The sequence below is a fragment of the Ananas comosus genome, linkage group 19 (assembly GCF_001540865.1).
Source record: "Ananas comosus cultivar F153 linkage group 19, ASM154086v1, whole genome shotgun sequence".
NCBI lineage: Eukaryota > Viridiplantae > Streptophyta > Magnoliopsida > Poales > Bromeliaceae > Ananas > Ananas comosus.
In genome coordinates this window covers 7,815,152-7,958,349 of record NC_033639.1, presented here as the reverse complement: position 1 = coordinate 7,958,349, position 143,198 = coordinate 7,815,152, and the positions used below count along the sequence as shown (strand labels likewise).

General features: G+C 35.1%; 12 protein-coding genes across 27 annotated transcripts in view; 5 read left to right on the top strand and 7 right to left on the bottom strand.

Annotated features, from left to right (window-relative positions):
- LOC109724848 (U3 small nucleolar RNA-associated protein 21 homolog) overlaps nt 1-3,222 on the bottom strand; it is a 13,555-nt gene extending 10,333 nt beyond the window's left edge. For both annotated transcript variants that reach the window (XR_002220095.1, XM_020253790.1), the window contains exons 1-3: nt 3,024-3,222; nt 1,283-1,310; nt 1-3 (exon numbers count right to left, since the gene is read on the bottom strand). The exon at nt 1-3 is cut by the window's left edge and continues 98 nt beyond it. Coding sequence is in view for 1 of the 2 variants with exons in the window: in XM_020253790.1 (XP_020109379.1) it covers nt 1-3; nt 1,283-1,310; nt 3,024-3,149 (157 nt within the window). In the remaining variant the exon portion in view is untranslated. The remainder of the gene's footprint in view (nt 4-1,282; nt 1,311-3,023) is intronic.
- On the bottom strand, nt 9,046-17,401 carry LOC109724958 (protein S-acyltransferase 24). 2 transcript variants are annotated; one of them, XM_020253962.1, is made up of 14 exons: nt 16,980-17,400; nt 16,656-16,796; nt 15,522-15,634; nt 15,091-15,170; nt 14,746-14,909; nt 13,424-13,562; nt 13,236-13,335; nt 12,330-12,387; nt 11,522-11,599; nt 11,323-11,421; nt 10,775-10,853; nt 10,530-10,678; nt 9,670-9,922; nt 9,046-9,586 (listed from the first exon to the last, which is right to left on the bottom strand). In XM_020253962.1, exons 1-14 carry the CDS (start codon nt 17,241-17,243, stop codon nt 9,576-9,578), a joined length of 1,728 nt encoding a protein of 575 aa, XP_020109551.1. In that variant the 5' UTR covers nt 17,244-17,400; the 3' UTR covers nt 9,046-9,575. The 2 variants fall into 2 exon arrangements, with proteins under 2 accessions (XP_020109551.1, XP_020109550.1); XM_020253961.1 differs by having other exon boundaries at nt 9,046-9,922; nt 16,980-17,401.
- On the top strand, nt 39,671-40,594 carry LOC109724544 (phosphopantothenoylcysteine decarboxylase subunit VHS3-like). Of its 2 annotated transcripts, none has more exons than XM_020253392.1 (2): nt 39,671-39,826; nt 39,949-40,594. In XM_020253392.1, exons 1-2 carry the CDS (start codon nt 39,768-39,770, stop codon nt 40,298-40,300), a joined length of 411 nt encoding a protein of 136 aa, XP_020108981.1. In that variant the 5' UTR covers nt 39,671-39,767; the 3' UTR covers nt 40,301-40,594. The 2 variants fall into 2 exon arrangements, with proteins under 2 accessions (XP_020108981.1, XP_020108982.1); XM_020253393.1 differs by having other exon boundaries at nt 39,679-39,826; nt 39,952-40,594.
- On the bottom strand, nt 44,761-48,128 carry LOC109725287 (DNA-directed RNA polymerases II, IV and V subunit 12). Its single transcript, XM_020254428.1, has 4 exons — nt 48,052-48,128; nt 47,886-47,946; nt 47,359-47,451; nt 44,761-45,043 (listed from the first exon to the last, which is right to left on the bottom strand). Exons 2-4 carry the CDS (start codon nt 47,926-47,928, stop codon nt 45,021-45,023), a joined length of 159 nt encoding a protein of 52 aa, XP_020110017.1. The 5' UTR covers nt 47,929-47,946; nt 48,052-48,128; the 3' UTR covers nt 44,761-45,020.
- Nucleotides 49,413-53,245, top strand: LOC109725270 (DNA-directed RNA polymerase II subunit RPB7). 2 transcript variants are annotated; one of them, XM_020254388.1, is made up of 6 exons: nt 49,413-49,574; nt 49,682-49,847; nt 49,986-50,036; nt 50,752-50,817; nt 51,955-52,023; nt 52,637-53,245. In XM_020254388.1, exons 1-6 carry the CDS (start codon nt 49,459-49,461, stop codon nt 52,700-52,702), a joined length of 534 nt encoding a protein of 177 aa, XP_020109977.1. In that variant the 5' UTR covers nt 49,413-49,458; the 3' UTR covers nt 52,703-53,245. The 2 variants fall into 2 exon arrangements, with proteins under 2 accessions (XP_020109977.1, XP_020109979.1); XM_020254390.1 differs by having other exon boundaries at nt 51,955-52,101.
- On the bottom strand, nt 54,172-57,216 carry LOC109725063. 4 transcript variants are annotated; one of them, XM_020254120.1, is made up of 2 exons: nt 55,172-57,216; nt 54,172-54,412 (listed from the first exon to the last, which is right to left on the bottom strand). In XM_020254120.1, exons 1-2 carry the CDS (start codon nt 55,580-55,582, stop codon nt 54,398-54,400), a joined length of 426 nt encoding a protein of 141 aa, XP_020109709.1. In that variant the 5' UTR covers nt 55,583-57,216; the 3' UTR covers nt 54,172-54,397. The 4 variants fall into 4 exon arrangements, with proteins under 4 accessions (XP_020109709.1, XP_020109708.1, XP_020109711.1 ...); XM_020254119.1 differs by having other exon boundaries at nt 54,172-54,402; XM_020254122.1 differs by having other exon boundaries at nt 55,274-57,216.
- Nucleotides 57,433-63,908, bottom strand: LOC109725061 (pyrophosphate-energized vacuolar membrane proton pump). The gene is made up of 8 exons (XM_020254118.1): nt 63,501-63,908; nt 60,597-61,171; nt 59,996-60,375; nt 59,630-59,716; nt 59,217-59,547; nt 58,455-58,865; nt 58,030-58,089; nt 57,433-57,929 (listed from the first exon to the last, which is right to left on the bottom strand). The coding sequence occupies exons 1-8, from the start codon at nt 63,748-63,750 to the stop codon at nt 57,723-57,725; spliced, it is 2,301 nt and encodes a 766-aa protein (XP_020109707.1). The 5' UTR covers nt 63,751-63,908; the 3' UTR covers nt 57,433-57,722.
- Nucleotides 91,702-97,143, bottom strand: LOC109724941 (ER membrane protein complex subunit 7 homolog). Its single transcript, XM_020253934.1, has 7 exons — nt 96,942-97,143; nt 96,765-96,808; nt 95,957-96,065; nt 93,577-93,640; nt 93,376-93,492; nt 93,181-93,289; nt 91,702-92,186 (listed from the first exon to the last, which is right to left on the bottom strand). The coding sequence occupies exons 1-7, from the start codon at nt 97,088-97,090 to the stop codon at nt 92,101-92,103; spliced, it is 678 nt and encodes a 225-aa protein (XP_020109523.1). The 5' UTR covers nt 97,091-97,143; the 3' UTR covers nt 91,702-92,100.
- On the top strand, nt 98,152-103,243 carry LOC109724897 (translocase of chloroplast 90, chloroplastic). Of its 4 annotated transcripts, XR_002220105.1 has the most exons (5): nt 98,152-98,342; nt 99,126-99,241; nt 100,419-102,656; nt 102,734-102,808; nt 103,012-103,243. XR_002220105.1 is itself a non-coding variant. In XM_020253877.1 (4 exons), exons 2-3 carry the CDS (start codon nt 99,130-99,132, stop codon nt 102,641-102,643), a joined length of 2,337 nt encoding a protein of 778 aa, XP_020109466.1. In that variant the 5' UTR covers nt 98,152-98,342; nt 99,126-99,129; the 3' UTR covers nt 102,644-102,656; nt 102,734-102,969. The 4 variants fall into 4 exon arrangements, 2 of the variants coding, with proteins under 2 accessions (XP_020109466.1, XP_020109465.1); XR_002220104.1 differs by having other exon boundaries at nt 100,419-102,808; XM_020253877.1 differs by lacking the exon at nt 103,012-103,243 and having other exon boundaries at nt 102,734-102,969.
- Nucleotides 110,095-121,367, top strand: LOC109724889 (phosphoenolpyruvate phosphatase). 5 transcript variants are annotated; one of them, XM_020253854.1, is made up of 11 exons: nt 110,097-110,248; nt 112,227-112,426; nt 112,830-113,030; nt 113,120-113,231; nt 114,274-114,497; nt 114,798-114,936; nt 115,767-115,987; nt 116,242-116,363; nt 116,482-116,643; nt 117,052-117,173; nt 121,070-121,367. In XM_020253854.1, exons 2-10 carry the CDS (start codon nt 112,256-112,258, stop codon nt 117,128-117,130), a joined length of 1,431 nt encoding a protein of 476 aa, XP_020109443.1. In that variant the 5' UTR covers nt 110,097-110,248; nt 112,227-112,255; the 3' UTR covers nt 117,131-117,173; nt 121,070-121,367. The 5 variants fall into 5 exon arrangements, with proteins under 5 accessions (XP_020109446.1, XP_020109443.1, XP_020109444.1 ...); XM_020253855.1 differs by lacking the exon at nt 121,070-121,367 and adding an exon at nt 120,631-120,986; XM_020253857.1 differs by lacking the exons at nt 117,052-117,173; nt 121,070-121,367 and adding an exon at nt 116,778-116,988 and having other exon boundaries at nt 110,095-110,248.
- Nucleotides 126,490-135,063, top strand: LOC109724677 (probable sucrose-phosphate synthase 4). Its single transcript, XM_020253580.1, has 14 exons — nt 126,490-126,868; nt 126,971-127,060; nt 127,888-128,129; nt 128,986-129,049; nt 129,271-129,972; nt 130,471-130,584; nt 130,857-130,988; nt 131,133-131,309; nt 132,027-132,080; nt 132,163-132,225; nt 132,332-133,276; nt 133,423-133,550; nt 133,858-134,179; nt 134,581-135,063. Exons 1-13 carry the CDS (start codon nt 126,686-126,688, stop codon nt 134,132-134,134), a joined length of 3,171 nt encoding a protein of 1,056 aa, XP_020109169.1. The 5' UTR covers nt 126,490-126,685; the 3' UTR covers nt 134,135-134,179; nt 134,581-135,063.
- Nucleotides 136,810-140,768, bottom strand: LOC109725290 (transcription initiation factor IIA subunit 2). Of its 2 annotated transcripts, none has more exons than XM_020254431.1 (4): nt 140,528-140,768; nt 139,218-139,349; nt 139,069-139,119; nt 136,810-137,226 (listed from the first exon to the last, which is right to left on the bottom strand). In XM_020254431.1, exons 2-4 carry the CDS (start codon nt 139,344-139,346, stop codon nt 137,086-137,088), a joined length of 321 nt encoding a protein of 106 aa, XP_020110020.1. In that variant the 5' UTR covers nt 139,347-139,349; nt 140,528-140,768; the 3' UTR covers nt 136,810-137,085. The 2 variants fall into 2 exon arrangements, with proteins under 2 accessions (XP_020110020.1, XP_020110021.1); XM_020254432.1 differs by having other exon boundaries at nt 139,218-139,351; nt 140,533-140,762.

Here is a 143,198-nt window from a genome sequence, read left to right as displayed (position 1 = left end):
GTCCTTTTGAAATATTTCACACACATTATAAGTAGAATAAAAGAGAACTGAGAAACAGCAAGGAAGCACTAATAGCATGCAACCATGGTTAGTTTGATAAATCAATTTATAGCTACGCAATGTCCAGAGATGCTTGTCATAAGTGAAAAGGCCTAAGGAAAAAGTAAAATCTTTGTTATCAAAGTAGAACTTATTTAGTTCTGCTTATCAAACTTCAATACTAACTTCCCTTTTATAAAAAAGGATGGCATAACCATACAGAACTCACTATTTTTCATTGATTATTTGGGCTGTATCTTAGAATTAAGCTAATAAACAATTTGAGTTATTTGTTTCATAAAGGATGAATTCCTCCATTAAATGGAAGCATGGCAAGCTCGCTCAACATTAAATTAAAAAGAAAAAAGAAAAAAAGAACTTGACTTCTGCTAAGCGGCATGGATGTACCTAATATACACACACATCAACGAATAGCCAATAAACACTATAGCTAGCACAAGTGCGGCACAGTCCATCCATGTCTCAAACTAATTAGTCTAGATACTCATGAAGTTGATATTAGTTTAAAACCATGTGTAATATCATTATTTAATCATTTAAACTCACATGGAAATTTCTTTTCACCTTTCCTCCTAGTTCACTATAATAATCTGTCCTACGTAAGAAGGGGAACACGAAGGCCTTTACTAAAAAGCTGAAATCTTATATCGTTCTGAATAATTTAGCTGAAATTAATGGGCTACTATTGAATCAAATGCTTGCACATGATTACCCAGAAGAAAATTTAAGAGCCTTTTGACGGAGGTTGCATTACCCAAAAAGAAAAAAAAAAATAAAAACCTACACCAAATTGTTGTAGCAATCCGAAGAGAGAAAGTGCTAATAACAATTATAAGTCCAGCCCTTAGAAGATGTTAGTACATCTAAAGAAACTGAAATGGAGAGAGGATTTTCATGTGTTAACGAGATAGACTTTGTTTAGAACTAAGATAAATTATAATATGGCAAATGAACTCTCTCATTCCCTGGATTCTTGTTGTTATCTTATTTCTTCATCAGGTTAATTTGATGTACATTTGATTTATTCTCCAAAGAGAAAATAGAAAGAAATACATTACAGATTTTGACATACAAAAAGAATTAACAAGGTTGCCAGTCAAAAAACTGAAAGAATAAACAACAAGTCTACTTGAACAGAGATTTTCAAATAAATAAAAAACAAGGTTTCAAGCATGACCAAGCAATCGATGAAAATAAATACTAACAAGATATTAAACCTTACCGGAAAGAACCAAAGTCAGCTTAGCACACTGCAAGAAAAATAAAGCTAATGAGTCCCAAATTACTGAAAGCAAGAGTGAATATGCATTAATATTCTTAAAAAAAGGCAGCGTTTGGTTAGGGGATAGGGATAGGAATAGGCCCTTATCCCCCCTTTATACCTAAACACTAATTTTTTACCCGAGAATAGTAGTTCTCGGTTATCCCCACCAACACCTCCATTTTCTATATAAAACTACCTAAAATTGTTCCTATCCTCGGGAACAACCCAATTTTCATCCAAACACTATTTTTCTTATCCCCATACTTGTACCTATCCCTGTAATAGCTAGTTCTTGCTTATACCCGAACCAAACGGTACCTTAAGGTTATAGCATGAGCATAGAGACAAAAAGATAACGACAATTTATCTATGCAAGCCACATACATAAAAGGACGACATAGAAAAACATGTTTGGAATCTCCTATGATACATTGACTTGAAAGCCCCTGACATATCCACAGTCTATTACAATATTTTGTAATGATGCTGATTGCTGAAGCATCCAATTTGGGGCTGAATTTTTGAATTGAGACACTTGTTGGCACACCATTCTATAATTTCTATTAAGATCACAATATTATTTCTTTCCATTGATTTGATAGCAACAATTGTGTGCCCCCTTGGGCAACAAATCCTACAGCGAAATCAAACAGGAAGCAAATTTCACCCTGACAAATGCCAATTTCAACGTGTTCAGATCTGAACTAAATGGCAGATGAATCTTCCACACAAGAATTTCGTTTGACAGGATCTCATGGATAGCTTTCTTCTTGAATCAACTATAGATTTGGACTGGTATCTAGCAATTGGTCACTTTGCAACCTTCAGAGAAGCAAGAAGTGCAACAAACAAATACCATTAATAATGTCGCACTGGTTTTTCGTGCTAATACTGTAATTATATTCAAAATGTACCATCTCTACTTTATGTAGTAAGGTTGCTACTATGGGAGAAGTCATACCCATCTCTTCCATCCCCCCAACCATTCCCCCAATTCCTTTAAAAACTAAGACCTCAAAATTTTAGGTGTCACCATGAATTACAAAGATACCAGTAAAACCAGGCTGAGGCTCTTGTTGAAATTTCCATCAAATTTCTTGTCCAAAGCATACAATATATTCACAACAATGAAATTGCTCTAAACAGAACATAGCTACCTAGTAGCTTTAGTGTCTGTTTGGGTCTGCTTCTACTTTCAGCAGCAGACACCTATAGCAAAGCATTTCGCAAACAGAAAAGTCCAGCACTTCTGTTGTAGTGGGAATCAAAAATGAGATTTTGAGGCCCAAAACCAAAAGCTCCCATTTGGCACTTCTACCTTTACTTTATAGAGAATCTGTTACCAGGATTTTAACATAATACATACTTCTAAAACATCTGAAACGAAAAACTCCGAACAACATGTAATCTATAAGTTGTTCAAAAGTCTAAAAATCCCATCTTTCTCAGATACTCAACCACAATTAACATCACACACCTCACAGACGACTAGAAACATGAAAAATAACAACATAACTACACACAAAACATCCAAATTCTATAAATAGACCCTGCAATCAACTCCTCTCTACTTTCCACAAAAAGAAACCTAGGGTTTACGCTTGTCACACTATCCCCAGCCCAAAAATAAGCATTATTTACCACAAAACTCATAGAAAAACGCCCAAAGAGAATCAAAAGAAGGGGAAAGAGGGCTCACGTCGTAGATCTGAAAAGCTTTTCCGACGCTGACGGTGACGAAGGTCTCGGTGCCGAGCCTCTGCACGGAGAAGGGCACGGGGCCGGTGATGTAGCCGAGGGCCCTATACGGCTCGAAGATCCCCATGTAAAGGGTTTCGGGGCTCCTTCCGATCTGGATTATTAGGGTTTCGGAGGAGACGGGCGAGGGTTTGTAGGGTTTAAGAAAAAAACAGGGCTTCTGTTTTCTACTAAAAGGGCAAAAAAAAAAAAAAAAAAAATGCAAACAACCCCCTAAACTTTGAAGATTTGACAAAATACTACTAATTAATTTTAACAATTAGATCCCAAAACTTGTTAATTAAGCACACATTCTGGAAAATGTTTTGCGTGTGATCTTATCAAGCTTCAAAACACTTAGAAAGTAATAAAAAATAAAGATGGATTTAGCATATACTTCACTTCTTGTGCTTTACTTTTTTTTTTTCGTGAAAACAAAAAAAAAATGTATTTTGAAGCTTTACAAACTTTTTTTTGTGTTTAGTTAGTAAGTTTTTTTCAATTAAATATTAATGAAATAAAATTTTCAGTTAAGTATTCAAAACTTTCTCTTATATTTGATTAAACTTTTTTTTTTTTTTCTGTTTCAACCACTTTCACGCTTCTACATTAAAATAACTTCTTTAAAACTCGTGCTAAGTAGTAAATTTTTTTTCACTCCAAATTACGAAAGTAGAAAGGGTTGAAGTATATGGGTTGGGGGTCTAGTTACCAAAATTAAAACTTTAAAAGTGTATTTGACAAAGTCTAAAAGTTTAGGGGGTGATTATACTAACACAATACCCTTACTTATATATAGTTTATTTGAAGCCAAAGATATTGTTGTAAATTTAAGCTCATGCGGGGCTCGAACCACGGACTTTATAGTTAGTATTTGAAAAACTAACTACAAAACCCTAATCCTCCAACTCTATAGATATGTTAGGCTTTATTTAGAACTGCAGAGAGATAGAATTGCCATAGTGGTTACCATATATAATATCGTGTTCTGTATATCGTAATAAATCAGATATGATAAATTTCTGTGGTCCCATTAGAAAATATAGAAGTGTATTCTTTTTTTTTTTTCTAACTCTATTTTATATATTAGCATTAGATGGATTTCAATACCAAACGAGCCCTTCTTCTATTAAACAATTTTAAAACTAGATGGAATTGGATCAAACTCATAATTAAAATTTTTTGTTCTATCCTAAACTTAAACCCGAGCTTCCAAATATGTATATAAAGAAACACAAAGTTTGAGACATGAACCTCAAATTTAAACCAGATCGATAATTGAGAACCCTAGTACTAGTCCCAAACCCCCCAAGTACCTACTTTGGACTTACCTTTATCTGTGTATAAAGCAACAAAGACCATGACATAATATTAAACAGACAGGCTATGAGACTTCGAAGATTATCAGTAATCTTAAACACGCGAGCTCCCATCGTCTGGCATATTGCCATGATGATGATTGTTAATTGTAGTGGGGCACAGCAACTCTGCAACGTGGTCGACTTGTTGCCTCATCCACGTATTCTCATTTTGAAGGCGTCCAACCTCGTTGAGAGCATAATTGTAACATTCTTTAGGAAATAGTAGTCACACTGGAGCTGGTTGTTGTTGGCATATAACTGTTCGTATAAAGCTTTATAAACCATTAAGTCATCATAGTTGATATCAGCAACATCAAAATTAAGAGCTTTCTTCAAGCATATAATTGCTTGATGAGCGGCCTTTTACTCTGTTAACTCAGCATTAATATATTTCTGACCAAACCACTTAAAAACCTCTTCAGTTCTATCAAGATTTTCAACTTTTATTTCAACACATCCCACATACAATCCGTCAGAACCGAACATTGCGCCGTAATTACGAAGAGGAAGGCCAAGGACCTCAAGTATCTTGATAAACAATTGCTTATATGATACTGGTAGGGCCGCCATTGTCCTTTAAACTTTAAAGAATGAAATGAAGAAGACGAGAAAGCCACTGTTAAGTTAAGGCATAGAATGACCAAATGCAAAATAATTAATATTTCTCTCTTTCTCTCTCTTTCTCTCTCGCGCGCGCGAGGCCCCCGCAAAACCCGGAGAGCTCGCCGTACAAACACAGTAGAACTCAGGATTATATATATCTATAGATATGACAAAAATTAAGACATGTGTTTTGAACCTAGAATATTTAATGCATTAAATTTTTAATTCTGACCCTCCAATGTTATTCCCTAGAGAAGCTTCCTAACATCTTTGCATGCATTTCTCAATCTTCTTCGATCAAAAAGTAAAGAATTGAGACAAATCTATCTATATGTACACCGTTAATAAAAACATAAGGAACCCAAAAGTACCAACATATCCTTCAAACAAATAAACCATTTATTTACTTTCTTACAAATTCTGTTATCATTCCATAGGGAATTGGCGAAATATAAAAAGCACAGAAAGTTAAAGAAACTTAGTATGAAATTGTTATAATTGATCTTTAATTTAGTTCATTAAAATGAAGAAGCTCAAAGAATGTAATTAATTAGCTAGTTAAGAACCTATTTGTATACACCCTCCAAAAAAGTTAGAGATCGGAAAGAAAGGAAAAGAGTCATGAAAATCCTAATTCCAAATACATTAAAGTGTTGGACTTTTTTTTTCCACGTTAAATATATCTTGATAAAAATAGTAAGACATTTTCTTATCGTTTTAGACCAAGCCATCGAAATAGAAACATAAAGCAAAAACAAAAAACTTTAGAGGAAACGTAATTTTCGTAAACAATTACTAATTTATTTTAATTAAGGGAGTAAAGAAAAATAGAATGCATCTAACATACAGAGACGAAAAGGCTGTAATTAATTAGTTATATTATTACATTGTTTTAAAAATTCACCTATGAAGCCAGTAAAATTGAAAGGAAGATTAAATTCAGAAAATGCAACAAAAAAATTTGTTAACTGCTAATTAATTAATTTTAGTTAAGCGAGTCAAGCAAGAAGAGAAAAAAAAAATAATTATTTAGTTACACATTTATTTTTTGATTTATGTAAGTTTATTGTTCTAGCATACAAAAAAACATATTTGTTTAGTTTGAAATATTCTTTTTTTTTATATTTTTATACTATCAAGAAGTACACTCTATAAGAGTATACATCAATATAGTTTTACCTTACCTTACGAAAGTAGAAGATATGTATCCCAAATTATTCTAGAACAAACACATGGATATATATAACTGGCTGGATCTATAGATAGAGCCAAAGGAAATTACCCCTCCTTCGTAAAGTAAATGAGCCCTAATAATTCTAGTAGAAGTTGTAAGTTTCTATATATAGCAAGTTGGAGAATATTCTATATAATCGTTGATGTTGAAAGACAAATAAGTAGAGACAAACCTAAACATTCATGCACATGTTTGATGGTAAACAGCAATACTATATATAGAAAAAGTTGGGGGGAGGATGCATGCATTCTAATGATAAGAAAGAAAGCAAAAGGACAGGGAAATATTCTATGTACTATGGAATATTTTGTTTCATGCGCCCTGTGTTTGATGTTAAACAATATTGGTATATATAAAAAAAAATTGGGTAGGATGCATGCATCGGAATTATAAGAAAGAAAGCAAAAGGACAAGGAATATTTTATGTAGTATGAAAAATTTTGTAAGAAAAAAGTTTATCTTGTGCGTGAGATACTATTTTTATTGGACTTAGAAAAGTAAAAGACAATTTACAAATAATTCATGGTGAAATTGGATTGAAAACAGGAGATTTAGAATTTTCTGTAAAGAATATAGATTTTTTTTAGAAGAAAATACAGAGTGTTAAAAAAATATTAAACTTTGAATACATGTCTGAATTATTTTTCTTAGACTAGATTTAAAATTTCGTGTTATTCTAACACTCGAAAAGTGAGGGCGGAATATAACAGCAATCTGATAAAGATTTTACTTGGTAGACCTTTCGGCAACAAAAAAAGGTTCAAAACTGAAAAATTAAGATGACGTTCTTCTGGTTGATTTTAACTGAGCTTGCCTTTCAAATCAATATTGTTTAACATGATACACAGGGTGCATGAAGCAAAATTTTTCATAGTACATAGAATATTCCTTATCCTTTTGCTTTCTTTCTTATCATTAGAATGCATGTATCCTCCCCAACTTTATATATATATATATATAGCACATGGATGTTACAGTAACTAAAAACTCCAGTTTTTTAAATAATTTGTTTTAAAAAAATGAAATAATTCGCAAACTACTGTAGATGAAATTAAATAAGTGAGAAAGTATTTTTGTGTGTGTGTGTTCGGTTAGGAAAAACAATAGAGAGAGAATAAAAGACAATTTGCAAATAATTCATAGTGGAATTGGAATGAAAACAGGAGATTTAGAATTTTCTATAAGGAATATAGTTTTTTTTAGAAGAAAATAGAAAGTGTAAAAAAAGTTTTAAACTTTGAATATATGTTGGAATTATTTTTTCTTAGGCTAGATTTAAAATTTCTTGTCATCCTGACACTCGAAAAGTGAGGACGGAACATAACAGCAATTTGATAAAAATTTTAGTTTGTAGACCTTTCGGCGACAAAAAAAGGTTAGAAACTGAAAAAGCCAGATGACGTTCTTCTGGTTGATTTTAATTGAGCTTGACTTTCAAATCAATATTGTTTAACATGATACACAGGGTGCATGAAACAAAATTTTTCATAGTACATAGAATATTCCTTCTCCTTTTGTTTTCTTTCTTATCATTAGAATACATGCATCCTCCCCAAACACAGGGTACATGGAGGTTACAGTAACTAAAAACTCCAGATTTAATGAAACATGCGACGTGACTTAATGACGGAACGATGTTTTTTTATGATTTGTCAAAAAAAAGAAGAAGAAATAATTAGCAAACCACTCTAGGTGCAATTAAATAAGTGAAAAAGTATTTTTGTGTGTGTGTGTTCGGTTAGGAAAAACAATAGAGAGAGAGTTGTAGAGAGAAGGTGCAAAAGAAGCACATGCATGCCCCTTGAACATAGCCCATGTGAGTCCGTGTGAGGGAGAGAGAACATGTGAGGGAGAGAGAGGAAACCCATATAAAAGAAAGGCCACGTGCTCGACGAAGGAATGGCATTTGTTATAAAAGAAAGGCCACGTGGCTCAACGGAGGAACGGCATTTGATTTCAACTTCAGTATAGAGTTTAATTATCCATGGTGTTAAGATTTTGTGATTTTATTGTAATTCTTGTTGATTTTGTGATTTTATTGTAATTCTTGTTTTTAGTAAAGGCCAAATCATAAGCGCAACTTTGTCAAGGAGTTCCTTTACGAGAGCTGGTTGATACTATCTGATAATTGTTGATACTATATGATAAGCTGTGTGATTCATCTTGCGTTCGGATCTTAAAAACTGGTTTCAATCTAAAAATTCTGTCCAAATCTCAACACGGCTTTGAATGATGGATTTAAGAAAAGGCCCCGATAAAGGAGAACGAGGTCCTCCTCATTTAATCTTTTTTTCCGCATAAAAAACCAAACATAAAATCTAAACAATCCTACTCAATTGAGAAATAAATAGGAGCTTTTGTGATGCAACCCTGTAATTCCTCATTCCACTACTAGTAGAACATTGCATCACTTCTCAAATATACTGTGTAATCATGTAACAGCAAAAAATAGGACATGACCATTAAATTTCAATTTGTTAATTTTACAGCACCTTTTCATAAATAACACTTTCACTTGCATATAGATTCACCAAAAGAGGACTTCTACCACTTGCATCACAAAGAATCAGATAGACTAAGAATTCACCAGCAAATTTTATATCTCAGTTCAGCACTCCTACGACCGACGAAAATGTTCGAGAGTTGATCTCTTCATCATTTACGAGCACATCGAAAAATCGCATACTCATAAACGGAAGAGAAACCGCAGTTTGCCTCACAACTGACGGACCTGACGGACCGTTATGTGTTCACCTAATGCAAAAGATCCCACACACACTTTCGACTTGAACAAAAGAAAAACATAAATTGAGGGAATAAGAAAGTATAAATGCTACCAACTTTACAGTATAGCAATTATAGTAAACCATATTCAGATTTTACGCGTACGATACGTTTCAGATAAACTTGATGGAATACACTCATGTACACAGCAATCAGATCGAGTTCACAAGCTGAGCATATGTCTCCTACGATTTCCCCCCCTTTCGTGCCACAAAAATACTCAAATTTCCTCGCGACATTGTCTCAATAGGAGCCCTTTGATATTGGAACCAACTTCAACTAATAAATACATATAAGAATCTCCCAAAACCCTAAAGAATTTCCATCTTTTTTTGACTTTTATCGAGTCAAAAGATTGGCGTTCAACTAGCATGCTGCACAAAACTAAATAGACAGACTGTCCAATGCATTCCACAATGATCGCCAAAGGGCAAAATTGAATCACAAGTAAAGAACCGACTGTGTATGCTGAGCATTGTTTCGTCCAAGCCCTAAACCCAAGCCGAGAGGGGTACCTTCGGTCTTGCTCTTGTTATGATTGCACTGTGAAGAATTCACATGACAACAGTGAGATTTTGAATCTTTATGGTGTGAATCGACGGCATGATAAGAGCCATCGCCATTACCATAATTAGAATGGCTCTCCCCGTTGTGCTGGACTGCACTTCTCGTCATCATCTGGATCATTCCCATTTCCTCATCGGATGGCAAAGGTTGGTCCGGACGCTCCACGTCCTCATTGTAGCCATTTATCAAGAAGTCGGAACAATTCCTTCGGACACCATGATCGTACGGATTTCTAAACCGGCCTCCTGGCCCTCTGAGATAGTTGTATCTCATCGCATTCGCCATTTCATTCGTCGTTATATTCTTCGAGATCTAAGGAATGAAAATAGCTTTAGAAAAATGATTGAGATTAGAATAGCAATTATTCAAAGACAACAATATCATGCAGGCAGAAGCAGAGTCGATAAGAAGCAAAGAAGAGAATAGTGGTGAATAATATATGAGCAACTTCCATTCTTCAATCATAATACTCAGGCTTGGAGGTGAATGTTTGCCGAGGCTCAAACATCCTATGATGTAGAATCAATCAAATACTGGGGTCAAATCAATCCTGTGGTAACATTAGAACCTCTAAATTAACTTCAATAAATTTCTGTACCTTGAAATTTATTACTTTTCACTCATCTACGTACGTTGAAAGCATTCATAAACTTTGTTGATCAGTCTTAGCACAACCTTGGACTTAATCAGGGGCACAGAAGTAATGAATCAACAATCAACAGACTGCAGTTCTTAACAGGAAAGGTGTTTGCAGTCATAAATAGGATCACAGTTCAAACTGAGAAGTGAGGTCAGAGAATACCAGGTAATATATCAATTACGTACTTAAAAGAAGAGAAAGAGATAGAGCAAACAATTGACACGTTAATATTATTAAACTGAGGTGAAAGAATTCCATTTTTATAACTTCCTTCTTTACCTGTGATGCTTGCACAACAGTTAGAACTGCAACACCAAAGAAAAGGAAAAAGTCCATTATCAAGAATGATACGGCCCCAGGATAATGAGTAGCAGAATAGTTGAGCCATGCACCGAAAGACGATGGCGCAGATGGGTCTTTCACAATTCCTACAAAACAGAGCAGTAATCATGAGTTCAAATATAAATGTTGATAACCAACTCGCAAAGGAAAAGATTCATGAGAATAGGCTTCAGGAAACGTACTTATAATGGTTATTGCACCAGTAACAATCATTGCCGAAACTTCTAGAACAAGAAACATAAAGAACTCCCACTTGTTTTTCTGCAGATGCAAGCCATCATCTATGGTCAGAAAGAAAAAAAAATGATAGAAGACCAGAATACATGAAAAAATATTGGCCATGCCGGTAGAAAACGATAGTTACATGGAAAGAAACAGGGTTACTTGTAACAACTTATATACCCTCTCAAAATCTGAATTTCCATTTATACTTGTTGAAGAATCGATTTCTTTTTCGCAAAAATACCATTATTTAAAGGAGGGAAGTCATCCAAATCATGGAGGAAGTGGAATTTGTTTTCAAAAAGTTGTCTACAGGGAGAATTTTTTATTTTATTATTATTATTATTATTATTTAAGTGCAAGGATGTATAGGTAAGAAATTGAGTTATTCAAGGATGTTAATACATAGATAGATTGATACATATACAGATAGACAGATAGATAAATTTGCAGGGTTAGATACATAAATACTTCAGAAATAAGATTACAGGCCTCCAGAATAAAGTACCTTGCCAATGCAATTAGAGACCCAGGGACAGTGATGGTCAAACTGCTCAACACAGCGATCACATGTGGAACAATGCTTTGAGCGCAGAGGCCTCACTATCTAAGAATTTTATAAATGGTAACCAAATAAGATTTTCAAGACCATGGAAGATGAATCTTAATAATGGAAAGAAAATAAAAATATAAAGAGCAAAACACACCTTGCACGTAGCACATAGCTGGGACCAATTTCCAGCCAGCAGAGCTGGATCGTCCAGTTCAATCTTTAGCAAAGGTTCCTACAAATTTCCACATGTAACAAATTGGCTATTAGTCTAGAATGAAATATTTACCAAACAACCCTTAAACGCTGGAGACATAATGCCGAAAGGTTATATGCTAAGAAATAGCCAATAATGGAAAAGGAGTATGCAAATAGAATTCCTGTTTGATAATGGATGGTGCGAAATGAGACACAACTTTAAGTAAATTCAATTGCCAAGAAATGGCATTAATAAATCAACTACCAAATAGTAAATTGAACCAATAGGTCCTTCAATAAGGTTAAATGAAGAACCTAATAGATCAATAACAATGCTAAATTCATCTGTTCCTATAAATCTAGACTATGTTTGTAGTATTTGCCTCTTGAAGAGGCAACACATCCCGCTCCTATAGTTTGCCGCATCCAATCAATAAGTTGGTACATATGTAAGTTCGAAAGTGGTCCAACAAGGAGATATCTATGCTATAAGAAACAAGAAGCAAGATTTGTCTGTAAAAAAAAGGCAGCATGAAAATAGACCTTAGTGCAACTATGTAAATGTAATAGAACCAAAATATTATCACCGTGTACATGAAAAAGAAGCGACAGAATTCTAATACAGAAGTTTGCACTTTGTACTGACATTTTCAGGAAACAGGACAAACAAATAAACTAATCACTGAAATGTCATCAAAGTTTATTGACAAAAGAGAAGAAGATCTAAAAACTAGAAAAAACAAAATCAACATTTTTTTGCAACTCACGTCGTCTCTAAGATTTTGTGAATCCCGTATGTTCATTTTGATATAACCAGGATCTTTCCTGCACCAAAATACAAAAATATGGCAATCAGATAAAGCAGAAAGTATGAAAATATGCACATGTGAAATATGGCATATTGGCATATGAATATACTGCAAGGAGATAAGTAAGAAATGGACTGATTGCTCCTAATAAAATGTTTTTCAAGACACTGGCAATTTCAAGATCCAACCTTAAAGCAGTAGTACAACTACAAAATGGGAGTATGAAATATTAATTCTCCAAACATAGCAAGGCTTGTGGAATGTGTATAATCCTCCAAACTAAGAGGCAATGGAAATTTCGAAAGCAAGACCCTTCTCAATAAAAAGATTAATATGGACATGTTTGAAAGCAATTACTAGCAAGAATGTATATATACCAGTTTTTTATGCCATTTCACGATAGACAGGACATAGCAGTGGTACAGATACATGCCATGATCTAGAAAAATTAATTGTGAACTTCTTATTTACACTGCTCAACAACATCTTTTCTTGGTGTTAATTATAACTCTGTTGTGTTAGTTTCCTAAATTACATTCTTGTTGTGTTAGTTTCCTAAATTAACTAATTCGGTTTCCAAAAAATCGGAAATTTTTTTTATATATATAAGGGTACACAATACAAAAAAGTACATATGTATGTTGATACGTAGATACATAATACACATACATAACACCTCAAAAATATTGCAAGTAACTATAAAATCATTGAAAATTCTAGAAGAAGATAAACAGTCAAAGCACTCACAAATCACAATGAGCAACAACAATTTATGAATGCATAAAATCACATTAACTTGTATACCTTAGGCTAATTACTTATACATGAAAGTCACACTGATGAATGATATTGAGAAAACCACACCTGCTACATTTATAAAACATGACCAGTCCGGCGGATGCAAGGAAAACCCCTAACCACGCAAACAGCCCAAATACAGCTGTCAGGTTCAAAAGATACAAGTCTGCATAGAAGGAAAAGAAAGTTGAATAAGTTATCAAAACAATTTACGTCATATAGTGAACAAACTTTGAATTGGAAGTACAGTGTACCTGAGATGACTGAATGAATATATATTACAAGCAAGGTTATTATAATACACCAGAGAAAAGGTGCAAGTCCTAATTTTGACAACTTCCCAAGCCTACTGGTCCCATCGCAGCGCCTGTCAAATACGCTTCTAGCATTCCCCTGCCAAATAAGTCTAATTTAGGGCCTGATAGCTTGTAATAACACTTATATAGGATTAATACGGCAGGAAAAAGGGTTTGATTTTTCAAAACTACCAATAGGAAGGAACAAATAAAACGCACTTTTGTAACGGTTTAGAAGCTGCTTTAACCAAAAGAATTATTCTTTGTTGCAAATTTGATCGGATATTCACACTACAACTCTGTAGCATACAATTAAAAATTTTCTTGTTCCCTTGGATTTCTTTCAGAGAAGTCAAAGCAGAAAAACTGCTATTTATAGGGTTCTGATGCAAAACTGGGAAACAACTAAAATAGAAATACCAAAAAATAAAAGATAAAATTTTTCAATTAACAAGCCACTCCAATCATCTGCCTTTAAATGTCTCACGCTTCTTTAACTCTTGAACTTAAAGTTGACAATCATGTGAAGTATATCTGTAGAAATATGCTTTATGAAATCATCACAATCACAAATCGGAGTGTGTCATTTCCAAAGGTGAACAATAGCTGCAATTGACTCATTTTCAATATTTACAGTAAAAATTGCCTTAATTGGACATCAAGAAATGCATGATGCAACAGTAAGTTGGAAGTCAAATCTTTTAAGCTAATATACTCAATTCAGAGATACCTTAGTATCGTAAAAATCACTAGATGAGATGGAACAGTAACAGCTAGAAAACAGCAAATATACATACATTTATCTGAGTTTAACATACATGGATATAATGTTTCACGAAATATTTAATAATCTTCATATTTATTCCAGCACTGATCACCAAATAAAAGAGTGTGCCAGGTAAAACTTGGTGCTAGAGAACTATTAAGACAATGTGTATCTCATACTTCCATAGGTTGTAGAAGTCAAAAGCTTCTATTCATCTAAACCTAATTTATAATAATCTCTGAACGAAATTCAGGGTCAACAGTAAATATGTATGAACTGTGAAGTATAGACAATGTGTAGCAACTCAAGTAGACGGAAAGAAAAAGACGCCAAAAGAGGCTTGAAAAGAAAACAACAATCCTTTATAACAATAAGACCTAAAAAGAAACAGAAGATGCGGTTATATAATATCAGAACTTTATCTTATTACTTTAAGTATAGAAAGGTAATACAGGAGCTCTACATATGCTAGATATGAAACAAATAATAACTATCCCAGATTCAGAGTACATACAAGAAAAAGAGCAACTTGCCGATGATTCTTTTCAGAAGCAAGCTGTGCAGGAGTTAAACCAGTATTATCTTGCACCATCAAGTCCTCCTTTTTCCCAGCTTGAACTAGCACAGTACATGCCTCCAAATTCCCCCTTATAGCAGCCCAATGAAGAGGAGTGCATCCTGATGACAACAAGTTTTAGTCCAAAATATAATTGGAAGTATAAAAACAAGAGCACTAAGAAGCAAGAACAGTTAAAAAACATATGCCTGCAATGGCTAAGATGATTTAGTAACATACAATAACAACAACAACCACAACAACCAAAAAAAAAAAAAATCGAGGAAATAATCTAGTACATACCCTCTTTATCTTGTCGTCCTCTATAAGCATCCAAAAATAAAAGAAGACGTATGCAATCAGCGAAGCCCTTATAAGCCGCCCTACAAGCTCCAATATGTTATAAAGAAGAGAAATTACAAAGGAGAAAGAACAAGCTAGTATCTTGGAGGAGAGTACGTACCCCGACTAAAGAAAAAGTTTCAATTCTATTTTTGTTAAGGGAGGAAAAAAATGAATGAGATAAAGGATATATCTTGGATGGCAGTGCATAAAATTTCTGGATACTAACCAATTTGAATTCATTTCATATGACATTATTAAAAAAAGGCATGTCTAATGTGATGTAAAAGATTTGTTGTTCAGCACTTTGAACACCTCAAATATACAGCCAACTTCAAATATACCATCAAACAGACTAATTTAAGGGGGAAAAAAATGAAAAGGACTTGTACCAGTGCAGAGGGCTTCTTCCATCATTATCAGGGACGTCAGGATCAGCATTCCATTTGGCCACAATATGGTAAAGAAATGCTGTCTGGCCATATTGGGCTGCAACATGGGTGGTCTGCAATCAAAGTGAGAGGGAAAATACATTGTCTAAGAATAACGAAAACACAATAATCTTCTTGATCTTATGTAAAAGGTGAGCACTGAACAAGAGGGAAAAAAATGACCAAAACATAGCTCAAGCTACAATTTACACTTTTCCACGAATAATTATGGTAGATGAAAAAAAATTGATCAAGAAAATTGGCATAAACAGAATGAGAGATGACATGTAAACTTTACTAAAAACTAGAGAACTTCAGTTTCTAGCATATTTGGCGTATATGATGATGCTCAATTAGCAAATTCCGAATCCGCGTTTTGGTGATTTTTTAGTGGAACAGTCTCTTTTTCGGTCTTCCCATTTACTCTTCTTAGTAAGGTTAGTTAACAAGCAGATTTATTTCACCAACCATAGTCAAATGTAACCTTACGGTCCCTGATTAGTCTCTAGTGAGTAAAGCTTAGCTTTTCTCCTACACATAAGCATGCACACCATTAAGTGGGTAATTGAACCTTCCCAAATTGACATAACACATAGACGAAGTTCGAACCTATACTAAATGGAAGCCGTGGAAAATGATTCAGCAAAACTTGCAATGACATAGTACTGAATAGACATGTTTTGCTGGTAAAACAAGACAAAGCTGAATTATTAATATAGACACAACCAGGAGTACAGCATTCCCGTTATCATCATCATCCAAGTGTTTTTTTTTTCTTTTTTCTCCAACTATATAGGGTAGGGTACATCACAAATGCTTAAAGGACAAAAACGAACGAACTTCTAGATGTCCCACAACAAGGAACCTTCTAAGAAGACGGTGGTTAGTTACTTCCCGACGTGAATCAGGCACAATAATGGTAGAAAAGTGCAGCAAATTTGAAGGAACAGCCAATTTCACCAATTAACTAGTAAGTCTCGAGCATCACAAACAGCCTAATTATCTCAGAACCAGCTACCAGAAAACGGAAGGAACAGAGCAAAGTATCAGCTAATATGGCAGATTATTAAAAATTGGATTTTTGAACTCTGAAACCTGATATCCATAAAAATCCGCCGCATCGACACGGGCGCCTTCTTTCAGCAGGAGCTCGGCGACCTGGATGTGCCCGCGCACGGCGCTCCAGTGGAGCGCCGTCTGCCCCGTGTGATCGGCCGCATTGACGTCTCCGCCGTGCTGCGCAAACAACACAAACAAACGAGCACACACAAGCACACAATGATCACCCCCAATGCACCAAAAAATCCATTATAGCACACGCTAAACCCCAATTTCTCCTCCCCAGTCGCACAAATCCTCTTAAAATCCACCGAAAATGAAGGGAAATTGCTAGGAGAAGGGAGAGAGAGAGATAGAGACCTCGATGATGTATTGTGCGGCGGCGGTGCGGTTGTTGAGGGCGGCCCACTGGAGGGCGTAGTAGCCGAGGCCGTCGGGCTCGGCGACGGAGCATCCCTCGGCCTCCACGAGGCGCTGCAGCTTCTCGAGATCGCCGTACGCCGCCGCCGTGTACACGTCGTTCTTCAGCGCCTCCTCCTCCACCTCTGCCGCCGCCGTCGCCGCCCCCGCCGCCGCCTCCGAGGCCTCCTCCGCCTCCTCCACCACCTCGATCTCCGACGCCATATGGGGTTGCGGAAGCGGAGAAGGGTCGGAGGCGAGGAGAGGAGTGGAAGGGGGGGGGGCAAGGGATCGATCGGGGAATGGGTTGGGCGAAGAAGAGGAAGAGGGGCTCGAGACGTGGAAGAAGGGAAAAGAACACGACGAAGAAGAAGAGGAAGAAGAAGAAGAACAAGAACAAGAAGACGACCTGCGGGTTTGGTTTGAGTTGACTGAGTTGAGCCCGAGTTGAGGCGAGCCGAACCGGTCAGGGTTGGAGGGTTTTTTTTTTTTTTTTTTTTTTATTGCATTTAGACCCCCATTGCAAGATCTATTTACACAACAGTCCACAAAAATTTTAATGGATATTTGATACTATATAATCTATAATATATATATTATTCCTCAATAACTACACACGTGTCACGAGGAGGCCGACGCGTGGGAGCGGGCGCTGGCGCTAGGCGCGAGGTGCGAGGGCGGCGCGGGGCGCGGTGCGGGGGCGGCGTGGTGTCACGGGTCGATCGTTGGGTCTCGACCGTGACACCTTTGAGGGCCATACTTGGTAGGCATTTGGGTTGACGAAGTTATGGAGTTGCGGAGTTGAGGTGTTCCGTCAGGTAGGAGTCGCTGTCAAGTCAACGGAGGCAATTCCCTAGCAATGGCCCATGCCATGACTTGGAAATAGGTGCCGCATGCGGGGCTTGAAAACGTACCCCTCGGTGAGCACCTTTGTACCCCCGGGGTGCCAAAGGAGTGGATGCCTCGTAAGGGTATTAGAGGAGGGGTGGACACTTCGTAAGTGGCCCCGACTCCCCCGTCGACCCATAGGACATGGGTCGTCCCTTGGCTAGCGGAGTAGCCAAGCCTAGCGTTCCGTGTAGCCGGTTAATGGACGGTTGAAGGGACACGGGCCTAGGGTAATGTCGGAGAGAGGTCGACGACATTACGGAGCGGGAATACCGGGAGCTTCCTCCCTAGGTTCGCTCGCTACCTTCTGCCCGGCTTGGATCTTGCTAGTTAGAGCGACGAGGCGGCATGAGGAATGTCCTATGCGACGCGACGTCTCCGTAAAGGACAAGACTTCGCGAAGGCAAGTGGTGCCTGAGCGGGGATTCGTGGGCGCGGCGCCCACGAACGCCAAGAAAGCAAACTCAGATAGGGAACGCTAAGGGAGGCACCCGAGGAGAATCGTAAGGTGTGGTACGCCCTCACGCGAGACTCAGACGGCGGCGGAACCAAGGATGCAAGCGGTATTCGGTATCCGTATAGGAACCTGAGAGACTCGGACCAGTAGTGTAGCGGCCAGGCGTGGTGAGCAAGAAGGGGGGCCAGTGGCTAGCGATGCGGAGTGAGGCCGGTTCTTTGTAGGGGCTTATGAGACGAACCTATGGGATCGAGGGCAGGCGGAGCGCGCGTGGGCAAAAGGAGTGGTCGTAAGCACGGTCGAGAAGACGGTGTGGACTTGTGTTGTTCCGTATTCAGGAAGCCGATGGGACACGAGGGCCGCACGGTCGAAGCGCGAAGCATGGAGGTGCGAAGCATGGACGGCCGGGGTGTTTAATGCTGAGGTGCTGATGTTTGGGGGCAAGCGAGCTGTGGCGCACACTTGGGTGCTTTTCGGAGGTCCAAGCAGTTTGGATGCCGAGCGACCGCCGCGGGTGCGGTATGGCCACTGGCGTTGTCAGGCGCATGAGACATGAGTGGTGAGGAATTATGGTTATGAGTGCCATTCGTGGGCATGTGATGTCGCGAAGCCCGGACCTCGACGCTAGAGGCGGCGGATTGGAGTCGCGGGGGGCGGAACGCGTGGGAAAAGCGAGACGCTTGGTATACTCATTGTACAAGTTGGGAGAACTTGTAATACCCTTGGGCCTGGCGACGAAGGCAGCAAGGCATGTCGGTTAAGAGGCACCTCTGAGAGAGATCGTTGGCAAGCGGGAGACCTAGCCTTGGTGGCCACTCGTAATTGGGATTTCTCGTCTGGGTAACGTCGACTACCACAAGAGTAAGCCAGTAGGAAATCGGGCAGGGTTCGATTACAGGCGAAGGGTCGGGCTGTAAGTCCGTGGGAGGAGCGAAAGCTTGGCAAGAAATGCTGGATTGGTTATTCCGCTGTTAATTCTGGAGACTTGATCCGCGTAAAGGGACTCGAGAAGGCTGCTCGGGTGTGCACACTTGAGCGGGCGCGCGGGGATTTTTGAGGCGAAAAAAGCTAACCCGTGACAGTGGGCGCGGCGCCGAGGGCACGGGCGTTGGCGCGGCGCGGCGCGGGCCGAGCAGCGAGGGCGGAGGCGGGAGCGCGCGGGCACGTGCCCATGATCGCTGGCTGAACCAGGTACAAGCCGAGGGCCGGAGCAGCCGTGCCCGCTGGCGCGGGCGGCTCCGGTGCCTGGCTTGGACGAAGCCCGAGGGCCCAGCTGGCGCTAGGCCGGTGGGCGCGGCGGCGTGGGGTGGGGCCCAGCGCGGCGCTGGGCTGGCTCCGCGCGGCGTGGGGTGGGTCCTATCATGGGTCCACGAGGCCGAAGTGACTCGTGGACCACATGAGAGGAGGTCCACGGGGACCCGCCTCTCATTCTTTATATATAATATATATAATACTACATATATATATATATATATATAATTTTATAAATATATATTTATTTATTATATATAGTATTTTATTTTTATATGGATATATTATTATATAATAATTTATTATATAATTTAATATTTATTTTTGTAAAATATAAAATATATAAAAATAAATGTTAAATAATGAATTGAGCTCTTATGCTTTTAAAAGTACTAAGTTATTGGTGCTTGTAGATTTTTAGCCATTGGATTAAGAAATATGCGGTTAGGATGATGTGGGCCCCCTAGGGTTGAGTGGGTGGTTGGTTGAATAGTATAATCTAATAGTTGACAATAATCCGAAGAGTAGATCTAACGGTAAAAAACTTACAAACACCAAGTGCTTGGTGCTTTTACAAGCACCATAGCTGGACTCGTTAAATAATTTAGACTATCTCTTCTCATTCACTAATTACTGGAGGACTACGATACCTATTAAAATTATTTCATTAACTAATGGGGGACTACTATGCCTACTAAAATTTTTTGATATACTTATTGTACCATTTAAATTCTGAAATTAATTTTATAACCAATTTTTAAAATTAAATTTTAAAATAACTACCGGCAGCATCGCGCGGGTCCCTTAACTAGTATCATTTAATTTGCCCTTCGCTCCAAAATATCTTACGATGCTATTCATACAAGCCATTTAAAAATAAATTACTTACACTATTCTATTTAATGGATGGGATTTTTTTTGCTTATCACATTATATGGCAAGTAAAAGAATCTCGCCCATTAGATGAATGGGTGTAAAATGTTTACCTGTATATTGGATGTACAAATTTCTTTTTTTTCTTTTCGAGCAATGCTACAGGCACATGAAAATAAAGTGTATATTTTATACCTACTTTATTTCGAAGTCATTAATAAGGTTTAAAGTGCCGTGACATGGGGGCGTACCATTATGTCCCTGGCACAGTACTGCACAAACACGCCTGCGTGCCGACACGTGGCACGCTTGTGTACCGATAGATACGCATAACCTTCTGTTAACACGCTTTGGCACGAACTTATTTCAGTTGTTTTGATTTAAATAAAATCCTATAATGTTATTTTAAAATATTTAAATAAATAATTTATATACTCATCAATTAATATACATTTAAGTTTTTGTAAATAAAAATATAACTATACCTAATGTAGAATAGAAATCAAAATACAATAACAAAATTCACAAATACAATAATTATTTATATTTACATCTTTATATAAAGATGACTGCTTAATTCGACATAAATCGTCGCGCTTGATCATATGGCATATTGTCATATGTAGATACAAGATTTATTTGACAATATTGATATAAATATTGCTGATATTGTGAGAAGGTCATATATTCCCGATATTACATTTATATTTTTTGTTCTTTTATTTTTTTTTAAAAATATATGATCAAAATTTATTTAGGAGATTGATTTTTGTTCCCTTGATTCACCGAAAACTTCGCGATGTGACAAATTTTGACAAAATATTTTGTAAAGAAAAAATGAATGTCTGTGGTGGAATATGAGGGCTTGGACCGAAAATAAGAAGTTAAAAAAAAGGGATCCGTCAAAAAATGAAAAAAAGTTGAAAAAAAAATAACAAAGTGAAAAAAAAAGAAGAAGATAATATAAGTGGCCCGGGAGGGACTCAATACCCTGGAGAACAAAAGAAAAAAGAAAAAGCAAAAAAATAAAGCCAAAAAAAAAAAAAAAGGGCGACCCGCACCTGCATGCTGCTTTGTCTCGAGCGGCACATATTTGCGTGCCGCGAGACAGAGGGGGGTCCGAAACCCCTCCGGTACCGTTGCCGCTTTCTCGGGGGCACGGTACGGCACGCCCTCGTATCATACGGCACGGACGGCACTTAAAACCTTGGTCATTAATACTTTACTTATCACATCAAATTTTTTTTTTTTTATTAAAATTACTTAAAATTTTGTCAATTCTAGGATGGAGGATGTAAGATCTATATGCTTTTTGGGATATACAATATATATTTTTAAAAAAATATTATGTATGTCCCTGTAATTATTATAGTAAATTATTATAAATGCCTCTACTGTTAGTTGATGTTATCTTTACTCTAGTTATTAAATAGTTAGACAGGGACTAATATTTAGAAAACAAATTGTGTGGACACCTCTCAGCCATATGCTAATTTCAGATGGCCCCTCAACTTTTATTTTTTTAATTGACATCCCTTAACTTTCTCAATTTTTGTTTTTTCATTGGCATCCCTCAACTTTTAACGTTTTAAAAATTACATATTTTAGTGAATAAAACTTAAAATAAATATAAAAGTTATTAATGATTTAGTCAAATTTAATAACTTTATTTATTTTTTAGCAAATAAGTAAACTATATACAAAACCTTAATTGCAACTTCGTAGATGGACGTCGCATCACTGCAGTGCCATGTGGTGCCTATTGAGGAGGCAACTCCAAATTAGGGATGCAAATGGGGCGGATCCGAGGGCTGGAGTGTTCTCCATCTTCCGCTCCATTTCTTGTCAGAATAGGACGGATTTGGGGCGGGTTATTTTTTATTTTATTTTTGGCTCCCACTTATCGCCCTATTTAAGATGAATCGGGGTAGGAGCGAATTTTTAGTAGATTTTTGACGGATCGGGACAGATTGAAGGAAGAAAAGGACCTCCCACCTCCCGCTCCATTTACTTGGCAGATCGGGGCAGTTTCGGAATGGGTTATATTTTTTTTATATTTTTTGTTCCCACTTACCGCTCCATTCAGTAGGATTAAGGCGAGAGCTCCACCAACCCGGATCCATTTGTATCCCTAACCCAAATGGACATCTTGAAGTTGCCTCCCAAAGAAATATTTTTTTCCTTATAATTGAAAAAAACACTGGAAATTATCACGATGCACTTGCCTAAGGGTGCACTGTGTACTCATAAATTTTTATTTTAACTTTTCAGGGTTTTGGCATTTAAAGTTTTAAAGATTTCAGGGCTTAGGATTTGGACTTGTAGTTTCTAGGGTTTAGGATTTAGGATTTAAAATTTTAAAATTTATTTTAATTTTTTACAGCATAATTCTAAAACCCTAAATTCTTAATCTAAACTCTACAAAATTAAATAAAATTTTTTTTATTATATGATGCACGCATTTGATTCACCTAATAGTACCCACTGCTTTCTTAATAATGAGAAATAGTGGGTGCATGTATGGATAAGCGCCACGTGGCTGCGGTGCCTATCGGGAGGCAATCCTAAATGACCACCTTGGGATTGGGATAAAAATTTGCTGGGACTCCAAAATGTTGATTAAGGATTGTCTGGCACTTGACACTATAACCACATAACGTATTTGTTGATGGGCACCCCTTTTGACGAAATAAGACATTGTACATAGTTACTTATTTGCTAAAACAATAATATAGTTATTAAATTTGATGAAATTATCAATAAATTTGGTGTTTGCAATTTTATTTATTAAAACTACTTAATTTTTAAAATATTATAAGTTAAGGGATGTCAATGAAAAAATAAAAGTTGAGAGACAATTTCAAATTTGCATGAGGTTGAAGGGTCTCCACACAATTTTACTTTTGAGGATGGTTCAAGATAATCATATCATTTTCAAAAAATTAAGCCACGTCAAGGATGGGAAGGAAAGTACATAATTTTTTTGGACTATAATGCCCCTCATATTATAGGATTTTGTGAATAAAATAAGTACATTCCCATATCAAGAAAAAAAGAAAAATATGTAAAAATTCTCAAAATTAAAGAAAAGGCAAATATAAAAATAACAGAGGAAAAAGAAAAATATGTGAATCGGTCCCTAACTCAATCATCGACTTAGAAATTAATTAAGCTCATAATATAGAAAAAAGAGTCAATTGCATACAAATTTTTGCAAAAAAATATAATAAATTACAGTTATATTCATGTAAAGTTCAATTTTCATAACTTATTTCTATAAAAGTTTTAATATTTTCAGATATGTTCCTACTGTTAGAATCCGTTAGAAAAGTTTAGTTAACCATAGGTTAAATACTAATTTTTGACAGTTTTACCCCTCTTATAATATACTGTTATAATTTTTGGAGGGATATGTTTGTAATGACAAAATTAAAAATATAAACAGTTTTCTAATGGTTATCTAATGGTAACAAACCAGAGGAACATATCTGAAAACATTAGGATTTTTATAGGAATAACTTATAAAAGTTGAACTTTACAGAAATATATATGCAATTCACTATGTTTGCGGGGATCTATATACAATTAACCCTATAGTAAAATATAGGGAATAATATAGATGAAAGCAATCTCTGCATATCTAATCTAACTTTCGTCCTTCAACTCACAGCAAAACATTTCTCTCTTCGAGTCCACCAAGCTACAGCACGAAAGATATAGCGAAAGATCGGAGCAAGTGAGAGACAAAAATCTAGATGATTGTGGAGTAGAACGTATTAAAAAATTATATATAGAAGATAGTATCGTAGAACATGATCAGTAAAATTAAACAAAACTCTAAATTTATTAATCGATTTTTGGTCAGATGCTGAGCCAAAATGTAGTCAAAAGATAAGAGCAAAGAAAAACACTGAAGAGCAAAAGGTTGGTGGAAATGTGGAATGGGCTAGAAAGAGAAAAAGAAGAGCTGAACCTTCACATTGTACATTACTTTATTTTTATGAAAAATAAGAAAATATTATCTCTCTTATTGAAAAATATAAAAATCTCATAAGCCTATGTTTTTTGAAAAATATGAATTTTTTTCCATATATTCTCCATATTCCATAACCTCCCATTTTTTCTTATGCATCTTTTGTTTTTTCTTTTTTCAATTATAATTCCCAACCCAAAAGAAAAAATGGCATGGTCCACAATAACAAATTTTGGATTTTTAAATTTGGATTTTTAAATTAAAGAAAGTGTGAGAAATTACCCATGGGTGCACTGGGTTCATGTATACTAGTAAAATACCCGCGCGATGCTGCGGATATAAAAATATTTTTATCATAAATTTTAGTTTTTTTAATATTTTTATATAGTTTTATAAATCTAATTATTAATTAAATAAAAGTTATATAAAAATAATTTAATAGTTAAATCTATTTAAATAAAAGTCATTAAAATTGGTATATGCGCAAAGTAAATTTTTACAATAGTTTATTTTATAAAAAATTATATGAAAAGGATTTGAGATAAATCTACCAAAATAATTTTAAAAAAACCAATAAATAGAAGGAAAATAAAATTGTAAAAGATTTTGTTTAATAAAATTAATTATATATACACACATACACTATATTTTTAAAATTTTACTCCTGAAACTTAAATTCCGTATTTTTTTTATACAATGAAATTTTATGTGATTTAAATTTCATCTATCAAATTAGATTTTATTATGCGATTTATTATGTGTATTTTTAATAAAATTAATTAATTATATTGTATAAAACTAATTATTAATAAATTTAATTAATTAATTAATTTCATAGAGTTTAGAGATTTAAAATTTTAAACTTTGAAGCTTAAAATTTAGAAATAAATAATATAAGTAAAAAATAAAATTTAAAATTTAAATATAAAATATAAAATTAGAAAATTAAAACTTTAAAATTTTGAAGTTTAAAAAGCTTAAAATTTAGAAATAAATATTATAAGTAAAAATTGAAATTTAAAATTTAAATAAAAAATATAAAATTAGAAATTTAAACTGTAAAGATTTGGAAGTATCAAAATTTTATATTTGATATAAAAATTTAAAACTTAATATATATATATATATATATATATATATATATATATATATATATATATATATATATATATATAGCGGGGAGAGAGAAGGGGGTTTGGGGGACACGTGTCACCGTGGTCCCCAAACCCTCCTTTAATGTAGTTAGAGATAGATAGATAGATGTATTCATGGTATAGTCTTTTAAGGCAAACTTGTAATAACTGAGATTTTCATTTATTGATTGAACCCTTTTGTTTGACGATGTTCTTGTGTGTAAATAATTATAAGTGTACTCGTCAAATTTCAGGAGAAAACGAGTTAAAACGGAGAGTGTTACGGCGACCCGGAAGTTCACTTAAGTGATGATAGACTCCGATTTTCCGGAGAGGCCGCGGAGTAGAGTGGACTTTCGACGCGTATCGACCTGATATAGCTTCCAATACTTGTTTCGAACTCTCGACTATACTGCGAACCATTGGCGCTGACGGAATTGGGTTCTGATGCATGGTGTGTCGAGAAAAGGGGTTTAATGGTTTTTACATATGATTATACCTATATGTGGTTTGATGAACCAGTGAGGGTGGGTTTGTCGCAAATCGGAGCCTTTTCAGACGAAACAGAATGCTAGATTCGATGCCCAGTCGTGCTGATCGCCTGGCGCAATCCGTTCGAAATCCGACGGACGGATCTTCGGGAATCCGTGAAAAGTCCGCTAAGAGGTCAAGTGCAAACGATTAATCTCGCGAAAAGTCCAATATTTTATGCGCGATCTTGCGCCGAATTCGAATGTCGAGGGACTATGCGGATTTTCCACATGTTGCCAGGGGCTTGGTAAAAAGGGTATTGGACTAGGAGGGGTTTCGACAATTAGTCATGTTGATATAAATGAGTTTTAGGTTCGGCTAAGGAACCCTAACCCTAATTTTTCCCAGCCTGCCCTAACCACCCTACCTTCTCCTTGCCCAGCTCCGTGGCTCGGCCCTGGCCGGCCGGCAGGTGCTCCGGCCGCCGGAGAAGTCACCCGGCCACCTCTTAGCTCTCCCCTAGCCCCTGACTGCCACATTTCGTGTATTGTGCTCGGAGGGCATCTAAGCCGGCTTCCCCTCCCTGCGAGCCCTCCTCCGGCGTCCTCGCCCGCCGGCCCCGGCACCGCTCGACGCCGCCGGAGCCACACCCGCTCCCTGCAGCAGCTCGGGTCAGCCCAGACGAGCGGCTCCCCCGGGAAGCAGCGCCCTCGCTCGTTTCGGCCGCGGCCCCCAGTCGGCCCCGGCGACCTTCGGCAACCCGGCGCGCGCGTCCCCGCCGTCCCGGCAGCCGCCGGCCGCCGCTGGAGCTTTCTGTGGCCGCCAGTCACGTGCGGCCGAGGTCGGGCCCGCTCTGGTTTCAGGCGCTGCGCAGCCCACTTAGGTGCTGCACGTCCTCCCCTCGTGCTCCGGCGCCGCACAGAGTCGCCGCGACTCCTCAGGCCCCGCCACGCCGCCGGGAAGCCCAACGCGAGAGGAGGTGTGCAGGGTGGATCTCGGCCGCCGCCGCCACGGTTGCTTCCCGCCGCCGGCCAAGCACCCTCCCGACCTCCTGGACGAGTGCTCCTCCTCGGCCGGACGCCCGCCTCCCGGCGGCCTGCGACCAACCCTAGCTCTCTCGGGTCTGGGTAAGGACATTTTATGTTCCAGCACTGTTTTTCCGAGGCTTCGCGTCTTTTCGGTGAATCGAGAAGCCTTCTAAGTCTCGGAAGTGGCATGATGATCTTACAACTCGTGCTGAACATCTGCTCACCTCCAACAACGGCGAAGATGCCCTGGTTGTAGTTAGTCGCCGATCTTGCGCGCTGTTGCGTGCAGTTTTTCAGTACTTCGCGTCGCTCGTGCGCGCACCGCAGTGGCGGCAGTGCTCCAAAGTGAGCACGGCTCCGACATGCTGAAACCTGTCAGCAGTAGACGGTCGGATAATCGACTTCGGTTTGCGTGCACGGTCCAGAAAGCTAGATCACAGTGAAATGATCATTTCATGTATCGGTATCGGCTTTTAGCTTTTGCTTCGTTGTAGATGCGTGACAGCCGTGTAATGCTGAGGCGGTAACCTCTGGACTGAATCGGTCCAAGGCCCCAAGCCTTTGCGGAAATCGGAAGTGATTTCCGAGGCGTTTTCGGCGAAATCTGCCGATAGAACGCGTTTCGGTTCGGATTTCATCCGACGGTGCCTCCTGTGAGATGATTATGGCGTCGCTGAGCCTGGTTGGGCTGGTCACCCGCCGTCGTTTTGAGGGTTCGAAACGACGGGTAGGAGCGACGAGAAAGTTCCGGTGCAGTTTTCGTGACTCGGCTTATTTGGTATCGTTTGGAAACCGGTCGTGGTTTTGTTAGCAGGGGTTGTGAGTTAGCTTTTCATGTCAGTGCGGTTAGACCTTAACCCGTAGCCTTTCGTTAGGTTCGGTTTGCACCGTCTTCACAGTCGAAGACCTTCGTCAGATACATACAGTGGGTACTTCGACCCGTAGTCGGTTACGTGGTGCACGCTCGGGTGACGTTTCTTCCCCCTACTGTTTACTCATATCTTATAGTATATTGAGCCTTGCATCTGTATTTATATCTACATCTCTACTCAGTTATTTTCATGTTGACTACATGCTTAGAGCTAGAGTTGATTTTTTCTATCTATTCACTATCAGTGATTTGGTTGGGGCGTTCCCCCTATTGTGATACCTCATGACCTGTTCGGTCGAGTTGCTACAGTTCCATCTTGGCTTACTAGCCGATTAGTTGCTGATGGCCTATACGGCCGGTGTGCCTGGAGGGCCTGGATTGTCGGCTAGTTGCCGACGGATGATCTTTGAGCACTACATGATCGCCACTACAGGTACGCATTTCACGAACACCAGCGGTCTGAACTCCACCGCAAGAGGGTGTTTCTTTTCCGGGAAAAGTGGTTGGATTGCAACCGTGAGCCAAGGGCTTCATTGCGAGGGGTATATGCTTCTGACCCAGGGCTTCATTGCGAGGGTCAGATACAGTTGCAGTGTGGCATGAGCCTGAGGTCATACGACCAATAGGGCAGCGAGATTGGGGACTTTGAGCTTTTCGTCATGACGCATGCATACAGTAGCTGTAGTGTTTATTTCCAGCAATCCTTATCTGTTTATTGTAGCTACTGTTTTACTTACCTGCATCTATACTTGTCAGTCCTTACTTTCAGCATTAAATTTACTTTATCAACATTTATATCTATCTAGTTTCCCGTGACTAGTGAGTACCCCTCGCCCTCTACGACTTGGCGTACCCACTTGGAGGGGAGACATTGTTTACATGTTCTCTCACCCGCCCCCATTACAGGTGACGTAGCAGGTCCGAGTGGACAGCTGGTGACGGAGCTGTCTAGCCGTGCGATAGAGCTCCTTCCCGAGCGGTTATTCCTTTTACCCTTCATGCTTGAATAATACTTAGACAATATTATGGTTCAGTTTTCTATTTTATTATGACTATCTGGGTTTCAATTTCGGTTTCTGAAAAGGTACGTAAGGATTGGAGTTTTCTGGAATATAAAACAGTTTTCTACCCCTCGTGGTAGCTGGTCTTGAAAAAGAATGGTTCCCGTGTAGGGATCAGTTTTCAAGTTGATTTCTCTGTGGATTTATGGATTTAGTATTTCAAAATCAGTTTCCAGGTAGGAAACATTTTTAACTGATAGATGTGGAATGTTATTCATATTCAAGTCTCATATCTGTGTGTGTGAATGGAATGGATGAATGTTATCTATCTTGTTGTTCATCTGGTTGTGGTTGTGTGTGTACTTATACTCTGTTGTACTTGTGCGACGCCGTGCAAATACAGGGGAGACTCTGTCCGTGTGAACAGTGGAGCTCCTGTATTTGTGGCGGATCTGGCACACTCTGGGGTCAGATTTTCAAAAAAAAAAAATTTTCAGACGCTTTTCCGCTACCTTTTAAACTAAAAGGGACCCCGGGGCGTGACAAAACTTCAAATATCAGCTCTGTAATTTCGCACTTTTTCACTTTAGTATTCTGTTATTTAAAGTGTATCAATTTAGTACCATGTGGTTTCGCACTTTCTCATTTTAGTACCATGTGGTTTAAAGTGCATCAATTTAGTATCAAGTGGTTTCATTTTATTCTTTTCGTCGGCTTCTCTGTTAATATTTCGTTAAATTATATACAAAAAACTTCAGATACCCTACCTAAGTTTATCGAATATTTACTTTGGTACCCTTTAGTTTTAACTTTATCGCTAATTTTTTTTCTTTCGTTAATATTTCGTTAAATTATATACAAAAAACTTTAGATACCCTACCTAAGCTTATCGAATATTTACTTTAGTACCCTTTAGTTTTAACTTTATCGCTGATTTTTTTTTTCTTTCGTTAATATTTCGTTAAATTATATACAAAAAAACTTCAGATACCCTACCTAGGTTTATCGAATATTCACTTTAGTACCCTTTAATTTTAACTTTATCACTGATTTAACGAAAAAATTAGTGAAATGGATAATAAAAAAAAAAAAAATGAAACCACAAGGTAGTAACTTGAAACACTTTAAATCACGGTGTACTAAAGTGAGAAAGTGCGAAACTATAGGGGCTAACATGATACACTTTAAACCACAGGGTACTAAAATAAGAAAGTGTGAAACCAGAGGGTAGGTATTTGAAGTTTACCCTAGTTTTTAATATACATAATATTCATTAGGCTAAATTACAGAAAACCCCCCTATAATAATCCGCTTTTTCACTTTTCCCCCCTGACATTTAAAAACCTACACTTTACCTCCCTGTAAAATGAAAAATGTTCACAGGGGGGTTACGGTGTGTAAAATGACCATTTTGTCCCTCGCCATTGTCGTCTTCTTCCCTATCTTCCTCAGCCGCCCCTTCGTTCGGCCGCGATTCCTACCTCAATCGGCTGTGATTTCTCTCCATTTCCTTCTCCACCTGCTCCCCTTCTCCTCCTGCACCCTTGCCGCCCTCGATTTCGGCGACAGTAGGAGAAAACCGCTCTCGATTTCGGCGACAGTAGGAGAAAACCGAGGTGGGCGACAGTAGGAGAAGGGCAAAGAAGGCGAAGGCGAGGCGGCGGAGGACGGCGAAGGGGATGTAGGTGAGGGCGCGGTAGTGGAGGACGGCGAGGCGGCTAGGCGGCGAGGCGGCAGCGAGGTGCGAGCCGGAGGGAGGCGAAGCAACAGGGAGATGGCGGAGGGGTATTTTCGGCATAAAAATATATTTTTTAACGGAACCCTAACGGTAGGGGGTGAAGTGCACATTTTTTATTTTACAGAGGGGCAAAGTGTAGGTTTTTAAATGTCAGGAAAGGAAAGTGAAAAAGCGGGTTATTACAAGGGGGTTTTCTGTAATTTAGCCTATTCATTATGTATAAGATAATATAATATTACAATACTATAGAACTAGCCTAAAATATTATTAATAGTACCAAGTCATTAGTGCTATTAAGTTTTCGGCCTTTGGATGAAGCGATGTATGGTTAGAATGATAGTAGTCCACCATGATTACGTGGATGGTTAGTTGAATAGTATGATCTAACGGATAAAAATGATCAAAGGGGTTGATCTAACGGCATAAAATTTGATAGCACCAAGTGATTGGCGCTATTGATAACATTGTAGCCGGACTCCAGTACCATATATGATAATATAAATTATCTATAACAATATATATTATATTATAATTTTATTTATAACATATATACTATTGTATATTATAGATAACTTAACTACACCCTACTACACTGTATTTTTGTGCAATTTTTATTTATTATATTACACTATGTTCTTTCAAAAACACTATTATATAATTATATTGACAGTGTATTTTAGATTTATTTATATTTTTATCTTGCTCTACTTTTTCTCATAAATATCATTGAATTATTTTTTTCCTTACTAATTTCTATATTAGTGTTAATAAATCTATTATTTTATGCAAAATATATCATTTTTATTAAAAGACACACGTTAAATAGTAGAAAAAATACCAAATAAATTTTCATGATAAACTCATTAAAAATTTCTTTCAAATTATTTTTAATAATTTTTTGTTATTTTTATATATTTTATTATTTTTGTGTCAAATTGAGCCAAATATATGCTCTACTACTACCCGAGGGACCAATAAAAAGGGATGGTTGCGCTATGACTTTTTTTAAAAAAAGATATAGTGTAGCGAGTGAGAAAACATGTATGTATAATGTATAATATAGTAGCGTATAATTAAGCCTTTATGGATTAATAAGAATGATATATATTATATTATAAAAATGTAATTAAAGGAAAACAAAAATTAGCAACCAATAATTCCCACCAACATTTTTTTGCCACCCAAACAAAAGCTTATTTTCATCTGAAAATTTTTTTCGTCAGAAAACTATTTTTTGTAGTTCTACATGAATCTATACATACCCTAAACAATATAGAAAATTAACTAAGTAATCATTTCGCGCGCCATTTTGCACCATTTAAGCAAACACAATTGCCCATAATTTTTTTTTTTTTGCCTATTGAAAACTTGATATTCTTTTCCGCGAATTATTCTTCAAAAATTTTTATGAGAGCGTAAACATTCATTAATTCCTTTGTATAGTTATTAAATATAGAAAGTTCTTTATGCCTGCTTTATAATAATCTTGTACACATATAAAATTTAGAGGATTAGATGGATAACCATACTTCAATTTGAATGATCTTGCACATTATATTTTATTTGTCGACACGAACAACATAGATGGTACGGATTTATCAACATGAGCTACATAATTGACACATAATAACCATCTCATATTGTACCGATGAGCATGATTATTTTTGCATTAAAAATAAAAAAGAATGTATAATAGTTATAGATAATAACCAAAATAAATATTTTATCTATTTTTTTTAAAAAATAATTTTCTAGGAGAAAGCCCTAGGTTCTTCTCATTTTATGTGTTATAATAATAATAATAATAAAATAATACTGACCGTCTCTAGCACAAGTGGCAAAGAACTTGGTAGTTGATACCCGAGATCCCAAGTTTGAATCCTAATTGACTCACATTTCCAGCTAAGTTTATTTCTAAATGAAATAAATGAAGCGGGTAGCATGCTATCTATCTCTCAAAAATAATAATAATAATAGTAATAAATCACATCTCTCCATATCAAATCCCCAAATCAAACAAACCCACTTGTCTTGCACATACACACACGTAGGGGTGGCGATCCAGCTCGTTGTTCGCGAGCCAGCTTATGTTCAGCTCGAAATGAATTCGAGATCGAATCGCTCGTTTAGTAAACGAGTCGAACACGAGCTAGGGTTAACTCGCTCGTGTTCTGCTCGATAACAGCTTGAATATATATATTTTATATTTATATATATAAATAAATAATTATATATACATAATATAGATTTTTGTTATTTGATTTTTAGTCCAACCTAAATATTAAGCCCAACTCAATTCTAAAAAAGTTTATTTACATATAAAATTTCAACCATTAAATCAAAATTTAATAGGTAAGATCTCGAAAATCTATATCATATATATATAGGCTAGGGTTACTATACTCTTATGAGTATAGACCCTTTCGTACTTATAAATTTTCAGCCGATGGATGAAGAAATGTGTGGTTAGGATGATAGCGATCTTCGATTAGGATGATAGTGGTCCCCTAGGATTGAGTAGGTGGTTGGTTGAATAGTATGATTTAACAGAAGAAAATGATCAAAGGATTAGATCTAACGGCCGAAAATTTATAAGTATAAAGGGGTTTATACTCATAAGAGTATAGTAGCCGCACATATATATATATATATATATATATATATATATATATATATATATAGAGAGAGAGAGAGAGAGAGAGAGAGAGAGAGAGAGAGAGAGTTGGACTGGGCTACCATTAGTAGCAAAATCCCATTGTTGCTACCAGTTTTTTAGCCTTTGGATCAACTCTTTTCATTATTTCTAACCATTGAGTTAAATACTATAACCCAGTAGGGAACACTCAACCCTAGAGGGACCACTCAACTCTAACCGACTAATATCATCAACTTGATAGCAAAAAGAGCGTTTTACTATTAATAGTATTCCAGCCTAATTCTATATATATATATATATATAGAGTCCGACTATGGTGCTTGTAAAAGTACCAAATATTTAGTACTTGTAAATTTTTTACCGTTAGATCTACGCCTTTGATTATTTTCACCCATTAGATTATACTATTCAACCAACTACCCACTTAACCCTAGGGGACCCACATCATCTTAACCACACATCCCTTAATCCAAGGGCTAAAAACTTACAAGCACCAATGACTTGGTACTTTTAAAAGTATAGGAGCTCAATTATATATATATATATATATAGAATTATGCTACTATACTATCAATAGTACCAAGCCCTTAGTACTATTGAGTTTTCGACCGTTGGATGAAAGGATGTGCGGTTAGGATGATAGTGGTCCCCGGTTAAATTGATAGTGGTCCCCTAGGGTTGAGAGGGTGGTTGGTTTAATCATATAATCTAACGGGTGGAAATGATTAAAAGGTAGATCTAACGGTAGAAAACTCAATAGTACCAAGGGCTTGGTACTATCGATAGTATAGTAGCCAGACTCATATATATATATATATATATATATATGGTTCGGCTACTATACTATTATGAGTACGATCGCCCTGGTACTCATAAGTTGTTTTCGATGATAGAGCTTCCGAATCGACGAACCACACCGTTAAACATTATTTACAGCATTTAAAACTTCTAGAAATCAAATTTTATAATTTTTCGACATCATTTACCTTACGATCAAGAGGTCACAAATTTGACAATTTTTAACGGCCGGTATGGGATACTTGCTAGTTTAACGGTGTAAAAGAATCGGAATTTGTTGAATTTTTGATAGAAAATTATATTCACTATATAGATAAAGATCAATAACTCTGATCTTGAATTGAAGGATCCGATCATCCTTTTTAAGGACGTCGTTCGATTTTGACTGTTCATTTTATGCCCACTTGATGGACTTTATTATGATTTCGAAAATTTACGAAATTTATTTTCTAAAATTTTCAAATACTCTAGATCATATTCAACGGCGTGGATCGTCGATTCGGAAGCTTCATCATTGAAAACAACTTATGAGTACGATGACTCCAATACTCATAATAGTATAGTAGCCACGGCCTATATATATATATATAGAACTAGACTGGAATACTATCAATAGCACCAAGTTATTAGTGCTATTAATTTTTTAGCCATTGGATTAAGAAATATGCGGTTATGATGATGTGGGTCCCCAAGGGTTGAGTGGGTAGTTGGTTGAATAGTATAATTTAACGGGTAAAAATAATTAAAGAGGTTAATCTAACGGCAGAAAACTTGATAGCACCAAATGTTTGGTACTATTAATAACATAGCAGCCGGACTATATATATATATAGAGAGAGAGAGAGAGAGAGTAGGTCTTGTGTGCTATTAGGAGCACGGACCCCTCCGTGCTCCTATGATGATGGAGTTTTCGAATTGACGATCGGCTTCGTTAGACTTAATCTAGCGTATTTGAAATATCTAGAAAATAAATTTTGCGATTTTTCGATATCATCTACCTAGCGATCAAAAGGGTTCAAAATCAATACTTTTTTACGGTTGATATATACCATTTGCAAGTTTAACGATGTAGAAGTATTCAAATCAGATAAAATTTTGATAGAAAATTCTTTGTACTATTTACTGCAAGATCAATATCTCTGATCGAAAATTTAGCGCTATATCACCATTTTTTTTGAGATTTTTATTTTCAGCCTTTGATTTTGAATCCTTTCGATCGCTAGGTAAATAATATTGAAAAATCAAACAATTTATTTTCTAGATACTTCAAATACACTAGATTAAATGTAACGGAGCCGATCGTCGATTTGGAAGCTCCATAATCGAAAACGGCTTAGGAGCACGGAGGCCTCCGTGCTCCTAATAGCACACAAGACCTACTATATATATATATGTATATATATATATATTAATATTATCTATTATATATTATTATATCTATATATATATAGTACGAGCTCTGGTACTATAGTGTTGGTTTTCGATCTTAGGGCGTTCAAATCAACGATCACACCATTAAAACTGATCTAGGGTATTTAAAGTTTTTAGAAATAAAATTTTATATTTTTTCGATATAGTTTACTTTATGATCAAACTATTTCAAAATTGATCAATTTTCAATGGCTTTATGACGAGTTTAGAGTTAACGGTGTAGAAGAATCTAAATTTCTTTAAATTTTGATAGAAAATACTTTAAACTATATAGATTAAAGGTTAACATTCTTGATCTTGAATTTAAAAGGTCCTATGCTCAAATTTTTAAAGATTATTCATTTCCACGTCTATTTTGATATAATTTATTTTCTAAGTAAACGATATCGAAAAAACTAAAATTTTATTCTCACAATAATTCACCCTAGATCATATTTAACGGTGTGGTCGTATATTGAACACCCGTAAGATCGAAAACAAACACTATAGTACCGGCTCGGTACTATAGATATATATATAGCCTAATTATATATATATATTATATATATATATATAGTTTTGGCTAGAATACTATCGGTAGTAAATGGCTCGGTTTACTACCGATTTGTTTTCGATGATAGAGCTTCCAATTGATGATCGCACGTTAAACATGATTTAAACTATTTAAACTATCTGGAAATGAAATTTCACACATTTTCGATATTGTTCTCTTGTCCATCAAGTGAACAAAAAAATGAATGGCCTGAAAATAAATATCTTCAAAAAGTGAGGATTCACAATTTTTATATTTGAGAGTCTAGATACCTAGATCTTAATTTGAAATAGTTTAAAGAATTTTTTAACAAAAATTTAGTTGATTTGAATTCTTCTATACCGTTAAACGAGCACAACGCACCATATCGGCCCTTAAAATTATATATTTTTGTGACCCTTTGATCGTTCAGTTAGTGATGCCGAAAAATCATGAAATTTTGATTTCTTGATAATTTAAATGGGTCTAGATCAGTTCAACGGTGCCGATCGTCGATTTGGAAGCTCTATCATCAAAAAATCAAATCGGTAAGTAAACCGAACAGTTTACTACCGATAGTAGCCGCAGTCAAGATCTATATATATATATATATATATATATATATATATATATATATATATATATATATATATATATATATGAGTTCGGCTACTATATACTCTATGAGTAGTAGGCTCTTGTACTCTATAATTTTGGCCGTTTGATCCACCCTTTAATCATTTTTACCCGTTAAAATTATACTATTCAACCAACCACCCACTAACCCTAGGGGGCCCACTATCAATCTAACTGTAATCACTCCATCCTGGCCGCACATTCTTTATCTGAACGGGCAAAAAGTTATGAGTACAAAGAGCCTCTATACTCATATGAGTATAGTAGCCCAGCATATATATATATATATATATATATATATATATTATATATATATATATATATAGTGAGACTACTCATTCTATCGGAAGCACGGAACCTTCCGTGCTTCCAGCTCGTTTTGATGTTTGCGATTTCGAATCGTCGATCGGTCTCTAAACTTGATCTAGAGTATTTGAAGTATCTAGAAAATGAATTTATGATTTTACGATATCATTTGCCTAAGTGAACGAAGTGCTCAAATCAACGGCTGAAAATAAAAATCTTACAAAATGTAATAATATGACATTGAAATTTTAAATCAAAGATTTGATTTTGTTTTATATAGTATAAAAGATTTTCTATCAAAATTTCACATGATTTGGATATTTCTACACGTTAAACTTGCAAACGGCTCACTATGGCCATTTGAAATTTGTTGATTCTTGAGTGCCTTCGATCACTAGGCAAATGATATCGAAAAATAATAAAATTTATTTTCTAGGTACTCCAAATACTCTAGATCAAGTTTAACGGAGCCGATCGACGATTCGAAAGTCGCAACATCGAAAACGAGCTGGAAGCACGGAAGGCTCCGTGTTTCCGATAGCATAGTAGCCTCACTCTATATATATATATATATATATAAATAAAATTTATTATTTGTGAGCTAGCTCGGCTCGTTAATAAATGAGTTGAATATGAGCTGAAGTTTTTGGTTCAGTATTTTAATGAGCCAGTTTAAGATCGACGTGTTTATGAAACAAGTCGGCCTCAGCTCACTTGCGTTCTGCGCGTTGACAACCCTACAAACGCGCACGCACAAAATTTAAACCACACACACACGCACGCCGCACCCGACCCCTCCTCACCCAAACCCTAAACCCTAACACCACCCAAAAACCCTAATTCAACCCTAACCCCGACCCTCTCAACGCCCCCCTCTTTATAGCCCGAGCTTCGCAAACCCTACCGCTCTCCCACTCACTGTAGAGATCGCGACACCGCTCCTTCGCCCCCCCCACTCCTCTCTCTCTCTCTCTACCCTTCCGATCGATTCCTGGTGCGTTTCCCTCTCCTTTTTCGTCCCCCGCTAGGGTTTTCCCTGTTTCTCGCCCTGAAAAGCTCGATTTTTTGGGTTTTTTTTGCGTTTTTTTGCTGTGAATTTGGGTAACAATTAGGTTTTTTTTTTTTTTTTTTTGGTGCTTAAGAGTTCTGATTTTGTGATCTGGGTGAGGTAATTTTGGGTCTAATAAGGTGCTCAGTGCATGGGATTTGAGATCCTTGTTGCTTATGTATGAGAAAATAGTTGGATTTTAGTTTAGGGTTTGAGGTTATTTTAATTTTTTTTTTTCGAAATTATGATGCATTTGAACTTCCATACTTTGGGGCACGAGGGTTTGGGACTTGGTATAGTTTAGTCTGTTTGTTGTCTTTAATAAATCAACAAATTATATGACATTTGTTGAAGTTTTAGATCTGTGATGTTTCTTAATTATTTTGAATGGTAGTAAATTTTTCTCCATTATTGTTCTTTGTTGCCTTCAATGTTTGGCTTGAATTTTTTTTTTTTTTTGTGTTTTTATTTCCTCTCTTCAGTAGAGATTAAAATTTATGGAAGTGTTTTTACAATCTATTTTAGCATGCCTTATATTTGAAATTGATATTTTGTCCTCAGATCCAGTTTGGATCTTATAGGAATTGGTTGTGAAATTAGTGGGAAAAGAAACATATTTTTTATTAAAAGGCTAAAATGTAGCAATTTACACTTTGCCCACTGAAGTATAAAAATCTTATAGTGTTTATAAAAATATTACAAGATTTGCACTTGCAATCCTTCAAGGATTCTTTGCAAATTTGTTGTCTATTTTCATTTTTAGATAATAAGTTGGGGTGGAAAATTAAGTGCCCGTGAAAAGACGTCGTTTTTATGATTTCCCTGCTGTTGTTATCGATTATTCTTACAGGTTTTTTTCGCATCTGGACATGCATTGCCTTTCCTCCCTCTGAAAAACCGTTGTTGGTTTGATACTGTGATTCGTTGTCGTTAACCAGTCCAAGTCAGCATTCAACATGATGGTCGACGTAAACATCAAGGGCCAAAAAGCGTTAAAGCGTAAAGGTAGCACGCGAAGGAGGTTTCTTCCATCCTCACGTGCGTTTGTATGCATGTGCATATGCAGATAAACATGCGCCCGCCCGCACCCGCACGTGTTTTGTGTGTTAATTTTTGAAAAGCCTTCTTGCCAAGCTACCTTTATGGCTTGTAGTTTTATGCGTATCCAATATCTAAACCCTTAACATTCTTGCGACCTTTATTCTAGATGCTTAGCGTGCATGGTATACATATTGTAGCTGCATTATTGAACTTACCATTGGCGTCATATTTCTGTATTTGTTTTGTTTCCTTTTCTTACCCTGCTTTTCGTTTCCACCTTTCTTTCTTTCTTTCATGCATTATGAATTTATAAGATCTTGTTTTTTTAAAAAATTTTAATAAAATTCTATGTTTCAGCTTCAGATTATTGTTTCTTTTAAGCGTATTATCCCACATTTTAATAACATTGTTTGTTGCTCTTATAGATTTTTCTTTTTACATGCTCCTTTAAACTAGCTGTACTGCTATCAACTTTTATCATAGTATTTGCATAATGTTGTCTTTCTTTGTTGTTCCTCTTCTCTGTTAGTATACTGTGATCTTTTAGAGTTCTTGCATTATAGTCATCAATAGTTTGCTAATTTTTCCTCCGGTTTATTTTACTGTTTAGTTGCTCACGACTATGCAACTTCTTTCAGATGGGATCGTTGCCGAGTGAGGTCGTTCCTTGTCCGGAAGAGCCACAAGTAATTTACAGGTAAATTCCTTTTCTCTCTCGCTCTTTTCTTTTGCCATATCTCTCATCTGTCTCACAACCAAACGCTGTATGTTAGTTTTTATATTTGTTCAATTCTCACAATCAAACCATGATTGTTCTAGAAGGATACTAGGCAAAAGCAAAAGCGAAACCGTTCCCGAGAACAAGGACGACGGCGAGTCGGACGACGACGACGACGAGGATGAAGAGGAAGACGATGATGGGGAGGATCAGGACGATGATGGGGGCGAGGATGAGCAATCGGGTGACGAGGGGAACGAGAATGAAGGAGGTGAAGACGACGATGACCCTGAGGCCAACGGCGAAGGGGGGAGCGACGACGACGACGACGAAGAAGACGACGATGACGACGACGATGACGATGATGAGGAGGGTGAGGACGAGGACGAGGAGGATGAGGACGACGAAGAAGATGAGGAGCTGCCCCAGCCACCCTCTAAGAAGAGGAAATGACCTGAAAAAAGGGGGGGGGGGAAAGAATGTTGGTTGCTTAAATTTTAGGGTTCCTTACAGCTTTGTGTTTTAGTATGGGGGGAGTTTGTTGGTTGGAGGAATAGTCTTTAGGGGGGGGGGTTGGGGTTGTAGTGTGTGGTTAGGGGTTACAGTAGGGGAAATAGGAAAATGACTTATTGTGAATGCACCTCTTAAGATTTCCCTTATTTTGTGTTCTTTTAACTCTTGGAATATCATATTGCTGTGGACATTTTGTTGTGTTGTGTAATTCAAGTGGCTTTTTAGTTTCCAGTCTCTCTACCATGTCTTACATTATCAGCAAGCATAAATCTGCTACCTGTTTCAGTGCTGACACTTGACTGTTGATACTTTATTGGCACCAAATTCTCCATTACACAGATTTTTCAAGTTTGAGCTTTGAGGATGAAAAAGTACTTGGTACTCTCCTGTTCTGACAAATGTATTAAGAAACTGATTTATGTGATTGTTAGGACTCTATTTATTGACTTTAAGACTTCACGAGAACTCAAACAATTTTGATAAGATTATTTTGAAGGCTTAAATTATGCTTTTGGTTCTCAAACAATGAGGCACGGAGTATTTTGGTTCTCAAATTTTTATTTATTGTAATTTTAAGTTCAAACTTTCTAAATTGTTACAATAAAGCCTTACGGTACAATTAAGTTGTGTATTGGTTCTCGAACTTTTATTTATTGTAATTTTAAGCTCAAACTTTTTAAATTATTGCAATAAAATCTTAAATTATTGCAATAAAATCTTGCGGTACAATTAAGTTGGGTGAATGGTGACGCATGGCAAATAGGATAGAAATATGGCAGTTTTTTGTTGATGACGTGGCAGCCACACATCAATGGTACATTATCATTCACTCAATTAAATTAAGACAGAGGACTTGTTTGCAACAATTTTAAAAATTTGAGTCAGTAATTACAAATAAGTTTAAGGACAAATATGACGCACTCGATAGTTTGCTGACCAAAAATGTAATTTTACCTTATTCGGAAAGATGGCCAAAAGTGCGATTTTATTCTCCTCGGAATCATCAACTTTGATAAGGAGTAGGGATTCTTCCTACAGATATTGTTATTAGGAGAAGGATTACTTCTTGGTCTACATTTCTCCTCCTCTCTCTCTCTCTCTCTCTCTCTCTCTCTCTCTCTCTCTCTCTCTCGTAGTGTGACCACTATATCCTGATTCAATTAGGTCCCAACTATTCAATTTTTATTGATGTTGGCAGAGGGCCTGTTTTTGAGAAAGTGAGCTCTTTGTCACCGACTTAGCATTTTTATTTGCAAAACCCGTGCGATGCCTATCTTTCTGTTCGAAGAAGGACAAGCATAACTCCTTATTGCTAGCCTGAATCTCCGCGTTCTATGACTGAGTACGCAAAAAAAAAAAAAAGAGAACGAGGCTGAGGTCCAGGCTAACAACAAAGAGTTAGGCTTGTCCATCTTCGAGCAGGAATGCGGGCACCGTACGGACTTTGTGAACAAAAACGCTGAAGTCGTGATAGCGTGGAGATCACGGTTATCATCGGTAGCTTTTCGGTTGATTTTGGCGCCGACTTTTTCGAAGTTTTCGAAAGAGCTCGGTGGCACGTCTAATTTGATGTTGCGAATGAGGCAGTAGGCATCATGTGCAAGATCGAGGTGGTTGTAGCTGCGCTCAAGGTGGTTGCAGTCGCGGAGAATGTTACATTGGGCTTTTGGTGAGATTAGGGTTGATGCAATGAGCATGCTTATAGGTGAATGGTTTAGTGACCAAAGTGAAAAAAATAGGTCAAGGTTAGGGACCATTGTGAAATTAATACTAGAGGTTATGAATCTGATTGCAAAAAAAAGGGAGGGTGGTGGTTTCTTCTGTCTCTCATTCCATTTACTTGACGGATCAGAACGAATCTGGACGGCTTACATTTTTTAATATTTTTTATTCCCACTTACTGCCCCATTCGGTGCGGATCGAAATGGGAGCTCCACTAACCGGGATCCATTTGCATCCCTACTTCTAACAAGAAAGCCCCCTTTGAGGTGCCGTGGTTAGATATAATCGTAACATGGTGTAACTGGATACGCATATAGTTAAAAGGTAAACAAGTACAGAACTTATCTAAACTATGAACCAGTTTTAGTTCACTATCTAAGCTTTCAAAATTTTGATTTTACTAACCTTTCAGTCGGTTTGATTTGAGTCAGTCGATGACACTTTGAGTTTCAAATTTGAATTGCATTATTTATTTTGACAGATTTAGTTAGCATATTTTATGTAATTGTCGCAATTACAAATTCATTAAAATAATCAAGTATCTTAAATTTTAAAGTCAAATGTCGTCGACTAACTCAAATCAAACAAATTAAAAGCTTGAATAATAAAATCAAAAGTTTGAAAAGATTAGATAGTCAAATCAAAATGATTCATAATTCAAGTAAGTTTTGTACATTTTTACCAAGTAAAAAAAAAAAAAAAAATACAGCAACAACATTTAACTATATGCATTTTGTTTGATTAAATGTAGCAGAAAGTGCTGCATTCATAAATAATTTATTTGGCTGCATGCATTTGAAAATTTTGCATTTATAAGTTTCATCACTCTGAGGTTACCTCTCATGCAGAAAAAGTATTATTTTCTATGTAAAATGTGATTAGAAAGATAGAATTATTTTTCGTTTAACTACAGTTAGAATTGCGGTCAATTTAAACATAATGCAGTTAAACCTTCCCGTGCAGCTCTAACAATAGTTAGATTCAAATATATCAAACCAAATACCGTATTTAAATTTATAAATAATTATAACTATAGTAAAGTTGTGGATATATATAACCAAACAGCCTCTAAAAAATGTATCAACTACACAAAAAGTAACCCAATCTGATCATCATGGGACGCTGGAATTGGAATCTGATCTGAAGACTGAAGGTAAAGATTTGAACCTCCATAATGCTATGGATTAAAAGATTAGATACCCTAGAGAAGGCAACTATGCTACTCAATTTTACAATTGCGATATTCAGTGGGTAAAAATGTACAGAACTTATCTAAACTATAGATCATTTTGCTTCGACTATTTGAACTAGGCTAAAATATTATTAAAAGAACTAAGTCAGTGGTGCTATTAGATTTTCGGCCCTTGAATGAAGGGATGTGCGGTTAGAATGATAGTGATTCCTTAGGGCTGAGTGAGTAGTTGATTGATAGTATGATCTAACGGACATAATTTGTTTAAAAGGGTAGATCTAACCGCAGAACTTGGTAGTGCCAAATGCTTGATGTTATAGATAGTATTATAACCGGACTCCGACTATCCAATCTTTTAAAATGTTTGATTTTAATATCCAAAGTTTCTACTTAATTGATTTAATTTATTTGACGATTCTTCTATTTATTTGATTTAATTTATTTGATAACTCTTCTAACATAAATATAAGCTAACTAATTATTTCAATAAATTTATAATTACATAAATCATATATAATATATATCAATTAAAGCCATAAAAAATCATTAACAGGCTCACATTTTTTTAAAAAAATTAAAAGATTAGATAGTAAAATTAAAACTTTTAAAGATTAAAGAATGAGGTCAAAATAGATGATGGTTGATGCCAATTTCATACACTTTTACCAATTTAATGATACTCAAGCTTCTCCCTCTTTTTTTTTTTTTTTCTTTTTTCTTTTGATACTAGGGAAAGTCAATTTTGTTGCAAGAGGATGCTCCAGTAATTGTAAAGAACTTTGGTGGTGTCACTCTAACATAGCACTTACATATTTATTCATGCATTAATCTCACAGGTTCTCTGTTTTGAATCTAAAGATACTTAGTTTGAAGTGGTCTGTAACTTTGCACTCTCTCTTCAATGGTTCAGCACACAGCTATTTGAGTTTTGGAGACAGTGTTAACTCTACACACTGGCATTGCCTACATCCTTGTACAACTAAACCTCTCTAGTTTAATAAAATTTGCCTGCGAGCTTTCACTCGAAAAGCGAAAAATGAGAGAGGAAGCAAAAGTTGGGTAGAACAAACATACAAATTTCAAGTGTAGTTTTGGTGTATGCCGACGCCGTCATACCTGCAACTCATATCACAATCGCATCAAACAATAGAGGTTAAGATTTTTTCAAGTACACTACCGAGAAAGAGTGACGATAATTTTGCAAAGTGACTGCCCATATCAACACTCCCATCTAATGAAACCACATAAATGTGGAAAAGAATTTGGTTAGGACAACAGGAGTACGACTCTATGATTCATTGAATAGCATCCATGCGAATCTCAGCACAACATTCAGTACTATTCAACAGCTCATACCTCAACTGTCCTGCATGCTCTATTAATTACCACCCCCCTAAATGCCAAGGGCCTTGCAGTAAATTACGATCTAGACCTCAAAGACTACACTATTTGAGGTAAAGCTCGATCATCCTCAGATATATGCTACAGCATGAAATAATTCTAGATTTATATTAGTGCGATGCCATGTTTATATCTAGATTCAGCAACAGATAGCAAACCGAACTCCCTCGGAGTGTAAGTCGCAAACACATCACAGAACAATCATGCAACCACGGCTACACCATGTAAACAATGCAAGAAAAGAATTTGATCTGACTGATAAACGTCCAATATTACGTTATAGATCACAAGTTCGACAAAACATACATAGCGTTTCTCACCGGCGAAATTAATCTGCATTCATCCTCAGCGTGCTTCGTATTGAACAACTGGAACAAAGATGACAGAAGTTAGTAGGAGACCAAGGGAGTGTTAACGGATTAAAACAGGCGAGGCAGATGAATATAAAGAAATAAAATCTAAAATAGATGAAAATCAGCACGGGCTCACGGCATGTATTACTTTGTGATAACGAAGCAATTTCAAAACAAAGTATTAAGACATTATGATATCACAGTATCAGTAGTTTGCATTAATACCCCTTTGGATGGGCTCAAAATACTGGTCTGGACTACAGTCCATTTTGAAATGATTAAAGCATATCCTGTTGCCCTAACAGAATATATTGTGGCTCAATCAAATATCCATTTTGCTCCTATATCAAAGAAGACTGAATTGCCCAAACAGGCCACCATTCAACTCAAAAGTATCAGAACCTAATACTAAACAGCGTCACAATATGTTGTACACAGAGTCGTGATTCTATGATAAGAATGAAGAACTTAAACATCCGGCGTCCAAACATTCACTTCCGACCAAACACTCATTAAATGGGGACGGCTACCATAGAAGGACAAAAATGAAAACAACGTGATTTCAGTGTTTATGTCTTTCTACATCTAGGCCCAAGAAAAACAATTGCATCAGTCCAAACTTCAAAGGAATAGGAAAAAAAAAGGGGACAAAAACACACCTCTAAAGACTCGACAAGAATAAAAGATGAGCTGTCAAGAGTATGGTGCGGAATAGAATGAGCAGTTGGATAAATCTAACATGTATAGTATGCAATCACTAGTTTGAGGCCGCAACTCTTCTAGGATTCAACTCACCTAGGATTCTTGGGGAGAGGACCAAGTTCGCCCTCGCTAATTCCTTGATATTATAAGTACCGTAATACATGAAATAAACATATAGGAAAATACATAGCAAAACATAATGCTTGATCATCGGACTGGTCATCAAAGATTGATGCAGCATAAATCTCGTTTTATTTTCGAATGCAATTTTCTTTTATTTTGTAGGTTTGTGTTTGATTCGGACTTAAATCATTTAGTTTTAGTTGATTTGGCTAACCCAAACCCTTTTCTCCCATAAACAAAAAAACAATACCAAAAAGACCTTTGGGATTCCCCAAAAAATAAAAAAAAGACCTTTGAAATTTTCAAAATTGCTTCGTTTTCTATGCATCATGACTCTTGGGTGACCGTGTTATGTTGAAAACGAAAAGACAATAATTTATTATCAGAAGGCTCTCAACACTATAAATATATGGTTCTTGAAGCCTTGAGAGATATATTTGGATGAATAGAAAATTCTACTCTTACTCTTTATCCTTGGTGTTCTACTTCCCGGTGAGATCATCGATGCTTCTTCCTCGCGCCGAGATCGTCTTCTTCCTCAACTTGATCGTTGTCACTTCTTCCTCATGACAAGATCGGCTTCTACTTCTACCTCTCCTCTTCTTCCAAGTCACTACCTCATCTTCTTCTTCCCCGTTGCCGAAGTTCTACCCGTGGTGTACCGCCCTCCTCGTCGATCGTGGATCCCCCGCAATCGTGTGAACGGTGCACTTTTTGTATCTCTCATCTCATGACATCCTATTATCCCCTTTTAATCTAGCCTTTCACCATTATCAACCATATTTGCCAAACAACCAAACCTAAAGCTTTAAGTCCGATAAAGCCGAATTTACCTTTTGAAACTATTATATATATTTTCAGTTGGTTGTTATTATCTCATATATCGAAGGTTTATCATTATCTTAGTTTTGCTTCAATTCGATTTTAATTTTTCATCTTGCTGAAATTTTTGCTTCCTTGCTTTAATTATAGTAAAGTTCGCCGGAATCGATAAATTGAAGCTAGTTTATTTCAAGAAATACCTTTAAACAAAAGCAAACTTGAAAATTCAATTTTGGCAACCTCTCGGTTTGCATCAAAGATTGAACCTATGAGTAATTTCCTTGAAATAATAGTACTTACATATGCACTGTGATGTAGACAAATTTCTTTTATGCTTCTTCGTAAAAAAAAAAAGGAAAAAAAAAATTGCCCCATGAACACAGCTCGTCCAATTAGGTGACGTCTTATGCTTTTCACACAATATTTCCTTTTAATGGAATGATAGTCTAAGCCAGAAACTCGAAGCAAGATGAGCCAATCCTCGAGGACTTGTGCAATTATGCATGAGGCTCGAAACTTTCCTAGATGTTTAATAGAGAGCAAGAAGCATGCTTGAAATTGAGACATGTCACATCATCAGCAGCAACATCCAACCAAAGAACTGAATCAAAATAACAGGAACAAACAAAATACCACCATACTTCAACAAGCAAAAAAAAAAAAGAAATTCAATGTACGCATACTTCTGCGGGTGCGTTTCTTGTAAAGGATGCGGTATCCACACTCTCTGCACTGAATCACATCGCCGGGCTTCAGCGTGTTCTCCGCCCCACAATCTAGTCATCAATCCAGTTCAATCATTTTATCATAGAAATTGGGCACTAATATAAACTTATTTGGTGAAAATGTATTTAGACCCCATCAACTACTAGCCATTTTGTCTCCGTCAATCTTTTTTTTTTATCAACACCCCCTCTAACTTCCAATTTTATTTTATTTGTGTGCTTTTAGCCAAATGCTTTGAGAATTTCACTAAATCAAACAGCGATTCCGTAAAATTTGATGGCACTGATCGGTTTTTAGCAAACAAAACTGTATCAGTCAACAACTACTATTAAATTCACAAAATCCCCAATTTAACCAAGTAGAATAACTCAAATAAAAAAAAAAAAAGCAAGGAGGTATCAATCAAAAGAAAATAAAGTTAAGGGGGCGTCTCAATACATTATGATCAGTACAAAAGATAAATCACAAGGAAAGAGACATATACCTCCGCAAATATAGCTCACAGGTTCGGGTTGCTGCGGATCCATGAATCAAGGGCTCGAAATCTAGGGTTTATGCAACAACCACAACGATCCAACCGATTAGGGTTTAATAAGGATAATAACTGAGAAGGGATTAGAGGAGAAATCGCAGGGATTCGCGTCCCCTACCTCGATTAGGGTTTCGTTTTCGGGGCCGAGCGAGAGAGAGAGAGAGAACGACGAGGTCGCGAGGGTTTATATTATATATATATAGAGAACAAGAACAGAAGAAATAAGGTAAAATGTATTTATGGTCCCTATACTATACGTTTCGTGCAGTTTAGTTCCTGTGCTAACTTTTTCGTTTTCATCCCCAACTCTTTACTTTTTTGCAATCAGATCCTTAGCGTTGAGAATTAATTGCACCGTTAGTCCCTAATCTTTATCCTTTCGTTACTTTAGTGCCTAACCTCCTCTCCTATATGCCCACGTATGGTATTAAGTCCATTTCCACCACACTCACTACCGTTCTCCATGGCTGCGGCTATTTCGATCCTATACGCAATGCCTACTTTCTCTTTCAGAGGATTTGACATTTTCGGCATCGATTCAATTAGTCAAGTACTGTATCGTCAAGGTTTTCTAAAAAATTTTAAAACGCTGATATCGAGCATGACTGGAATCTACTGGATCAAACAAGCTGAACATGAGAGAAATTTTTTTTATTAATAGACTAAGAAAATACTATAATTATAAAAATAGTAATCTGAAAATTTATTTACAAAATTAGATTTATACGGTGAATCATTTACTACTTTCGAAATGCGGTAAATCATTCACCGCTTTTTTCAAAAAATTGAAACTATTTTTAATATTTAATACTATACATCTTTTAAAGTTTGGAGGTAGAAAATATACAAATTAGAGTAAAAGCGGTGAATCATTTACCATTTTTAAAGTTATCAAACTATTTTTATAAATATAAATTTTAAATACTTATTTTTATATTTAAAAATTTTGTAGGTTTAGTAGCTCAAAACTCCTACAAGTGAGCCCACGTTTGCTTGTTTATTACACGAGCCTAGCGCAAGCAGAGTAGTTAAAATATCGAGGTGAAAAATTCAGCTCTTTGATAGCAAGTTAAAATAATAGCCCTACTACTAGATGAAAAGCTGCAAGTAAATTTAAAAATTAGAATTTTACTCTATAAAAAATTGCACAAAATATAATTCTTTTCACATATGAATTGGTTTAAAATCTAAATAGAAAAAATTTATAATATATATATACTCGAAACTATATCAAACCGATCATCAGCGATCTTATCTCATCTCGTGTTTTGCTCATTAAAATTTCGAGGTGAAATATTAAACGAATCGAACGATCTCGAATTTATTTCGAATCGAACATGAGCAGACTCGCGAACATCGAGTTGAATTGCCCGCCACGCCACGTAAAGTATTGCTCTAATTAAAATTTTGCAAGGATAAATCAGCAATTTTAAAACTCCGTAGGGATGCATATGAAATTATTCCTACCTATATAAATAGTAATAAGAGAGAGAGGAGAGAGAAAGTAGAGAGAGAGAGAGAGGAGATGTTCTTCCACATCGTGTTGGAGCGGAACATGCAGCTGCACCCGCGGCACTTCGGGCCCCACCTCCGCGACAAGCTCGTCTCCAAGCTCATGAAGGACGTCGAGGGCACCTGCAGGTAAAACCCTAACCCTAACCCTAACCCTAACCCTAACCCTAACTCTTACAGAGGATGCCCTAAACCCTAAACCCCCTTCGGCGATCTCTTCTTTGCTTCGGTTTTAGTGGGAGGCATGGGTTCGTGGTGGCGATCACCGGGGTGGAGGAGATCGGGAAGGGGCTCATCAGGGAGGGCACCGGCTTCGTCACCTTCCCCGTCAAGTACCAGTGCGTCGTGTTCCGCCCCTTCAAGGGCGAGATCCTCGAGGCCGTGGTCACCATGGTCAACAAGGTCTCTCGATCTCGATCTCGATCTCGATCTCGATATCTCCATTTAGGGTTTCTTTCGGGATTTTAAGGCGTGGTGGATGGATGGATTGATGAATTTATTTATTTATTTATTCGTTTTTTTGTTTTAATGTTTCCGCAGATGGGTTTCTTCGCAGAGGCAGGGCCGGTGCAGATTTTCGTTTCGAATCATGTAAGAATTTTTGTTTCTGTTGTTTTCTTGTAATTGGTAATTTGTTTGAGTGGTTTAGGTATGTGCATGGTAGAATACACACACACAAAGGAAAAAAAAAAGTGAAAATGTGATGAAACACCTAAAACTATAGGCTGGTTTGAAATTGACGACTTTATTTTCTGGATTCAAGTTGCCCTAGTTTGTTAAAGTGGGAATTTTTAAAATTTAGCGTCAGCTGTAGCTATTAGCCGTTAATTGTTAGTGAAATCTGCAGTTTCATTTACTAAACAGTGGTTAAAGTCATTTAGTTTAGCAGAATCATTGTTAGATAACTTTAGATTATCAAAATGTCCCAATTTGATTGACTAAAGTTATATAAATCAAAAGATCATGATGGGGCTTCAACCACTGAAATTAAACATATCAAAAGGTGGTGCTCAATCAGAAAAAAAGTGAATGTAAGGGTCTCTTTCAGAATAGCATATATATATACAATTTTTCTGTACAAAATAGTTGAGAAAACACATAAATTTAGTTTGTAGCCTCATGGGTTTTAACTTGAAAGGTATGGAATTAAGATTGGCATGGTACAAGTCGAGAAACCCCTGTAGATCAAGTTGTAGTAGGCTCTTGTCTGATATGATGGAATTTAATGTCTCTTTTTCCCTCTTTGTTGCTGATACCTTCTTTGTTGCTGTCTGTTTTTTGTTTCTTTGTTTTTCTTTTTTTTCAGTTGATCCCTGATGACATGGAGTTCCAGTCTGGAGATATGCCAAACTATACAACATCTGATGGATCGGTATGCTTTGTTCCTTTTCCTACATTTCTTATATGTTCACAGTTACAAGTGAAACACTAAAAACAGGAATCAGACTGAAATATGAGTTCTAGCATGTTGGCTGAATTATGGCTTTCAATCTTTTTAACTGAGTGAGAAGGCATGGATTATAGTTCACTCTGTTCATTATTTCTTAATGAGTTCTACTGGTGGCTGTGACTATTTTGAGACGAATCGAAAGTATACTTTCAGTGGTATATGGTAATAGACTAATTGTTCACTGAATGATTAGAAGAAGAAACAAGACAATTTGTATTTGACCTTGCTATGCATATTTTGATGATTGTTGATGCCCTATTGCTTACAATCTAACCCAACAGAGGTTTTTATTGTAATATGTAGATATGATTGTTGAGTACTTTATTGTTCAGAACGTGTAGATTGTGGCAGGATTGGCTGTCACAAAACTGAATGAAGGATGACAATACTCATGCTACAGAATCGGCCTGGTTTGGAGTGATTTGAGAGGCATAATACTGGGTCAGGGTAGAGAACTTCATGCCACTGCGAGTTTTGGAATAAATGGGCCTAAGTTCTGCCGCTCACTAAATCTACCCAAGGCCACCACTACCTGGATAGAGAACTTTTTTCCTTTTGGGTATGGGTGTGTTGATTGGGTGCATGCCTGAGAGTCACCATGTCCAACATGAAAGGGAGGATCTTAGTTGGAAAAAATTAGATACCTCTTTTCATTTGCTTAGAATTGGTTGAGTGATCAAGAAAAGAAAATACGGGAGAAAGGTAGGTTAAAGAAGAGGGCTTTACACTTATTTCTTGATAATTATCTGTAAGTAAACGCAAGCAATATTTTACAATTTTGAAGAGCATATTTAACATTTGCAACATTCTGTAACATTAATGATACATTGGGTAGTTGAAGTTCTGACATAATGTGGATTTAGAAGTTTAAGATGCATGTATGCAGATGTATGAATTGATAATGCATGCATTAATTTAGTCAAGATTCAATAATAACAAATTTCTTTACCTTAACTACTTTTCTTTTAGAATGGATCTTTGCTCTTTTTTCAGGCTGCGAATAAAATGTGCCAGCATGCTTTTCTTTTTTGCTAACCTCTTTGTATTGATGGTTTGTAGGTGAAAATACAAAAGGATAGTGAGGTCCGGCTAAAGATTATTGGGACTCGTGTTGATGCCACAGAGATTGTACGTCTCCTGTTCCTTTTAGTCAAGTTTCATGGCTAATGTTCATGCCGGAAGAACTCTATTTACGAGTTTATGCAAGTTTGTAACCTCAAAGCACGTTCAATATTTTTATATCTATTGCTTGGTCTCGGAGATCTCCATTAAAATGCTACTTCTGTACATAAAACGATGCTGACAATTTCATAATTTTCAAGTAATCTTAATGGAAGTTCCATGTTGATGCTAAAGCACCTGTGCGGAGTCGGCTTAATTAGATTCATTTGAAAGAAAGATTTATGGCCGAGTTATTAGAATAATGTGCAATTCCATAGCGAGTTTTTCTTGATTATTTTGAAACTATGGTCTGTAGTGTTTTGCTCTTTATATTTTGATATTTGATTATCGGATAGACAGATTTGCTTCCAAGATTCTGATAGTTCATTTTTCTGCTTCCTATGACTTGGCGAAGTACTTATGAGCTACTTGATGTTTGGTGCATAATGTTACCTTCATTAAGACTGGCATACTATGAAAATAAAGATAATTAATGGTGTGATTATTAATGTATTTCTAGATTATGCATACATAATTGTATCTTCTTTTTTTTTTGTTTTTTCTTTTTCTATATGTGCAGTTCTGCATTGGGACGATAAAGGATGACTTCTTGGGTGTTATCAACGACCCAGGTGCAGCTTCTTAGCGGGCAGATAGGAATTTTGATATGACAAAATTATAGGTGGCGTTGTTCATGTTGCGCACCACCGTGTGTAGGATTTCAGTGTAACTTGAACTTCGGAAAGCGCCCTTGGAATCTGCGTTGTAAAATATTTCACACATCGTCAAGCATGCATAAAGACATAATTTAAATCAGCAGTCCTAATTGTTTTCTTGTTGGTACATCAGATTTTGCCTTTGTGACTAAAGTTGCTTCTCAAATGCTCAATGCAATCTCCGCGAACCAGATTAGGGTTCCTTTTGTTGTACCTTAAATTAAGCCCTCGAAGAGGCTAAATTGTCTTTTTTTTTTTCCTATAAGCATTTCACAAGGCAGGGACTCTGTTTCGAGAGGTCTTTCTACGAGTTTGATATTTCACATTCATTTGTCGCCGCATTGGATACCAAAACTGCCAAGTTGATCTATTTATGGTTTGTTTGTTAAGAATTATGGGATATTACCAATATCTTGTGGTAAGCAGAATGGTGAAACAAGATCCTGAGTGAATCATAGTTGCACTTTTCCGTATCTTTTGATTGAGAGTTAGCCATTTTGAGGACTCAAAAAGTGTTTTTAATTTTCTTGGAACTTTGTTTGTAATTTGCTGATTTTTCGGATCCACTGGATATGCATCTGCCTCGCCCGAGGAAAGTTTACTGTTTGAGTTTTATTGTTCCAGAGCTTGTCTTAGCATATGATGCGACAGTAAAACAAAAAAATTATTATATTTTTGAGTGTGGATGGGCTTCTTATTTACTTACTGTGACTTTTTTGTGAGGAGCAAAAAAAAAAAGAAAAAGGAGAAAATATTGGTACAAAAAGTTTGGTTTTTTGCTTGGTTGGGGGGTTTCAGGTGAAGCATTTGGTTGAATGTAGAAGTTAACAAACTGTGATAATGTAGAATCAGTTTGTGGTGCAGACAGAGTGCAGAGCATGTTGCAGTAAAAACTTTAAATTAGAGCTTTTTTGCAGTAGTGAATGTGGTGCAGCACTAGCGCGCTTCACCAAACAGGTCTCATACGTTAAAAAATATGTAAGTTGCAACGATAAAATCATTAGAAAAATAGTGGTCTCAGCGTATCTCATAAGGATTATTTGTCAATTCAGTACATTTTGCGTGTTTGATTATAGGATGATATCTTTTTAAAGGCCATTATTTTTTTAATTTATAATCTTTCTGAGAGTGCTTTACTTTTCTTATTGAAATTGGCGAAATTGGCACAATACAACTGGGGTTCCCACATATTTTATTATGAGAACTCTAATATATTTGTCAAAATCGTATATCCGTTGTAGGGTGCGGAATAATCAAATTCCTTTTACTATTTTGTGCTATGTAAGGCTACAAAACAAAATATGAATTCCAAAGTTATTCAAAAATCAATTTTACAAATACAATGTCAATTTTTATACAGAATAATAGCATTAAAAAAAAAATGCTGTAAACTATCTGATAAGTTTGGAATACTAAATACCAATCCATTGAATTGTATGCTAGCTTTACAAATGAAGTTCCATGTTCTGATCAGAGTCCCCTATTTTTCAGTGAACTAACTTACATGTTTAAACAGCTCAGGCTAGTTGTCGAAAGCGTCGACGTTGATTTTCTTCGCTCGTCGCGCGACGAGTGTTGGAGTTAGATCTTGGTGTAGCACTCCCAGTAATCCAATATCTTTTCTATCATCCTGCATGGTACTAATATCAAAACAGTTAATGAAGCAACTGCAAAGATGATAAGTATATATATAGCATGTGGAAGGGAACTTGTGTTAAGTGCACACAACAAAAAAATTGTGCATAAGATTCAGTATAGGGTGCTTCAAATAGTGGTGAATATTTTGAAATAGGAAAATGTATGGATGGATTTATGCTTGAATTAGAAAAAAGAAAAAACAAAATTTGAAAACTTTCAAAGAGAGAGGAAGGAGATAGAAACAAAAAAAAAAAAAAAAAAAAAAATCCAGATGCTGTTATGTGAATGATCTTAATTGTGACAGGTAAAAACTGATAGAAGAATCAAAAGACTCTTCTAAATAAGCTCAATATATAGGGAAAAAAAAAAGAGAAAAGTGGTAGTTAATGGAAAATATAACACTTTAGCTTAGATTTTTTTTTTTTTTTTAAGGGTTCACATCCTCTGCAGATCTAATGTGCAAGAAATTCCTACGCATCGCTTGATTTAACCATACATATTAAGGCAGAAGTCATTTTAAAACTATTTTGTCGGTTGTTTATTAGATCATCATCAATAGCGGAGATGACTCTCATATTTTAGATAGACGGTCAGATCAGCCGTATGCACAAATTTTCTGCACACTGAGTCTGCAAAAAATATGCATATGCTGTCATAACAAACTAACATTACTTGAAATGCATATAATTAAGCAAATTTATCTAGAATAAAATGACAAAATATATATAAATAGGAAACTTCCTTAAAAGATCAGGTACTACCTTGAGTGGATCAAATGAGCAAACCCTAGGAGGACAATCAAGCCTACACTCTGAGCTTATTATACTTAGATGCTCTCTTATCATGTGAAGCTTGTGAGATACCTCACTCATGAGGATGTCCCTATCCTTCACACAATCCAAAATAGCCTCCTTCATGAGCCTTGTGTCCTCTTCAAGAAACTGCATCTTGGCATGGATCTTTTCACACAACTCGCGCCGGACATCGATCGCGGAGTTCCTCTTCATCTTACGGGGATCGAAAGCCATAGGATTCGCCGCCGCAGCGCTCGAAACTCCTTGATCATTGATTGTTTCCTTTGAACCGCGGCGATCAAGATCAAATTCACTCCCTGGAGCTTCTCTTCCTGTTTTGCGGATTGACGGTTTCTCATGTCTCAAACTACTTTTCATTTTGCTGGATTGTGATATTCCTCAGAAACTATGTTAAGTTCGCCAAACTCTGGAGGGTACAATAATTGAAGGGTTGATCAAACATGGGAAAGGAAAAGGCGCACCTTGTGACATGCATGCATACCTCCATGTTCCTGTTTGGCCCTACTTGTGGTTTTGTTTTCAGCTGTCTGGTTTCTATACTAAAGCATCCGGCAATCTAAGAAAATCTAGAGTTTTGCTGAAGCATAAATCAAATCTCAAATTTTACGGACGAAAGGCAGAAACTCTGATAAGAATAGCTTCTCATATACAATATTATACCTTAATAGAAGGATCATATAAAATATAAAACTAGAGAGTAACAATAGGAGTATATATATATATATATATATGGAGATTCAATGTATCCATCAGTAGTACACTCACAAACACAAATCATAAGAGCAAAAGACCCAGAGCTTGAAAAGAGAGAGAGAGAGAGAGAGAGAGAGAGAGAGAGTTGTGTTGGTTGTTTGTAAAGCTTTTTATTTTGCTTCTTCTGCAAGTAAAGGAGAGAGAGAGAGAGAGAGTGGAGTTTGGTGTTATAGCAGGAGGTTTGAGAGTTAGCAGTTGTTGTTTTGCCTGCAGCCTGAGAACATTATTAGTTCCTATGATGTGTGCAGTCTGTCCGTTTAGCAGGTACAGGACAAGGAATTCTATGCAACAGTGAGGGGAAAATATACAAACATCCCCCTAACGTTTAAACTTTAGTAAATACGTCTCTAAACTTTTTCAGGTTTCAGTATTTGGATATCAGAATAGATTACGTCAAATGTCTAAAACAAAATAGCATATTCAGTTTTATCATTTTTTTTTTCGAAATAAGTTAAATCACTTTACTAAGAAATATATTATTGTACCAAATCATGGGTGATAATATTATACTGAATAAGTTATCACCGAATATACACAGATGCATTGAATATATAGATGCACCGAGAGTAATAAATTAGTTTATTCTAAATAGTAATAAGTGTAGGAACTAAAATAAAACTCTTTAAAGAGTTTAGGGATATTCTAATATGGAAAACAAAAGTTTGAGGTCCAAAATGAAATGTAGCTAAAAGTTTGAGGACTAATAGTGCAATTTATGCAATTTTATCAGATAAATTACACTTTTGATCCTCAAACTATGAGGCTTGCAACACTTTAGTCCTCAAAACTTTAATTCATTGTAATTTCTTTTTGAATTATTACAATCAAATCACACAATTTAAATTTTTTGACTAAATATTGATGAATTATTAATATAGAAGTGATATAACATCTTAATTATCGTCGTATCATCAATTACGACATTGCTATATTACTTCTACATTAATAATTTATAAACTTTTAGTCCAAAAAATTAGGTTGTGAAACTTAATTGCAACAATTCAGAAAATACGAACCAAAAGTTGCACCGAATTAAAGTTTTGAAGACTAAAGTGTTACCCACACATAGTTTGAGTACCAAAAGTGTAATTTACCCCTATTTTATCTACTAACTATAATAAAAAACTAAAACATATACAATTCTCTTTCAATTTGATTTTGACCAAGTTCAAAACCACAAAATAAACCCCAAGCTTCAAATTTTTTCGATCCCCACTCATCAAAAGATTTTTATTATTTTTTTTTGAATTTAGTAGCAATTATGTTTCACAATTCTAGTCACAAAGAGTTGAAAAAAAATTTAAACAATCAAACAACAAAAATAAACAAAGTTGGAGGATCTAATTAAAAAATTGCTACAGTTGAGGGGGTTGCAATGCATTTTAACCTTCCAATTATCATGAAATATACATAAAAGCAACTTAATGAATGCAAAAACATTGAGAGCACAGAGATAAAATAGCCAAATAAACATTTCTGACGAAAACTGATTATAACTGATTCTGAAATTTGATCATTGTCGTCGTCGTCATCATCATCATCATCATAATTTACCTACCAAAGGAAAAATTCAACAACTATTTGTCCAAATTGATCCGGCAACTCATCATTATACTGCTACAGTTTCGAAATCGGCGATAAAAATGAGAGAATATAAGTTCAGGATTTAAGGACCAGAGAGAGATACTATAGAGAGAGCAAATTGGCCCGACTCGTCTTCTTCGCTTTCTTTTTCTTCCTCTGTTTAGAAGATCTTGAAGAGGAGGCCGCCGTGTGTGGCGAAGAAGGGAGCGAACACGAGCGATTCGACGGCCATGAGCTTGATCAGGATGTTGAGCGACGGCCCGGATGTGTCCTTGAGCGGGTCTCCGATGGTGTCGCCGATCACAGCAGCTTTGTGGGGATCCGAACCTTTCGGGCCGAGCATCCTCGCGTGCTCCGAAGCTCCAGCCTGAAGCAAATCACAGCAAGTGAAAAATGTTTATTGATGCACCGAGAATTCTTTTATTTCTCCTCAGATTGAATTATTTGGTGTACAATAATAACATTACCTCAATGTATTTCTTCGCATTATCCCATGCACCACCAGTATTGGATGCAGAGATAGCAATCTGCAAAATATACAAAAAGAATAAAAAAAAATCAGAAATGAAGTAAAATTGCGGGTTCCTGATCTTCGAACTCAAATTTTGGTTGCATGGCTAAGAGTTTCAGTTTCAATAATATGTTCTTTGAAGCTCGTTTCATGTAACAACTCTCCCCGTTCTAAAAAGAAAAATATGATACATCATTGCTCGCATCCAGAGCAATGGTGGAAGGATTTAATTGCTGCAAGAAACAAACTTTAGAATCTAATTTATTTCAATTTGGAGTTCTCAAACTGGAGCATAACTTGGAAATGAGAATTACAATTAACCTAAATATAGTGATAAACTAACTCTTCAAAGAAAAATGGATCCAAGGAAATGTTACTAACCTGAACACCAGAAACAAGAGCGCCCGCAAGAACTCCCGAGAGGGTTTCGACGCCGAAGAAGATCCCGACGACGAGTGGGGTGAGCATGACAAGGGCGCCGGGAGGGATCATCTCCTTAATGGAGGCATCAGTGGAGATCTTGACGCAATTGGCATAATCGGGCTTAGTAGTTCCCTCCATGAGGCCGGGAATGGTGTTGAATTGCCGTCGGACTTCCTCGACCATTTTCAGGGCTGCGCTGCCGACACTCTTCATGGTCATGGCTGAGAACCAGTAGGGAAGCATGGCACCGACGATCAACCCGATGAACACTTTGGGGGTCAAAACATCGACGGTGGAGATAGCAGCTCGGCTTACAAATGCACCAAAGAGTGCGAGGGATACCAAGGCCGCAGAACCAATGGCAAAACCCTAGAGAGGAAAAATAGTAAGTTGATTGCATTTTCTTTTGATGTGAGAATTTGGTTAAATTAGCAATACTGATGGTGAATCAATTTGATATCTCAGAAGATGTCTAAATGGTTTAATGAGGGCACTAAAATATCATGCTAACCCACCGTATGAACTAAAGAATATAAATGCTAATGAGGTGCAGGAAAAACAACATCTAGGAAAAATTCTCTTGAGCAGATTTCAAATTTGAGCATCGCATTTATAGAATCTGGGATCGAGATTGAGAACAAAGGAGCAGGCGCTAATTTCAAAACACAAGACCGCCGATGTAAAAGAGCAGCAGGAAAATAATAAAGCAGCTCAACATACCTTTCCGATGGCTGCTGTGGTGTTTCCTGCAGCATCAAGAGCATCAGTTCGCTCACGGATCCTGTGGCTCATCCCCGCCATCTCAGCAATGCCTCCGGCGTTGTCACTAATCGGTCCGTAGGCGTCGATGGCAAGGCCAGTTGCAATTGTGCTGAGCATGCCAAGAGCAGCAACTGCAATACCATACATGGCGGCTAAACTAAAGCTAACGAAAATGCTAACAGCAATGGCAAAAATAGGGATGATCACGGATTTGTATCCCAAAGCAAGCCCGAAGATCACGTTAGTGGCTGCTCCAGTTCTGCAGGAATCAGCAACATCTTGCACAGGGCTGTAATAGAAAATTAAGGTTAAATCTGCGCAAAAAGGAAAGACGTCAGAAATATGAAAAACATAGAGGACTTAATATTTACCTATAAGCGTTGCTCGTATAGTACTCGGTGACAAACCCAATGACCAAACCAGCCCACAAACCGATTGCAACACAGAAGAATAGTTCCCTGCCAAATTGAGCAAAAAGAAAATAATGAGCAATAAAAAAAATTAGTTGCCAAAGTTGGCTTTACCCTTACGAAAATCATATATGCATACATATATCCCTTCAAAATCCATATTTTCTCACATACCCACAAAAACTTAAAAGTTGGGGAATCATCCAGTTTGTGGGGAAAGTGGGTACAGATGCAAATTCAGGTTTTCAGGTTGTATGTACCGTGATATTTTTGCCGAGCTAAATATGCAATTATTTCAAAATGAATTAACTAAAACATGGCACATACCAGTTCTTCACAGTCTTCTGGGCGCCAAAGTTGAAAATGGTGAAGGACGACGGGAGAGCTAGCCAACTGACAATTGCTATCCCAACAGTCATAAGGGCAGTAGAAATAATGAGCTGCTTCTTAAGAGCAGGCTCGATCTCCTTCACCGCCTTGATCTCGAAGATGTCAGTGGCAAAAAGAGTGGTGATCAAGCAAACTATGATACCCATCGAGCTAATAAGTAAGGGATACACCATTGCAGTGAACTCATGGTTGATCCCAAAGGAAGAAATTGAGGCAACAACAAGGGCAGCACATGAAGATTCAGCGTACGAGCCGAAAAGATCTGATCCCATTCCAGCGATATCACCAACATTATCACCAACATTGTCAGCAATGACCTATAGGAAGATAACAAATGTTTGTCAACCTCAACAGCAACATCGAACGAATTCTAGAAAATGTAGAATATGTTGGAAAATATAAATGGAAAGTGCAATATGTGCTAAGATGGGTACCGAAATGACATATGGAAAAGCCCAATTACTAACACTAAATGGCATTCCTGAACAAACATAAACATTAACAAAGGTTCAACAGAGGCAAGGACAGAAAAACTTACAGCCGGGTTTCTAGGGTCATCCTCAGGAATATTCCTTTCAACCTTCCCAACAAGATCTGCCCCGACATCAGCAGCTTTGGTGTAGATACCTCCACCAACTCTACCAAACAAGGCCATAGAAGAACCCCCAAGTCCATAACCAGTAATAGACTCAAAAAGCCCTTCCCAGTCATCCCCATAGTACAACTTGAACAAGTTGATAGCAATGTAAAGCACGAGAAGCCCATTCGCAGCAAGCAAGAAACCCATCACCGCGCCAGAGCGGAACGCAGTAATGAAAGCCTTTCCGACCCCCTTTCTAGCTTCCAAAGTAGTTCTAGCATTGGCATATGTGGCGATTTTCATGCCAAGAAAGCCAGAAACTACGGAGGTAACCGCACCGAGTAAAAAGGACACAGTACTGAAAATAGCATTAGCGAGGGCCGGCTTGCAGGTTTTGTCCTTGCTGTAGGTGCAGGGCTGGCTCTTTGTGCTGAAACCCTCCACAGAGCCAAGGAAGAGAAAGATCAGGATCGCAAAAGCCACCATGAAGATCCCGACATACTGGTACTCCGTGAATAGGAAAGATGTGGCTCCTGTTTACAAAAATTACGGTGGGTAAAAATGCTAATACGGTAAGTTCAAGTATTTTATACACCACGTTTAGGATAATTTTTTTTTTAAAATATTGTACACCACATTTGGACGTCTAAGGATAAGACGCCGTCTATTTAAACAAGAAACTTAGGATACCAGAAAAGGACAAATGGTAGTACTTATGAAGATACTAAAGCAGGGATAGAATTCGCAAGCAATGACGTCCAACCAAAGGAACTCTATTAATTCCAGATAGCAACATGTGAGTGTCTAGTTGTTAATTCGCTGCATTTCAATATAGAAGGCAAAACACAACAAAACAGTAAGTATTAAGATTTAGTACCGTTTGGTTCGGGTATAAGCAAAAACTAGCTATTACAGGGATAGGTACAAGTATGGGGATAAGAAAAATAGTGTTTGGATGAAAATTGGGTTGTTCCCGGGAATAAGAACAATTTTAGGTAGTTTTATATAGAAAATGGAGGTGTTGGTGGGGATAACCGAGAACTACTATTCTCGGGTAAAAAATTAGCGTTTGGGTATAAAGGGGGGATAAGGGCCTATTCCTATCCCCATCCCCTAACCAAACGCTTAAGAATAAGGCAAGATTATCAATGACTAGTAAAAGAATGAGGGCCACCCAAGCCTGATCCACCTAAGAAGTCCAATTGAAAGAAGCAACAATTTCAGCCACAAAAAGAAAAAGAAAAAAGAATAAAGAAAACAGCTATAATCTTCAGTAATCAATCACCATCCAAGCTGCTTTTCCCTATGTCTTACAAGATAATTAGTTAAAGTCAAAATAACAACAGAGTGCATTATACAGAAATGTGATAAAAAAATATGATACAAGATTACCAATAAAAATTTTCAAGAAAGATGGGGGACAGATAAAAAAATTACTGCAGCATGAGAAAAAAAGATACGAAAAGGAGGGGAAATAAAGCATGATTTCTACAAGCACGTGACCAAACTGCGGCTACGAAATTCTTCTTTCATGGCCAATAGAAAATAAAACACATGCCACCCAGATTAGATCTGAACAGCAAGTAAATCACCACAATTTGGCGAAAAATGAATGACTGTAAAAAATAAGAAGATAAAGAGTCCAATCAGCACTGTATCGCAACTGCATCTGCGATTCAGCAGATTTAGGAGGATGGTGCTGTACAAACAAACTTGTTATACAGCCTAAATTCCTGAGACAAGTTTCACGGAAAACACAGTACAAAATTGACCTCAATCCAATCCCACCTAGAGATTAAAAGAAAATACTACTAGCATGTTGTGAAAAAGAGTACAAGGTTATACTTCATAAATGTTTACAATGACCATCTCCAATCATCCCACTGGGGAAAAAGTATACAATGACCACAGAATAGATAGTATTTGAGTATGGCATCTAATGAGAACGTAATAGAAAGTATCCAAGTGTTCATTACGACGTATCGTACTTACTCAATATCCATAAACACATTCAATATGTCATCAAATATACTAAGTCATAAGCAATCATCAAGTAAGAATAAGTCAACAATCAGAGCAGGTATTATGAGCTAGAAAAACATAAAAATTTGATGTAAAATCTCTTTCAAAGCCATCAACAAAGACTAAATCAGCAACTATTATCTTCTCGGCATGTCTAATATAAAAAAATTATTAATAAAACAAAATCTTTAAAGGAAAACCCATAAGAATACTTTTAAATGAGAACGAACACCCACAATAATTATCCACATAACAGGGCATTAATCAGAAAAATCCCAGATGGCGGAAAACAAAAATATGCAAAAAAAAAAAAAAAAAAAAAAAGAAGAAAACTTTTCAAATATAACAATAGAATATAAATTAAAAAGAAAAAAAAAACTAAGAGTATCTTAAAAATATGACCTTTACTAAACAAGTGAGACTATTTCAGCAACTAAGATTTCAAAATATCAAACTATCATAGAAGCGCGCATTGTATTAGAGCACGAAAATTTTTTCAAAATATCAATTTTAATCTGAAAACAGAAAAATTTTAGGAAATCAGTTCAGAGCAGCTATAAGAGTAAAATCTGAATAAAGGAAAACATAAAAGGGAATTTTTCACAAAAAATAGCTTAAAAACAACAGAAAGTAGAAAACTCCGGTAGCTACAGCAGATCTAATAAACAATAGGAAAAAAAAAAATCTCTTTTTTATTTACTTCAGCAACTACGAGATCTGACCCAAAAACAAACCCTCCACACAAATTTCCCCTAAACCAACGCTCAAATCGAGTAAAAACACCGCGAGAGCTCGACTCAAATTGCAAACTCTCCCCTTCTCTCGATCGATCTCTCTCACCTTCGGAGATGGCGGCCTGGATCTCGGCGCACTTGACGACGACGTTGTGGTCGTTGAGCCCCTCCTCCTCCTCGATGAGGTAGTCGCCGAAGCCGTTCTTCCCCCCCTGCGGCGACCCCCCCTGGCGCTCGGGCGAGAGCTTGACCTGGGAGACGAGGAGCCACTGCACAAGGGAGAAGCTTATCCCGATCACGGCCGCGACCGGGATCAGGATCTCCGTGAGGAGCTCGGGGAGGATCGTCGCGCCCATTCCCGCGAGAGAACCCTAGGACGAAGACGACGACGACGACGACGAAGGGGCGGGGAGATTAGGGTTTTTCTTCTTTTCGCTTGGGGGCGCCCTCGCGAGCTCGTTCGCGGACGCTTCGGGTTCCAGCGCTCGGTTTTTATAGAGAGGAGAGAGAGAGATAAAGAGAGAGATGGTCGGGGAAGAGGCGAAGAGGGAGAAGAGGGGGTTTAGGGGGTAAAATGGGAAATGTGAAAACGGCTAAATTGAGAGGCACTTTTCTTTTCCCCCTATTTTTGTGCAACAAATTTCCCTGTTGAGATATATAAATATAGAATTCGGCTACTATACTATCTATATACCGGAGCTCCAGTACAATAGTCTTATTTTTAATTTTAGGGTATTCTAATTAATAATCCATACCGTTAAATATGATCTGGGATATATGAAATTTTTAGGAATAAAATTTTAATTTTTTTCGACATTGTTTACTTAGTAAGTAAATTATGTAAAAATGGAAGGTAGAAATTGAATAATCTTTAAAATTTGAGTATAGGACTTTTAAATTCAAGATAAAAAATGTTAACTTTAATCTAGATAGTTTAAAAAATTTTCTATCAAAATTTGAAAAAATTTAGATTCTTCTACACCGTTAAACTCCAAACTCGTTATAGTAGCCATTGAAAATTGACAATTTTGAAATGATTTGATCATAAAGAAAACTATATCGAAAAAATATAAAATTTTATTTCTAAAAATTTTAAATACCCTAAATCAGTTTTAATGGTGTGGATCGTTGATTTGAACACCCTAAGGGCATGTTTGGTTCACCTATTTTAAACTATGGAATCGGAATAAAATTCATTGATTCCGATAGTTGTCGTTTGTTTTATAAGAATCGGATTCCAATTCCCATTCCACTTCGGAATGGGAATGGCCAAATTCATTTATGATCCAATCCAACTTTGAATTCCGGATTGGCTCTGTTAGGCGCCGAAATCCTTTATCTTTGACTTGGTCAAAGATCTTTCTAGGAGAGCGTATAGGGATGCAAAACGGCTTATGGTACTGACCCTCGAAGTTTGCGCCCTTCGACTAGATTAAGCGATTCGGCTGACGAGGGATCGGATCAGCCAAGTTCGAAAACCTTTACTGTAGACTCGGTTTGGCTGAAAGAGCCGAATAGATAAAATACACAGTAATTGGTCGGCTGATGAGCTGAATATATAGAATACACAATGATTGGTCGGCTGAAAGAGCCGAAGGCTTTTATATATTAATAAAACAGAGTGTGCCCGAAGGGCATACAGACTCTGAAAATCTAGTTTACAACAGAGTGTACCCATGGGGCATACAGACTCTGCAAATATAGTTTACAATTGGGTGTGCCCGTGGGGCATACAGACTCCAGAAATCTAACTTAAAACTACTCCTAGGAAAGCAGTAAATGCGGAAAAGAAAAAGATTATATTTAGACTACTCCTAGAAAAGCGATAAAATTGCAGAGGAAATAAATGTGGTTTTCTCGTTCGAGAGGGAGAAAGACCCCTATTACAGGCTTCGAAATTACTATTTATAGTAATATCAACCCATATTATTGGTTGGTTGAAAGTAGTGGGGGGAGTGGTTGTAACCATGATCGTGGAAGTTACGCCCACTCCTCACGTAAGTCACGCCCCATCGTGAAAGTTACGCCCACTTATCATGAAAGTTATGCCCCACTTCTCAACCGTTCCTGCCTAAAACCTTCAGGCGCCTTATTGCCGACTCCCGGTGTACCACGTGTCCTTATTGACTCATCGTGGGTTAGGTCAGCATGTTAATTTCAATTTTGACATCAACAATGCCCCCCAATAGTCTTTCGAATGAACATTCAGATGACTATTGGTGCCAAATCGACTGCTCAAATGATGCAGCTGAGACCCAAGCTTTAGTTTCGCTGGTCTTGGTCGGCTTAAAGAAAACGGCTCTTTATCGTCCCAGCCTATATACCTCGGCTTCATCAGCCGATTCTTTACTTTTGCTTGATTGGTTCTGCTCTTCTTGAACCGAATGTTCTTCTAGCAAGGATTTCTCATTGAAGAAAGTGGCTCTTTACCAGCCGCATATACCTCGGCTTCATCAGCTGATTCTTCACTTTCATTTGATTGGCTTGGCTCTTTTTGAACCAACTGTTCTTCTATCAAGGATTTCTCCTTGCCTTTGCTTTGATTGTTATATCCGCTCCATTGCAGCCAATCGTCCTCTTTTTCCTTCCGGAATTGCTCAAATTGGGTAACTCGAACACCTAGATCAAATAGGTTAGAAAAATACTTATCTTCAAAATGATCTTTTATCTTAAAATGTAGACAATTTAACACCATTTTGGCGAACTCTGATTCCGGCATTCTCATAAAATACCGAAATTTGGCTATTTTGAAACGGTTCAAATACTCTTTGACCGTTTCACCTGACTTTTGTCGGTACAAAGCCAAGTCGGTGACCGATAATTGTGGCTCTGACCTATAGAATTGCTCATGGAATTTTCTTTCCAATTTATCCCAATCTCGGACGGAATTGGCTGATAAACTTGTATACCAAGTAAACGCCGTTTCAGTTAACGACGTGTTAAATAATCGAAGTTTCAAAAATGAGTCAGCAGCCGCTTCTCTACATTGGACAGTGAACCGGGCTATATGCTCGATCGTATTCTCGGTCTCATCGCCCGAGAACTTGTCGAACTTCGGCATTTTCCAGTTTGCCTTATATGGATGATCTGCATCTATGTTGCGGGATACGGGGATCGAAAAGCAGGCCGCATAGCCGGCCTGGCCCCTACTCTGAAGGTATTTCGGATGACTTCCTCAATCTGATCATACAGCTTATTGTTATTCCCTTGTATGGGAAGCGGAGCTTGTGCTTGAGCCGGATTCGGCCCTTGAGGAACTCCATAATTCTGTATCGCAGGATTCGCTCCTTGCATAGCATTAGGGGCCTGCCCCCCAGCTCTAATTCCCGCATTTTGGGGCTGATAAGCTGGTAAAAGAGGTAAACTGGATGCAATCTCCGACTGCGGGCCGGCGTTTATATTCGCCGGCCTATAAGCAGCCTGGAAAGGTGCCATTTGCAGTTACGTATGTGAGACCGCCGGTGTGACTGAATTTTGTTGCGCCGGCGCAGTTAGGGGCCCCTGTTGCCCCCGGTAAGGTTGCTCGTTTTGGGTAAATAACTGTCTGATTCGAACAATATTTTCATTATAGGCCACGATGGCGACGAGTACCGCGTCTAATCGAGCGGTACTTTGATGGATATTTTGATCTACAGTTTGCAGGACTCGGATCATCTGGCCGAGTGCCTAAGTTAGAGTCAGCTCTTGATAAGCCGACTGTCCACTAGTTTTTCCTTCAACTGGCGAAACTGCTTGCCGTTCACCAGCATTGTCTGAATCGCTAGGTTGATCACTCCCAGAATTTCTAGGAACAACCCGATTGCGCAAATTCATGGCATTATCATCAACCATAATTTCAATAAAAATATGAATTTATCTAAAATTGGGTCCCACCGGGCGTGCCAAAATTGTTAGGAAAAGAAAAAAAAGATTACATTTAGACTACTTCTAGAAAAGCGATAAAATTGCAGAGAAAATAAAGATGGTCTTCTCGTTCGAGGGGGAGAAAGGCTCCTATTGCAGGCTTCGAAATTACTATTTATAGTAATATCAACCCACATTATTGGTTGGTTGAAAGTAGTGGGGGCAGTGGTTGTAATCATGATCATGGAAATTATGCCCACTCCTTATGAAAGTTACGCCCCATCGTAGAAGGTACGCCCACTTCTTATGAAAGTTACACCCCATTTCTCAACCGTTCCCGCCTAAAATCTTCAGGCGCCTTATTGCCGACTCCTGGTATACCACGTATCCTTATTGGCTCATACGTGGGTTAGGTCGGCATGTTAATTTCAATTTTGGCATCAATAGGCCCATTCCAAAGTAAACTATTCAAAATCTTCTTTCATCAACACCTACTTCTTCTCCCTTCATAACTTTCCTTTTTCTTAATCAAAACCCTCTCTCAAAAATTTTAAATTTTCATTCCGATTTCTATTTCAATAATGAACCAAACATTTTTAGATGATTCGTCATTCTATTTTCCATTTCAAAGCAATCCAATTCCATTTCTCATTCCTATTCCAATCATGAACCAAACATGCCCTAAGATCGAAAACAAGATTATAGTACCGGAGCCCCGATACTATTGATAGTATTGGAGACTTGCTCTATATATATATATATATATATATAGTAGTTCAGTGGAAAATTACCTACTTATCTAAAATTTTTGTTGATCCATATATATATACAGAGTTGAGCTCATGTGTTTTTAAAATTATTAAAATATTTATGTTTATAATTTTTTAAACGTCGGATCGCCTTAAGATTCGTACAGTATTAGTAAAAAAAATTAATAGGACATATCGGCTATTGCTATACAGATCTTGAGGCGAGTTGACGACTAAAATTGCCAAAGTAGATCTACGAAAGACTCGATAGCTATATATACATATATATATAGAGAGAGAGAGAGAGAGAGAGAGAGAGAGAGAGAGTTGAGCTAGAATACTCTCAAAAGCACCAAGGGGGTGGTGCGTTTTAGTTTTTAACCATTGGATAGAGAGATGTAGGGTTGAGATGATGGTGGTAGGTGGTAGTAGGTGGAATAGTGTTTGATCCAAGTGGCGTTAGTAATTAAGGAGTAGATTAAAGGGCTAGAACATTAGAAGTACTAAGGAGTTGGTGCTTCTAAAAGTAATCTAGCTCAATTATATATATATATATATATATATATATATGTAGAATTTGGCTATTATACTATCGATAATACCAAACACTTGGTGTTATTGAGTTTTCTGCCATTAGATCTACTTCTTTGGCCATTTTCATTTATTAAATTATACTATTTAACCAATCACTCACTCACCCCTAGGACACTACGATCATCCTAACTGGCGATCATTATCATCTTAACCGCACCTCCCTTCATCCAAAGGCTCAAAATCTAATAGCACCAAGTTCTTGATACTTTTAATAGTATAATAATCTAATTATATATATATATATATATATATATATATATATATATATAGAGTTCGGCTACTATACTCTTATGAGTACGATTACTCATAAGTTGTTTTCGATGATAGAGCTTCCAAATCGACGATCCACATCGTTAAACATTATCTAGAGCATTTAAAACGTTTAGAAATCAAATTTTATAATTTTTCAACATCATTTATCTTATGATCAAAAGGTCACAAAATTGAAAATTTTTAACGGCTGGTGTGAGATATTTGCTAGTTTAACTGTGTAAAAGAATCGAAATTGATTGAATTTTTTATAGAAAATTCTATTCACTACATAGATAAAGATCAATAACTCCGATCTTAAATTGAAGGATCTGATCATCCATTTTTAAGACGTCGTTCGATTTTGACCGTTTATTTTGTACCTGCTTGATGAACTTTATTATAATTCCGAAAAATTACGAAATTTATTTTCTAGAAGTTTCAAATACTCTAGATTATATTTAACGGAGTGGATCATCGATTCGGAAGCTCCATCATTGAAAACAACTTATGAGTACGAAATACTCTATACACATAAGAGTATAGTAGCCCTAGCGAGTTTTGCTAGAGTACTCTATACTTATAAGAGTATACTCATTAGGCAAATGATGTCGAAAAGATTTGAAATTTGATTTCTAAACACTTCAAGTGGTATAGATCATGTTCAACGGAGCCGATCGTCAATTTGGAAGCTCTATCATCGAAAACAAATAGGTAGTAAAACAGCTCGTTTACTATCGATAGTATTCTAGCAAAGCTCTCTCTCTCTCTCTATAGATGTATACCCTAAACCCTAGAGTTCAGCTCAATGTACTTGTGTGTATGAGTTGTGATCAACGTACTTGCATTGCATTAAGTTCTTTGTTATGATGGTTGGCACCCGAGACCCAAGTTCGAATCCTAGTTGATTCACATTTCTAGCTAAGTTTATTTCTAAATGAAATAAACGAAGCGGGTAGTGTGCTACCTATCTCTCAAAAAAAAAAGTTCTCTGCTATGATTTAGCAACTTGGCCCCTCTCCACTTATTGATTTTTGGCTAAGGGTGTGTTTAGTTCCACGTAAAATTATAGAAAAAAAATCTTTGGTGGAAAAAATTTTTCGGTGGAAAGAAAGTTTTACGTCGTTTAGTGTTTCGTTTGTAGAAAAAGAAAAATAATTTTCATGACGGTTGTTTAGTTGAAAGGAAAAAAAAAAGATAAAAAACTACTTAATATATTTTTATTATATATTATTAAATATATAATAATTAATATACTATATATATTATTATTATTATAATTTTTAGATATAAATTAAATATATTTAAAATTATGATAAATATAATATATAATATATAGGAGTTATATATTTAGAAATATTAATAAATAAATTATTATATAATAATATCTCTGTATAAAAATAAAATACTATATATAATAAATAAATATATATTTATAAATAAAATTATATATATATAATAAAATACTATATATATATATATATATATATATATATATATAGTGAGGCTACTAAGCTATCGGAAGCACGGAGCCTTCCATGCTTCCAGCTCGTTTTAGATGTTGCGACTTTCGAATCGTCAATCAGCTCCGTTAAACTTGATCTAGAGTATTTGGAGTACCTAGAAAATAAATTTTATTATTTTTCGATATCATTTGCCTAGTGATCGAATGGGCTCAAAATCAACAAATTTCAATGGCCGTAGTGAGCCGTTTGCAAGTTTAACGGTGTAGAAATATCCAAATCATGTGAAATTTTGATAGAAAATTCTTTATATACTATATAAAACAAGATCAATATATTTGATTTAAAATTTTAATGTCATATTATTACATTTTATAAGATTTTTATTTTCAGCCGTTAATTTTGAGCCCCTCGTTCACTAGGCAAATGATATCGTAAAATCATAAAATATGTTTTCTAGGTACTTCAATTACTCTAGATCAAGTTTAACGGAGCCAATCGACGATTCGAAAGTCGCAACATCGAAAACGAGCTGGAAGCACGGAAGGCTCTGTGCTTCCGATAGCATAGTAGCCTCACTCTATATATATATATATATATACACACACACACACACACACACACACACACACACACACACACACACACGGTGGACCTCTCTCTTATGCGGTCCAAGAGGCCGAAGTGACGTGTGGACCTCTCTCTTATGCGGTCCAAGAGGCCGAAGTGACCTCGTGGACCCCATGAAAACTACCTATGAGCCGCAAATTTTTTGGCTCCGAGCTCCGTGTTCTCGTTTTCCGCCGTTCACGCTCGGAAAACGAAAGAGAAAATTTTTCCTCAAATACATAAAACTATTTTTTCTGAAATAATGTTTTACGGTGAAACAAACGAGTAGCAAATCATTTTTCCTCCAAAAATTTCTTTTTCACTCATTTTCATTTTTATATCAAATCAAACGCACCCTGATGGAGAAGTAACCATGCAATTTTCACTTTTTGCATATTCTTTTTTCTACATTTTCAACATTAGTTTTGTTCCTTTTTTTTTCTCTACTATTACTAAAATATCTCCTCACTTTATTACTTCCAATATTTCTTTCCACCCATTCCTTCTATTTATCTTCTAATTTCATTTTGTATCATCTTTTATATCCAATGCTTTTTAGGTAAATAGTAGTAATTTTCCATTGGCTATGAATGAATTTACCTTTTTGCCCTTAGAATGGAGATACCTAGAGCACATTTTGGATTCCCACATGTTCTTTGAAAATATTTTAATACAATATATAATTTTTTATTCTCCAACTATGATTCTTTATCAAAGAACATTATATTTCTACACCAAACTAAAATACAGCATAGTTGAAAATAGGGTCAACTTTAGATACCATTTCTGTGGTTTCGTATTTTCTCACTTTAATATCTTGTAGTTTAAATTGTATTAAGTTAGTGTTCTGTTGTTTTATTTTTATCTTTTCGTCGGCTTCTCCGTTAATATTTCGTTAAATTATATACAAAAAACTTCAGATACTCCACCTAGCTTTATCGAATATTCACTTTAGTACTTTTTAGTTTTAACTTTGTCACTGATATAATGAAAATATTAGTAGAATCTATAATAAAAAGATAAAAATAAAACCGCAGGACACTAAATTGATACACTTTAAACCACAGGATACTAAAGTTAGAAAGTGTGAAACCACAGGGATGTTATTTGAAGTTTTTCCTTGAAAATAATTGTAATTAAGAAAAGCATTTTGTTATCTGAAAGATAATTCGGTAGATAAGCTTATCTCTTATCTAAACTTGTTCTCTCCATCCGCTATAGTTGGAATTGTGATCAATTTAAATATAGTTGTAAATGCTGCAGTTGCGCTTTCATGTGTAGTTACAATCACAATAATTGAATTCAAATAGGCCAAATTAAACGTTATATTTGGATTTACATGCAACTAAAATTGCAACGCAGTTATAATTACATGCAATTGAGCAATTCCATAAATTACGAATATTGATTAATGACAACTAGTTAATCATTGTTTAATTATGATGACACAAATTAGGCAATCCTTTCAAGCAAGTGAAATTAACACTAAACTAATTAAAGGGCATTGAATTACAATTTTGACCCTCAAACTATAAAGTTGGTGATATTTTGGTACTCAAACTCAATAATTTTTAACACAAACTTTATAAATTATTATAATTAAGTCCTCTAATTTATTTTAATTGAATAAATATTGACATGTCGTTTTCATCAAGTATGACACAATTGAATTATTTTTATCTCAAGGACGCATCAAAATTTAGCCAATTAATTTGCGTTGTGGGATTTGATTATAGCAATTCAAAAAAGTTTGAGTAAAAAATTACAAAAAAAATAGAATTTGAAAACTAAAGTATCACCCGCCTTACAATTTGAAGGCCGAAAGTGTAATTTAGTCATAAATAAATGAGTAAATTTTAAATTGCCCTACTACGGTGCAATCCGTGCTATCCTATGATTCGAATTGTTACACTTTACTCCCCAGTGGATTAATTTTTATTTTTACCAAAAATTCTATATATATGAAATAGAATCGCAAAGTAAAAAAATTTTAAAAAAATTACAAGTTGCAAAGTAAAAAAAAAAAAAAAAAAAAACACTAAACTAAATTACATGAGAGTAATTTAAAGCTTATCCTAAATAAATAAATAAACTTGTATCATAAAAAAAAAAGAAAATTGTTTGAAAACAATTTTATCTTAAAAAACAAAAAAATCCATAACTTGTGGAAGAGGGGGGTGATGCAAAAAAGCAATTCGTGTTGCATGGAAAAGCGTGCACCATATCCTGCTTATCTTAACCTGTTAGGGATAACGTTTTATAATTGCATATATGTCCCTACAAAATAAAGAAATTATATATTTATCCCTATAAAATTTTATAGGCTATGTTTGTTAGGGGGATATCCCTCTTGTTCCGGACTTAATAGATTATTCTGAAATCATCCCCCTCTTCTACAAGTTATGGATTGTTAGGGGATGACATTATTCAACCTTGTAGTTTTTCTGCATTAAGTTATAATTGCATATGTGTCCCTACAAAATAAAGAAATTACATATTCATCCTTTTAAAACTTTATGGCTGTGCTTGGTTAGGGGGATATTCTTTTGTCAAAATATGATATCTCTCTTGTTCCGGGTTTAACGGGTTATTCTGGAATCACCCCCCTCTTCCGCAAGTTGTGGATTGTCAGGAGATAACGTTGTCTAGCCCTATAGTTTTTCTACATCGAGTTATAATTACATATGTGCCCCTACAAAATAAAGAAATTGCATATTCATTCCTATAAAACTTTATGGCTGTGTTTGGTCAGGGGATATTCCTCTTGTTCTGGGCTTAACGGGTTATTCTGGAATAACCCGTTAAGCCCCACATGGAGATCAAACTAGAACAATGGATTTTTGTCCCTTTTGCCTTCTATTATGCCCCTTTATCTCTTTCATAATTTATTTTAATTAATTTCAAGTAAATCAAATGAATGCTCAAATTGCATACTACTAAATTACTTTTTCTAAGGTAATTTATGAACATACTAAATTTGTGAAATAATCTGCTCTTCTATATTTAAATTTATACATTTATATTTAATTTTAATTAGTTGTTAAATTATAAAATTGAAAGTATATTTTCACAGCTACATTCAATATTATATTATTATATATTAATTCTATCTCTTTCTTATATATTGAATTTACTTTATTACTATATTCAAGCGCAAAATTGCTATTTTATTTAACTTTTATTAATTCGATATCTTATTTCAGTACAAACATCCAAACACTATAATAGATATCCTCTGGGAACAAACAAACAATATTCGGACGCAATTTAGAACTTATTCCAGATTATCCTAAAATATTTTTATTTTTCAGAGCAACAAAAATTATTTTTTAAAATTTAGTTCTCGAATCAAACACAATATATATGTATTCCACCCAAGTTCTTTAGTTTGCAAATTTGACATTCTCCACAATTTTACCTTACCCTTAAATAAATATTTTTTTAATTAATATTTTTATTTTAACTTTTATGTCACTCTACATGAACAATAAGATTATGAATCTTACAAAAATTTTTACAAAATTTAATTTTTGTGAGGGCATAAATGTCCAAACAGTGAACATTAAATGAACAATTAATGGGAGTCAGTTTTTAAGGATGAATTTGTATATTTTAAAGATATATTTGATAACTAAAATTTAATAGAAATACAATAAATTAAAATTTTATAAGAATAAATATGCAATTTGCAAGTTTCTTGGTGCCAAAAATTTCTATCGCGGATAAAATTAACTATTATTATCATATTCAATTTGTAAAAGCTAAATATTAAAAGCAATTTTTATACAGTAAGATTGAATTTTGATGTAAAAAAAATTAATATTATTAGCACTTTTTTTTTATTATTTCTTAATTATTTGGCTAACATTAGTCACTTTAAACTGTTAAAATGGAAATTTAGGTGGTCAATTGTGTAATTTGAAAGTTTGGGTAAAAAATATGAAATTTTAAAAGTTTAAACGACTATATGCAAATTAAAATCGTTGTAGTGCTTTAGCACTCATTATTAATATTATTCTAAGCAATAATATTTTAAATTTTATTTAATTTAATAACTCTATTAGTCGTTAACTCTTATATGTTGGTGAAATTTATAATTTTATGTACTGAAAAGTAATTAAAATCGTTAAATATTTTTATCAAAGTTTAAAATTTAATGAATAAAACAATCACGGCATTAGGTTTTTGGGTTAAAAAAAAAGAAAATTAGTTGATTCAATTGAGGGTTGAGGGGCCTATTTGAAATTTTAAAATAAAAAAAATTCAAATAAAAAAGAAACTTACATAAGTTAGAAATATTCTAACGAAAATAAAAATAGAACAAAGCATATAGTTAAAAATTGGCTATTGTTGAGGGATCTCCATACATTTTTTCCTTTTTTTTTTTTTTACTATTTAAATAGAGAGTAAAAGCTTGGATATTTCCACACAGTGGTAATAAGACATTGGAATTGACCATCAATATTATTAAATTTAATCTAAATTATTTAATTTATGTAATTTTAAAATTTTGTGATTTATCAGCATAATTTATTTAGCATTCAAATGATCTCGAAATTGGCTCGTTTTTACTGTTAAGATTATATAAATTTTAGATCGACCATATGTGATCACTGAGTAGACGATATCAAAAATATAAAATTCGAGTTCTACAAAGTTCGAATATTCTAAATCTTGTGTGACGGTATTGATCGTTGATTCAGATATTTCGTTGTTTTAAACAATGCGAAAATAAATTGTATCAATAATTTTCAAAAGTGCTATACTTTTACTCCACATATATTAAACTTGCAAAATGGTGCACAAGTAAAATTGACTTAAATGAATTGAAAAGGTGAAAATTTGACATCAATGTGAGAATTAAATTAATTAGGTAGCATTAGTTGGGGAACTAAATTAGGTTGCATTATGGGGGGATTGAAATTGGCTTGGATTATATTTATTTTTGTCCCAACCCTTCCTTTAATGCTTGTATAATATTGAATAAAATTTCAAAATATATAATATTAACCCTATAGAAATTTTCTAATTAGATAAATAATTCTAAAAAAAAAAAATTGATAGACTAATCCTTATTTTGCGATGTAGGAGTTACGATGAAATTTTATTTTAAAGACGTAAACGCTTCACTGTCTTTCTAATTTTCTACAAAAGCGGTGAATTATTTACCATCTTTCTCTTTTTTTCTATTTCCTATATAATCCTAACAACTGCATAAAAATTTTAATAAATCACATACAATCTTAACAACCAAAAAGATCCTAATAATCTATCCATATAATTCTAACAATCAATCAACATATAATCCTACAAACCTCACTTTTTTAATTTTTTATATATAATCCTAAAAATCATATAAAAATTTTAACAATTAAATCATATGCAATCTTAACAACCTAAAAAATCCTAACAAACAATCTTCAAGAGGGTGGTGAATCATTCACTGCATTGGTGGAAAATTAGAAAAATGGTAAATCATTTACCGTTTTTATGAAGGCGGTAAACGATTCACTACCTTTATTAAGAGAAAAATTTCCCCTGCGTGACAAATAGAGGGCTATTTAGCCAAATATATTTTTAGTATGGCAATTTAGCCAATTACAATATTTTTTAGAATTATTTGTCAAAAAAGTCTTAATATAATTTGTGATGCTCTACTTTCCAAAAGGTTCACTCATCTTAGAACTACTTATAGATTGAGTTGCTATTAAAGCGTTAAATATGAAAGCTAACACGAAGTCACAATTGGTATTAGAGATAATTACTAGTCGGAAGTATAAACTGAGTCTCGGGTAAACCATAATAGAAAAATGACAAACTAAGTCAGCGTCTGAATAACAAAACTAACAAGACAAATCTCACATTATTTGATACTTGTAAGTGTGCTTGAGCCTGACGAGAGTGTCAGGACAAGTCTCACATTGTCTGATACTTATAAGTGTGCTTGAGTTTGACAAGAACATCAGGACTTAAATGAGAGAGAAGTGTGATACCTTCGAGGATTTGGAATAATTCTAAATGAGATATAATCGGACCAAACCTTTAATTTGACTATAATAGTTTGGGTAATGATTAAATCTAAAAATTTAAAAAATGAAATATGCTAGAATTAAAGTAGTTTTTGAATAGGTAACCTTCCTGGAAAGCGAAGAGTCGCATAGTTGCAGTTACGAATGACCTACGCGTTATGGATACTGACACGAGATATGGGACACGATACGGCTCGAATACGGCGAGCTTGCAAAAAATTAGAACATGAACATGACATGAATACTGCTAATAAAATATAATATTATTAATATAATAATATATATTTATTATATAAAATATTAATTTTGATAAAATATTATTATATTTTTCATAAAAATAAAAGTTAGAAAAATTTTCATTGATAGTTCATATATGTTAAGAAAATTTTTTTTCACCATACATAATTTGTTTGTATCGTCCAAAAAACTTTATATATAATCATCAAAAAGCTAAAATAGTTATCATCTTACATTATATATGCATATATAAAAAAATAAAATAAAAATGTGCATATATTTTTTAAAATTATATGCGTTATGGATCGACATTGAACGGGCGTCCAAAAAGTGTCCACATCAGATACGAGTCCGACACGGACATGCGCGTATTCGACACGAACACACGAGACTTATAGAAGTGTTCGTAATATATAGCGAATGACGGTCTATTGATGGTTAGGGCTGTCAACGAGCCGAACACGAGCGAGCTGGGGCCAGCTCATGTTCGGCTCGTTTATGAAACAAGGTGAACACAAGCTGGTTCATTAAAATAACGAGCCGAAAAATTCAACTCATGTTCGGCTTATTTATTATCGAGTAGAACATGAGCTGGCTCATGAACAACAAGTTAAACAACAAGTTAAAAGGATTAGAAATGATATATATATATATATATATATATATATATAGAGAGAGAGAGAGAGAGAGAGAGAGAGAGAGAGAGAGAGAGAGAGAGGCTACTATGTTTTTAGAAACACAGAGCCTTCCGTGCTTCCAGGCCGTTTTCAATGTTGCGACTTTCGAATCGTCAATCGTCTCCGTTAAACTTGATCTAGATTATTTGAAGTATCTAAAAAATAAATTTTGCAATTTTTCGATATCATTTGCCTAGTGAACGAAGGGGCTTAAAATCAACGGCTGAAAATAATATTACAAAACGTGATAATATGACATTAAAATTTTAGATCAAAGATATTGATCTTGTTTTATATAGTATAAAGAATTTTCTATCAAAATTTCACATGATTTGGATATTTTTACACCGTTAAACTTGCAAACGGTTTACCACGGCCAATAAAATGATTGATTTTGAGCCCTTTCGATTCCTAGGCAAATGATTTCGAAAAATCATAAAATTTATTTTTTAAGTACTTCAAATACTCTAGATCAAGTTTAAAGGAGCCGATCGACGATTCGAAAGTCGCAACATCGAAAATGACTTGGAAGCACGAAAGGCTCCGTGCATCCAGAAGCATAGTAGCCTCACTCTATATATATATAGTTGAGCTAGAATACTTTCAAAAGTACCAAGGGAGTGGTGCTTTTGAGTTTTTAGCCTTTGGATGGAGAGATGTACAGTTGAGATGATGGTGGTAGGTGGAATAGTGTTTGATCCAATGGATATTAGTAATCAAGGAGTAGATCCAAGGGGTTGAAACTTAGAAGCACCAAGGGGTTGGTGCTGCAAAAATATTCATATATATATATATATATATATATATAGTGCGTCTAGTATGCTTCTGGAAGCACGGAGCGCTCCGTGATTTCAAGTTGTTTTCGATGTTCAGACTTTTGAATCGACGATCGGCTTCGTTAGACTTGATCTAGAGTATTTGAAGTATCTAGAAAATAAATTTTGCGATTTTTCGATATCATTTGTCTAGTGATCGAAGTGGCTCAAAATCAACGGCTGAAAATAAAATCTTACAAAATATGATGATATGACATTAAAATTTTAGATCAAAGTTATTGATCTTGTTTTATATGGTATAAAGAATTTTTTATCAAAATTTCATGTGATTTGGATATTTCTACACCGTTAAACTTGCAAACGGCTCACCACGACCATTAAAATTATTGATTTTGTGCCCCTTCGATCACTAGGCAAATGATATCGAAAAATCACAAAATTTATTTTCTAGATACTTCAAATACTCTAAATGAAGTCTAACAGAGTCGATCATCGATTCGAAAGTTCGAACATCGAAAACAACTTGGAAGCACGGAGAGCTCCGTACTTCCAGAAGCATACCATCCCCCCCTCTCTCTCTCTCTCTCTCTCTCTCTCTCTCTCTCTCTCTCTCTATATATATATATATATATATATATATATATATATATATATATATATATATATTCGAGCTGTTATCGAGCCGAGCACAAGCAAGCTGACCCCACTTCGTGTTCGGCTCGTTTATTAAACAAGCTGAAAAATTCAGTTCGTGTTTGACTCGTTCACTAAATAAGTGATATGATCTTAAGTTTATTTCGAGCTGAATACGAGCTGGCTCACGAACAACGTGCTGGATTGCTACCCTAATAATGGCTGATAAAGATGGTAATGGTGGTGGCTAACACTAGCTGGTGGTGAGTGATGTATTGATAATTGAAGATGATTGTAATGTGATTATTGTGGCCAATGGATGAAAAAATTCTAAAATGCAACAGGTATATTGGTGACGTGGCGTAACAAATCAATCAAATGTCTCCTTTTAAAGGTATATGTCCCATCATGATTGTAAAAAAAATATTTTTATTGTACTTTTGTTTGAAAAGATTGGCTTGTTATTGATAGCGTGGTGCAAGTGTGACAGTGTAGAATTCCTCCTAATGGATGGCAGATTGGTGATGGTGACTAGCGAATAGCGATGGCGGCGACAGCGACTGCGACCGCGACTGCGACGGTGACGAAAAAATTATGAAGTTTTATTTTCCATGAGTAATCAATATTTTAAAAATCGGATCAAATAATAATTTAAAAATATTACTGGATAAAAAATTACCTGCTCAACTAGTGAGTCAATCACTTATAAAATCAGTAACGTCAGTATGACATTATAACTATTTAATTATTGCTTTTAATTTTATATATAGAATCACATGTATATATATTATTATTCTAGTATTATACTTAATTTTAAAATATTAATTTTTAGACCAAATTAAGTATATGAGTTGGGCTAGAATACTATTGATAACAAAAAACCTTTTTGTTATTAAGTTTTTAGCCGTTAGATCAATTATTTTCATCATTTCTAACCACTAGATTAAATATTATAACCCAGCGGGGACCACTCAATCCTAGGAGTCCACCACTCAACTCTAAGGGACTAATATCATTCTAACCCTACAATTTTTTATCCAAGGTTTAAAAACTTGATAGCACAAAGGTTCTTTTGCTATCAATAGTATTCCAGCCTAGCTCTCTCTCTCTCTCTCTCTATATATATATATGTATATATATAAAGCTTTTTAAATTTTACTTTTAATAAGGCTTATTTGTGCTAATAAAAAAATAAAATCAGCTGAGTTGATTTTAAGCCGTTGAATTTTAATATGACTTTATAAAAAAAATTCAGCCGGTTTGAGTATAACTAAATTGATTCACTAGTTTGATAGTTGAACCTACTGATTCGAATGGTTCAAAGTGGTTCTACTAACTTACTCAGTTCAAAAGATTGAATCAAACTACTTTATAGACTGGGTCACGATTGGACATGTCGAACCGACTAATCCGACCTGATTTTTCAATCATTGCTTGAAACCCTATTTATAAGGTTCATCAATTCTCATTAATTATAATTATTTAGTTAATGTTAGTCAAATCTAGTTTTAATGTCAAGCGTGTGATAAAATGGTAGATGGGATTAATGTTAGTCAAATCTAGTTTTAGTGAGCATCTTAATTGAGCTTAGAAGTACTTTATATGACCCCTTCCATTATAGGTTGTTTTGATGTGAAAGCTTCAACTACGATCAATCTAATAAGAAACATGTTAAATTTCGAAGATGGCGGTTGAATTTATAATCTTATAAAATAAAAGAGTTTAGAATTGACTCTGATACCATATTATCTAAAAAATTTAATTTAATAAAAAATAGGGCTAGAAATATGTATCCACACAATCAAGATCCTCGTAATCATAATTTACGAATGGGGGGCCAATCCGGGGATGGGAGGGTCCCGCGCTTTTCGTCCTGTTTTCTTACCAATCGGGCATATTTGAGGCGAATTGATTTGTGTCTTTTTAGTGTTTTCTCCAACTTATCATTTCATTCGGAATAAGAGAATTTTTTGATAATTTTTTGACAGATCGAGGCGAATGAAGAGAAAAAATTGGTCCTCCGCCTTCCACTCTATTTATTAATGAATCTGGACAGATTTGGAATAGATTTTTTTTTTTTATTTCCCACTTTTGACTACTATTTAGGTGTTTACAAATAGGAGGTTTTTTTCTTTTTCTTTTTTGAGAGAGAGAGAGAGAAAAAAATCTGTATGGTTCACCTTTTAAAAATGAGCTCAGTTAGAAATGTGATGTAATTAATCATCGAATTTAAGACATCGGGTCTCAACCACCAATCTCTTTGTCGAACTGCGTTATTTACCAATAGGAGTTAATGACAATTTTTGCACGGCTGTGACAGCAACTTAACCACTAAAATTGCCATTAGTTTCATGGACGGCAATCAACACTATTAAATATGCTCTAGAATATTTAAACTTTTAAATTTCATAATTTTATTATTTTTTTCTATCATTTGCCTAATTTTTAAGTAGTTTAAAAAATTGATAATTTTTAATGGCTAATATAAAATGAATTTGACGCCACTTAATTAATAGGCAAATGATATCATAAAATCATGAAAATTTGGTTTCTAAAATGTTTAAACAACTTCGATCATATTTAACAGAGGTGATTGTCGATTCAGATATTCTACGGCCAGAAACCACATGGAAGTAAACTACCCTCACTAACATGAAACCTGTTGTAAACAAAAGGGACAAAATATTTGTTGCAATTGAATCAGAACATGCAACCAACACAAAATGTATCAAGCACACAATTAATGAAGTTCCATCTCAAATCAAGTACAATTAATCAAGTGCAATTAATCAAGTAGAAAGTTCATCTCAATCATTGAGTGGAGGGATGTTTCCTTCATATCTAAGACTTTCATAAATATTTCTAGTTGAGTTAGAATATTTCTAAAAGTATTATTATTCACATAGTTATAACCTTTCAACCCCTAGATCATCTACTAGACTACTATTCCATTATTTTCTAGATTTCATGAAAGTGTCCTATTCATGATGCTTTTCCAAATTTTTTTTTCTAAAAAATATATTTTTATGATTTTTAAGGAACCAAACACCATCTAAATAAACAACAACACCTTAATATTCTTACATCGTCACGCACCCTATTAGTAATAATTGAACTTAAGTATTTTGGGCTAATAGTTTGAATCCAACAAACGAGTTATTATCGCTAGCAGGTTTGATCGTTATATAAATAAAAAAAAATCCATATGTGAGGGTGGAGCTACTTCACGAGAAAGTTTATGTGTCACACTTGCACTACATCATTAATAACAAGCCAACTAAATCTCTTCATTTAACAAAAAAGTATAACAAAAATATTTTTTTATACTCATGATGGAACAAATAAACTAAAAAAATTATTTAATTGGTTGGGGACACTATGTCACTAATATAATTAGTGATTCTAAAATTTTTCCCACTCCACACCATTGAGAGTACCAACAACTCTATGATTGGATAGTGACAGGGGTGACGATATTTAGGCTGATAATTTGCGGGACGACGTGAATCTCGTTTGGGATAGATGGGGGGCAAGAAGGACCACCGAAAGAAGCGAAACAGACTTACAGATCTAGTAGGCTGCTGGTGGATTATTTGGAAGGTCAGAAATGACACAATCTTTCGGAATATCCTTCCGAACCCTGAACTCGCGATCCACAGACTCAAACTTTTTGTGAAGGAGTGGGATTTTCTTCTCACATAGTTCCTTTCTTCTCGCATAGTTCCTCTTTTTTTTTTTTTCGGTTTTCTTTTCTCTCGGGGCCGGGTTGCCCCACACTTGTAGCTTAATTCATCAGTCTAATGAATGAAATAGGTAGCGTGCTATATTTTTCTTTTTAAAAAAAAAAAAAAAAACAACTCTATGATTGGAAGTTGGGAAGTTCATGTCTTAACTAATAATAAGAGTTAGCTGAGAAAACCTACCTTTTTCTCCCTCCTGTGGTTGGCTCATCAGTTCAATGAGGTTGGTTAGACTCATACCAATTCAATTTGGCACCCCACAAATCAAATTAAATTGGTTTAAGTAATGCCCACAAGCAACCCATGTTGCTTTATTATTTTATGGCATGGCTAAAATAAGTTCTGGTCCTCAAACTATGGGACGTGTGACACTTTAGTCTATAAATTGTACGCGCTAACCAACTGTTTCAATAACACGTTCTGATAGAAAGGGCACATTTGTCGCATTTAAAAGCTCAGCTATACTGCTCACAGATTTTGAACCGGCTCAACCTATCTGAAAATTAAGTCTATTATTCAGTATCTTGCCATTAGCTTTATTGTGAACTGTCGGCTCACAAAATTTATTGAACTTACTTAACCCAACTTATTAGTCTCTTAAGCCTATTATCACGAAGCAGAAAGTTCGACTTATTTTTAACCAATAATAAATAGTCAATATAGTCCTCAAACTTTAATTTATTATCATTTTTGGCTCAAACTTTCGGAAGTATTGAACGCAAGCCCCGCAATCCATTTTTTCGACTATATATTGATGAATTACTAATGTAAAAGCTATACAACATTTAAAATTAAAGTTTGAGAACTAAAGTGTCATGCACCTCGTAGCTTGAGGACCAAAAGTGTAATTTATCCTTATTTTATTACAAATTAATTGCTCCATTTAAGTCAAGCATGTGCTAGCTAATTAATTAATTGGTGGTGATATTCTAGGGAATATTATATTAGAAAAATGGATGGTGCATCTACTTGAAAAAAGAAAAAAAAAAAGGGTCTATTTGTTAATAAATAACAAGTTGATGTAAAATAAGAGACAAAATGAGGTGCATGGAACAACATTCTAAGGAACTGCAAGTGATGTTTTATTAAAATCTCTTACTAGTTTTCACATAAGATTCGAATTAAAATTTCTACTTATTAGGGAAAAAAAAGATTTTTTTAAATTCTTTTTATAAAATATACTACTTTTTCTTTTTTGGTAAATAAGTTGTTCCAAAAATCAATCAAACTAGTAATTATAGAGATAAAAATTTAAAATTAGTAATTTATACTAATTTCTATTAACTAGATTAGAACTATTATATTAGTTGTTGTGTAGAATTTTAACTATAATGAATATATAATACTTTTAATTCAAAAAAAAAAAACAATCCAAATCAAAACAACTAGATCTTGAGAAGTTACCAATCAAAATAAATGAATTAATGGGTGCATGTTAAGTATGAAAATGACCAAGGAGATCTTGTTGTAAACACTCCTAAAAGAGTTTTCAAAAAAAGAAAAAAGAAAAAAAAAGATCTTATAATAGAATTATTTTATTATTGTGGGGTTTTCATGTTTCTTTTTCAAATAGAAAAACCACAAATAGGGAGCACCACTAATTAACACACTAAAAAGTAGAGCTCTGTCGACCACTTATTCACACAGTGCGTCATTATCAGATTCCTCCGAGTGATGTTCGCGGAATTACTCCAACCTTCGGACCGGGGGGAGGATGTCCATTCTCTCTGGGACAGACTGATGGCTAGCACGGGTGGACCATTGATGTGTACCCGGTTATTTGCACTAGTTGCGTGCTGGTGGATCATTTGGGTCATTTGGGAAGCACGGAACGGAGTAATCTTCCAGTCGACTCACCCGAACCGAAACCTTATGGTGCAGAAGATCTCGCTGTTGACAAACTCATGGGAGCAATCAGCTCCTGGTTAATCTTTTTCTTCTTCTTTTTTTTTTTCGCCCCCATTGAGGCCTTGCTGCCTCACCCATGTAGCTTAATTTACCGTTCCATTGAATGAAGCGGGTAGCATGCTACATTTTTCTCAAAAAAAAAAGAAAAGAAAGTAGAGCTTTGTCCACACCCTTAAAACTCCAAATAATATTTCTATCATACATCTTTTACAAAGATGACATTTTTATATTCCCCTCAACAAACTCTAAAATAAATTAGCACTTTTTGATTTTGCAAATATTATTTTAAAAGTATAAGTTAAAATAATATGCTTAGACACCAAATATGCAATTATACTCAACCATTTGAAATTTAAAAAATAATGAAAGAAAAAAAAACCATATGAACTTTAATTCGATTTGTTTCAATCAGGCCTACATTTTATTACTTTTTTTTTATATATATAATTAATAGCTATATAGAGATTACTTTTTTATGATTAAACTTTGAATCATTAATTATAATCAACCAAAGTTTTAGGAAGGACTATGTAGTTATTTTAGCAACTAAATACTAGTATTTTTTTTTAAAAAAATTAAATATAATTCATATATTTTTCGAAACTTTAAAACTATTGGAACATTCCTTTAAACCTTCAATACTTTTTTATTTTGAAAAAAAAAAAATTCCTCTGCTAGTTTTTAAATATCCATCGACCCTGCGTAAAATTTTTTCTTCGTTTCTTCTACCGTTTTAAAGTTTATACAAATATATAAGTTATTTATATATCTAAACTTCCAAAAAATATGCTAACATTTAATAATTCTCATTTTGATATTAGTAATAAATTTCAAATACATAATTATTTACTTATATAGGTGAATATACAACTCAAAATAAAATATTTGCATCACATGGGGGGGTTACAGTAGCACAAGTTTGCTGTTGTAAAACACATGCACCTGTTATTTATTTATTTATTTATTTATTTATTTTGGGAATTTGTTATTTTAGAGTAGTTTTTGCCAATTTGGAATTATATATACATATATATTTTATTTTGTTGTCTTTTTACAGCTATGACAAGAGAATTTAAATTCAAATTAATCCCTCTCCCTTTGACCTTCACAATGCCAAAAAAATTAATTCATTTGATAAAACTAATTACTCATATCACAAAGATGTTGTATTTTGTAATAGTAATAGTTTGCGCGTGTTGATCAATTGAAACTATTTTGAATTTTCCAAATATTTATTTTATTTTTTCTTTAAAAAAAAATCAATTTTACTTTTTCCCTATCAAGAATAATAAAGTTTCTGCATTACTGATAATATTTATTATCCATTATCCCAACTTATTAGTTCAAGGTCAAATTAGAAAGAAGGGATATATATTATTCTCCCATAGCTTAAGTTTTAGGGTTTAGACGATGGTTTCATATAATTTAACGTGGTATTAAAAGCAGCAGCTCTTGAGTTCGAGTTTATTTATTTAATTTCCTTCCAAGAAATTTAAGTCAATTTCTTGAACCTACTAAAACGCCTCGTTCCAGACGTTAGAGAGAATGCCGAATATAAATATTTAAAATATTATTTTCTAATAGCTTAAGTTTTTGGATAATATGGTATCAGAGCTAATCGTAAACCTTTTTGTCTGGGTTAAATTCCCGTCTTATATAATGGGTTAAATTCCAATTTCTTCCTTATAAATATTCGTTATTTTATTTTTCTTCTCTGATTTTTAGCCCTCCTCCGTCCGTCAGGATTTCGTAACTATTTCCTCAATTTCTTATAATTTTATATCCAAAAGATTATTAAAAATGATAGATAATTTCGTCATTTCATATCTATATTAATATAGTAGATTTTTTAAAATATTTCAAAATTTTTGAGAACGCAAATATAATTTTTGAAAAAATAAAAAGAAATTAGCAAAAATAAATAAATATCTATAGAGGATTTTTTTTTTTTTGTATTTTAGCGCAAGAAATAAATCCATGGCAGAATGTGGTCATGAAGCTTCGAATAAAAGGATTGGCCGGCTGCTGCATCGTGGCAGGTTCTAATCTTACAATCATCATATCTTAAAATTGTGGCAGACTGCGGTCTCTTATCCGCGAGCAGAGATGTCACTGTACACAGATATCTAAAACTTTATTTAAATTTCAATTTGAATCCAAATAGGGTGAATTTATTCCACGCTAAATAGATATATCTTCAAATACGAATATCAAAAATGAAAACTCAGCGGATTTAAATTTGGATATGGATTTTGATTGTACTCGACCCGAACCAGCACCCGAACCCGAATCCGAATCCGAAATTATTTTACATTACAAAATATATATATATTTGATGTTATATTTTAATTTTTATTTTAAAAATTTAGATTTAATATGATAAATTTTGAAATATTGTAAAGAGAAATAATTGTTTCGGGGTTCGAATTTTTAGATTCGGACTTGGGTTCGGGTTTTGAATTTTTGGTTGGGTTCGGATTTTGGGTATGGATTTTTTAAAATTCGTTTGATTTGGATTAGGGTTCGGATTTCGGGTTTGGTAGTTGGGTTCGGGTTCTGGTTCTTGAAAATCCACTTCGAATCCGACTTATTGACATCCTTATCCGCGAGGAAGTCCATTACATAACGCTTACACTACATCGTCTATTCCCAACTAATCACATATTTCTTTTTGAGAAAAAAAATATAATAAAAGTTTTTTTTTTCTAAAAACCATAGAGATCGGTAAATCGAAAGCTTTTTGATTGGTTAGGGAGCGTTACATCAACAATATGACCGTTGCATTTTAGATTTTTTTTCTTATTCGCTGCCATTTCTGGGCGTCAAAAAATGGCCTATTTTTTTTTTTAATATAAAATGGGCATTTTATTTTATTTTTATCATAAATAATTCATTTATTTTAGCTTTCTTAAAACAAGAATAAGTATCATTCTATAATGGGTGAATTGTACCATTGGTCCCTATTCTTTTCCAAGCTTTTCACTTTTGTCCCCAATCTTTTTTTCCCGAAACTAGGTCAAATTAAGCGACCGTCGTTAAAAATGTCGTTAATTCTAATGAAAACTGTCACGAGACACGGTTTGGTGCTCATTCGGCAACGATGTAGTAATTTCTATTAAAATCAACAGCGTTTTTAACAGCGAAAGTTAACTAAAGCAAAAAGTAAAAGTTAGAAACCTAATTGAAAAAAAAAAGAAAGAAAAGTTGGGACCAATGGTGAAATTAACCCTTCTATAATAAAAGTCTAATACTTTTTAATAATCACAAACTAAATTGGAATGTGCGAAAGCTTTTAAAAAACAAAGAGCTTAAAACTAAGGTAAGAACATACAAAATTTATTTGAACTACAGATCATTCTGATTTAGCTATCCATTTTTCTTAAAATTTTGATTTTACTATCCAACTTTTTAATTTGTTTGATTTGAGTCGGTCAACGACACTGTAACTTCAAATTTGAAGTTATTATGTTTCGTACAATTCTCACCACTGTAAATTCAGTAAAATAAGTAATTAGCCTATAAACTTTAAAATCAAACTATCATTGACTGATTCAAATCAAACAAATTAAATGGTTGAACCGCAAAGTAAAAAATTTTGAAAAATTAGGTAACCGACTTTGAGTGATGAATAGGTCAGATAAGTTTAGTACATTTATGCCTTAAAAGAAAAAAAAAGTACACAAACCATATTGCCATAGAGAAATAGTACAAGGACCAACCACAAATGAGCTCACAATTAATGGTCCCAAGTCCCAACTGGTTCAAAGAAGATAAGAGAGTTGTCAGGGTAGTTAGGGACTTTGGATGTTGTACAACAAAATTCCCTTTCCTTTTTTAGGGCAAAGGGATAATGGGAGAGAAAACTAAGGGCCATAGGATTATGAGAGGAGGACCATTTTTTGGAATCTTAAATAGTAGGATAATATTAGGGAGGAGGTGGGGAATATACAAAAATAAATAATAATAATAATAATAATAATAATAATAATAATAGTGGGGAGCTCTTCACTGACGCCTGGTTAAGGAGCTATAATTCATCGCCGTGTGCCACTTCTATCTTTCTCTAAAAATTATAATCTTTTTTTCTGGGGAGCGTATTTTTTTTTTCGGGTTGAGTTTTAGTATTAAAAAACATCCAATAAGTTATCAGACGGAGGCAAAATTAATACATAACAGTGGATCGAGAACTTTCTAATGAGACAATAAGTTATCAGACGGAGGCAAAATTAATATGTAATAGTCGATCGAGAACTTTCTAATGAGACGTTTGTTGGGGAGCTCTCGACTAAAGTTTTATTGGAAGCATATCAATATTTTGTGGTTCATCTTTTCCAATGCAAAAGAATGAGATGGGCCTCTTCCTATCTCTCTCTCTCTCTCTCTCTCTCTCTCTCTCTCTCATCTAATGTTTTTGTTCCTTGCCTTTGGATGGGCCCCAAAGATATCTTCCCATAGAAAGCTCTTTATCTTGGAGGGTTCAATGGACAGTATGGATAGACATAGACATGTTTGTTTCATCGGAATTGAATTTTGAATTGAAATAGATTTTGAGTTGAAATAGAGTTCAGTAAAAATTATTTCTTTCCCGCTATTTTTTTTGGCTGTTATAGAAGTAAAGTTTCATCAGTTCTACTGTTTATTATCTGGTAGAAAGTGTATGATATAAAATTATAATTTATATATAAATAATAAATAATTTAATAAATAAAAATAATATAATTATATTTTTATATAATTAAAATTTAATTTAAAACAACTATACTATTTGTTTATATGTAAATTATAGCAATACAACAATAAAATTATAAAGTAAAAAAATATTAATACTTAATTAATTGTTTTTTATCATATTTTAATTATACAAACTAAATAAAAAAATATTAAAACTTAACTAATCAATTTTTATCGTATTTTAAATATGCCAACTGAATAAAAGAGCAATTAATACCATAACTAAATTAAATATAATTATTTAATCTAGTATATTATTTTATTTTAATTTTTTTTACCGTAATTGATTTCGGCCCACGGTGGGTCGAAATCAGCGCCGTTTCAGGTTAACTCAAGTTTCGACTGTAATTTTTTTACGACAAATCAAACAACAGAAGTAATCGTTTACGGCGAAAATAACTTCTCTCCACTCCCACCCCACTTCCTTCCTCTCCGAAATTTTCGTTTACTTCCACCCCACTTCCTTCCTCTCCGAAAGTTTCGTTTACAGTTGACTTTTGGATATGCAAATAATATTTTTCTGGAGTAAATCCCACTCTTTCTCTCTCTCTCTCTCTCTCTCTCTCTCTCTCTCTCTTTTGGTGTATATTTAGCATAGTTGTAGACACGAGGTGATGAGACAATCCATTTATCAATCCCCACAGTAGATTAATCCAAAACTTTTAGAAATTAAATTATATATATATTTTTTGAAAATTAGTTTTAAATTATCGACTTAAGGTGTGTTTAGTTTGCCATTAAATGTACCGAAAATTACTTTTCGACTTGAATAATTATTTTTTGCGTGTTTGTTTATCTGTAAAAGGATTTTAAAAAAAAAAAACTATTTTTATATATTTGAGAAAAATGAAGTGTTTTCGTTTTCGGCCTATTTTCGACCGAAAACGAAAAATCAAACTGTGTAAAATTTTTTCCATTCATTTTTTTTTTTCCACAGAACCAAACAAATAAGGATTTTTTTTTATTATTATTTTCAACCAAATAAATATTGATGATGAAAAATTATTTTTTTTTTTCAAACAAACCAAATACTATAAAACGTAAAACTTATTTTCCACTAAACACTTTTTTTCTATAAAAAAGTAATTTTCATGATTTTACATACAACCAAACACCCCCTTATCAAAAATTTAACAATCAAAGTTAAACAACCTTTTAAGAATGGAAAATATGAAACTTAAATCCAAGAACAGAGTTGTAGGTCTTATTCTAAATATTTAAAAATAAATTCCATCCAATATCTGACAGATTTGGATCATTCTAACACCGTTAACCGACCGTCTCCAGAGTAAGTGGCAAAGGACTTAGTGGTTGGTATCCGAGATCCAAGTTCAAATCCTAGTTGATTCACTTTCCAGCTAAGTTTATTTCTAAATAAAATAAACGAAGCGAGTAGCGTACTACCTATCTCTCAAAAAATAATAATAATAATTCTAGCACCATTAAACAAAAAAAATACACCCAAACATAGACGATTAAATTGCCATTTTTTACATCAAAAACTCACAAAGCTCAATATCTAAAAAGCTCAATCATTCTAGATCATGTTTAATTGCGGTGATCACTGAAACAAACACCTAAATATGAAAAATTATTTTATACAGCAATTTTTAGTGTTCTAGGCTCTCTCTATTAAAAATGCTATTAATAGTGTTCTAGGCTCTCTCTATTAAAAATGAAAAAAGAAAAATATCCCAGCTGCTGATCAAATCCCTAACATTAATAAACTTCAGCATCTTAATAACATGCTAGTACAGTGGATAGAAACAATAACAAGTGATAGAATAGAAACAATTACGAGTGGACCAATCAATCAATTCAAGACAACATAATCCCTTACAGGGTGTTTGGTTCATCAGAAAACTATGAAAATCTTCTTCCTCTTCTTTGAAAAATATAAGTTTTCCACAAAAAAAAAACACCATTTTTCAAAATTTTAATTTTTCAGATAGAAAATTTTAAAATCTAAAACGCTAGAATTTTCTTTTTGGCACTGCAATTAAACCGACACTCCACACCCACAACCAAATAAAAAAGAAAACAAGAAAAAAAAAAAAAAAAGGCCAAACTACATAAAAATTGCTCGTGCCAGGGAAACTGTGTCGCAGAAAATTTGTACATTGTACACAATTTAAAAATAGAATGAATAATAATACCATATGCTAAAAAAAATTAGAAAAGAAGCAACAACTTGATTGATTACCTTTCCGGGGGAAAGTGGTTGTTCTAAATCCTCAGTTCCTGTAGTTTTTAACAATCAAAATTAGTTCAGCTCCGTCAAAAATCGATGTGAAGTATCCTTGTATTGTGACCACAGAGCCACGTAATCTTTAATACAAATGAAGTACAATTAACTGCAGTCTTAAAAGATTCAAGCTTCGAGCTCAGCGAGAGTGGAAACCTCGGGCCGGAGTAGATCTTCTTGCTCATCGACACCGTAAGAGCTTGCTCGAAGAGAATCCTAATATCTAGGTGTTCCTCGCAACCAAGCTGGAAAGAGAAGGTACTCCTTGGGCCCTCATCTCCTCTTGGGTGCGCCGAAGTTCCTCCGGATCTGAATATCAAACCAAGCGAAGTTACGTATTGCATTTAATCAACTGACGAAAGTGAGAAAGTTGAACGTAGAAAACCTCCCTGGCGAAGATGGTTGTGATGTGTAAAACCATGACGACAAAGTTTAAATGAGCAACCCATTGTATGATTAAATGGTATTTATTTTCCAACCACGTGTCTCAAACTGAAAAACTTTGCAAAGTTCTGCTGTGAAACTAGACCGAAATTTCTAGATACAGTCGATCAACTATTGGTTATCAAGCTTAGCTACCCATGGTAGCAAACATATATATTTTATAATCTTAATTAGCGTAGAATGATGCACTTAAATTATGACAAAAACAAAATTTCCATCGGAAAAATACCAAATATTTCTGCAATATGTGGAATAAGGAAACAGACGAAATGATGGAATTAGTAACTGAAGTTTTAGCAGTAACTAGGTCAGATGAATCGCAAAGATTATGCGATAATGAGTTTAATCGAAACATTGTAAGTAAACAGAAAATTCATTAGCAGAAGAAAACTATAGGATGTTTGCCATGTTCGGGGTTAATAAGTGATTTCCATACCACTAGCTTTTCCGTGATAATACAACAGGGCAAGTTATTATACCTATTTTGCGGACCATATTAACTTCATGATTCAAGTGGAATATTTATATTGCAGTGGTTCATTATTTTTTTATCCTTTTGTAAGTTAATCAGTTCTCTTCTTTGGCCATTTTTATTCTTTAGTCAGTTCTAGCTCATCTAGTCTATGGTTTATCGTTTATCTTGTTAGGCTAATATATGCAAACGGGTGAGTAATTGTGTGTAGTCAAGTACCAAAGTTCACATGATACTTTAGCATGATACTTACTATTTGTTCAGAGGGGAAATATCATAATCATATCATCAGAATACTCACAATCATGTTGTGTGTTGTGCTAAGTAATCGGGAATAATGTTTTATGATCTAAAAGTTGTCGGTTGTAGAAGGTTCAGTAACATTACCTATGTTCTCCATCAACTTCGGCATTAGGAACACCACAACCAGCATGAAACCCAGCATCATACCCATTGGACTTTTCAAAAGAGACATAATGGAGAAAGGCTCCCTCATCTGCAAAATAATTAGAAAAAAGTTAAGCTATATTGAGTTACATAAGAGATGCAAATCATGGAACTTGAAAGTGAACACTCTGCAACCTCATAATACTGCTCTTCTTTTAAAGGCTCGAAAACAAGCTCATTCAGATGTCTTCTATTCTCCGTCAGCGCTGCCTGAACCTTTCCAGGGTTTCTGGCACTGATATCAACACGAACCTGGTATATGGGGAAGAAAGTTATGTTGCAAATTTTTTATGACATTCCAATCACTAATGCAATAAAACAAGGTCAGACACTTACAGGGGAAAAGAAATAACCCAATGACACTACTTCAATTAAGTGAGTACCAGCTGGCACGTTGTGGCTTCAGCATTGTAGGTCAAGGAACCAAAAGAATTGGCTGAGATTATTCTCGCCAACTAAGAAAAAGATCACACTAACCATTCAGATACACGATTGATACATGATTTAAATATTGCGATATCAATATGTCCATAAAAGATTACTGATAGACTCACAGCTAAAAAAAACTTTCAAGGAAGCAAATATTCTATATGTTGATTAGTGGATAAATGAAATCTACTGCATATTTACCAACAAACTTTTTGCATTTGAGGTTTCAGCATAACCAACTGCATGAAAAGCTTTAATAAGTAAAAAAGAACTATACAAACACAACATTGGCAAGACCCAAAGCTTAATAGCTACATCTATGCTCACCGGACTTCCTTTTTTATGTGCTAGCATTTTTATCGTAGTCCTACAACATGTTGCTCTAATAAATTTCAATTAGCTATTAGATTAAAATGAAATCAGGATGTTGTACCACATTCCATGAGAAGCAAACATCCCCGACAGTTTTATAATTTACATATCAAGCATCCAGTTTAAATGAAGTATCCATTCTCTTTTCTTTGCTATTTAATAATTATAATATATAACCAGGAAAACCTTGTAATCAGGCAAGCATCTTATTTACCTTAATGTGTAGGCTATAACCAGCTTGAAAATGAGAAGGCACTAAAAGAACAGACAGATATTAATATGGGGGGTCAACCTGAATTACCTTGAAAATATTGTTGCCAAAATTCCATTCAGAGCAGAATCAAACAATAGCGGACTTGCCACTGAAAGAAAAACAAATCAAGGGCATTTGGCAAGTAAACCAATGTGCTTTTTTTAGTTGTAGTTCAGGCCCATGTGAATTGTGGAACGAAGGAGAAGCCGACCAAAAATCCTTTAGACAAGGAAAAAGTCTAAAGTCTTGACAATAAAATGATAAAACAATTTTGATCTACTGATTTGTCTTTAGCTCCTCTACTATAAATTGAGCTGAGAACCCAATGAAGCTGACTGATATTTGATTCAATAATGCCAAATGTAATCCATGCTTGGTTAAGAGGAAAAAAATTAACATTAATAACATGCACCTCAAAGTACAGCCCAGTTTGGTTACCTTGTATAAGTAGGGTATTTGTTAAACCCAAGGTATATTGACTAGTGCTGTATTTTATTATTATTATTATTTTCATGGAAAAGCAGTTTAGATGGCTTTTGTAGTATTACAAAATACAACATAACAATCCCATTCCTACGTAGTTTTCGGGTATAATGAGAGCAAAACATTTTAGCCATTCATCTCCCTCTCTCTCTAATTCTCCCCCTCTCTCTCTCTGTAAAAATGAGGCATTTTTTTGTAAAATCCAGAGCAACTTACTATTTCAATATCAAGTTGACTTACCAGAGAATGTGCTTAACAAATGAGCAAGTGCATTAATGCTGGAAAGCTAATGCACAAGAATGCGAATGTGCTTGACATCTCTAGCCAGAGCCATGTTGAAACTCCCAAAGCAGCAAAAAATTTGGTTGGACCAGCATCTCAATAGAACAATTAATGCTTAGATAAATTTCATGATTTTTGGCATTACCAACAAGGCACAGCCAACAATCATGGTTTAAAGTGACAGCATGAACCAAGACCATATGTGACAGTTTATACTTGGACTGAAGGTTTACAGTAGGGTACTTATAGATGATGTGTGTGAAGCCACCATGGCTTCTATATATCTTGAGATTGACTACCACCAATCTACTCTTAATCTACAAAAGCCACACCTACCTCTTAAACCAACCGTGCGTTGTATTGCCAAGTTGTTAAACCAAGTCTAGAGGGACCTGCCCCTGCCATCTTATCTTACAAAAGTTGATTTTCAAATGCCACTTTAACCATAAGAACAGGCATCACATAGGTGAGCACAAAACAAAAAACTTAAATTAGCAATATAGCGGGCCGATCAATATTAGGAAGCACATCGCTTGAATAGTGAGGTCAAGCTGTCGAGGCCATCTACACAGTTGCAATGAAGTCAATGTTAAATTTTCTTTCTTTTCCATCTTCCCCACCAGTCTTTCTCAAGCTGTCAGAGCCCCGATGCATCTAACAAGACAACTGACAAGTATTGCATCTATACAATGAAATTTTCTTAATGGTCACATAAGACACCATGTTTTTTTTTTAACCCTTAGGCAGCAAATGCCATTTTATTAGTTACTTAAGCTAAAAAGAACTATTATAACAACAAATTGGTAGTAAGATGTGAAAAAACAAACCTGAAAAACTAAACTTCATGCATTGAGAAGTAAATGCAAGTTGCAACCATTTAAAAGGGGAATAGGATACAATGCAAAGTAACCATCTGGCCTAACAAATGTGACCCTTTGACCACCATTCAGTATGACCTTCGTGTTAGCTGTCTTTGCTGGAAGACCGAAGCCTTTAGATCCCATGCCTATCATCAAATCAAAAATTGATAACATCAAACAACTTTTTACAAAGTAACTATTCCCTTTTTTTTTTGTTTTGGGCTCGCAAATGAAGCATAAACACGATAGAAGACTAAAAGGCAAATAACAAACAATAACAAGAGATCAGTAGCACTCCAAATGAAATGCAAGAATCCATTGCCTACCATCAAATCCAACTTCTGATTATTCAAACAGCTATCAATCATGTTCATCACTTCTACATTATTTAACAGAGTCTAATTACATTCATAATTTTACATATACTTCAATTACTCAGATCTCATCAATCAGAACCCAACACTCATTGAAACTATGATTAAAAGGTACGAACGCCCCTTCAACTATAGGCAATTTGGAAATGCCTGATATCTTTGTTTAAATTATACTTCAATCAAACAAATTGAGATTTTCACTAAATCCAACAGTTGGTCTGTAATTTTAATGACATTAATACTTTATAGCAAATAAAAGTGCAACAACTAACAACTAATCACTAACAGAGCTATCAAACATAACAAAATCCTAAATTTATCTAATTAAAATAACTCAAACCAAAAAAAAAAAAAATCAAAGTTTAGGAGGGCCCTGAGGATCTCAGTACATTTTTATCCAAAAATTTCACAATCAAATGATACAGATCTCAATATTAATTGGATCACAAAATCGACTTAAAAGTAGCATACCTTCCAACTTCACGCGACCCGCGACGGAAAACCCCTCTCCAGGGCTGAAAAAATACAGAAAAAAATGTTGGAAAACAACTATGATCGGATGATCTTAGAGGAAGAGGGGATGGATCAATCAGGGCTTAAAAGGATGCAAAAAGAAGGGGAAAAAAGGAGGGGGGGGAAAAAACCTACCCGGTTGGCGCGGCGAGAGTGGGAGGGAGGAGAGAGGAGAGGGCGATGAGAGAGAGGAGGAGGAGAAGAAGCGAAGGTGCTGTGGCGGGGAAGGGGGAGGAGGAGGAGGAGTAGGCCATGGTCGCCATGGATCTCCTCTTCATCGTCATTTCTCGGGGGAGGAAACGAGAAGAGAGCGAGAGAGAGAGAGAGAGAGAGAGATGCTCACGATTTTGTAAAGTTTAATGGATTCGGATCTAAAGGGTGGAAAAGGGTCGGGTTAGAAAAAGAAAAATCCGACCCGTTTGCAGGACAGGGCCTCATTTTATTTTAGGGTTAATTTCATATAAGTCCCTGCAAACATAGTAAATTACAAATATATCCCTACAACGTTCAACTTTGATATATGACGATAAAAAATTCTAATATTTTCTAATATATCTCTCTGATTTGTTACCGTTAAAATACTATTTATTTTATTAGTGAAATAACCTTTTTATCATCACAAATATGTCCCTCCAAAAATTTCAACTGTTAATTAAAAATGAGTAAAAAATTAATTCACCTCATTAACTAACTAGGGTTAAATATGTTATCTATGATTAACTAATTTTTTTTAATAGTTTCTAACGGCAGGGATATATTTGAAAATATCCGAATTTTTACAAAAACAATATATAAAAATTAAATTTTATAGGGATATGTTTGCAATTTACTGTATTAGTAGGGGCCTAAGTGAAATTAACCCTTTATTTTATTTTTATCCGACCAAAGTCGAAAAAGAAGTAAAGAACGTTAATTAGAAAAAAAAAAAAAGAAAAAAAAAAGAAAAAAAATACTAACGGGACAAAAAGAAGGGAAAACTTCAAAAACCCCCCTGTGGTTTCGTGCATTCTCACTTTAGTACCCTGTGGTTTAAAATGTATCAATTTGCCCCCCTGTGGTTTCATTTTTATCTTTTCGGAAGCTTTTTCGTTAATATTTCGTTAAATTATATACAAAAAACTTCAGATAACCATCTATATTTATCGAATATTCACTTTAGTATCCTTTAATTTTAACTTTGTCACTGATTTAAGAAAAAAATAATAATAAAATTGATAACAAAAAGAGAAAAACGAAACCACAGGGGGGCAAATTGATACGTTTTAAACCACAGGGTACTAAAGTGAGAAAGTACGAAACCACAGGGGTGGTTTTTGAAGTTTTCCCCAAAAAGAAGGCGAAAACCAAATCCCCAATCTTTGGACGGAGACGAAACCCTAATCTCTTCTCTCTCTCTCCCTCGCTCTCACACACACCATCTTCGAATCCCCCCTATAATTTGCCCAATAATTGCTCCAATTAGATTGTAATATTATGCTTCAATCTCCCCGTTCCCACGGCGAATCCGAAGAATCGGACGCGGCGTTCTTGAATTAGGTATTGGGGTCGAAACCTCTCCTGCGTTCGCTCCTTATTTGTTGATTAATTTGGTTATTCAAAAGCCAAATCAAGGCAAAAAAGAGTAGTTTGAAAGGATTCGAAGAGATTTAGTAGCATGTTATTGTAGGGATTGTAATTTTAGGCTTCGTATGATACTTCTTTTTGTTTTTTCTTATATTTTTTTTATAAAAAAAATCAAATTCTATGTGCTAGAGTGCCCTGGTGATTACGCGTTGTTTTTTTTTTTTCTTTTTTGTTTTTAGCTTTTATTTTTTAAAAGAAGATGACTGTGCGAGCTAATCATGAATCAGAAGAGTTGATAAGTCCGTTCTCTTCTTTGTATTTGATGTAGTTCGCATGCTTCTATTTACGGAATCAATTGTGAATTTGGTGATATGTAAGTATTTAAAGAGAAAGAAGAAATTAGAGAAAATGGGAATTTTGTCAATTGGATAATTTGAGGAATCCTGGAACGATTTTCCGGTTCAGTTTATCCTGTAAATGCTAGAAAAATATGGCATTTTGTAGAAATTAGATAGCAGTTGACGGAACACTAAGATAAAGTATTGTTATCATTATTTATTATCATTATCATTATTATCATCATCATGGCCTTATAGTTATGCCACGAGCTTTGTAGTTATGCCACGAGCTTTGTAATCTATGTTTTGAAGTTACTCTCGACATCATCGAACGCCAACTTAGTTGATACTCGCTAACATATGGTTGCTATCGAACTGCGCTGGATGTGTATTGATTTTTTCTTGCTCTTTTATGTAGGACCATGGATTTCAAGAAGTGGCTTTTCTGCCGGTTGGTATCTAAGAAATTGTTGTCAGCGAGGCCTTTCAGCTTCTTTGATGAGGATTCTCCGAATGGAGAACCTGGAGTTCAAGGTATAGTATATTTCTGCTGTAAATCATGATGTCTCTCGTCATTCCCATTACACAAAAAAATTCGTGACGTTCTGTGGATATTTTGCATCGTCTTTTCTTATTGCTAGTTTTGGTGCATTTTTAGAAGAACTCAATGTTATTGGAAATTGACCCTAGTTTTGGCTGTTGAAAAATTAATTACAACCTAATATCAAACTTAAGCTCATTAGTTTTGCCTCCTTTTATAAATCCTTTTCCTTTATTAGCTCTAGGACTAACTTTCCTTGTTGATTTATCATACTCGGTTTCTATTGGAACTTGGAAGCTATTTTTGGTCTCTACTTGCAACACACTTGTTTTAACTTAAAGGAAAGGAGGAAAGATAGGAGGTTTGAACTAATAGTCCATAACGAGGAATGATGTTGTGATGACTAAGACACTTTTTTTTTTTTTTTGAGAAAAGATAACTAAGACAAATTTGCGTGCTTTGAACATGTTGAAACAGTGAGCATTCATTAGCTAGCAATGTAGCTCGGGATGTCATTCTTGATAAATCCGTTGACATGAAAACTACTGTTTTTTTCCCTCTATTTTTCACAAGGGCATGAAAATCAGCTTTCCTATTTCAAAGTATGTCCATCATGGATTTACTTTCCCTAGCATGTTTCTGTGCTCGTCGGAGATCAACATGGCACATGCTGACACTCATTGAGTACAAAGGCACTGTTATGCGTAGGCATGTATGAGCTTGCAACATTGTGGACACACCAAAGTCGGCAAATGCCCACCACAGTTGTCCTGTGGACCGATATGACAGTCCTAGCCGTCAACCTTCTTTATTTTGACCCTCTGTTATGTTTTCTCCCATTCATTTCTCCTAGTTCCCTTACACAGGTGCTTTTTTGGCACGGAAATACAATAATGTCTCTTCTTGTGACTGGTGCAAAACCTAATGCTCTTTGTCACTATTTTCTAATCTTTTGTTGAAATTTGATTGATTACTTTTAACAAAAGATCTCTTTCTTAATCTGTTTTTCCTGTAATTTATAATTATCACGTTGTGATAAAATTGTTGTACTGTTCCTGCTTTCTAAATCCACTATCTATTAAGAGAATGAGCTGGATCTGCTCAATGACTCCATCTCCAGATTAGAGGCTTGAAGCAACTTGAGTAATTATGATCCTTTGACTTTTGTAGGTACAGTAGAGAGAACTAACATGGTGGGAACAGGATATGCCAGTAGTGCTAATTCCGATTATGACCAAGTAACAGAATTATCAGCCTCTTCTCAGCTGGTTTCGACTTCAACTTCTGATCCTGCTCAATACGAATGCGATGATAAGGATGCAGATCCTTTAAAAAGAGTCGAGTCTCTCCAAATCAAGTTCTTGCGCCTTGTTCGTAGAATAGGAGAGTCACCCGAAAATAATGTGGTTGCACAGGTTCTATACAGATTGCACCTCGCTAGCTTAATTCGAGCAACTGATTCAGAAATAAAGAGGACTTGTCTTAAGATCAACAAAGCTAGGGCTATAGCAGCAGAGCAGGAGGCAACTAATCGACCCCCCCTCGACTTTTCGATCAAGATTCTTTTATTGGGCAAAACTGGTGTGGGCAAGAGCGCAACCATAAACGCAATCTTTGATCAGGAAAAGGTAATTACTGATCCATTCCAACCTTCCACTGACAAAATCCAAGAAGTTTCTGGAAACATTAAAGGAATTAATGTCACAGTTATTGATACACCCGGTCTTTCACCTCCCCATGGTAATCAAAGAAGAAACAGGAAGATCATGCAAGAAATTAGAAGTTTCATTCGAAAGTCTCCGCCTGATGTTGTTTTATATTTTGAGCGGCTAGATCTCACTGGCAGGAATTACAATGAATATCCGCTTTTCAAGCTTATAACTGAAGTCTTTGGTTCTTCGATCTGGTTCAGTACTGTTCTTGTTATGACACATGCTTCCTCTCCTCTTCCTGAAGGGGCCGACGGCTATCCTGTGAATTATGAAGCGTTGGTTCACTATTGGACAAACATGATTCAACATTATATACACCAAGCTGTTTCTAGCACTCAGCTTGATAATCCTGTAATATTAGTTGAGAATCATCCAATGTGTAAAACAAACAACAAAGGCGAAAAAGTTCTCCGAAGTGGCCAAGCTTGGATTTCCAGATTCTTGCTGTTGTGTACAGCTACAAAGGTATTGGGCGAAGCGAACTCTCTTCTAAAATTTCAGGATAGCTTTCAATTAACACCAGCAAGCAACAGAGTGCCCTCGATGCCCCATCTCCTCTCTTCACTCCTTAGGCCCCATTCTTTAGCTAATTCCGGGGGCATGGAGAGTGAAATGGATGATCTCTCAGATAATGATGAGGATGAATACGATCAGCTACCTCCAATTCGAATACTAACCAAAACCCAATTCCAGAAATTATCTGAGAATCAGAAAAAGTCTTATCTTGATGAGTTGGACTATCGCGAGACTCTTTTTCTAAAGAAACAATGGAAAGAAGAAGTTAGAAAGCAAAAGATGGCCATGGTTCAGGATAATAATGATACTTCAAATGACAGTGAGGATTACGAGAATCCTTCCGAAGAGGCTATGCAAGTATTGGATATAGCAATTGCTCAAAGTTTTGACTCTGAGAATCCAGCCTATAGATATCGCTGCTTAGTAGGTAATGATCAGTGGCTTTCGAGGCCTGTTTTGGATCCTCAAGGATGGGATCATGATGTTGGGTTCGACGGGATCAATATAGAGTTTTCTCGAGATGTAAAGAGAAGGACTTATATTTCTCTCGCAGGACAAATGAGAAAGGATAAAGAAGATTTTACTATCCAATCGGAATGTGCGGCAAATTACATGGACCCAAGTGGCCACTCCTTACACAGCGGACTGGACATTCAAACCGCCGGTAAAGAATTGGTTTCCACTCTTCGTAGCGATGCTAGATTCCGCAATTTATCCTTCAACACAATGGGAGCTGGGCTTTCCGTTACTAAATTTGGTGATATGTATTTCTTCGGGGCAAAAGTTGAGGACTCGATTTCGTTAGGAAAGAGATTTAAGCTGACAATGAACACTGGTCGGATGGGGGGCGGCGGTCAAGTGGCGTACGGGGGAAGTTTGGAGGCAACAATAAAGGGGAAAGATTATCCTGTAAGGGATGAGAAGGTAATTTTGGCGGGCACCATCCTCTCCTTTGAGAAAGAGATGGTTTTGGGCGGCAGTTTTCAGTCGGATTTCCGAGTTGGCCGTGGTTCAAAAGTTTCTATTAGTGGTAATCTCAATAGTAGAAGATTAGGTCAGGTTTCTGTGAGGACCAACACATCGGAACATGTTCAGATTGCGCTGATAGCAGTGGTTTCATTGGTCCAGGCCTTCTTTCGGAAAAAGCCAATGGATACTGCAGATTGATTGCTGCAACATGGTAGGAACAGTTAGTACATAACCCCCTAATAGTAATCAAATAATCTTTTTTTTTTTCCTTATTGTTTCATTATTCAGCAAAGAGCCCGATTGTCTTATTATTCGTGCGGGAGAAATCTTGACCGAGAAGGTTTTTTGATCCTTTTGGAGCCCGTAAGTTACAGACTTAATAAACCTTGCGAATTTTCTATTATTTTTTCTTGTTGGTAAGCCTTTCAGCGGATGCCACGGAAATTATATGTAGTTAATATGAATTTGAGATACAATTTTACAATCGCCACGCAATAACTGATCAGCTGCGACATCTTATTGGCTGGACCATCTTCTATATAACCATTTTCTGTTTTGTCTTACAGCGGTGATTCACAGTGTAGAGTAGAGTTATTAAGAGAGGTTATAGGGTATAAGGTGAGTTCAGCTTTCGGTCGAGTGATATCCTGGAGTACCGAATAAGCTCGAAGATTTTCAGGTAATGAGTTGTTTATTAGTGAATTGATGGTGAAATGCATCTTATTTTCTCAGTTAACTTCTCATGCGATTAAACATCCAAGTTGTGCTATACAAGGTTGAAATTGTTTGGCTTTGTTACTCTTTACTTGTAGGGTATGTTTGGTTTATGATTGGAGTATGAATGAGAAATGAAATTGGATTGCATTGGAATAGGAAATAGAATGACGAAGCACCTAGAAATGTTTAATTTGTTATTGGAATGAAAATCGGAATGGATATTTAGGATTTTGAAATAGGATTTTCGTTAAGAGAGAGAAGGGTTTTGAGTGGTTTATTTTGGAATGGGTCAGTACATAATTCAAAATCGGATTGGGACATAAATAAATTGGTTCAAGTCTCATTCCACTCTGGATGGGAATCGGAATTCAATTTCTTTAAAACAAACAACTATCAGAGTTAATGAATCTCATTACGATTTTATAGTCGAAAATAAGTGAACCAAACTAGCCCATAATGTGGTGAAGATTAAATGTCTATATTGATCATTCCTGTTGGAAGTAAATGGAAGAGTTTATTTTGAAATTTTTATTTATTATGCTGATAATATTTTTGGAGCCAGGCTAGAATACTTATAGAAGTAAATAAGAGAGTTTACTTTAGTGTCGTTTTCAGCAATGAGATATCCAAATGGATGATCGGTATCATTAAATATAATTTAGGCTATTTGTACTTAATAGAAATCAAATTTCATGATTTTATGACATCGTTTACGTAGTGATCTAGTTATGTCAAATTCACATTATATAAGTCGAAGTTGTTAAATTTTGAACCACTTGAATAACAGAAAAATGACATCATAAAATTACACTCCTAGAAACTTCAAATAGTTTAGAATATATTTATATCAATCATTGGTTCAGATGTTCTATAAGGGAAGCAATGCAAAAGTAAACTCTCTTTGAGCTTCCAAAAGTATTCTAACCTAATTATACACTTATAATTTTGAAATAGTTATTTGAATTTTAGTATTTGAATTTGTGATGATAGAATGTTGGTGCTCCTTTGAACAGTTCTACTCTATTCCAGAAGCTTGGAATGAGGCAAAAAAAAAAAAAAAAGAAAAGAAAAAAGAAGCTTATCTGCTGCCCTAGATATAGGAAGATTTTTTTTAAAAAAAAATTAAAGCACTTTAGATTTTTTTATCTCCTTTGATACAAATAAAATGATAGATGATATTATGATAGTTTATAAATAAAAGGATAAACTTCAAATACCATCCCGTGGTTTCGCACTTTCTCATTTTAGTACCTTGTGGTTTAAGTATATCAATTTAGTACTCTGTGGTTTTATTTTTCTCTTTTCGTCAGCAGTAACTTTTTATTAAATTATATACAAAAAAATTTCAGATACCTCACCTGTAATTTATCGAATATTTACTTTAATACCTTTTAGTTTTAACTTTGTCACTGATTTAACGAAAATATAGTGGAAGGGATAATAAAAAGAGAAAAATAAAATCACGGAGTATGAAAGTGATACACTTTAAACCACATGATAATAAAGTGGAAAAGTGCGAAACTACATGGATTGTATTTGAAGTTTTTTTCTAAATAAAATGATGGTTAGAACCCCAGCCATTGGAGAAGCATTAGTCTGATACTGTTGAAATGCACCTCCAATTCTTTATAAGGCTGAGAAAAATTAAAATCGCTTTGAGCATGCTCTAAAATTAAGAGTAGTTTAGGCTGTCACAATTAGTATCAGAGTCAATTACCAATTAGAAGTGTGAAATGATCTTCGGCTGAGGTAAAATCATGTAGCCGGTAGAGCGCGGTTTTTCGGCTGACAGTCATTGTGGGCAGAGTGTGGTTTTCCACAAGATCCGTTAAGTCTAGCAAGAGGAGTCTCACATCATCTGGTGTTTGTGAGTTTGATGAGAACATCAAAGCTTAAAGAGGAAAGGAGGAAATGTGACACCCTCGGGATTTGGAATAGTTCCATATATAAGGTATAGTATAGTTAAATATCTTAATTCAGTTATAGTATTTTGGATAGTAGCTAAGCCCAAAGTTTGAGAGAGTCTAGGACTAGATTAGTTGTGATGTCTCACTTCTCAGTCTTGCTAGTCATAGCCAACCTTGTGGAGAGTGGCGCTCCACCCACAACAATCATCAGTCCGGGAGCCGGGCTCCGCCCGTTATATCATCTCATATTTCCTACTGGCGATTGGCTTTAATACTAACTATGACGCCCCGCTTCCCAGAGGATCATCTATTCTAGAGCTACTCTAGTTCTAACATACTTAACCGTCTTAACCTCCTGAGCTTAACCAATATTACCTGTGACGCCCCACTTTTTAGAGAATCAACCATCCTAGAACTATTCTAATTCTAGCACGCTTAACCCTCCTAACCTCTTGAGTATAACCATAGTCCCATATCAATTTTCCGCTGCCGAGCAGAACAATGCTAGCTGTACACTTAAAAGTATCAGTATAAATTTAAGGGTTAATTACACTAGTAGTCCCCAACCTTTTCACCAATTTTCACTTAGGTCCCTAACCTTTTTTTTTTGCAATTGAGTATCTAATCTCTTGATTTCATTTCAATTAAGTCCCAGCAGTTAGACAGGTGTTAAAATTGACGAAAAATACCCACGTCAGCACCATGTCAGCGCCACGGAGGGACCATGTCAGTACCACGGTAGCGTTGTGTCAGCGGATTGCAAAAAAATTTTAATATTATTTTTGATTTTAAATTTAAAATTTTGAATTTTTATTTTTAGAGACTAAAGTAAAAAATGTGCAAAGTTTAGAAACCTAAATTAACATGCAAAAGGATGCCAAATAGGCGCTGACGTGAGGATTCCGTTAATTTTAATAGATTTTTTAACGGTTGGGACCTAATTGTAATAAAATCAAGAGATTAAGGATTTAATTGCAAAAAAAAAAAGTTAGGGATCCAAGTGAAAATTGATGAAAAGGTTGGGGACTACTAGCGTAATTAACCCTAAATTGAATACTATCCATCCAAAAACTACTAATTTTATTTTAGGATGGATGGATGTAATATTTAGAATTTATTTTTGAATGTACATATAACATATTTCGATAACATATTTCGGTCACCATTTACTTGGATGGTGAAGTGCTTGAGATTTAATATAAAATATTATTTCGTTGCATATAGTTTTAACTGTACTTTTTTATTCTTGAAAAAAAGTAAAAGTTAGGAGCGTCAACAGGTCGGATTCAGGCTAGGTTTTAAAAACCCGAATCCGAACCCGACAACCAAACCCCAAACCCAAATTTAAATCTGAACCCGACAAGTTTTGAAATTCCACATCCAAAATCGAATATAAAACAATTATGTCTTTTTACCGCATTTCAAACGTATTATATTAAAATCTAAGTATCAAAGTACAAATTCAGATATAAGACTAAATTTTCATATATATTATATAATGTAAAAGTTATTTGGGTTCATAATAGATTCAGACAAAATTTATATCCGAACCCGAATCCGTCCGATTTTTATTTCTTATATCCGTATCCGAAACCATATCCCTTTAGCTTCAAATAAACTTGCTTCACTCATATTCAAATTCTGATAAAATTTTAGATATCTGTATCCACTGACAACCCCACCTAGAGGGCTTTTTTTTGCATTTGGCCCTCTCAAAATACTTTTTTTTTTACAAATAACCCCATCAAATTTATAATTACAAATTTGGCCCTATCCCCGCCACGCAGGCGCCACATCAGCACTATGGTTTTAAGTTGAATACAGTGAATCATTCACTATGTTCAAACACAGTGAATGGTTCACTGTGGTCCATACCTATATTCCTTTCTTCATTCACCGTGTTTAAACACCCCCATATACTTTTCTTATATTTTTTCGCAATACAATATATTATATTTTTCCCAAACACGGTGAATCATTCACCGTGTTCAAACACGGTGAATGGTTCACCATGTTCCATACCTATATTCTTCTCATTCCACATTCACCGTGTTCAAGCACTCCTATATATTTTCCTTATATTTTTTCGCAATACATATATATTATATTTTCTTCAAACACGGTAAATCATTCACCGTGTCTAAACACGGTAAATCATTCACCGTGTCTAAACACGGTAAATGATTCATCGTGTTCAACTTAACAAACCGGCCACAGCACGCTCACGTGGCACTGACGTGGCGCCTGCGTGGTAGAGCTATGACCATTTTTGTAAATATAAATTTGCTGGAGTTATTTTTAAAATAATTTTTTTTCAAGGGCCGAATGCAAAAAAAGCCCCCGCCTAGAGGTTGAAGCCCAAATGCCCAATGATGAGCCCCATGTCCAGCAATGCTTATAATACATTTAAATATAGAAAAAACTTCAAATACCCCCTTGTGGTTTCACTCGTTCTCACTTTGGTACCCTGTGGTTTAAAGTGTACCAAGTTAGTACCATATGGTTTTGCACTTTTTCACTTTAGTACCCTGTGGTTTAAAGTGTATCAATTTAGTATCCTGTGATTTCGCATTTTCTCACTTTAGTACCATGTGGTTTTACACTTTCTCACTTTAGTATCCTGTGGTTTAAAAACCATAGGGTACTAACTTGATACAAAAATAAAATCACAGAGTACTAATTAGATACACTTTAAATCACAGGGTACTAAAGTGAGAAAGTGCGAAACCATAGGGTACTAACTTAATCACTTTAAACCATATGATACTAGAATAAAAAAATGTGAAACGACAGGGGGTTTTTGAAATTTTCCCTTAAATGTAATGACTTGAATGCATTCTATGGCAATCATAAATATTGTACGACAGAGAGAGCGAGGTTGCTTTCGTTTAAACCATGAATCTTCTAAACTAATAAAACATATTATTTGAGTTAAGCATGTGTCACCCCTAATAATCAGAGAACATGAGCAATACATACTTTTCAGTAAAAAATGCATAGAGACCCCTCAACTATGTGCTATTATGAAATTGCCTCCTCAAATTTTATATCATACGTTGGATTCAAGAGTTGTAGGATCTACAACTCAATATGGGGTGTATGGGTAGCACGACTCTTTTAGTGATACTAGAAGTATCTTTTTTTAAAAAAAATCAATCTCTATATTTTAAAAAGTATTGGTTACAAATGCTGAGATATATATTCGGTTTATTTTGATAAAAATTTAAAAAGCTTGAAATAGTAGAAAAATACTGGGAAATACTTTTTTATAAGCTTTTAATAAATTTATCTTGAAAGGTCTTCTTTTTCTTTTTTTTTTTAAGTGCTATTAAGCAAGTTTCTCTCAATTCTCTCTATAGAAGTGAGAGTTTTCGTGTAAAATAATAAATTTCTTAATAATATTGCAGGCGTGTTTGGTTCGCTTCTTTTTCACCTTGGAATCGGAATCGGAACAGATAAATTTGTTTGTGGGTGTTTGGAACGCGGGAGTCCCATTCCGATTCCGATTCCCGAGTGAAATAGGAATCCCCCAATCACCTCTTTTTTCAATCCGGCTAGGAGGCCGGATTGGAAGTTGAATCCGGATGGAATGAATATTTATTCGGATTAAATTTATTTTTTCAACTTTTTTAATTAAAATATGAGTTAAAATTTAAAAATTAAATATATAATTTTAAATTTTAATTTGAACTTAAATTAAAAATTAAAATTTAATCAAGTATTTCGAATCTAACTTATGAATTTGAATTTAAATTAAATTTTAATTTTTATTTTGAATTTGAATAAATCAAAAATTTAGTTTCATATTTTGAATTATCCACTCAACTTCAAATTTTTATTTTTTTTAAAAAAAATAGATTTAAAATTTTGACATTATTTCAAAATTTTGATGTAAATTTTTAATATTTAATATTTAATTTGAATTTAAATTAATATATTATAAAGCTAATATTAGTATATTAATTTGATTACGTTTTTTATATTCACCTGAACCAAACACCGACAATGGGAATGATTTATTCCAATTCCGATTCAGGTAATGAACCAAACAAAATTAGGTAATGAGTCATCCCGATTCCGATTCCAGCTTATTTTGATTTCGATTCCGATTCTGATTCCGACTTCGAACCAAACACGCCTAAGTGTTATCCCTAACTAGAAAATAGTAGTTTAGTAAGGTCAAAAAAATAATACGGCATAGTAAATAAAACAAATCTAAAGTTTAGTGTATAGATTGATAAGAAAAAGATATTTTAATGTCTTTGAAAAAATAGTATAATGTGAGAAATAAAAAAAAAAGGCTAAATTACCGAAAACCCCATTTTTTTCTGTCATTTAAAAACCTATATTTTGTCCCCTTGTAAAATAAAAAATGTTCACATAGGGTACGGTGTGAATTATGATGATAAAATGATTATTTTGCCCCTCACTATTTTGTCTCTCATCATATTCATAGGAGAAAAGGCTGAGGACATTTTTCGCATAAAAAAATATATAATAATATTTTATAAACAGAACCCTAACGGATTACTAACGGCAGGGGGCGAAGTGAATATTTTTTATTTTATAAGGGGTCAAAGTGTAGGTTTTTAAATGACAGAAGGAAAAAGTGAAAAAACAGGTTTAGACAGGAGGGTTTTATGTAATTTAGCCCAAAAAAAACTATTAACATATAATGTGTAGTTAAGACTTTTGGAGATTCTTTTAAATTTGTTAGTGATTTTTTTAAAATTTAATAAATTTAATTATTTTTTAGCAAATAAAACTAAACTAATTAATAATTAGTAGGTTATTAAATTTTAGATCAACACTAACAACTCAAATGAACGAATTTAGAAGTTGAGGTAGTTGTTTTGAATTTGCCTATAGTTGAGGGTGGTCACCATAAATGTTTACCCAAAAAGTCTCTCTTTTCACCACCAAAATTCCCAAAGTACCCCTACAATTTTCCCACTATTCCGATTCTACCCTCTCTTTTGTCCCCACGCTTTGATTCTACGGCTCTCCCTAATCTTTCTCCCACGTGAGGCCGCATAAAAGAGCCGCATAAAAACGGAGCATCCTCCTCCTCCTCTCCTCCTCTCTCCACCGCGGCTCGATCTCGGCCGTCCGATTGGGCGGCGCCGCCACTTGGACGGCGCACGCCGCGTCTCACCACTGCGTGCCGTGTCCCCACTGCGTGAGGAACCTACCCCCCTCGAATCCGTTCAAGTTTCGATTTTTTTTTTCTTTTTTTCCAAATTTTATGATTAATTTTGATCAAAAATTGGGTTTTTATTTTGGGAATTAGGGCTTCAAAATGCCATTTTGGTTAGTGCATTACTCTCTCTCTCTCTTTTTTAAAAAATTTTGCAACAACAAATTTTGTTAATATTGATGAAGCGATTGAATGGGCTTTTTTTTGTCCAAATTTTATGGTTAATTTCATCAAAAAAATTTTCTTGGGAATTTGGGTTTCAAAACACCATTTTGGTTAGTATTTTTTTGCAACAAAAAAATGCTGTTAACATTGATGAAGAGATTGATTAAGGTTTTTTTCTTTTTTGTTGTTTTTTCAAATTTGATGGTTATTTTTTTTTTTTAATCAAAGATTGGTTTTTTTTCCCCCTTTGGAGTTAGGGTTCCAAAACGCCATTTTGCATACTGTTTTTTTTTTTTTTTTCCAACAAGAAATGTTGTTAAGATTGATGAAGAGATTGATTGGTTTTTTTTTCCTTTCCAAATTTTATAATTAATTTTGATCAAAGATGTTTTTTTTTTTTTTTGGGAATCAGGATTTCAAAACACCATTTTTCTTTGCTTTTGTTTTTTTGGGCAACCAGAATTGTTGTTAATAATGATGAAAGTGATTGATTGGGTTGGTTGGTATCAAACCATTTTGATCTTGGAGGATCCTTGGGTTCAAAGGAAATGGAATTATCCAACCCACCATGATAATGACCCTGTACCTTTTCGTCGCAATTAGAATCATATAGATTATATGATGTTTATTATGATTGTTATTAGAATTGATGATTACCATTTTTCTCCGACAAATAGGACTGCGAAATTTTATTGATTGGTGGGCTGAATCATTGTAGGTTTATTTTGTCGCAGTTCTTGCTGAATTTGTTTGTTGTAGTATGATAATTAAGATTATTTGCTGTTCTTATTGGATTCGAGGATTTTCCGTATTATGAATGGTGACGATCATTTGATTTCATTCTCAAAAAAGAAGAAAAAACCTTCTCCACAATAGAATCTGCTAAGGTAGCTAGTTTGAAGTTCGAAATTTGAAGTGCTCGTCTTTTTAAGTGATATGTTTGCTATAAATAATGGTTTACTCTCCATATTGCTGACGCCACAATGATTGAGCTTTAGGGGGTGTTTGGTTGTACGGGAAACTGTGAAAAATAGTTTTCCGTGGGTACGTTTTGTAGTGTTTGGTTTGTAGGAAAAAAAAAGTAATTTTCTATCAACATTTGTTTGGTTGAAAGGAAAAAAAATCTACATTTGTTTGGTTCAGTGGAAAAAAAAATAAATGAAAAAAGTTTTACGTAGCTTGAATTTTGTTTTCCACTGAAAATCAGCAAAAAACAAAAACACTTCGTTTTCCTCAAATATGTAAAAATAGTTTTCCGAAAAGAAAATTTTACGGCTAAACAAACACACGGAAAATATATTTTTCAAGCCGAAAAATAATTTTCAGTACATTTTACGGCCAACCAAACACACCCTTAATTTGAGATTACTTGTTATTCGTTTTTCAAACTATGCGGTTTTCCTCGGCTTGTATGTCAATTTACATTTCATTTTGCCTTTCCATCGTCGCTACTTTAGCCCATGTGACATTTCATTTTCTCGAGTTGAAGTAATTGGAAATTTCTTGGGCATTTTCACTCTTTGGTCATGAACAGTTAATTGAGCAGAATCTTAGGTTAATCACAACAATTCAAATTACCGTAGAATGTACTTAGAACTTCCATTTCCAAATTTTTGATATCTTGTATTGCCATTAATGGATCATAAACATCAAACTGCATGTATTGACCTGATCTTCGATTGCGATTCCTTTTGATGAACAAATGTCTTATCTTTGTCTATGGTCTCGATACTCTATCTTTAATTAATATTCGTCCTTTACTAATGTAATGCAAACTGCTGTTTGGTTGTCACAGGTTAAATGTTAAATTAACTGTCTAATCCTATGGAGTTCCGAAGCATCCTACTTGGCTTTTCGCTTTATCTTGTGTACTTTGTGGACATTGTCATTTCTAGGCATACAAGTTCGTTTGTCCGTTCTGAATGGCCTTCTACCGACATCCCTCTAGACAGTGAAGTGTTTGCAGTTCCGAAGGGCTATAATGCACCCGAACAGGTATTTGTCGTATCAACTTATTAATTTAAGCACCTTAAAAGGGTTATCTTTATATCTGATTAAATATCACTTTTGTATTGATGTGATCGTCGTTGGATGTGTAGATACTGACTTTATCTTGTTTAATAAATATTGCAAAAAAAAAAACTTTTTCCACAAGATAGGGACGTGAATGCGGGCATAATTTATTAGCACCAATTTGTTCGAGAATTTTATTTTATTTTTTTTCTATCTAAACTCAAACTGATGTATTGTTAGTGAATCACGGCCTGTAAGTTTTCTCTAACTGTACTTAAGTGTGTAGCCTTCCTTCACCCTCATTGCATTATGTCTTTTGCCGCTATTCGAATACCTTCATCAGCCATGGTGAAACCCATGCTCACTGTTCGGATTTTATGGTTAGGTCCATATCACTCAGGGCGACTATGATGGAAAAGCTGTTGTTATCTCGTGGGTAACAACCTCTGAGCCCGGGAAAAGCGAAGTTCTATATAGTAAAGAAGAGCATAAATATGACCGTACGGCTCAAGGGAGATATACAAATTATACATTTTACGATTATACATCTGGTTACTTACACCACTGCCTTGTTGATGACCTTGAGGTAACTGATTAAATACTTATAAATACTAATAGTTTTTTAACTGTTTGTTTCATTGTTCCTGAATCTTACAATCCTATTTCTCCTTTCAGTACGACACCAAGTACTATTACAAGATCGGGACAGGTGATTCAGCTCGGGAATTTTGGTTCCAAACGCCACCTGCTGTTGATCCAGATGCTCCCTATGCTTTTGGTATTATAGGTGTGTCAACTCTTTCCTCACTCTTTTTTTCTTGTGTGTGAATTTTCCACCCCGCAGTTTATCTAAGAAGCTTAAGAAACGGTACTCTATCTTTTGAAGTTAGCATAGTTTTCCACCTTTTGCAACATAAAATTCCCCTCTATATATGCATTCACGCATACGCATGCAAACACCATATTCAAGCATATAAGCATGAAGAATGGATTCGTGTCTAGTCACCTTGCTACATTTGCTCGCACTAGTCGTGATCAAAGTGATGTGATCCTAACTTATGTTGCTAGTATCAAATAAATTTAACATAAAGATGGGGTGCAAATCTTTTTACGTCACGTAAAGGCTGGGATCAATTGTTGGTGGATGTTAGCTGGCAGCATATTGCACCTTGGCTAGTTATTCATGATATTTGGGGTCACTCGGAACCTAAGCTTTCATATATTTCTTAATGATGCATCAAATCGACTAATCGTGGGCTATACGTAATCATACCTGCGAAATACTATAAGCATGAAGAATGGATTCGTGTCTAGTCACCTTGCTACATTTGCTCGCACTAGTCGTGATCAAAGTGATGTGATCCTAACTTATGTTGCTAGTATCAAATAAATTTAACATAAAGATGGGGTGCAAATCTTTTTACGTCACGTAAAGGCTGGGATCAATTGTTGGTGGATGTTAGCTGGCAGCATATTGCACCTTGGCTAGTTATTCATGATATTTGGGGTCACTCGGAACCTAAGCTTTCATATATTTCTTAACGATGCATCAAATCGACTAATCGTGGGCTATACGTAATCATACCTGCGAAATACTAATATATAAACAAATTAATTGATTGCCAACATCGTTTGTCATGAAGTGTTTAGAATACTTTGATCTTATGTGGATTGAATGGTCTATAAACACAACAGTTTTAAACTAAATGAACTGGATGAAGTCTATTTTCTTGGATTCGCACTTTCCTCGAATTACATCCATCATTTTTAGTTCACTTTTTTCCCCCTGTTCTTGAATCATTAATATTTTTTAACTGAAATGCTGTTAGGTGATTTGGGGCAAACGTATAATTCTCTTTCCACTCTTCAGCACTACATGCACAGCGGAGCACAAAGTGTTCTATTCGTTGGAGACCTATCTTATTCTGATAGATACGAACACAACGATGGTATACGCTGGGATACATGGGGCCGGTTTATTGAACGCAGCGCTGCGTATCAGCCGTGGATTTGGACTGCTGGAAATCATGAAATAGAATACAGACCTGAACTGGTAACTTCTTTGTCATGTTTGCTTCCGCTTTATGCCCGCCTTCTGTATTTATTCGTCGATATAAGATTAACCCAGCAACTTTCTGTAGTGAGTGTGGAGGCTTCAATTCGCTATTTCAAAATGTGATAGGGAACTATAGCTCTTAAAAACCATGTTTCTAAAACTTGACTAGTCCGCGTGCTTTTGCCCAAATCAAACCAGTCGGATATCCAGCTTACAACTTGTATTGTAATAGGAAAATTTTCCAAATTCTGTTCTTATATCTTTCCTTTTTTCGTTTCTGTTTATTGATTTGATCAGGGAGAAGTTGCTACTTTCAAACCGTATTTACATCGAGTTACAACTCCTTACTTGGCTTCGAAGAGCAGTTCTCCCATGTGGTATGCAGTCAGGCGCGCATCTGCCCACATCATTGTGCTTTCGAGCTATTCTCCTTTTGGTAATACATCGCCGCTTTTTATTTGTCTTTGCCAGTAAGCAATTTCATCAGGTCGATCCATACTCAAATTGAATAAACTATATTTTGATACTACAGATAAGAATATATCGAATCAAAATTTCTCTAGTTTTAAATGGTAACTGTATTCTTAGGGCTCCTTCAGTTGTGCTTACGTTTTTTTCTTTTTCTTTTTAACTGAATTCTATGTGATTTGATGCCAGATTATTTCCATTCTATGCACGGAAAAAAAGAATCATTTTAGATACACATATATTTTGTTTTTTAAAGCTCAAATCGTACGTGATTGAATCCACTGGCTTGTGGCAGGTTTTTTTCAATCTATATATTTTTGTTTGGCCAAAAAGAAAAGAAAAGAAAAAAGAAAAAATAACAAGAACAGAGAAGTCCTAATTTTTCTTTCGCTTACTTTGTCTTTTTAAGAAAGCCGAGTTAAAAGCTAACCAATAATAACAAGAACAAAGAAGCCCATCCAATGCGCACTCGAATCTATACATGGTTATCTTTTTTATTTTTCAATGACATAGAATTTGAGTTTAGGAAAACACGTAAAAATGTACATCGAATGAGGCCTCAGTAGTAACTATTCTTTGCTACTTTATTTGTTTCAAAAGAGGATGGGTTTGCAAGCTAACCCACATTAAATTGTACATAATTCGAGTTACAAAAATATAGAAAAAAAAAGAAGTAGAAGCGTAAGAATAACCAGATAAAGCCTAAGCTTTTCATTTTAGGTTGTACTTCTTTTTTTTTTTGCCAACATTTTCTTCTTCTCTCATTTGTATTGAATGAAACGAATGACCTTGAATCAGTTAAATACACTCCTCAATGGTGGTGGCTTAAAGGGGAACTGCAGCAAGTGGACAGGGAGCGGACACCGTGGCTTATTGTGCTCATGCATGCGCCACTCTACAACAGCAACGAAGCTCACTACATGGAAGGGGAGAGTATGCGGGCCGCGTTTGAGAGTTGGTTTGTACAATATAAAGTTGACATCGTCTTTGCGGGCCATGTTCACGCCTACGAGAGATCGGTAATTCACTCATCAGTTCCTATTAGTCGATATGCCGCTGATAGAATTTTTAAGAATTAGTTTTGTAACTTTTGATCATGAATTATTATTACTCCAAGTTAAGGTTTTCTTTTTTCTTGTGTGTGTGAAATTGCAACATGGAGGGATATATGCATGATCCAAGTAGTACGAATTTTAATATCCCCTACGGGAAGTAAACACTGTTATCTTGTTTTCTTTGTGGGTCTAATTGCGATATGGATCATTTTTTACAGTACCGTATCTCTAACATCAACTACAACGTAACATCGGGCAATCGTTATCCTGTGCCCGACAAATGCGCTCCTGTTTACGTAACTGTCGGCGATGGAGGGAATCAGGAAGGCCTTGCTTTACGGTAAGGGAAATATCCACTACTAACTCTCTTTGTATTTGTTTTTTTTTTTTCCTTTTCTCTTTTGCCGATAATTTAGACACATATGGTAATGATGCTTTTCTAAATCTTCATTGTTCAGGTTCTCCGATCCACAGCCCGACTATTCGGCATTCAGGGAGGCAAGTTATGGTCATTCTACATTAGAGCTTAAGAATAGAACCCATGCTTTGTACCATTGGAACAGAAATGATGACGGAAAGCAAGTACCAACCGACTTCGTCGTATTTCACAACCAATATTGGTGAGTTTTACGTACTCATATTTGCAATCGTTTACAGTTTTTTTAGGAGTTTTAAGCTAACTAGAGCTATAATACATCTTCTGGTGGCTTTTTTGTTGCTTGTTTTTCCAAACCGATTTGCTCGAAACCTGAAGTTCTGTCGAAAGCTTTTTTCATATTCAACAGTAAGCCACTTCTTATCAGGAATCTAGGATGTGGTGATGAGGGATTTGATTTCAGAGAAGGTCGTAATCGCTCATTGAGAACCTAACATTACGATCCGAACATTTCTCGTCGAACTGATTTATCTGTTGGGTTGAATAATACATGCCATTCAAAAATAAATGTACATATATGTTTTTTTAATACTTGAGCGCACGAAGTGCCATTGCCCTATTCGTTGATCAATTAACATACCACAATAACCAGGGCGAGCAACACTCGACGGAGGAGGCTGAAGAAGAATCATCATTCCCAGAGACGCGACGTCTTCGTTGCTTCGCTCTGAGAACTAATCAAATGTCGAAAGGGCTGCTTCTTCTTCTTCTGAGGTATGGAGAAACTGGAAATGCGTTTTCTGTACCCCGTGCATTTATCTTTATCGGTGTTTTATTTCCAGAAATGTGAATGTACCGTTTAAATAAGTTTCAGTAGTTGATCATGTCTAAAATAACATATTCCCTGAGAAATAGATCTTTCGGGTCGTAGAAATTGGTTTTACTGCTGAAAATAGTGGAGGAATGACTTCGATGAAAAGCATACCGTCAGAAGAAGAGTTAGAACAAACAATACTAGTGAATTCCACTGATTCTGAGTTTTCTCCCAAAAACAGTTCTTTTAGATTTTGTTTCAATAGTTCGATTTCATACACAAAAATAATACTAGTACTCTCGAGTTTTATCCTTTTTAAACAAGGTTATTTCTCTGTCTATGAGAATCTTAGTATCCAAAATTTCTGATTTTTATTTTTTTTAAGATAAGATTTACAGTCAGGTCTGTTTAGATATTGTAGATCACATTTGACCTTGGCCAACTTTGCGCGAGTTCACCTTGCAATCACCTACAAAGATTCAGTTCTGAGTCTCGAATCAAGTTTGAATTATCAAAATTCGTCGTGCTTTGATGAAAAATTTGGCAGAAGAACACACACACACACACACACACACAAAAAGATGGTTTGGTAGCAGTCATACCTATAAATCAGAAATTTTGTTTTTTACTCCTCTTTTTTTAAAAAACAGCAATAATGCTCCCACATTGCCATGTGAACTGTGCCTACAACATTTGCCCTAACATGTGCAAACCCTCTTTTTTTCTGCCAAATGAACATAATTGCTTAGATATCTTATTGTTTTTATTTTTATTTTTTATTTTATTTTTGAGGTTCAAATTGTGCACAACCCCACGCGTAGGATTCGCTGCGCACGGGGTTGATCCCGCCGTTGGATTTTAGCGGGATTAATCCATGTAGTCTAATATCGAACGGCGTGGAGTAAATATACTAGAAACCAGCGGCTGGATGAATCCCGTGCGTAAGGAATCTTAAGCATAGGGTTGTAGGAATTTTTCTTCCATTTTTTACGTAATCCTACGGACGGAGTTGATCCGGTTGTTGGATTTTAGCGGAGTTAATCTGCGCCGTCTATTTCAGATAGTGTAGATTAATTATACTAAAAATCAGCGGCCGGATGAACCCCATGCGTAGGGAATCCTATGCACGTGTTTGTAGGAAATTTGCTTCCTTCTTTTGGCCCATGATTCTCTCTTCTTTTTTTTTGGGTAAATTTCAAATACCACCTCAGTAGTTTCGCGGTTTCTTACTTTAATACCCTGTGGTTTAAAGTGTATTACTTTAATATCCTGTGGTTTCATTTTTCTATTTTCGTTAACTCTTTGTATATAAAAAAAACTTCAGATACCTCACCTATGATTTATCGAATATTCACTTTAGCATCTTATTATAGTTTATCGAATTTTCACTTTAGTACCTTGTAGTTTTAACTTGTTACTGATTTAACAAAAAAATTAATAGAAGGGATAACAGAAAGAGAAAAATAAAATTACAGGGCATTAAAGTGATAAAGCGCAAAAACATAGAGGTGGTTTTTTTTTTTTTTTTTTTTTTTTTTTTTTTTTTTTTTTTAATAATAAGGCCTAATGTAGTTCAAAAGAAAAAGGTTATTGATAGCTATTTAAGTGGCTGGTGAGAAAAACAAAAGGATGTGGCACCTTGAAATCTTGTTTGGTTATGCTTAATTTTATTTGATTCAAATATTATTTGACTTAATTGGCTCTGTGAGAGAGTGGAAAATTAATATTTAGTACATATTTGTTTCCTTATTTGTTTAAGATAAGTTCGCGACTAACGTTAATAAGAATAGAAAAGCTCATTTACTCAATCACAAGGAATTGATGACTATAGAGAAATGAAAAGAACTAAAAGTGTAAGAAAAGAAGCTCACAGTGGTTCAAACTTCTGACCTTTTGAATAATAACTAATTAGGTAATGATTACGGTACTAGTCGTTGTATTAAAATAAGCATAATGAGGTAATTTTCTTTCTAAATTAACCTCTTAATTTTTAGATATATTACACTCAGATGAGTTAAAAGGGAGAACAAAAATAAAAGGATAAATTGCATGTTTGGCCCTCAAAACTATAATAAGACGGGTGATATCTTAGTACTCAATTTTTAATTTATTATAGGTTTTGGCTTGACTTTTAGAATTATTGCAATTAAATCCTATAATATAATTTATTTAAGTAAATATTAGTACATCGGTAGTATAATAGTGACGTGATATTTTAATTATTATCGTGTCAGCAATCACAATATTGCTACATCATTTCTATATCAGCGATAGCTTAATAATTAGTCAACGTAGTTGGGTCTAATATTTAGTTAACTAAATTGAGTTATGAGATTTGATTGTAATAATTTTAAAAGTTTGAGTCGGAATTATAATAAATAAATTAAAAATTGAGAACTGAAATATCACCCATCTCATAGTTTGCGGACCATAGGGGAAATTTACCCAAAAAAAAATAATGTATCTTTCAAATTATGGATAAAAGGAGAAAAAGAAAAAGAAAAAAAAAAAAAAAAAAAGGTGGCTAAAGTGGCCAAAATGCTATTGCCTCCGATTGAAGATAATTGTACCTTCAATTACCCAAAATGGTAAGTAAACGATGTCGAAAAAAATTAAAATTTTATTCCTAAGAACTTTATATATTCTAGATCATATTTAACGGTATGGATCGTTAATTTGAATATCCTAAAATCGAAAACAAGACTATAGTATCGAAGCTCCGGTATTATAGATAGTATAGTAGCCTAATTCTATATATATATATATAGTCCGGCTGCTATACTATCGGTAGCACGGAGGCTTCCGTGCTACCAAGTTGTTTTCGATGATGCGGCTTCCAAATCGACGATCGGCTCTGTTAAACTTGATCTACATTATTAAAAATATTTAGAAACTAAATTTTATAATTTTTCGGCATCATTTGGCTAGTAATCAAAATGTCTCAAAATTGACAATTTTAATGATAGATGTGATGCGTTTGTAAATTTAACGGTGTAAAACAATTCAAATCTAATGAAATTTTTATAAAATTTTTTTTTTCACTATTTAGAGTAAGATCAGTCCTCTGATCTTAAATTCAAGTCTTTTATCATTATTTTTTATGAGATTTTTAATTTCAGCCGTTTATTTTTAGGCTACTCGTTTGATAGGTAAATAATGCCGAAAAATTATGAAATTTAGTTCCAAATACTTTTAATAATATAGATCAAGTCTAACGGAGCCGATCATCGATTTGGAAGCCGCATCATTGAAAATATTTTGATAGCATGGAGGCCTTCATGCTACCGATAGTATACCAGCCTAGCGCGCGCTCTCTCTCTCTCTCTCTCTATATATATATATATATATATGTATATATTGGTTTAAAATTCTCTTTATTATTTATCACAATGATATTCTCTCTATCCTCTTTCTGAGGTCAATGGTGGAGGAATCTGGATAACTCATGAAAGCAAATGCATGCCCTTGAAAGAGACCACACAAACCGACCTTATTGTCTCACTTCATCTTAAAAGCCCCTCGCTTTCCTACGGATACCACCGAAGGTTTCTTTAAAGACTGTTGCGGTGCTGACAATAATGTCTGGCGATTGATTGGTTTGCACGCGTGCTCCAAACGTCGCCGATATTATCATCAGTAAGCACTCTAGAGGCTGTATAAGAAGAATTCGAGAGAAGCATTCTCATAGATTACTGATGTACTGACAATTGCGTATCATTGGCGATACTTTAGAAGTTGCATAACAATTATATCAGAGTCTTACTTATTTATGAGTCATAGGCACTATTAAAGGTTTCATTAAAGGCTGCTGAAATGCTAGCAATTACGCATAATGTATGTTGGCGGGTCGATGCAGGCAATCTTTGGCATTACTGGCGTATCTGCAGCACTTTGGGGGACGCATAAGGGGTATCCCAAGCAAAAGTTACATATTTGTTGTGTGTAACAAACTCTCAAAAGATCTAAAGACTGTATCTTGAAAATTTTGAGGAATATTATGTGGACTGCCTGGCCAGATCCACCGGATGAGCAAAACTGGGCCCACTTTTCTTTTTTTTTTTTTTTTTTTTTTTTTGGTGGCTAGAATCCTACAAACCATGAAGCTCTCAATTGAACTTAGTGATATTTAAAATATTACAAGGGTCAGTTGCACATTTTATCCTCAAATTATAAGTCAGGTGATATTTTTGTTCTCAAACTTTAATTTATTATAATTTGTCCCGAATTTTAAGAATTGTTATGATGATGTTTTACAGTCCAATTTAGTTGACTAAATATTAACGCATCGCTGATATTAAAGTGATATGATATCTTAATTATTGACGTATCATTAATCACAATATTGCTATATCATTTCTAAATTAGCAATATATTAATATTTAGGCAGCTGAATTGAGCTTCATGACTTAATTACAATAATTTTAAAAGTTCGTGCTAAAAATTATAATACATTAAAGTTTGAGAAAGAGAATGTTTCATGACTCATAGGTTGAGCACTTGAGCATCAAACATGCAATTTATCCATATTACAATTATTTCAAAAAAATAAAAATCCAATGCAATGGAAAAGACTAAGGGCTTGTTTGTTTGCGAGGAAGTCAAAAGCATAATTCTTCAGTTAAAGAAACCTTTTTTGAAAACACAAATTTTGATGATGAAAATTTTTAAGGCAAATTGGAAGTAACTCTCTTAAAATGAAGGTAATAAAAATTCACCCCACATGTAGGATACAAACGAATCCGAGTTGGTGGAGCTCCTGTCCTGATCCGTCTTGAATAGGGCAGTAAACGAAAAGAAATAAATGAATTTGGAGTAGGAAATGAGGTAATTTTTATGATCCGAAACGAAAAAATTTTGACCCGCTCCGAATCCGCCCCGCTATGACCCGCTCCTGCTCCAAAAATCATTTATATTTAAAAAAATATTCCTAAAAAATAATATACTTATTAAAAAAAGTCTAAAATACAAATAAGTTGGTGTTCTTATTTTTCATGTATTTGAAACTTTTGAATTTTGTTTGGAGTTGTGATTGATATTTTTTATTTTTATAATTGATGTTGTTAATTTTATATATAACTTAGTAATATTATTCATTATTATTAAAAATTTATTAATTTATACTTTACAAAATATTAATAATATTATAATTTTTTAAAAAAAATATTAATTGGCAGGGTAGATTCGGAGCGCTGGCGGGAGGTGGATTATGAGGCGAAACAAATTATAGAATATATTTTTGAACCTGTCACGAATTTGGGATGGGACTTAGGACGGGATTTCGATAGTTGGGGCGGGGCTTCCGCTCCCAGATCCGCCTAGTTTGCATTCCTCCGAGCATGCTTTGAATTTTTGACACTTTTTTTTGACATGATCAATAATTAAGGAAATAGCAACAATGTCAAAAAATAAATAAATAAATAAATAAAAATAGTGTCATCCCACAACTTTTGAAAAAGTGGTATTATTTAAGGCTTGTTTGTTACTGTTGTGGTTTATTTTTATCAGAGGTCCCTAAGCTCTTAGAAGAGGTCAAATTATTACCATCAAGTGCATCTATCTATCTATATATATTGTAAATTTATTATTACTTTTTTTCATCATATTTCAATTTAATTTTATTTCTTTTTATGTAGAAATTAGACCTTTGAATTGAACCTATGAGGAAAATAGCCAATACTGAAAAAAAAAAAAAAATTCTATGAAAAACTTTTTTTTTTTTTTTTTGCTAGTTTGGTTCCAAGAAAAAATAGTTCTTTTTTTTTCTCGAATTTTATGAAAAACTATTATTTTTTACTGTTTGATTTTTTTTTCGGAAAACAAAAGTATTAGTATCCTACAAATTCTGAAAAAAATAAACTTTTGAAAAAAAAAAAAAAAAACTGATTTATTTTTATTTTTCTAGAAAATTTTCTCTCTATATTTTTTTTTTAGGAACCAAATAGTTGGTTAAATACTTCACCTATGAAATTTACTTCGGGAATGAAAAATATCAGTGTAATAATAATTTTTTACACTTTCTTTTTCCTTTCTGTTTTTTCAACAAATGTCAGCATCCCTACAATGTTCAATTTTTCATATTTATTCTTACAGAAATCTTGGCGTTTTCAAATATACACCCCACTGTTAGGATCCGTTAGAAAAATATAGTTAATCATAAATAAAAATACTTAATTCTGATTAGTGAATGAGGTAAATTGATAATTTTATTCCTCATAAGTTATTTATGATGGTAAAAAAAAATAACCATTAAAATTTTTTTGAAGAACATTTCTATACAATTCTAACAGTTGGGTCTTTTGGAAGGAGATATTTATGATAGCAAAAATATCATTCCACTTATCTTCCGTTAAAAGATAAATAGTGCTCTAACGATAACAAATCAGAAGGACAAATATGAATATCACTAGACTTTTGTAAAAATAAATATGAAAAGTTAAACTTTATAGAAATATATTTGTTATTTCATATGTTTATACGAAGCTGTATGAAATTAACCCAATATTCTAATTGGCTCTTACTCTATAGAGGGTCATTAATAGCAAATGGAAATTTTTTTTATTGTATATATATTCTTCACTGATTGTGAAAGGTCAATGGTATTCCCCACTAAAAGGAGGGGGTTACAATATCCAAAAAAACTTAGGAGAAATTATATTACGTGTGGTCACAAAATATAAATAAAAATACTTTACTTGCTTTCTTGTATAAAATTATATTTAGCATATCGTAATGAATTTGTTATAATATATTTTCCGTCGTCCTACCAGAAAATTAAGAAGCATATTTTTATATATTTTATCATAACTCTGTTTGATCTAATGACGTTCAGTGATTTTTAATGCCAAATCGACCATTATCTTAATAGTTTTATTATCAAGCTAATTTTATTAAGTAGCTAATTTTTTTATTTATTGCTTCATTTGGATTGAGAGAATGAAATAAAAAAATAAATTAAAAGAGAAAAAAAATATTAACCATTGTAGAAGATCATTTTCTTTCTATTTTTTTTTCACTTCTTTTTTTTTTTTTCTCCATCCATATAGAATGTGACCAAACATAAATTAATTATATAAAATTTTGCAAAATTTATTATTTGGCACTAATGGGGTTCTGAACATTTTCTTTTTTTATTAGGTTAATAAATATAGTTACTTTTTCTTTCTAAAAATAAATAAAAATATAATCTTTTGCTTGTGAATCCTATTCTTAAGACTTAATTAGCCACACTCCTACTACTAATTATTTTTTTAATTAATGTGCCCTAAAGTTAAACACCTGTCCCTCTTATTGTGTGCCCCTTGTCCCATTGCTTTATAAAAAGGAGATCTCTTATGTGGCTTTTTAAAAAATATATAATAATAATAATAATAAACTAGCTATATTTATTAATACTTTTTGATGGTTCTCTTTTGAGCTTATGTGTTGGCACAAAATCATGGGTGGGATTTAAAAAGGGATTATTATTATTATTATTATTTTGGCATATATATATATATATATAATAATTAGATGGGATTGCTTATAAAATAATGTTACTTGATTGATGGTTATTTGACTCTTTTATAAGGTCCCATGTTTTGGGGTCCAGCTGGGGGCAATTTTATCATTTTATCTTTTTTTTAAGACCCATAATTCAAAAATAAAAAATTAATATATATTTTTCAATGGAAGTTCTTATAATCATTTGTAGTTTGTTAATTGGAAAATATTGAAGCACTTTTTTGATAAAAAGTATTAAAGTTGTTGAGTTTGAACTTTAAATATTACTACTAACTATAATTACCACTATTATTAATTAATAATTGTTGATATTTGTTTTTGCTCTTAGTAATGACTAACTAGCATTAAAATTAAAATTCATGCTAACAAAAAAAAAAAAAAAGATAAAAATAGTATTCAAGTTTACTACACATCAATTTGAAAATAATGTTTATATACATTATTTGTTTATATTGAGTCAAACTCGTTTATTTTTCAAACTGAAAATAATAAGCTCACGATCAACTTGTTTATTAAACGGAACAGCTAAATTCAAATCAATTTTGAGTCAAACACGAACTGACCTACAAACAGCGAATTAAATTGAGAGCTCTTTGTATTATCAAATGCAACTAAACCTCCTTTTGAAACAAAATGTGAAGGGAATAAAAGAGTGAGGCATCTTTTTCTCTTTTTAATATACCAAAAGCATAATCCTCAGAATATGTCTTATCCTTAACAGTCCCCCCTCCCCCACCAATTTTCAACATCCTTACAAAAATAAATACTATTCATATATATTATTTTAAATTTTAAAAAAAAGTAAGAGGAAATTTTAAAATTTTACGGCTATATTTGAAATTATCTCCTTTAGATTTTACAGTCCCTAGGGTAAGTTCAAGTTGAAGCAGACTTTCAGATAGTTTGGATAAAATTTTTTTTTTTTCATTGTTTATTTGTATAGCTGTATAATTAATTTTTTTTTAAATTCTACTATTTATTTGATAGAAATAAATAGTATAAAAATGAAAGGTATGATAAATGAGTTAATAATTTATTATTATTTTATAATTGAGTTCGGCAATGTGCCAGCAAAAATTAATTATGATATTTTACATAATTAATTCTAGCTCAACTCTTCACTTTTAGTGTTTTTTAGTTTTAACTTTATCGATGATTTAACAAAAAAAAAATAATAAAGAAAATTAAAAAAAAATTATAAAGTATAAAAATAAGGGAAAACTTCAAAAACCCCTCTGTGGTTTCACACTTTCTCACTTTAGTATTCCGTGGTTTAAAGTGCATCAATTTGCCCCCTGTGGTTTTATTTTTATTTTTTCTATATCTTTTTTCTTAATGTTTCGTTAAATTATATACAAAAAACTTCAAGTACCCATCGAGATTTACCGAATATTTACTTTAGTACCCTTTAATTTTAATTTTGTCACTGATTTTAGAAAAAAAAAATAATAAAATTGATAAAAAAAAAGGGAAAAAACGAAACCATAGGGGAGCAAATTAATACACTTTAAATCACAGAGTACTAAAGTTAGAAAGTGCGAGACCACGGGGTTTTTGAAGTTATCCCTAAAAATAATATATTTTAAATTATAAAATGCTAAAATAAAAAAAGTGACTTTTCTTTAAATCTTAATAAACCCTCGTACTTTTGGTGCAAATATTCCTAATCCTTCCATTTCACTCTCTCTCTCTCTCTCTCTCTCTCTCTCTCTCTCTCTCTACAATTTACGACCCTTCTCGATCCCCTCACACCTCACCCTCTCTCTCTCTCTCTCTCTCTCTCTCCTCTTTCTCTCTCCACATCCCTCACCGTTTCATTTATACCCCCTCTCTCTCTCTCTCTCTCTCTACAACACAACTAATTTACTTGGACAAAGAAGAAGAGCCCCTCACTCCTCGTCGCCTCTTCTCTCTCTCTCTCTCTCTCTCTGGGGATTCTCTCTGGGGATTATCTCTCGGAAGAGCTACAACAATGGCGGGGAACGATTGGGTGAATAGCTACTTGGAGGCGATCCTCGACGTGGGGAAGGGGATCGACGCCGACAAGTCCTCGCTCCTCCTCAGGGAGCGCGGAAGGTTCAGCCCCGCGCGCTACTTCGTCGAGGAGGTCATCACCGGCTTCGACGAGACCGATCTCTACAAGACCTGGGTTCGCGTGAGTAGCAGCTCTTTTTTCTTCTTCTTTTTGTTTGTTTGTTTTTCCCCGATTTTTTTCGGATTTTTTGGTGATTTTTCTGTGATTTTCTGGTGATTTTAGGCCGCGGCGATGCGGAGTCCGCAGGAGCGGAACACGAGGCTCGAGAACATGTGTTGGAGGATTTGGAACTTGACGAGGAAGAAGAAGCAGGTGGGGGGGGTTTTCCATTCCGAATTTAAATTCTGATTTTTATCTAATGTTTACGGTTTTAATTTGATTTTTGAGGGCGAATTCACGTTGTGACGATCGCTTATGTTGTGATCGTCTGATACTTTTATGCCTCGCGTGAGTGAATTGGAAGAGGTAATGTGATTATAATGGATAGTTACGATCTGTATCTCTGTTACCCATTTAGCGTTGCAGAGTTTATCGACTCTATTTGTTTGTTCTTGGTTTTGGATTGAAGAAGATGAGAATGGAGAATAATGGTAGGCGAGTGGCGAACAATTTTGATATTTTAGTATTGTTTTGTTAATCTCACTGAGACAAGGATATAAATGAGCATAGAGGCAATAAGAAGTAGATATTAGCTTTTCTATCAAGTTGGAACCTTTGCCTCCGCAGACTCTGTGTTTTCTGATTCATACTGTTGTTGCCTCTGCTCTTCCATAATTCCAGCTGAGAGGTTACGTGGAAAGGAACGCATACGCTACTTCATTTTATTGTTAACTCGAGTGGAGTTACGATCTTTTGGCCAACGTGTGCAAGCATCACTATCTCTTATATAGTGATCGGTAATCGCTAGATAAATATACACTGCTTATGCCTTAATAGCGAAAAAGACGAATTAGATAGTCAATTGACGCGTTACTTCCCCATACTTATGCTTTAGAATACATGAAACTCTTCGTTGAAGTAAAGGAAGTATGTGTCATCTTAATTTATTGAGATTTATGTTGTCTATTTTTATGTGACGCTCATTAGTTGTTGCATTGCATCTTTTGCTTATCATGTTCCATTATGGTCATGTAATGTAGATTGAAGGAGAGGAAGCCTTGCGTCTGTCTAAACGCCGTCTTGAGCGTGAGAAAGGTCGCCGAGAGGCAACTGCAGATATGTCTGAAGACCTCTCTGAGGGAGAGAAAGGAGATGCTGTGGGCGATCTTTCTGCTCATGGTGACAGCACAAGAGGGCGAGTGCCCAGGATTAACTCAGTCGATGCTTTTGATGCTTTGGCTAGCCAGCACAAGGATAAAAAGATGTATATAGTATTGATAAGGCATGGGCCCAAACTTCTAGTGATTATTATAGTATTTTCCTATTTTTACTGGGAGAGTGTGGGTTGGGGCATTTTATTTTCCCCTCCTATTCAGGCTAGTAGTCATGCATACCAGTTACATGAATGCCCGGTTGACATTTCTACCAAGATGCACATTTTTTTTCGATGCATATCTTATCTTTAGCTCACAGCCGGCAGTTCGGGATCTTTTGAAATGGAACTTGTCATAAAATTTATCTTTTACTTTTATAATTCTTTTTTTGCAAATAATAATACTTGACTCCATCTTAGCATGCATTTTTTTTTTTCCTTTCTTTTTCATGTTTCAGACTTTCCACTAAATAGGAAGAACAGGCTTGACATCTGTAGATTTTAAATCAGATTTTATTGAACTTTTATGAAACTTCTTTTACCGTAGCAATGATTGGCGTCGGTACACTGGACGTCCTGTCATTATTTGCAGTTGGATATTCAGGAATATTTAATATAGCAGTCCTTAAGGTTAATATGTGATGCCATGGAGTCGACAATGTGATAGTGAATTTGTAGATTGTCGTGTTTTCCTATATTCCAAAACTGTTTTGGTTTTGGGTTCTAGAGCTTAGATAATTGCAATGAAGTTTTACAGGAAGGACATGAATTTTCCCTTACTTTTTTAGGTATTCGTTCACTGAACTAACAGAGTGAATTTATATATGGGGATAACAGTTGTCAATATTGAAGCTGATCATACTGCAATAAGGTCATTGAAATTGATAAAATGAGCTGTGAAGTTGATATATGCTTTTCATTGCTAATATTCATGATTCCTTCTCTATGTTTTCTTCTTTCTAACAAATCATATTGCGGCATGCAGCATTCATGGTCTGATACGTGGTGAGAACATGGAGCTTGGTCGGGATTCTGATACTGGTGGCCAGGTAGTTCTGCCGTGCTGATATGTACCTACAGAAACATATAAATTCATTATTAGCAAATTTTTTTTACCTTGTATATATAATTTTCCTCATCATACCCTTTTGTTAGATAAGAAAGTTGAGTTACTACCCTTTCCTTTTGAAGGTTTATGCCACTTGTGTGTGTGTGTGTATGTGTGTGTTTTCCTCTCCCATTGATTTGCTTACTTGTTGCATTTCTCCAGGTCAAGTATGTTGTAGAACTTGCTAGAGCTTTAGGCTCAACTCCTGGGGTTTACCGTGTCGATTTGCTTACGAGGCAAATCGCCGCGCCAGATGTTGATTGGAGCTACGGCGAGCCAACCGAGATGTTGGCTCCAAGAAACTCCGAAAATTGCATGCATGATGAGATGGGAGAGAGTGGCGGCGCTTATATAATTCGCATACCATTTGGACCCAGAGATAAATACATCCCGAAAGAACGTCTCTGGCCATACATTCAAGAATTCGTTGACGGCGCTCTTGGCCACATAATGCAAATATCCAAAGCTCTTGGCGAACAAATTGGTGGTGGGGAGCCTATTTGGCCTGTTGTAATTCATGGGCATTACGCCGATGCAGGGGACTCTGCTGCGCTTCTATCTGGGGCACTCAACGTGCCAATGGTATTCACAGGACATTCTCTTGGGAGGGATAAGTTAGAACAGCTTCTGAAACAAGGGCGGCAAACAAGGGAAGAAATAAATTCAATGTATAAAATAATGCGTAGAATTGAAGGAGAAGAACTGTGTTTAGATGCATCAGAGATTATTATTACAAGCACTAGACAGGAGGTAGAGGAGCAGTGGAATTTATATGATGGTTTCGACGTGATACTTGCTAAGAAATTAAGAGCTCGGATCAAGCGGGGTGTGAGTTGCTTTGGCCGCTATATGCCTCGTACAGCTGTGAGTATATTTTATCTTTCAACTTAATTGCTAAAACATGGAATGAACTTATTTGTCTGCAAAATCTTTTTAGGCTGTTTGTTTGCTGATGCAAGGATGGTCAGTTGAAAGTGAACTTCAATGAAATTTTACTTTCACTGGACTTTTCACTTTTGACATGGTTTTTTGTTTGGCCAGAAGTCACCAAGACAGGAATATTTCATTTTTTTTTAAATTGTAGCCTGTTCCTGAAAATGGCTTCAACCTTGCAGACTCAGCTCAGTTTTTGGGCTAGTGAGCCAATTGCTGGCTTTCTACACTTTTACTAAATAAAGGAACTGGGCATAAAACCTGAACTTGGCTTCTGTTATATGAAAACAAGCATGCTTCATCTTTTATTTTCGTCTTGGTTGCTGGAAGTATTGGATATAAATCCTACAATTATATTGGATGTGATTCAAGTTTATTTTGTGGCATTTTTATGCCTTAAGATAAAATTCACGTTACCGGACTCTGCAGGTAATTCCTCCTGGTATGGAGTTCAGTCACATTGTTGTTCACGATGTTGATTCGGATGGCGATGTAGAAGGAGCTGAAGATGTTTCAGCTTCAGATCCACCTATTTGGTCCGAGGTTCTAGATCCTTCCTTTACTTTTTATTTAGAGGAATCAGTTAAAGTTTTGCTATTTGCTGTGTAGATATCTATAGCAAAATAGCGTTTCCCCCCTCCCCCGCCCCCCCTGCAGTCCACACACTGCTATTCAGCTTCTTGTTGTTTTATCAAACATCATGATTATCCATGCTAAATCATCGAAAACAGTGGTAGTATTCTTTATGGTCAGGAACTGTATTAATTGCTCTTTCTTTTTGTCATTTATTAACGTGCGTATAAAATTAATGACAGATAATGAGGTTCTTTACAAATCCTCGTAAACCCATGATACTTGCTCTTGCCCGCCCAGATCCCAAGAAGAATCTCACAACACTTGTTAGGGCATTTGGTGAATGCCGCCCCTTACAGCATCTTGCAAATCTTGTAAGTTAAATTACAAGCTTACATTGGCTAAGTAGTTAGCTTCATTTTACCTTGAACCCACTATATCTGTCTAGTTAGCATGAATCGAAAAGATTTCATATTTGCTCTTTTATCTTCTATTAATTTGGAACTTTGATGCTGCAGACACTGATAATGGGCAATCGTGATAATATTGATGAGATGTCCAGTACAAATTCAGCCGTTTTGACCACAATACTTAAGTTGATTGATAAGTATGACCTGTATGGTCAAGTGGCATACCCCAAACACCACAAACAGTCTGACGTTCCGGATATCTATCGCTTGGCAGCAAGAACGAAGGTACAATTTCTTCTGTGATGGTCAAATTGCAAAGTTGAGCCTAAAAATGGGTTTGTCATGTTTTGTGCTAATCAAAGCACAGGTAGAGTGAGCTGGCAATAGTCATATAATATGTTTGAGTATTTAGATAAATTATTGGGGGGGAAAAAAGAAGGACAAAGGCAATATGCATTACATATGGCAGAACAAACATGAAAGGAAACTGTAGACCGACTTCTGCTGACATAAGGTTTGCTACCATTTACTCTCTGAGAAGTGGCATGAATTGTGTGGCCCAAGGGCCAAAGCTTCAGATTTGCTTTGGCCGAGGTTTAGGTATATCAGCTATGTCTGTTTTAGTAGTTTCAGCTCAGTTTCAATAGTTTGACCATATTCTATAATGGCTGGTCTTTAAGAATTACTATCTTGATCAATGCATAATGGTTGGAAAAGGGTAGGGTTCTTTTTCATTTTTTTTAAGGGCTTACTGCTGTTAGACCAGAATAATTTCCTCTCATTCTTCCTCCATTTTCCTTGATATAAATAAAGTGGTGATGGAAAAAGGATAGAGGTGATAATGAGTTCCAGATGTGAATAGATAGCTGTGAGCACTTCTTTGAACGGAATGATCTACCAGGTGAAAAGAATTTGAATGGAAGTACACAGCGAAAGAAATGTTGTGCCTACTTGTACCTGTTTTTATGTGCATCAATCAACTGGTTTGTGCTTCTTTTGCAGGGTGTTTTTATAAATCCGGCTTTCATCGAGCCATTTGGCCTCACTTTGATTGAGGTCAGTACTCTACATCTAAAAATTTGTGTTATACTTGGCACCTATTGTAAAATGTCTTACTCTACTATCTTTGGTCAAGTAGGCTGCAGCACACGGTCTCCCTATTGTGGCCACAAAGAATGGAGGCCCTGTTGACATACATCGGGTTTGTTTATTATATGATTCACATCCTCTTTAAACAAAGTATTTGCATTTATTTTCTATTTCCACTTAGGATAACTGAATCTTTTGTATGCTGAATTTTTATTCAGGTACTCGACAACGGTATCCTAGTTGATCCTCACGATCAGAATGCAATCGCTGATGCACTTTATAAGCTTGTTTCAGACAAGCAGCTTTGGGCAAGATGTCGTCAGAATGGATTGAAAAATATTCACCTATTCTCTTGGACCGAGCACTGCAAGACCTACTTGTCAAAAATAGCTGTTCTGAGGCCAAGGCATCCTCAATGGAAGAAGAGTGAAGATAATGCAGAGAATTCAGAATCAGATTCACCAGGTAACTCATTGAGAGACATTCAAGACATCTCTCTCAACTTAAGGCTTTCTTTAGATGGTGAAAAGGCTGAAGATAGTGGAACCATTGAGAATACATTAGATTCTGAGGACAACCGTGCTAATGAACTCATAATGAAACTCAAAAAGGGTGTCGTGAGAGCCACAAGAAAGGATGGGTCCAGTGAGAAAGCTGATCAGAGCGGTTCTAATAAGCTACCAATGTTGAGGAGGAGGCAACATATCTTTGTTATTGCTGTGGACTCTGTTAGTAATGAAGACCTGATTGAGATTATTAAAAGTGCCTTTGAGACCACACGTGCTGAAAGGTCGTCTGGTTCTGTTGGCTTCGTATTGTCAACTTGCCTGACGATATCAGAGATACACTCTTTGCTGATCTCCAGAGGATTGCTTCCTACTGATTTCGATGCTTTTGTCTGCAATAGCGGCAGCGACTTGTATTACCCATCTTCGAACTCTGAGGATATGGTTAGCCCATCTGAGCTTCCATTTACAATTGATTTAGATTATCACTCACAAATCGAGTACCGGTGGGGAGGAGAAGGCTTAAGAAGGACTTTAGTTCGTTGGGCTGCTTCACTTGTAGAAAACAAGGGAGAAAATGAAGAAAAAGTTGTTGTCGAAGACGAGGAGCGCTCTTCGACTTTCTGCCTTGCTTTTAAAGTGATCAACACGCAACGTGTAAGTTGTTATTTTCCTTTTCAAAAGTGCTGCAGTACTTTAATCACAACTTTCCAGAGCTATTTTGATATGTGGCTAAACATTGTTTAAAGTTGGTATGGTTGTTATCCAACTTGGGTTATGTTGTTCTTGCCAAATTGTTGTAGGTACCTCATGTGAAGGAACTGCGGAAGTTGATGAGAATTCAAGCACTCCGCTGCCATGTCTTATATAGCCATGATGGTACCAAGCTTCATTTCATTCCTGTTCTGGCTTCGCGATCCCAGGCGCTAAGGTTTCAATGAGAATACTAATCCCGTTATTTTTTTCATCTAATTCTTTTATCTGACAAAAGCTGCCATCTTGTTCAGTTTCTTGGTTTTAGTACAAATTTTTAGCCCCTGAAATTTGATCCAGATTTCGATTTTGTTCAACAGTTTTCGGTATTGTAGATTAAGTCCCTAAAATCTTGCTACTCGTAAACTTTTTACTTGGTTTTTTCTACAGTTCTTTGCCCACAATATTCTTCCTCATATGTCTGTCTACATGTGGCGCTAAGGCTATCCCTAAGTTCTATTTCCCCTGTCCTGCTATATATTCAGGTACTTGTATATTAGGTGGGGCTTGGAGCTATCAAATATGGTGGTGTTTGTCGGTGAAAGTGGTGATACGGATTATGAAGGATTACTTGGAGGTGTGCGCAAAACCATTATACTAAAGGGCTCATTCAATAATGCCCCGAGCCATCTGCATGCTGCGAGGGCCTATCCTTTAGAAGATGTTGTAGCATTCGACAACTCCAACATTGTTCAGACTGAGGGATTCAGCTCGAACGACATCAAGTCCGCTCTGCAAAAGTTTTGCATACTGAAGGACTAACATCAAATGCCTTCTCGCCGTATTTCTGCAGAAGCACTTTCTTCTGTAAGTTCTAGAAAGTTTATTATTATGCTGCAAGACTTGATTCTTTAACAACTTGAATGTTGGAATCGGTTAATCTAAACTTAAAAATGGTGAAATATAAAAAAGTAGGACAAGTTGAAAAAGGAAAAGTAAGACGGACGCACCTTCGTTTCAAATAAGCATATGAAAAGGATAAAGTGATAAAGCGATGAAGTTATACAGTTTGACTTTTTTGTTGGTTTATTTTTGCTGTTTATACTTTATAGACGACTGACTAGAGCAGCTCCATTTAAACCTTTCTTTCTGAACAGCCATTTTTGTCCTCCCTATTTACATGATTTTAAGCTGAGGTTAGTTCTCCTCTGCAGTTAGACTGAAGAGACTGGTTAAACTACTAAATGGTCTTTGTTTTTCGTCTGCAGTGTCTTTTACTGTGAGGAACGATGTTTCCTTCCTCGCTTTCACGTATGGATAATAAAGAATAAATGTCTCAGAGATGATCGAAGGAGTCCTTTTTTTTTCAAAACGGCTATGGTCTCCATCTAATGCAAACTTTGGAAGCAGCGACGGCTCCGGTTAGAGCTTTACTTCCACAAATCCTGTACAAAGCGATCTTATACGAATCAAACATCACAGTATGCAATAAATCATGCATGTGCTAATAAATCAGCTATACTGGAAACCATACAATACGCTTTTTGTAATCAGTTTTACATTAAGAAGGCAGTTTGGTCTATATCCTCGCTTGCACTCGTCTTTCGCCCTAATATGTAATGGCTTCTTTTTTTTATTTTTTATTTTTTTCTACTGGAGTTTTACTTCTATGCTATTATATGTTGTTTGAGATTGACACTGGGCCGTTCTCTTACTGGAGTTTTAAGAAGCTGTTCCTCTTTGATGGTGAAGTTATTAAGGAATTAATTGATTAAAGGCTCATTTCTTTCTACAAATGCTGCACCGAGTTTCGGAGATTCGGTTTCGGTTAATATGTGAATTTCCTTTCGGATGGAAGAAGCTACTGCTTATAATCAGAATATACATTCAAATAAGTCGGATTATGTGGAAACCATAAATTTTATATACAATATGGGTGTATGGTTGATCTTCTCTATCTATCCTATTCATTGTTTCTGGTCATTGATACTAAAAAAATTGTCTCATTTGTTCGAACTCATGATCTGAACGAGTCGCACATACACCCTAGTACATGTTCTTTGACGCTGAATTGCAATACAAAAATCAATTGAAATACAAAAATCAATTGAATTGCACTGCACGACCCTATCAAAACATTGAACTAGCAACACATCGAAAAGATTATAGAGGGAACGCATGCAAATACCAGCTTTACGTGTAATATTTGTGCAATTTTGCAATGAAAATGTATGCAGAAAAGGCTAGCACATTTTATTGTGGGTAAATTGCATGTTTGGTCCTCAAACTATGAGATGGGTGACACTTTGGTTCTCAAACTTTAATTTATTATAATTTCTGATTTGAATTTTTAGACTTATTCTCTAATCTAACCTAGTTTACTAAATATTAATGTATTGCTAATATAAAAGTAATGTAACAGTATTATTATTGATGATGTGCTGATAATTAAAATATTACATCACTTGTTCATCAGTAATATATCAATAGTTAGTTAACTAAATTTGAGTTGTGAGACTTAATTGCAATAAATTTTATAAGTTTAAGATATAAATTACAATAAATTAAAATTTGAGGGCTAAAATATCACCCACCTCATAGTTTGAGGATTAAACATGCGATTGACCCTTCTACTTATTGTGAATATTTACCTACATTAGAGGAGTGAACCTTTTTCATTCTATGCATGCTGAGCAAGATTTAAAAATTCAAAATCTTTTGCTATGATATCATATAAAATAACTATTTATTTTAATGGCTTTTTTAAAAAAATACTAATCGAATTCCCCGAGCTATCAGAGTTCTGAAAGACATTCGATCTTTGTGACAAGAGACAACCACAAATGACCAGGCTTGGGTCCATAAACTGTAAGGTGCTATATATGGCTGCAGGGGTTGCAATCGCCGAGTCGTTCATGCTGCTCGTAAAGCTGCAGCCGGAAAAGTTTGGCTTGAAAACACTGCAAGGCAGCTAGTGGAGACGGTACACTGTGGCGCCCCCAACTTCCCAGAAAGTCACCCATTCTAGGACTACTTCCGTCCTAATATACTTAACTCTCTTAACCTCTTGGATCTAGCCATCATCCAAAATGCTTAAGCCGGATTAAAAATTCTAGTCCTATTATATTCTATATATAGAATTATATGGGGTCTCATAATCTCCCTCCCTTTAAGCCATGACATTCTCGTCAGGCTCAGACTTAAAGTATCAGGCGATGTGAGACTCGTCTCGCCAGCCTAAACCGAAAAGAGAACAATGTGAGATGAAACTCAAAAATATTTGAGCCTCTTTTTGATCATCAAAAGTTCCACATGTTAGCAGAACAGGCTTGCCAACCAAGCCGCCGAACTGGCGGGCTGGTTTTCGCCTGCAGAACAAGTAGGAATCTGTCTCTGTGTGATGGATGAAGATCCCCTGATCTGACACGCATTGTTCGGAAAGATAGCGATGAAATTTCGCTAAGCTCTCTACAATATATGCTAGCTTTTCATGCAGCTTTTGCGGAAACTTGAATACATCTTATTTCGATCGGAAAAGGAAAAAAAAAGAAATTGGGCCTGTTTCCAGCAAATCAAAGCTTTACCGACAATGGCGGTGATAGATATAATACACTCCTAATATGCAAATAACTACGCAAATTACACGAACTGATAACAGGGCGAGTGGGAGTAAGAGTTTGGAGTTCTCAAGCACAACACAAAAAAAGAGGTTTTAGTCATCCTTCTGAAGATATTCTCAGAAGGAGAGCATCCAAACAAGCCACGAAGAAGGTCTACTGAGTAAGCAGTTTGGAGTCGCAAGCCACGATCTTGACTCGCCCGACTTGCTCCTGCATTTCGTCGCTCTTGAACATCGCGTCTTGCAAGATGAACGTCCATACGTTGTCGCAGAACCTGTATGTGTGTAAATGCCCCTATGCAAAAGAAAAAAAAAAAGCAACAAAAATGAATAGTTAATAGAAATCGGAAAATTCAAGCATTTTGTACCGTAAGGAAATGAAAAACACTGGCTTTTCTTTTAATTTTACTTTTCTAGCGAAAGCATATAAAGCTAAATTAGAGATTCAGCCAGAGTAAACATGCAAAGTCCATTCGAAAAAAGACTTCTTGGCCTGAGAAGCCCAACCAGAAATCACAAACAAAAGCACTTCCAACTTAGCAAGAAAATTGTCAGCAAGTACGAGTCAGCGTAGTACTTAGGAATAGCCCGGAAGACTGACCTTATGCAAATCAACTAGAGCAGCATGCAAGAGAGTATAAGCTTTCTGAGTATTGAGATTGGCACTTCAGCTGAAATCTTATCTTATCATAAAGAAACAGATAAAATATTTAGAGATAGCTCTAGCGAGTTGAAGAGGTTTTCCGAGGATTTGTGATAACTAGGATGTACTTGAATTTGGAGTGTGGAGTCTCCAAATGGCAATCAGTTTGAGAGTGTGTGTGCTAAAAATAATGGATGATTCGGATGATACGGGTCTCATAAATTGGCAAAAGCACAGTTAAGTGCTCAGCAATTCTAAATCCCATATGATAATCCTTCCCATAAGATGTTTGTCTTCTTCTAATACTGTTCTAAGAAAAACTAGAGCCTCTATTTTCACATGTTCGATGGCAGAAAAATGAATTCCAAAAGTTAAATCTTTTTATTAATACCGTTCTTTTAAATGTTGTAGATATAATCGAATTATTTACTTGCCGACAGAGATATTACACTAGCATTTTAAACTTTGTAAAAGTTACGCTAGTATAACCTGATCAGTTCATATAAGACACCCCATACGCATATAAATTTAGAAGTGTAGTGCTAGAATGCTCCCAGAAGTTCTGGAGGTTCACTACTGACACTTTCCCACAGAGGCGAATCTAGGATTCTAATCTAGGTGGGGCACACTACTTATTTTTATTGTAGATGTATTTTTCATCAAATCATCATATTATTTCTTCAGCAGTTATATGTCTGTAAAAGTTTATAATGGCTGTATATGTCCTTACCAAAATGGAGCACATCGTAGTATATAAAGAGATATAAAAGATTGCCCTAATCCAGCAAAGGCATGTGTCCACACCTGCCTCGTGTGTCGGGTTCCCCTTCTTGTCCACTTTTCACCCGACGACTGATGAGCATGCCTCGATATACATCATGCAGGCACACTTGAATCAACACAAGGTCTCAAGGTGCATTCAACAGTTCATCATGGGATAATTCCGCATTTTACATCTCAAGGTGCACTTTTAATTAATCATTTTAGTTTACATGGACATTGAGCAGGTTTTCATTATTGGATAAACAAAGTATATTTCCAAATCATTTTGGTTACTTTAATTTATTCTCTTCACGTAAACTAGTTTTTAGAACTAAACCTAATTTGATACCCAGGGGTTGTATACTTCTGTACCCTGTCCAGAGCCCCCGATCTTGTCCCAACTAGAACATAATATTGGTAAAATCCAGGTTCAGTTTTCTACCCACTGTACTAGACCAAATACTCGATTGAACATCTATCACGAGCTTTCAAAAGATTATTGGAGTCATGGCTTCATTATAATTCAGTATGGAAGCTTATTCTTCTTAAACCTTTCATTTTATTACAGATTTGAGTCATGTTGATCAAGCTACGTCTGATCTGTTGAAATTATACTGCTACAAATAGTTAATCAGCAATTATTAATAGAAGCAGTAAGCAAAAAAAAAAAAAAGATCAACAAAGATAAAGCTACGTAGATAAAATGCAAGAAGCTCTTCTGCAAATGCATACCTTAATAGAGACTTTGGTCTTCACTTGGTTTTCCAAAGCATCTGTCATAGACTAAAGAAGACAATAGAACAGAAAATTATATAACTACATAGAATGGAATTTTCAGTTAAAAAAAGAGGAAAAATTAATCATAAGGGTTAGAATCGAACCTTATCAAACTGCACCAGGACTTGGATAGCAAGCTCTGGGCTAAGGGTCCCATTCGACACCATCTCATCTAGGGTTTCTGTCAAGCACATTCCAATCGAGGACCTTCGATACAGCTCAAAAGTTGCCATTACCTACGATCACATTTCAAAGCATTAAAGGTCAAGATCGAAGAGATTCAGAAATTGAAAATGGAAACAAGAAGAAAGATTCAAGTGGTGGCCAAGAGTTAAAAGGTCCAAAAGCAGAAGCTCCAACTTGAAGTTTTTGCTTATTGTGCAATTGGAATCTTTTAGGGGTGAGTCTAATAGACAAGAATCAGACCTATAACTATAGCTTAATTGGCATCATTCATACCCTACTTACCGATGCAGCAAGTGCTAAAAAGTTAAATCTTATTGTTCAAATGGAAGGACGAGAGGTACTATCAAGCAAAGAGGTATTATCTGGGAAAGCTTTTATTTAAAACACTTTTATAGAATAGGAAGGTTATCAGGAAGAGGTATATTTATAAGAATGAGCATATTTCCGAAATTGAAATATCTACTGCAGTCCTGTAATAGACTATATTTGTACGAACATCCCTTCTTCCTTCCATTAAAAATCTTTACATGAACAAACAAAATGATCACTTTAACCCCAAAATCGTTTGCACAGATATCACTTAGATGTTCAATCTGTGGCATCCCAGTAAGAGGCATTTAAGGAAATCCAATATACATGCAATCCAACCTCGGTGAAGAGAACAACTAGTTATAGCCATGAAGCAAATACACCACCATTCGGAGTGTATTGGTTAGAACAGATACTCATTTGACAAGTTGACATAAGCAAAGCAAAAATATTGAAACCGTATGTTAACTGTCGCCAACACTTTTCACCGCAAAATCACTCTTCACTGAAATTTTATTCGTTTCCCCTCAGAAGGATGAACACTAAATTCGAACTTTTGTTGTGGAAAAGTTTCCATTTGTCCCCAAGGTAACAAGTAATTAGGATGTCCAAATTACGAGCTAGATCTAAATCTGGGTCAAAAACATTCTCATCCCAAAAAATTCCAGGGCTCTCCTAAACCGCGCGCTGTGATACACCTTATCATCCTCACTCAGCACAAAACATCACATTTCTAACATAGCCACTACTCTCAACCAAAATTCCCCAACCACGACTACAAAATCCCAACGCAACATACTCATTGAGCTAGGAACCAAAATCCGAGCCGCAATAAACGCATAAGGGATCAAATCAAGGAGGGTTTTCGACGCCATTAACGCGAAAACGGAGCGGGAAACTCGATCGGACAACAAATTACCAGCTCGGTGAAGGAGATCTCGGGGCGAGCGTGGCCCGGCGCCGAAACCCTAGCTCGCCTCCGGATCGCGGAACCGCGAGAGGGGGATCGGGAGAGCGGGAGAAGGATCGAGAAGCGTCGAGGACGAGGGAGGGAGCGGTGCGTCGCAACGCTCGAATGGAAATGGGAGAGAGAGAGAGAGAGGGAGAGAGAGAGAGAGAGAGGGAGGAGTCGAGGGTTTTATATCGGCGACACGGTCGGGGAGAGAGAGCGCAACAATTCGCTCTTATATATGTACACAGTTTAGTAGTAAAATTGCATGTAGACCCCTCGGGTTTAGGCGATTTGCACATCGGTGCCACTATCTAGGGCGAGCAAGCCGGAGTCGGCTTGTGTTCAGCCCGTTTCATAAATAAGGTGATTTCGAGCCGGCTCATTAAAGCATCGAGCCAAAAAATTCAGCTCTCATTTATTGACGAGTCAAATATAAGTTGAACACAAGCTGACTCGTAAATAATAAGCTAAAAAGTTAGAAAGAATATATATAGAAAATAAGTTTACGACATCATATCCACTAGAGTTTGATCTAATGGTTGAAATTTTACAGATAAATGAATCTTTTTGTAATTAAGTTGGGCTTTATATTTAGGTTGGACTAAAACACAAATAATAAAAATTTGAATTATATACATATATNTTATATAATTTATGTAATTTATATATATATATATATATATATATATATATATATATATATATATATATAAATTACATAAATTATATAAATATAAAATATATGTATTCGAGTTGTTATCGAGCCGAACACAAGCGAGCTGGCCCCAGCTCGTGTTCGACTCATTTATTAAACGAGCTGAAAAAGTCAGCTCATGTTTGACTTATTTACTAAACAAGTAATTCGATCTCGAGCTCATTTTAAATCGAACACGAGCTGGCTTGCGAAAAGCGAGCTGGATTACCATCCCTAAGTGAGATAGCTCTATTTGCAATCTATCATTTGAACTACACGAATCTCAAAGCACGATGGACAATAGATGAAACGATCTCACCATAGGAACTGTCCTAATAAAATTTATCTCGAATAAAAACAAACATTCTATAAGAACAGTCCTTAAAATGAAACAGTTTTATTCATTGTTCATCGCGTAAACTACACGAATATCAAAATAAAAGATTTAAGACAAAATATTTATTAAACAGTCCCCGTGATAAGAAAAGATTAAAGCGAGTAAATTTGGCTTAACTAATTACTAGTGAATTTGATAAAATTTTAGTTTTTATAACTAACATTATTTAATTTTAAAATTTAGAAGTTGAGGGGTCTCAATCAAGGGAAAAAAAAAAAAAAAAAAAAAAGAGTTGAGGAGACTATTTCCCAATGCCTTGAGATTATGCTTTATAATTTTTTACTCATTTGATTCGAGCTATTTGATGATGATTTAACTTCGTAATAATTTGGGTGCATCAATTATTTTAACATATTTGATTAGAATATGTCATGTAATTCATGTGACTAAATTATGATTAAAGCAAGTAATTATTATTATTATAAACATTAATTTCTTATAAAGAGTGGTCAAATGATTTAACTCAAATAATTAATTTGATTACACCTTTTCGCAGTTTAGTTAAATGGGTGGGAAGTAGTCCTATTAGAATGGACCATAGTTCACAAAAATTTTATACAATTTTTTATTCTAAAATTAATTACTTTTCTTTATTTTAATTTGAATTTTTTGAATTTAGTGAACTCAAAACTTAGTTACAATTCGAGAAAATAATATTGAAATCGGAGTTTAAAGAAAGTTTTGAATTTACTATCTAATCTTAAGGATTTGAATGGGTTGAATTGGGTCTATTTTAAGAGTTTTTTTTTTTAAAAAAAAAAGCATTTTTGGCCCTGGGACCACAAGGCAGGTGGAAAGCTTTGTTCTCAAATTTAAATTTATTATAACATTTAGATCAAATTTTTTATATTATTATAATTAAGTCTTACAGTTTAATTTAGCTGTCTAAAAAATGATGTATCGCTAATATAATAATAATATATTAGCGTTGTAGTAAATGACTTGGCAATAATCGGACAGTAGGATTTGATTGTAATAAATTTCGAGTCAGAAGTTATAACATACTAATGTTTGAAAACCAAGCCGTCGCCTGTTTTGTGGTTTAAGGACCACAAATACGATTTAGCCTTTTTTAAGATGATAAATTAAGGCTCTATTTAAGATTGCGAGGAGAATGCGCTGTGCGATAAGAAAGTACATCGAAAAATATAATATTTGTTTGCGTACATAATATCTCGTTCCGCATATCACAGTGAGTTGGTTACGATATATTTTTTTCGATTCTATTAGAAAATTAAAAAGCATATTATCATATTTTGCATATTATTATTAGATGGACCTCAATATCAAACAACTTCTGAGTATAAAAAACAAATTTTAAAGGCCTTGTACTTGCTTAAAAAGTATGTTATAATTTATTGTCAACTTTTGTTGGTAGTGTTAAAAGGCGAATCTTTTTTTTTTTTTGTGGAAAAGACAGTTTGTTTCTCGCTTCATTTAAGAGTACGAACTATGCTACAATAGTGAGACAATGGAGCCTTGGGAAAACAAAAATAAAAACTAGGGATTATTGATTAGGACACATCAACTACCTTTAGCTTTTACAG

Bases quoted from the DNA above. Each gene is read 5' to 3' on its own strand.
- LOC109724958 (XM_020253961.1), bottom strand. From the start codon at position 17,243: ATGGCGTCGGAGATCGAGGTGGTGGAGGAGGCGGAGGAGGCCTCGGAG. The intron at 14,910-15,090 runs GTATGTACTAGA...TGTTGTCATCAG, and splicing joins AGGACGACAAGATAAAGAGG to GATGCACTCCTCTTCATTGG. The intron at 13,336-13,423 runs GTACACTGTACT...CCTTCTATGCAG, and splicing joins TATTCATTCAGTCATCTCAG to ACTTGTATCTTTTGAACCTG.
- LOC109724544 (XM_020253392.1), top strand. From the start codon at position 39,768: ATGGGATCGTTGCCGAGTGAGGTCGTTCCTTGTCCGGAAGAGCCACAA. The intron at 39,827-39,948 runs GTAAATTCCTTT...TGATTGTTCTAG, and splicing joins GAGCCACAAGTAATTTACAG to AAGGATACTAGGCAAAAGCA.
- LOC109725287 (XM_020254428.1), bottom strand. From the start codon at position 47,928: ATGGATCCGCAGCAACCCGAACCTGTGAGCTATATTTGCGGAG. The intron at 47,452-47,885 runs GTATATGTCTCT...ATTGATGACTAG, and splicing joins TGTGAGCTATATTTGCGGAG to ATTGTGGGGCGGAGAACACG. The intron at 45,044-47,358 runs GTATGCGTACAT...TCTTTGTTCCAG, and splicing joins CAAGAAACGCACCCGCAGAA to TTGTTCAATACGAAGCACGC.
- LOC109725270 (XM_020254388.1), top strand. From the start codon at position 49,459: ATGTTCTTCCACATCGTGTTGGAGCGGAACATGCAGCTGCACCCGCGG. The intron at 50,037-50,751 runs GTAAGAATTTTT...CTTTTTTTTCAG, and splicing joins AGATTTTCGTTTCGAATCAT to TTGATCCCTGATGACATGGA. The intron at 52,024-52,636 runs GTACGTCTCCTG...CTATATGTGCAG, and splicing joins GTGTTGATGCCACAGAGATT to TTCTGCATTGGGACGATAAA.
- LOC109725063 (XM_020254119.1), bottom strand. From the start codon at position 55,582: ATGAAAAGTAGTTTGAGACATGAGAAACCGTCAATCCGCAAAACAGGA. The intron at 54,403-55,171 runs GTAGTACCTGAT...AGTACCATGCAG, and splicing joins GCTCATTTGATCCACTCAAG to GATGATAGAAAAGATATTGG.
- LOC109725061 (XM_020254118.1), bottom strand. From the start codon at position 63,750: ATGGGCGCGACGATCCTCCCCGAGCTCCTCACGGAGATCCTGATCCCG. The intron at 60,376-60,596 runs GTAAGTTTTTCT...ATCTTCCTATAG, and splicing joins ATGACCCTAGAAACCCGGCT to GTCATTGCTGACAATGTTGG. The intron at 59,717-59,995 runs GTATGTGCCATG...TCAATTTGGCAG, and splicing joins CAGAAGACTGTGAAGAACTG to GGAACTATTCTTCTGTGTTG.
- LOC109724941 (XM_020253934.1), bottom strand. From the start codon at position 97,090: ATGACGATGAAGAGGAGATCCATGGCGACCATGGCCTACTCCTCCTCC. The intron at 96,809-96,941 runs GTAGGTTTTTTC...GTATTTTTTCAG, and splicing joins ACTCTCGCCGCGCCAACCGG to CCCTGGAGAGGGGTTTTCCG. The intron at 92,187-93,180 runs GTAATGTTACTG...TTTGATATTCAG, and splicing joins GAAGTTGATGGAGAACATAG to ATCCGGAGGAACTTCGGCGC.
- LOC109724897 (XM_020253877.1), top strand. From the start codon at position 99,130: ATGGATTTCAAGAAGTGGCTTTTCTGCCGGTTGGTATCTAAGAAATTG. The intron at 99,242-100,418 runs GTATAGTATATT...TGACTTTTGTAG, and splicing joins TGGAGAACCTGGAGTTCAAG to GTACAGTAGAGAGAACTAAC.
- LOC109724889 (XM_020253854.1), top strand. From the start codon at position 112,256: ATGGAGTTCCGAAGCATCCTACTTGGCTTTTCGCTTTATCTTGTGTAC. The intron at 113,232-114,273 runs GTGTGTCAACTC...AAATGCTGTTAG, and splicing joins CTATGCTTTTGGTATTATAG to GTGATTTGGGGCAAACGTAT. The intron at 116,644-117,051 runs GTGAGTTTTACG...CACAATAACCAG, and splicing joins GTATTTCACAACCAATATTG to GGCGAGCAACACTCGACGGA.
- LOC109724677 (XM_020253580.1), top strand. From the start codon at position 126,686: ATGGCGGGGAACGATTGGGTGAATAGCTACTTGGAGGCGATCCTCGAC. The intron at 128,130-128,985 runs GCATGGGCCCAA...TGCGGCATGCAG, and splicing joins ATGTATATAGTATTGATAAG to CATTCATGGTCTGATACGTG. The intron at 129,973-130,470 runs GTGAGTATATTT...CGGACTCTGCAG, and splicing joins GCTATATGCCTCGTACAGCT to GTAATTCCTCCTGGTATGGA.
- LOC109725290 (XM_020254431.1), bottom strand. From the start codon at position 139,346: ATGGCAACTTTTGAGCTGTATCGAAGGTCCTCGATTGGAATGTGCTTG. The intron at 139,120-139,217 runs GTTCGATTCTAA...TGTCTTCTTTAG, and splicing joins TCCTGGTGCAGTTTGATAAG to TCTATGACAGATGCTTTGGA. The intron at 137,227-139,068 runs GTATGCATTTGC...TCTTTTGCATAG, and splicing joins AGACCAAAGTCTCTATTAAG to GGGCATTTACACACATACAG.